Genomic DNA, 122,647 nt, shown 5'->3' on the forward strand with positions numbered 1-122,647 from the left:
GTTGATGGTTGCAGCAAACCACCATGGCACACGTTTACCTATGTAACAAACCTGTACATCCTGCACATGTATCCCAGAATTTAAAATAAAACAAAATTAAATTTTCTAAAAACTCATCCCTTCAACACATGATTTTTTTATTTTTTTTTCTATTTATTTATTTATATATTTTTTTGAGATGAAGTCTCAGTCTTGTCACCCAGGCTGGAGTGCAATGGCACGATCTCAGCTCACTGCAACCTCCGCCTCCCAGGTTCAAGTGATTCTTCTGCCTTAGCCTCCCGAGTAGCTGGCATTACAGGTGCCTGCCACCATGCCTGGCTAATTTTTGTATTTTTAGTAGAGACGGGATTTCGCCATGTTGGCCAGGCTGGTCTTGAACCCCTGACCTCAGGTGGTCCGCCCACCTCAGCCTCGCAAAGTGCTGAGATTATAGTCATGAGCCACCGTGCCTGGCTGAACACATGCTTTCTTAATATTCTGTGTGACAAAATGAGAAATATGTATAAAGCACTCCTTCTGCATCCACAGTTGTCTCAAAGAAAGGCACTTCGACAACTATTTGAATTTTGAGCTAAATTAGCCACTTTTTCATGGAACATCATTTTTATTTGCAAGGTGGGTTGGCAGATAAACTATGGCTATTTAGATACCGGTACTTGAACAAACATTTTCTTGAAAATGAATAAAGTGAGCTTGACAGTTCAAGGAAAACGACTGACAGTATTTGATGCCAATGACAACATTTAGGCATTCATGTGAAAATTAGAATTTTGGAAAATTTGCCCTGTGAACTTGACAGTTTCTCAATACTTAAAATATGCTTCCGATCATATCAGTGATGATATTAATAAATGTGAGTTTTGATATTGTATAATGAAATGTGTCAACATTTGGAAGATCTGCCTATCACAGTCAATATTTTCCCAATACTAATGTATGATAATCCCAAAACATGCATGATAAAATATCTCTACAATGTGCAAGATAGACCAATGGATTTTAATGTAATCAACTATGAACATTCATTGATATGGTTTCAGATTCCTCATTATAAAGAATCTTTAAGAAACTACTACTTGGAACAGCAGCGGTGGCTCACATCTGTAATCCCAGCACTTTGGTCTGTAATCCCAGCCAAGTAGTTTCTTAAAGAATCTTTAAGAAACTACTACTTGGAACAGCAGTGGTGGCTCACATCTGTAATCCCAGCACTTTGGTCTGTAATCCCAGCCAAGACAGGCAGATCACTTGAGGCCAGGAGTTTGAGACCAGCCTGGCCAACGTGGAGAAACTCCATTTCTACTAAAAATACAAAAATTAGCTGGGTGTGGTGGTGCACGCCTGTAATTCCAGCTACTCAGGAGGCTGAGGCATGAGAATCACTTGCACCTGGGAAGCAGAGGTTGCAGTGAGCTGAGATCATGCCACTGCACTCCAGCCTGGGCGACAGAGCAAGACCCCATCTCAAAAAAAAAAAAAGGAAACTACTACTTGTTGAGTTTTGGTGTTGTGTCAAAGAATAGCCACAATTATATAAAAAGACTATTAAAATACTCCCTTTTTAACTTCATATCTAAGTGAGGCTAGATTTTCTTGATATACATCAGCCAAAACAACATATTCCAACAGATTAAATACAGAAATGGATGTGATGAAGCCAGACATGAAAGACAATTGCAAAAATGTAAAGCAATGCTACCCTTCCTATCAAGTATGTTTTTTTTTTTTTTTTCCCTGAGACCAAGTCTTACTCTGTTGCCCAGACTGGAGTGCAGTGGCATGATCTCAGCTCACAGAACTTCCACCACCCAAGTTCAAGCGATTCTCATGCCTCGGCCTCCCAAGTAGCTAGAACTACAGGCATGAGCCACCAGGCTCGGGTAATTTTTGTATTTTTAGTAAAGATGGGGTTTCACCCTGTTGGCCAGGCTGTTCTCGAACTCCTGACCTCAAGTGATCTGCCTGCTTCGGCCTCCCAAAGTGCTGGGATTATAGGTATAGGCCACTGTGCCTGGCCCCAAGTGTATTTTGTTCGGGGAAAATATTACTATTTTCATTGTTGTTAGTTTTTGAGACAGGATCTCACTGTTTCCCAGGCTGGAGTGCAGTGGATCACATAACTCACTATAGCCTTGACTTCCTGGGCTCAAGCAATTCTCCCATCACTGTAATTTTTAAGTGAATAAATACTTTAACATTTTATCATGTTTAATTTGAATATGGTAAGTCTTGATCGATATAACCCACATAGAAGAAAAGCTCTTTGGGGGCCTCAGTAATTTTTAAGGGTGCAAAGCGTTCCTGAGACCAATTCATTTGAGAGCTTCCAATCTGAGACAGGGAATGCGGAAGTCTTTGTTACTGAGCAATGGGCTCACTTTCTGACATGCGTAGAAGCCAATCCTATGACACTGGCTTTTGAGGAAAGTAAAAACTTTATTATGAGTTGGCTGGCAAGGAAGGAGACAGGAGACAACACTCAAATCTGTCTCCCTGCTCTGGGGAGTGGGGTCAAGTTTTTATGACATTTCTAACTAGGTCCAAGTGATGCCACTGCAGCCAGTCTGCCAGGGTGGTGGTGCTAACAATCAGGAGGTTAAAGCGTTTTCCCATTGCACATGCCTGGGCTACATGACTCTGTAGGAGGTTGGCAGAGCCAGCAGATTTTGGCTCTGCACGATAGTGGCAGCTTAAGCAATGGTTAATTGGTTTGACCTGGTTCTATGGTTACAACTTTAGACATTCAGAAGGCACTTGGGACATGGAGACACTGGACAGACCACAAACCTTCGGGCAGGAAATGATTTGGCACATCACTAGAGCTGGAGTTTTGTGTACTACTAGGGATGGCGCCAAGCTTTGATAGTGCTTATCTAGTTTCAGTGACCCTCTGACATTGGTACTATTTAACTTGCCACTCTCAAATAAGGAAAGTGAGACACAGATGTCAGTTCACGCAGCTAGTAACTGGAGCGGGAACTCAAAGACTGCCAGCAGCCTTAGATCCTGTGTTCTCACCGTGCTCAGCCTGCCCTGGACACACACCCATTCCCCAATACACTGAGATGGCTCATGAAGATCCCGCCTCGCCGTTTATCACCCTACCAATGCTGAAGGACCTGCACTGAGCCTTTCCTCAGTCATCCTTGGTCATACTGAAGGAGTTCCAACACAAGTGAAGACAAGGACGGTCAAAGAGTTCACAATTCCCTCCAACAGGAAAATGGAAGTAACTGCTTAGTTCCTTATGAGTTTCCCACTTAAGAGTTCATAACTCACAAGTTACAGCTGACAGCTGCCTTCAGTTCTGGTATCGCCATTTAGTGCCCTGGATGGCACTCCAGGTTCTCTTCAGCAAGGTCTTTCCCCACTGCATGAATAAGACGGCTATTTACAGATATCTATGATCATAGGTTTGGTCTTTTTCACGGGAAAGATTTAGGAGTGCTAGAAACTAATTTTATGTCAGATGTATCCTGTGGAAGTAATCTAAAGGCTAGAATGAGAGTTTTATTGAAGAAGGTGAAAGGTAGAACCAGTTTTATGCCTAAAACTCCACAAAAGAAAGATTCATCCTTTTAAAAAGAAATCCTTTATTGACTGGGCACAGTGCCTCATGCCTGTAATCCCAGCACTTTGGGAGGCCAAGGCAGACGGATCACTTGAGGTCAGGAGTTTGAGGCCAGCCTGGCCAACCAGAACTCCTTTTCTACTAAAAATACAAAAATTAGCTGGGCGTGGTGGTGCCTATAATTCCAGCTACTCGGGAGGCTGAGGCAGGAGAATTGCTTGAACCCAGAAGGTGGTGGTTGCAGTAAGCCAAGATGGCGCCATCACACTCAAGGCTGGACAACAGAGTGAGACTCCATCTCAGAAAACAAACAGAACAAACCAAAAAAAAAAAAAACCCTTTCTCCCCATTATGAACATATTTAAGAAGAGGCAAGGGTTCCCAAGCAAGGCCCCCTTCCTTGTGCTATCAATCTCCTGCCCACAGAGAGGTTTTCTCAGTAACCCAGGTGAGGACACCAAAGCTGAGAAGGGTCAATGTATTAGTCCATTTTCATGTTACTGATAAAGACACACCTGACACTCAGCAATTTACAAAAGAAAGAGGTTTAATAGACACAGTTTCACGTGGCTGGGGAGGCCTCATAATCATTGCAGAAAGTGAAAGGCAGGTCTCACATGGCGGCAGGCAAGAGAAGAGGACTTGTGCAGAAAACTCCCTTTTATAAAACCATCAGATCTTGTGGATCTTGTGAGGCTTATTCACTATCATGAGAATGGCATGGGAAAGACCCACCCCCATGATTTCAATTGCCTCCCACCGGGTCCCTCCCACAACACGTGGGAATTGTATTGTGGGAGCTACAACAGAGAGTTGGGTGGGGACAAGCCAAACCGTATCAGTCAACAACTGTTAAAGCAAACTAAATACGGCCTGAGAAGGACTCCATATTTGAGTCCTTGTGGATGAACTGTAACCTAGATTAATAGGCAGACACAAGTGAAAACCTAACTTAGTAGTAGGCACCTGTAACAGTAGCTAAGTCTCGGCCAGTCCCAATGGCCATACTTCAACCATTCACACACTGCAGAGTGTTCAAACTGTGTTCAAATAAGGCATATCCCAAGCTGTAACCAATCCAGCCATTCTGTACCTCACTTCCAATTTCTTTCTTTTCTTTTTTTTTTTTTTTGTTTTGAGATGGAATTTCGCTCGTGTTGCCCAGGCTGGAGTGGAATGGCATGATCTCAGCTCACTGCAACCTTTGCCTCCTGGGCTTCATGGGATTCTCCTGCCTCAGCCTTCTGAGTAGCTGGGATTACAGGTGCGTGCCTCCATGCCCGGCTCATTTTTTTGTAGTTTTAGTAGAGACAGGGTTTCACTATGTTGGCCAGCTGGTTTCTAACTTCTGAACTCAGGTGATCCACCCGTCTTGGCCTCCCAAAATGCTGGGATTACAGGTGTGAGCCACTGCGTCTGGCCCTCACTTCCAGTTTCTGTATGTCACTTCCCCTTTTTTGGTCTACAAATCTTCTTCCACCTCATGGCTGCACTGGGATCTCTGTGAATCTGCTGTGATTCTGGGGGTTGCCCGATTCGTGAATTGTTCCTTGCTCAGTTAAACTCCTTTAAATATAATTCGGCTAAACTTTTTCTTTTATCACAACTTGCCCACATTTACAAAGCAGGCTCCTCCTCATGCAGTCTGAACCCTCCTGGAGGGCAGAGACAAAGTCTCTTTCCCTTTGCATCCACAGGGCCAGCACAGGCCCAGCACGCAAGAGACTTGGCAGGTGTCTGCTCAGCTGCACCTAACTCTCAGGCCAGGGATACTAACCAGCTGAGTCTGATTCTGAAGCCTGTGCTTACCTCCCTGGCTTCCTCATACTCTGACAGGGTTGGACAAGTCTTCTGAATGCCTTGAATGGGGAAGTTAAAGAAATCCCAGGCCAGACACGGTGGCTCATGCCTGTAATCCTGACACTTTGGGAGGCTGAGACGGGCAGATCACCTGAGTTTAGGAGTTCAAGACCAGCCTGGCCAACATGGTGAAACCCCGTCTCTACTAAAAATAAAAAATTAGCCAGGCATAGTGGCAGGTGCCTGTAATCCCTGCTAATTGGGAGGCTGAGGCAAGAGAATCTCTTGAACCTGGGGAATGGAAGTTGCAGTGAGCTGAGATTGCGCCACTGCCCTCCAGCCTGGGAAACAGAGTGAGACTCTGTCTCAAAAAAAAAAAAAAAAGAAAGAAAGAAAAAAGAAAGAAAGAAATCCCAGACAATTGATAATTGTGTGAGGAATATGGGAGGGCCTTGGGAGAAATAGAGAGCTTTGGGATGCTAACATCTGCACAGGAAGGTGTGCCATTCCTCCAGTGGGCAGAAAACCAAATGTTTCCACTGAAGCTGCCTCATTCTTCTTTGCCTCTCCCAGTTTTCCTGAAAGAACCACTTGGGAGGGATGAGAAACAGACCAACCTCAAGAACCATCAGACAGCACCACGGGGAGCGTGAGAATGTTGGGCCTTGTGTTTCGTGGTGTTCCACACATGGAAAGCGGATTGGAGCTGCTGTCAACTTGTGTTAATGAGCTAGAAGGGAGGGAGCTCGAATCTCAGAAGGGAGAATGCTGCGGCACATCTGGCATTTCTTTCAGTTTGGGAAATGGGGGAAATTTCGGAAAAGAACACATAGGCAGATGTCTGAGTTACAAAGAACAAATTCCAGTCATAAACTTACATGGATGCTTTACCTCTTTTAATAATTTTTCTCATTCTAAAAATAATATATGCGCATTTGGAAATCACATAAACATAAAAAGAAAAAAGTACCTAAAGACAACGATTATTAACAATTTTAAGTATGTATGTGTGCATACATATTTATACAATGCATATATAAAGTGTGTATATACATACGGTATACACACATATAATATTACATATTTTATTTACTTATTTATTTTTTGAGACAGGGTCTTTTTCTGTCACCCAAGTTGGAGTGTAGTGATGCCATCATGGCTCACTGCAACCTTGACCTTCTGGGTTCAAACGATCCTCTCACCTCGGGTTCCTGAGTAGTTGGGACTACAGGCACGCATCACCATGCCTAGCTTTTTTTTTTTCTTTTGGTAGACACATAGTCTCGCTATGTTGCCCAGGTTGGTCTTGAACTCCTGAGCTCAAGCGATCCTCCCACCTTGGCCTCCCAAAATGCTGGGATTACAGGTGTGAGTCACTGCACCTGGTCTATTTTACTTTTTGCATGTAGCATTATGCCATAGGAATGTTGCTATGTATGTTAAAAAAAAAGTTAATTTTTTAAACTTTTTATCTTGAAGTCATCACAGATTCACAGGAAGTTAATTTTAAAATGTATGGCAAGTCCCCATGTACTCTGCACCCAGCTCCCTCAATGGTAAGATCTTGTGGAACTACAGTTTAGTCTTAACTAGGAAGCAGGCAGGGTTACAATGTATGCATACCATTCTCAGTAGCACATGTGTACATCCCTGTAGCCACCATTACAATCAAGATACAGGACTGCTCCCTCACCCCAAGGCTCCCTCATGCCACCTACTTCCTCTCGGCCCCCTACCATCCCTAACCTCTGCCAACCATGAATCTGTTTTCTATTTCCAAACTTTTGTTATTTCAAGAATATTAAGTGATGGAATAATATACTATGTCATCTTTTGAGATTGGCTTTTTTACACTCAGCATAATCCCTTGAGACTCATTCAAGTTACATATATCAATGGTCCATTCCTTTTTTGTTGTTGAGTAGTATTCTATGGTATGGATTTACAATATTTATCTTAAATAGTTGGTAAACAACATTTTTAATGATTGCATAATGTTCCCATGGTTGGAGATGCCATTGGTTTCCTAACTATTCTATTATTGTTGGACATTTAGATTGTTGCTGGTAAAAATAAATGCTACTGAAAACCGTGTATACAAGGGTTTCCTGATTCTGATTTCTTTAAGATCTATTTTTAGAAGTGGAATAACTTAGACAAAGGATATTGACAATTTTCAGACTCTTAATGCCTGTTACCAAATTAATTTTGCAAAAGATTGTACAAATGTATATAGGTCCACCAGCAATATAGAGGCTGAGCTAAGAAGTTTTCCTAAATTATAATATAAGCTGAATAATAAACATGTAGCTTGCTTTCTGCAAAAGCCAACTCAATAGCCATAGGAGAAACTAATGAGCCTTATTATGCCCATGATGTACTTGGTCTAGGTATGTATGATCTAAAGTTACTTGATATCATGCTGCCCTCGTGGTGAGCAACATGATTGGAGGCAAACTGTGGCATACATGCACAGTACAGTGGTGGTCTCCTGGCTGCGTTTGTGTTGGCTGTCTGTGCTAGGGCTTCCATAACAAAATACCATAGACCAGGAGGCTAATACAACAGACATTTATGTTCTCATAGTTCTGGAGCTGGAAGTCCAAGATCAAGGTGCCAGTGGGGTTGATTCCTCTGAGACCTGTCTGGCAGATCCCCACCTTCTCCCTGTGTTTTCTTTATTTCTCTCCTTCCTTCCTTCCTCCCTCCCTTCCTCCCTTTCTCTCTTTCTTTTATTTTCCTTTCTCCTTCCTTCCTTCCTTCCTTCCTTCCTTCCTTCCTTCCTTCCTTCCTTCCTTCCTTCCTTCCTTCCTTCTTTCTCTTTCTTTCTCTCTTTCTTTCCTTCTCTCTCTCTTTCTCCCTTTCTTTCTCCCTTTCTCTCTCTCTTTCTTTGATGGAGTCTCGCTCTGTCACCCAGCCTGGAGTGCAGTGGTGCAATCTCGGCTCACTGCTAGCTCCACCTCCAGGGTTCACACCATTCTCCTGCCTCAGCCTCCTGAGTAGCCAGGACTACAGGTGACTGCCACCACACCCGGCTAATTTTTTTTTGTAGTTTTTAGTACAGATGGGATTTCACCGTGTTAGCCAGGATGGTCTTGATCTCTTGACCTCATGATCCACCCACTTTGGCCTCCCAAAGTGCTGGGATTACAGGCATGAGCCTCCGAGCCCAGATCTCCCTGTGTTTTCATACCACATTCCTCTATGCATGTATTAGTCTATTCCCATGCTGCTATGAAGAAATACACATGACTGGGTCATTTATAAAGAAAAACGGTTTAATTGACTCAGAGTTCTACATGGCTGGGGAAGCCTCAGGAAACTTATAATCATGGTGGAAGGGGAAGCAAACATGTCCTTCTTCACATGATGGCAGGAAGGAGATGAGTGCCAAGCAAAGTGGAAGCCCCTTATGAAACCATCAGATCTTGTGAGATCTCACTCACTATCATGAAAACAGGATGGGGGAAAACTGCCCCCATGATTCAATTATCTCTACCCGATCCCTCCCATGACACGTGGGGATTATGGGAACTACAATTCAAGATGAGATCTGAGGACACAGCCAAACCCTATCAGTGCATGAATTCCCCTTGTGTCTCTCTGTGTGTCCTAATCTCCTCTTCTTATGACACTAGTGAGATTGGATTATGACCCACCCTCAGGTCTCATTTTAACTTAAAGACCCTATCACCAAATGCAACACATTTGCAGGTACCAGGCGTTAGGACTTTAACATTTGCATTTTGGGTGGAACACAATTCAGCCCATAACAGAAGGTGTTCACTGCTAGAAAGGAAGGAAAAGTGAGAGTCAAAAGAGTTCAGATCTAGGAGGATCGGTGACTGGCCTGGTTGGTGCAGGCCACTGACATGTAGAACCCACCCAATGGCAACACCTACCTGGGAGCTCTATCTTCAGGGTTGACCAGCAGTTTAAGTGAAATCAGCTAATTAGGAACCTTTCTTTTATTGTTAGTGATATTAATCAGCTAAACTCATGCGTGAAAATTGAATCCTGAAGCCATCTCATCCACATAGTACAAAGATCTCTGAATATAGACACAGACATTCCTTCTAGTATCAGCAGTTAAAAACTTCTGGCCAAAAATGCTACTGTCTTAGCTGCATTTGTCCAGTGTCATAAGCAGTCCCCTGCTCAGCACAGGACATATTGGTAGCTTTAGTACCTGGAGCCAGCTGAGAAAATTGGCCAATCTCTAGGCAACCATAATGCAGAGCCAAGCCTGAGACAGCCTGGAAAACTCATCAGGGTCCTTGACCAATGGAGTGGACTGGACTCAGTACTATCTTTTCTTGAAGAAGGCAATGGTTTTCAACAGAGTTGGGTGTTATTCTTCTTAGCCCCAGAAGTCCACTAGGGCCCAGAAAGGGGACACTGAAAATAAGGAGCTAGGGTTTGTGGTTCAGTTGATAGAAGTTGCAGCAACATGCTTCACTGGAAATCAGCTCTGTTGGTGGATTCCAGTGAGCAAAGGTTACAAGGCTGTTAAGGACTTAGCTGTAATATCAGCAACCAGACATGCTTAGCATTGTTTGGACCCACACTCCGAACTGATGTGGCCCCAGTCCCTTTAAGTGGCTGGCTTTTATACCATGTTACATATATCTCACAAAGCCCTGTAGATATTGGTTCAACAAATGTGGCCACAAGAAATCAGGAATGGGCTGGGTGCGGTGGCTCAAGCCTGTAATCCCAGCACTTTGGGAGGCCGAGACGGGCGAATCACGAGGTCAGGAGATCGAGACCATCCTGGCTAACACGGTGAAACCCCGTCTCTACTAAAAAATACAAAAAACTAGCCGGGCGAGGTGGCGGGCGCCTGTAGTCCCAGCTACTCGGGAGGCTGAGACAGAAGAATGGCGTGAACCCGGGAGGCGGAGCTTGCAGTGAGCTGAGATCCGGCCACTGCACCCCAGCCTGGGCGACAGAGCAAGACTCCGTCTCAAAAAAAAAAAAAAGAAATCAGGAATGTAATTATAGGCAACTATTAATAAAGCACTCACAGAGTGGGAGAAAATATTCATAGTACTTATATCTGAAAGAGGAGTTATACCTAGAATATATAAAGAATTCCTACAAATCAGTAAGAAAGCAAATACAAAAATGGGGAAGAGACTTCAGTGGGACCTCTACAAAAGAGAATACCAAATGTCCAATAACATGAAAAAGTGTTCAACTTCATTAGTTATCAGAGAGGTGAAAATTAAAAGCACAATGCTACACCACTACACACCAACCAGAATGCTTAAGAAGAAAAAGTAGGCCAGGCGTGGTGGCTCAAGCCTGTAATCCCAGCACTTTGGGAGGCCGAGATGGGCGGATCACGAGATCAGGAGATGGAGACCATCCTGGCTAACAGGGTGAAACCCCATCTCTACTAAAAAATATAAAAAACTAGCTGGGTGAGGTGGTGGGCGCCTGTAGTCCCAGCTACTCGAGAGGCTGAGGCAGAATGGCGTGAACCCGGGAGGTGGAGCTTGCAGTGAGCTGAGATCCGGCCACTGCACTCCAACCTGGGCGACAGAGCGAGACTCCATCTCAAAAAAAAAAAAAAATAAATAAAGAAGAAAAAGTATTAATAGTTAGTGGCTATGTGAACGAATCTGTATTCTTACGCACTGCCAGGAGTGGGGAGGAGTATAAGTTGGTACAACCACTTGGGAAAGTCTTTGCCAGTACTTACTTAAGCTGAACATGCAAGTATCCTATGACCTAGCAATTCTACTCCCAGCAAGAAAAATGCTTATGTCTACAAAAAAGAGCTTTACTTGCATATTCATGGCTCCTCTGTTCATTAGAGCCCCAAACTGAAAATTATCTAAATACCCATCAATAATAACATAGGTAGAGAAATTCTTGTAGACTCACTCACACAATGGACTACTGAATCTGTTGTGCCATGAACTGGGTGGCTTTAAAGAAAAAAAGTACTCTCCCACACTTCTGCAGGCTAGAAGTCTGAAATTAAGGTGTAGTCAGTGTCATGCTCTAGGCCTTTAGGGGAAGATCCTTCCTTGCCTTTTACAGCTTCTTGTAACCCAGCTGTTCCCTGGCTTGTGGCAGTATCACTTCAGACTCAGGCTCCAACATCACGTGGAGTGTGTAACTTTTGGATATGAGCTGTCTGTTTAGTTGTTTCCTCCTCCTTCTCCTTCTTTCCTTCCTTCCTTCCTTTTTTCTTTCTTTTTTCGGCTTAAGCAAGAGAAATGTATTGTCTTACAGCTCTGGAGGCTGGGAGTCCAAGATCAAGGTGTTGGTAGGGTTGGTTTATCCTAAGGCCTCTCTCCTTGGCTTGCAGACAGCTGCCTTCTCACTGTGTCCTCACATGGTCTTCCTTCTGTGCATGCATGACCCTGATATCTCCCTGTGTGTTCTTTTTTTTTTTTGAGATGGAGTCTCGCTCTGTCGCCCAGGCTGGAGTGCAGTGGCTGGATCTCAGCTAACTGCAAGCTCCGCCTCCCGGGTTTACGCCATTCTCCTGCCTCAGCCTCTCGAGTAGCTGGGACTACAGGCGCCCGCCACCTCGCCCAGCTAGTTTTTTTTTGTATTTTTTTTAGCAGAGACGGGGTTTCACCGTGTTAGCCAGGATGGTCTCGATCTCCTGACCTCGTGATCCACCCGTCTCGGCCTCCCAAAGTGCTGGGATTACAGGCTTGAGCCACCACGCCCGGCCTCTTTCAATATATCTTGATCAAATGGCCACTTTAACTGGGTCAGGAAGTTAACGTATCACTAAAATTTCCGGCTTTGATTCAAACATTATTGTGGTCCCTTTGTCAAAAAATGAAGTTAAAAATGCCTTTTCTACATCCTTGTGCTGGCAGACTAATCTGGCTGACTTCATTGGCACTATTGGTAATCATTTGCGTAAGTCAAAATTCTTTCAATTTCTACAAAATACTTCCTAGAGTCTACCAAAACTTACTCATTCATCACCACTAGAGGCAGCTGTTACCATTTTTACTGACGGATCCAGTAATGGAAAGGCAGGGTATGTAGGACCAAAGGATAAAGTCATTTCTATTCCATACACTTCTGCTCAAAAAGCCAAGTTGTTTGCTATTATCTCCCCATTACAAGATTTTGATCAGCCTCTTAATATTGTCTCTGACTCAGCTTATGTAGTCCATGCCACTAAGGCAATAGAAACAGCTACCATCAAAAATATTGCTGACACTAATCTGTTTTCCTTGTTCTCTTTGTTACAAAAAACTGTCAGAAACCGAAAGCACCCTTTTTTTTCTTTTATCACTCACATTCATTCTCATACTAATTTGCCTGGACCTTTATCCAGTGGTAATCACAAAGTTGATACTCTTACTTTCTCTAGCCATTACAGATGCAGAACAATTTCATCAACTCACTCATACTAATGCCTCTGGTCTTAAACATAAATATTCTCTCAGCTGGAAACAAGCTAAACAAATTGTACAATGTTAGGTTCCTGTCTTACCCACACCATCTCCCAGAGTTAATCCCCGAGGTCTTTCTCCTAATTCTATCTGGCAAAGGGATGTTACTCATGTTCCTTCTTTTGGAAAATTAGCTTATGTGCATGTCACAGTTGACACCTTTTCCAATTTCATCTGGGCTACCTGTCAAAATGGAGAAGCCACTTCTCACATTAAAAAACATATGTTTTCATGTTTTGCAGTTATGGGAATTCCTAGTGAGCTCAAAACAGACAATGGTCCAGCCTGTTGTAGTAAAGCTTTTAAAAATTTTCTTGATCAGTGGCATATTAAATATATTACTGGTATTTCTTATAACCCACAAGGCCAAGCTATTGTAGAAAGAAGTAACAGAACTTTAAAATTACAATTACTTAAACAAAAAGAGGGGTTAAGGAGTTGTCTACCCCTCACATACAACTAAACTTGGAATTGCTCACGTTAAATTTTCATAATATTCCTAAATCTAGTTCTGTTACTGCTGCTGAAAAACATTTCTCTGGTAACCATCTCACAGTAAACCAAGAAGGGAAGTATGGTGGAAAGATGTTCAATCTAATACATGGTCAAAAGTTTCTATTTTAACGTGGGGAAGAGGCTATGTTTGTGTTTCCCCAGGTGAGCCTGTTTGGATTCCTGCTAGACACCTGAAATTGTGTCCTGAAGATGCATGCGACAACGAGAAGGAGAAATTTGCTGAAGAAAACCCCGCAGCAAAAAACAACACATCCAACGATCAAAAAAAAAAAAAAAAAAAGAGAAAATAACCACACTAACTCCTTTACAACAAACAATCCAGTCAGCCATCCTGAACAACTTATCTCCAGCGATCCAGATCCAGCTCAATCTCTGCCTCCTCCTGATGACACTGATCCTTCTACCCTCTGTCACTCCACAGACTGTTAAAAACTATACATATTGGGCCTATATTCCTTTTCCTCCTCTCATTCGAGCCATGACATGGATGCACATTGCTGTTGAGGTCTATGTTAATGATAGTATTTGGATGCCTGGTTCTGTAGATGATCATTGTCCTGCCCAACCTTCAGAAGGAGGAACCCCTTTCAATATCACTGTAGGTTTTAGGTATCCACCTTTGTGCCTGGGACCCACTAATGGATGTCTCTCATCAGATATTCAAACTTGGGTGGTCACACTACCGTCTGGTCACTCTGTCCCTCCTTTAGGACACTTGATATCAGAGCTCTCATTAAAACCTCTAAGGCAGATCAAAACAGGAATCACTGATTATATTCACACATCCCAGTATAAGCCTTTAGGACCTGCGTGTCCTCTCAACTTGTCTTCAAATGCTGACAAATTAATGTGGAAGGATTGTGTTAGTCCAGAAGGAACTGTGCTATTTAATTCTTCTCACTATGCCATTGCTGATTGGGCTCCCAAAGGTCATATTACTAATAATTGCCCTCAGGGTCACAGAGATGGTTAACATTTTCTCTATGATATTACTTATCAAAAAAGCAGTGACAACCCTCCCCTATTACATCATAGATTTAACTCCTTTTCTCCTTGTAAGTGGAAAGGGGCAGGGGTTGCCCCTCCAAAGCCAAGGCTCGTTGTTCTCCACGTAGGACCTGAACATTCAGAATTATGGAGATTAACCATAGCTATGACTGGTATGAGAGTTTGGGCTGGAGAAAGTGTTATAAATCCACCTTGTCACCTCGAAAACTAAGACAACAGATTGATTCACACGACTATTTCCACACAGCCAAAAATATCACTATGGCCATTGTCAAAAGGTCAATTCAAAGATGGGACAGTAAAGATTATGAGGACTTATATACCCTCCCGTTGCTGATGTCCCCCCAGCACCTCTCATACAACCTATTCCCCCCACCCCACATTTCACAAAAGAGTACCATCCCAAATATATATACTATCTATATGGAGTCCAATAAAACTATGCCACTTACAAGTTGTGTTAAACCACCATATATGTTATTAGTAGGAAAGATGCATATTACTTCAAAAACCAACATAATTACCTGTGTTGTTACTTGTATACTTGTATTGACTCATCCTTTAATCAATATCATAGTATTTTAATAGTCAGAGCCAGAGAAGGTATTTGGCTCCCCATAGCTTTACATAGGTCTTGAGAATCTTCTACTTCTATCCCTGTTATTAACCATATTTTACAAAAAAAATTCTTAAAAGGAGTAAATTATTTATTTTTACATTAATTGCATTAATAATGGGCTTGATTGCTGTTACTTTGACTGCTGCTACTGCTGGAGTTGCATGACATCAATCTATTCAAACTGTTCATTTTGTGGATAAATGGCAAAAAAAAAATTCTACTCGGATGTGGAATCCTCAGTCAGGTATTGATCAAAAATTTGCCAATCAAATTAATGATCTAAGACAAACTGTTATATGAATGGGAGATAGAATTATGAGTTTCAAACATAGATTATAAATGCAATGTGACTGGAATACTTCTGATTTTTGTATAACTCTGTTTCAATATAATCAGTCTGTTCACAATTGGGAATCAGCAAAACTCCATTTACAAGGAAGTGAAGATAATTTAAGTTTAGACATAAACAAGCTAAAAGAACAGATTTTTGAGGCCTCTCAAGCACACTTAACTCTTTACCCAGTGCTGAAGTTTTAGATGGTATATCTGAGGGGTTATCTAATCTCAACCCCATTCAATGGGTAAAATCTTTGGGAGGATCCACTATCGTTAATTTTGTTCTGTGTATAATTTGTGTTATTGGTTTACTGTTCATGTGTAAAACTGGAAAAAATACTCTTCAATCCAATCATGATCACTGCCAAGCTATGATTGCTATGGTTCATTCAAATCAGAGAAAAGGAGGAGATGTAGGAAGACCCCCTGAAATTATTGCTATGGAATAAAAAATGAAATACTCCTGATTATTGTAAATACAAAATTGCATGCAGGATTGTGTAAAGACAACGCCAGGTTGGACTGCAAGAATGAGCCAACAGCGCGTGATGTGCTTCTCCCTGCAGAGAGTCTATGAACGGACGTGCAGTCAGGGAGGTTTCACATCACCAAGATTCCTATCCCAGAAAAGCAGATGTTCATAGCTCTGGGAATGGAATGCAACCCTTGTGGAGAGCCTATAAACGGACGCATGAGGGGCTCCTGTTCATATGGGTAAGACAGGGCTATAAATGCCCTCATCTTGCCATAGCTCTTCTAGGCCTCTTCAGGGTTAAGGCATACTCCCTTCTGAGAATTTCTGGTCTAACCAGTTGTCTAGCTTCACGTCCTATTTCTATGCATTGTTTGTAACCAGCTTTTGCTGCAACTGTTCCTGTTGACTAATATCTTGCTAATCATAGGTCATGGAAAGACTGTGTTTCTGTTTTAAGGCTGTTAAAAATTACTGATGCATAAACTACACTGTAAATTCTTATCTCTGTATACTGTACTTCTGTATACAGATGTTATGTTAAAGAATTACTTCATCCCCATGTGGCCATCTCATGTCATTATCAAACGACCCTAAATTCCTCACTAACCTACCCCCACCCTCACTAAACTTAATAATAAATCCTGGCATATCCAGTGCATTGGCGGCATTGCAGGACCAGAAGGCGGTAACCCCCCTGGACCCAGCTTTCACTATCTTGTGTGTGTCTATTATTTCTCGACCTGCCGATCCACCTGAGAACAAAGAAAGAGCACCGCGGCCGGGCGCGGTGGCTCAAGCCTGTAATCCCAGCACTTTGGGAGGCCGAGACGGGCGGATCACGAGGTCAGGAGATCGAGACCATCCTGGCTAACATGGTGAAACCCCTTCTCTACTAAAAAATACAAAAAACAAGCTGAGTGAGGTGGCGGGCGACTGTAGTCCCAGCTACTCAGGAGGCTGAGGCAGGAGAATGGCGTAAACCCGGGAGGCGGAGCTTGCAGTGAGCTGAGATCCGGCCACTGCACTCCAGCCTGGGTGACAGAGCAAGACTCCGTCTCAAAAAAAAAAAAAAAAAAAAAAAGAAAGAGCACCGCTGCATTGCAGGCTGCTGGCCAGATTCCGCAATATCCATGATGGTGCACGCCTATAGTCTCAGCTACTCAGAAGGCTGAGGCAGGAGAATTGCTTAAACCTGGGCGGTGAAGGCTGCAGTGAGCTGAGATGACGCCACTGCACTCTAGCCTGGGTGACAGAGTGCGACTCTGTCTCAAAAAAAAAAAAGAAAAAATGCTGTTTCATAAAAAGCTGTTTTATCACATGGCACAAATAAACAGATGCTAATTAAAATGATTAAGGAGTTCTCCTGTGAATTTCAATATTTAATGCCAGCTGTTATTCACATTAATATTTTAACATTTTACCATTAAGATATTTAATACAAAGGATTGATACATACTTAACTGTTTAAGGCTGGGTGTACAGGATCACGTCTGTAATCCTGGCACTTTTGGAGGCCAAGGCAGGCAAATCACCTGAGGGAGAACAGCCTGGCCAATATGGTGAAACCCCATCTCTTATACTAAAAATACAAAAATTAGCTGGGTGTGGTGGTGCACATCTGTAATCCCAGCTACTTGGGAGGCTGCGGCAGGAGAATTGCTTGAACCTGGAAAGTGGAGGTTGCAATGAGCTGAGATGGCACCCCTGCACTCCAGCCTGGGTGACAGAGCAAGACTATCTCAAAAAAACAAAAACAAAAACAAAAACATACGTAATGGTTTAGAGTGCTAGTTAAACCTGTTCAAATCATTCCTGGACCAAACTGAGGGTCAGGCTGCTATTTCTTGTGGCTCAATAAGAAGATGCAGATGAACTGGGTAGGAAGACAGTTTTTATTTCTGCAACCAGCTACAGGGTGAACGCCTGGAAATTATCACCAGATCAACTCAAAATTACAAAGTTTTCTAGAGCTTATATACCTTGTAAGCTGTAAGTCTACATGTAAGTGTGCATTCATCTAATGACGTAAGTGATTAACTTCTTTTAATCTATAACTAAGGTCTGAGTCCTGACGACCTTCCTCTGGAGCCTCAGTAAATTTACTTAATCTAAATGGGTCCACGTATTGGAGTGATTACACTTACCTTGTCTCCTGCTAAATCATGGAGGTTTGGGGAGTTCCTTCAGACCCCCAATAAACTTGTTTGTGGAGGACTGGGGGAGTTTCTTCAGACTCCCCCCCCAAAATTTGTTTAATCCTAAATGGGTCCTGTTAAGAATTCCTTGGTTATTTTGTCATGCTTTAAGACCCAGGAAAGGCCTAGTCAAAACTCTTGGTAGGCTTTTGTTACATTCCAGCCTTTGTACAAGGGCACTGGCTTTTTTAGCTTTTAATATTTACATAGTGTATGGGGAAGGCTCGTCACCCCACTCTAATCTTATGCAAATGAACTTTCCAGTTGATCAGTGTCTTGTCTGCCCCTTTACAGTACATGTGGCTGGAAGAGAAGGGAAGATGGAGCTGCCATCTTGAAAATGTCTAGTCCTGGGCCAGCATAGTGGCTCACGCCTGTAATCCCAGCACTTTGGGGGGCCAAGGTGAGTGGTTCAGAAGGTCAAGAGATCGAGAGCATCCTGGCCAACATGGTGAAACCCCATCTCTACTAAAAATACAAAAATTAGCTGGGTGTGGTGGCGCGTGCCTATAGTCCCAGCTACTCAGGAGGCTGAGGCAGGAGAATCGCTTGAACCCGGGAGGTGGAGTTTGCAGTGAGCCAAGATTGTGCCACTGCACTCCAGCCAGGGCAACAGAGTGAGACTCTGTCTCCAAAAAAAAAAAAATTTAACTTAACCAGTCAGTCAGTCAGTCCTGAAACAGTTGTTTTGGAGGCCTGCATTAGCGAGACCTGGCCTGCCACAGAATGACTAAGAGGAAATGGAAAATAACATTCTCTGAGTGCCCACTATGTGTACAACTCTACTTATGTATCTTGCCTAATTTTTATGATGATTCCATGAGAGAGATTTTTTTTTGTTCGTTTTTTTTAGTGATTGACCAATCCTACAGAACATGAAGATTTTACTTTTCATTTTAGAAATGAGGAAACTAAGGCTCAGAGAGCTTATTCAAAGTTCCTGAAGATACATAGCTAATAAACAGTAGAATTAGAATCTGAACCTAGGTCTACCTGACTGCAAAGCCCATGTTTTGTGGAAAACTCTCCTCTTGCATTTCATAAAATTAACCTCAATTGACATTCGAATCAGCATCTCTGTGGGTTATTGGAGAGAAGTTATAAGTTGCCAAGCCTCTGCTTCACAGTGAGAAAACATGGGAAGGATTTGAATGAGATAAGAATGGGAAGCTTGCACAGTATTTTGTGGTTTTTACATTTTTTAATTTTTTTGTAGAGATGGGGGTCTTACTGTGTTACCCAGGCTGACAGTATCTTATTTATGCTGCTGAGGGAATATTTTTGTCTCCCTTTTTAACAGCAGGGTACTCTAGAACAATCTTTTGAATTTGAGCTCAGTCATGAGGTCTGAACTTTTACTATTGTTAGTCACCTCCAAACCAAGTGATTTGTTACCAGTTAAAGGTTATTTAGAAGCCTTTACTGGATTTTTATTTTTTTATTTTATTTTTGAGACGGAGTCTTGCTCTGTCACCCAGGCTGGAGTGCAGTGGTGTGATCTTGGCTCACTGCAACCTCCGCCTCCCAGGTTCAAGCGATTCTCCTGCCACAGCCCTCTGAGTAGCTGGGATTACAGGCATGTGCCACCACACCCAGCTAATTTTTGTATTTTTAGTAGAGATGGGGTTTTGCTATGTTGCCCAGGCTGGAGTGCAATGGCACCATCTTGGCTCACTGTAACCTCCAACTCCTGGGTTCGAGCGATTCTCCTGCCTCAGCCTCCCGAGTAGCTGAAATTACAGGCGCCTGCCACCACGCTCAACTAATTTTTTGTACTTTTTAGTAGCGATTGCGTTTCACCACGTTGGCCAGGCTGGTCTCGAACTCCTGACCTCAGGTGACCCACCCACCTCGCCCTCCCAAAGTGCTGGAATTACAGGCGTGAGCCACCGGGCCCAGCTTGGATCTTTAGAAAAGGACATGATGGGGAGGGTTAGTTGAGAAGTGGGGCAATGAGAATGTAGACCACAGTGTGCAAAGGCAGGACCAGTAGATGCTTTGAGGACAGTTGGTGGGGGGAAGGAGTGATCATTACAATTAATAGCAGTAGCAGTTTTTCTTCAGTTATAATTTAAGGAAAAAGGTTGAGGGGCCTATAGTTTTTGCTCCAGATCTAATGATTTAATTTTGAAAAGCAAGATCCAGTGATTGAACTCATGCAAGGGGATGACCTGGGGCCTGTGAAAAGTCAGGTTGCAGTTTCCATTGCATTAAGAAAAAACAGAAAAATAAATACAACTTTTGGAAGAAACTTCAAGTTTCCTCCCATTCACGTTTAACCCTAGGGGTCTCACACTTCTAGAATTGCTTAGTGTCACGCATGTCCATATAGAAGACTACCTAAACAGGCTTTGTGTGAGCAACAAGGCTGTTTATTCACTTGGGTGCAAGTGGGCTGAGTCCGAAAAGAGTGTCAGCGAAGGGAGACAAGAGAGGGGCAGCTTTATAAGGCTTGGGTAGGCAGTGGAAAGTTAAGTTAAAGGTGGATATCTATTGTCAGCAGAGGAGAGGTCACAAGGTGCATGGTGAAGAGATCATAAGACTCATTGTTCAGAAGAAGAATGTCACAAGGTTGATTGATCAGTTGGGGCAGGGCAGGAGATCAAGTCATAATGGTAGAAAGTCATAAGGTGGATTAATTAGTTAAGGAAGGAAATGGCTATTCACTTCTTTTGTGGTTTTTTGGCTGCTCCAGACTTCGTGGCTCCTGCAGCCCATGTGGACGTATATGTGCAGGTCACAGGGGTTACAATGGCTGAGCTTCAGCTCAGAGGCCTGACATTCCTGTCTTTTTACTTATAAAATGTAAGTAAATATAATAAGGTTGTAAGAAAAGATAAAGAAAATATAAGCTTTTCCTGGGGGTTATTGGGGTGGGGCGATATTTCTCAGGGCTGCTTCAGGCATGACTTAGTGGCAGCGTGGACACCTAAAGAAAATTTACTTTTATATCGAGTTGGTCTGGAAAGTTTTTGGGTACAATTCTGTGTGGCTAACAAGGCACCAGCTAGCATATTTTTGAGCTTGGAATTGTCCTAAGAGAATGAATTCTCTAAAAGTAGCAATTAAGCATAATAGCTTTAAGGTAGGTGGCAGTGAGTTTTTAGACCAAGGTAGGAATAATGTTTTATATACCAAAGCCTTTTGTCCCCATTTTCCAGCATATGAATAGGATTCCCTGTTGTTTAGCCAACGATCTATTATATTACCCTTTCTCATAGGTATGAGTGGCAGTCCAAATGGAGAAGTTCAATAGTTCTGAGTGCAGATCCTATGCAGAAGAGATAATAAGGAAAATAATCTTTGTCTCCTGGGTTAAACTGAGGCTGGCAAAGAGAGAAATGTCCCAAGCCTTCTAACCACCAACGGCATAGTTTATGTCATCCGGGATGCTGGTCCAGTTGCCAAATACGGGGAAGGAAATGAGGGGCTGTAGGAGGCTGTAGGAGGCAAGCCAGAGCCTTATATCCTATGTGGAAATGCTCATGAAGGGAAGAGAGAATGGCAGAACTTCCCTTCAAAAAGCAGCCCAAGAAATCACTTCTTTTCTAACAAAGAGCAGCCTGAAAGATCAAGCCGCAAACATAAATAAGGAAGCTGGAAGCTTGCACAGGGTGATGCCAGAAGCCGCACAGACAGAAAGGGCAACCTGGGGCCATGCATGTCCACCATGGGGGCTCCACCTTCCCTTTTATGTTAGCATGTACACAACAGGAAAGAGATCAGTCACAAGAATAGCTACCTGCCTGCATAATAAAAGACTGGGGCGGGGGCTGCCAGAGATACACACTCTATGCAGGTGGCACACCTAGTCCTAACCGGTTTTCTTTTTGAGACAGAGTCTCTGTCACTCAGGCTGGAGTGCAGCAGCGCGATCTCGGCTCACTGCAACCTCTGCCTCCAGGGTTTAAGCGATTCTCCTGTCTCAGCCTCCCAATTAGCTGAGATTACAGGCACCCACCACCACCCCCGGCTAATTTTGTAGTTTTAGTAGAGACGGGTTTCTCCATGTTGGTCAGGCTGGTCTTGAACTCCCGACCTCAGATGATCTACCCGCCTCGGCTTCCCACGTCTTTTTTTTTTTAAGATAAAATATATTGTTCAAATATTTTTGAAACATCTTGGAAAAAACTCACAGTATTAGTATTACTACATTAATACTTGGCAATTGGTATAATTAGTACTATTAAATAGTATTAGCACTGCAGGAAAATTACTATAATAGACCCACAGACCACCCAATGTAAAATGGCTTGCACAAAATAAAGTTTATTATAATAACTTTTTTTTTTTGAGACAGTCTTGCTCTGTCGCCCCGGCTGTAGTGCAGTGGTGAGATCTTGGCTCACTGCAACCTCTGCCTCCCAGGTTCAAACCATTCTTCTGCCTCATCCTCCCAAGTAGCTGGGATTACAGGCACGAGCCGCCATGCCCAGCTTATTTTTGTATTTTTAGTAGAGCCAGGGTTTCACCATGGCCAGGCTGGTCTCGAACTCCTGGCCTCAAGTGATCCACCCATCTCGGTCTCCCAAAATGCTGGGATTACAGGCGTGAGCCACCATGTCCAGCCCCTATAATAAAAAATTAATGAGAGTACTTTTGAGCTAATTTGAATCAGTTCCTCAAGTTACCACATTATATCTGCTGCTGTTAGGAACGTTAATAGAAAGGATCTTTCTGAAGGGCAATTTAGCAGTAAATTGAAGAAGCCTTTAAAATTCAGTAGATATCACACCTGTTCACCCAGCAATTTCTCTTCCTTAAATTTTTCTTAAGAATTGAGGTGGTGGCCGGGCGCGGTGGCTCAAGCCTGTAATCCCAGCACTTTGGGAGGCCGAGACGGGCGGATCACAAGGTCAGGAGATCGAGACCATCCTGGCTAACACGGTGAAACCCCATCTCTACTTAAAAATACAAAAAACTAGCCGGGCGACGTGGCGGGCGCCTGTAGTCCCAGCTACTCGGGAGGCTGAGGCAGGAGAATGGCGTAAACCCGGGAGGCGGAGCTTGCAGTGAGCTGAGATCCGGCCACTGCACTCCAGCCTGGGTGGCAGAGCAAGACTCCGTCTCAAAAAAAAAAAAAGAATTGAGGTGGCAAACCAAACACTACACTTCTCACTTATAAGTGGGAGCTAAGCTATGAGGATGCAAAGACATAAGAATGATATAATGGACTTTGAGGACGCAGGGGCGGGAGTGGGGATACGTGGGACGGGCGTGAGGGATAAAAAACTACATTTTGGGCATTGTCAAGCACGTCCGTGTGAAGAGACCACCAAACAAGCTGTGTGTGCAATAAAAGTAGTGGAAAATTACAGTCAAAGGGGGTTCTCTGGCAGGCAGGGGCTGGGGCCATAAGGTGCTCAGTGGGGGAGCTTCTGAGCCAGGAGAAGGGATTTCACAAGGTAATGTCATCAATTAAGGCAGGAACCAGCCATTTTCACTTCTTTTGTGATTCTTCAGTTACTTCAGGCCATCTGGATGTATATGTGAAGGGTTGGGCTCAGAGGCCTGACAGGTACAGTGTACACTGCTCTGGTGACGGGTGCACCAAAATCTCAGAAGTCACCACTCAAAACTTGTCCATGTAACCAAAAACCACCTGTACCCCCAAAACTACTGAAATACAAATTTTAAAAAGATGGAAAAAAAACTAAAATATCTTTCTCCCCAAAAACACATAAAATAAAATTTTTTTTTTTTTGAGATGGAGTCTCGCTATGTAGCCCAGGCTGGAGTGCAGTGGCGCGATCTCGGCTCACTACAAGCTCCGCCTCCCGGGTTCACGCCATTCTCCTGCCTCAGCCTCCCGAGTAGCTGGGACTACAGGCGCCCGCCACCACGCCCGGCTAATTTTTTGTATTTTTTTTTTTCAGTAGAGACGGGGGTGTCACTGTGTTAGCCAGGATGGTCTCGATCTCCTGACCTCCTGATCCGCCCGCCTCGGCCTCCCAAAGTGCTGGGATTACAGGCGTGAGCCACCGCGCCCCGCCAAAAATATGTTTTAAAAAAGAATTGAGGTGGCGCTTAACTAGATAATTAAGAATCGCTGGTGGTAATCACTGGTGAAATACATGCACGTTTCTCTAGGTTTAGGGACTGGGCAAGTCTGGGAAATGCCACCTGGTGGTTCTCAGCCCAGACTACACCTCAGACTCACCTGAAGAGGTGGGGTTTATTAATATCTGAATCAGCATTTCTGGGGGTGGGACCAGGTATTTGTAACGTCTCCCCGTGGGTTTCTAATACACCGCTAAGTGCCCAGGATAAGCACTCTAGGGCAGTCTAAGTAAAACGTGGCATAGCAAACAGTTTTGTAAATGAATATTAATTGGAGACATGTTCTTGAAATCGTGTTAAGAGAAAAAAAACCACGTACAAAAAAGCTCATAGTGCAGTATGACTCCATTTCTGCAATAAAAGAGTGTAAGACTAGAAATTAACCGTGGTTATGAGAAATGTGTGGCATCTTTTTCACTTACTATATTAAAAAAAAAAATGTTTGAGACACAGCGCCCAGACTGGAGTGCAGTGGTGATGACCGCTCACTGCAGCCTGGGACTCCCAGGCTCAAGCGACCCTCCCGCCTAGGACACTCAAAGCGCTGGGACTACATGCACGCGCCACCGCGCCCTGCCCGCATTTACAATATTTTTACGACGAATACTTACGGATGTTATATTAAGAAAACAGTTAACATCCGAGGTGCATTTTTCCAAGTAATAACGTAGACAGCATTTACTGGGACCGTCTGGCGCCAGGCACTGCCCTGGGGACCGCCAAGGTGCGGCTTTCGCTTGCAGCTGCGCAGACGCACGCAGGCCCCGGGCGCTCCTGCCGCAGGACCTCAGCTGACCTAGCCCCGAGCGCGGCCAGCCCGACCTCGCCCCGCCCCTCCCTGCCCGGGCCCCGCCCCTCCCTGCCCGGGCCCCGCCCCTCCCTGCCCGGGCCCCGCCCCTCCCTGCCCGGGCCCCGCCCCTCCCTGCCCGGGCCCCGCCCCTCCCTGCCCGGGCCCCGCCCCCGCTTTCTGCCAATTCGCCCCGCCTACCCCGCGTCTCCGCCTCCTCTTCCTGGCTTCGCGCCATCAGCCTCGCTTTCACTGGGCGCTGTCCCTTTCCGCGGCGGTCTGGTTTCCCCGACGTGTTTTGTTTGCGACGCTGTCGTGTAACAGCGCGCTTTACGGCCGCGGGGACGGAGCGAGCCGGCGCCAGGGCCCCTCGGGCCGGGAAGAGGGGAAGGGGAGCGAGGTTGATGCCCGGCGGAGGGGCGAGCGCGGCGTCTTGCCGGCTTCTCACCGCCGCGGAGCAAAGAGTGTCCCGGGAAGCGGCAGGGTCGGCGTCCAGGAGCGGCTTCGGGGGCTCCGGCGGCGACAGAGGCGGAGCAAGCGGCCCCGGGTCCGGGAGCGGAGGCCCGGGGGGCCCCGCGGGCAGGATGAGCTTGACCCCGAAGGAGCTCTCGAGCCTGCTCAGCATCATATCGGAGGAGGCGGGCGGCGGCAGCACCTTCGAGGGCCTGTCCACCGCCTTCCATCACTACTTCAGCAAGGCCGACCACTTCCGCCTGGGTTCGGTGCTCGTCATGCTGCTCCAGCAGCCGGACCTGCTGCCCAGCGCGGCGCAGCGTCTCACGGCGCTCTACCTGCTCTGGGAGATGTACCGCACCGAGCCGCTGGCCGCAAACCCCTTCGCCGCCAGCTTCGCGCACCTGCTCAACCCCGCGCCGCCCGCCCGGGGCGGTCAGGAGCCCGACCGCCCTCCGCTCTCAGGTACCTGCTGAAGCCAGCTGTGCCGTGTGGATAGCGTTAGATTCCGCAGCTTTCCACCTGCGCTGCTGGGAGCTCACCTGAAAGGGAAATTAACTGTCCCCGTGAACTGATAATCCTCTTTTTCTGCCTCCCTCTGCGTTCCCACGCCCCTCACTCCCTCCCCGCCTTAACTCTAAAGAATGGAGAGGTGGTAGCTTAATTGCAAGTTCGTGACACCGAAAATAATTTCTCTATACACCCTATCACATCATAGAGCTCAGTGTAGGTCTTGACATGTTTAGTGTCTCAAATACGGTTCGTTCTTCGAAAGCCCGTCTGTGGTGTGTGAAGTTAAAACCAATGGTAAGACTAGATCTGGCCCCGGTTTTTAGTCTCAAAGGAGTACGTAGAAGTCAGTATTAAGAAGCTGAAGAATTGATGGGCGGAAATACACGTGAAACACCATTGAAGACTTTGCAGCCGCCTGCCTTAGCTTGTTAGGGATGGGGGCAGAGGATAGAAAGTCTCAAATTGATGATCTCGCGATTGGAAACACATGACTTAATGGACATTATGTAAAGTGCATTCATGGTATAAATTATGTAAAATATATTTACCATTATGTGGCATTGGTGAGATCAAACTAGTAGGTTGGATGCGAGGCTACATTTATTTGTTTTTAAGCTCAAACAGGGGATGCTTTATGTGGATTTGCTTTGGGAGAAGACTTGCAGTCAGAAAACAAGAAAAATGGCATGGTGACAAGGGGACCTGAAGGATTTAGGGACCAGTGTAGTGGAGGAACCACTTAGCTAGAGATAGGTAACAGCTTGATCTTACATTCCGTAACCAGCATAGGTAGGGCCTGCTATACAGTGAGTCAAGGCTAAGACAGCAGATTTTGAGGTAACACCAGGAGTTTGTTTTTATGGTACAGGAGGGCCGCATTTCTAGTTAGCGTTCCTGCCTGGCACCCCATCAGGATCTCTGATTGGTGTCCTGTAGTGCCCTTATCTAAGAAGGGCAACCCTTTGTATTGGCTGAGATGCCCTTAGGGTACAGGTACTTAACGTGCTTTTAAGAAGCTTGTGACTGCCCAGAAAGTGAATGTAACCCAGGTTTGTGGTCAAAACCCACCACCCAGGCCTGGCGAGGTGGCTCACGCCTCTAATACTAGCGCTCCTGGAGGCCGAAGTGGTGGAGGTTGCGGGGTGGGAATTGCTTGAGGCCAGGAGTTTGAAACCATGCTGGGCAACATAGTAAGACCCTGTCTACAAAAAATAAAATAAAAATTGTTGGGCATGGGGTGGCTCACATCTGTAGTCCCAGCTGCTCAGGAGTTTGAGGCAGAAGGATCACTTGAGCCTAGGAGTTTGAGGCTGCAATGAGTTAGGGTGACAGCGAGACCCTGGTTCTAAACAAATACAGAGACAACCACCACCCTGGGGTGCTGGTATTAGAGGATTGGGACACTGTGGGATTTAGGTCAGAGGGCCCTTTGAATTCTGAAGAACAAGTGAGGCAAAGGAACTGTGACTTATATAATGTCATTCTCATATACAGTGAATCTAAACCCACACCTAGTCCGTAGACTGCATTGTACACACAGATTTGCCATGGGTGGGATGACAGTTGCCAGAGAAAGAATCCATGGATGGATTATATTTAACGGTTTTGTGCCTCAGATTCCTCATCTGTAAAATGCAAATAGTAACAATTGCCAGCTGGTAGAGTTGTTACAAAGAATAAAAGTACCTGTGAGTGTTACTCACTATTATCACCATTATTAAAGTAGGTAGGGATGGTGTGTAGATAACATAGAAGAGAAAATATCAGTGCCAACACCCCACTCCCAGAGCTGCTGCTATTTTCTGTTTAGGGTAAGACATACTTAGTGGGTATGTCTTCAGAATGCTTTTTAGAGGACTCTGAACAGAGGCAGGACTGTGACTGTGTAATGCTGGGTAGTACAGAGGAAGGAATGACCACCCGTGGAGCCAGAGAGATTCTCAGGAGTGATACTTATGCTGAATATTGATTAGGGATGCGGGTGGGAGGGCAGGAGTGACTCTGCCAGGTATTATTAAAGAACTGAGTGTAAAGCCGTGTGCGGTGGCTCATGCCTGCAATCCCAGCACGTCGGGAGGCTGAGGCAGGCAGATCACTTGAGGCCAGGAGTTCAAAACCAGCCTGGCTAACATGATGAAACCCCATCTCCACGTAAAATACAAAAATCAGCCCAGCATGATGGTGCACTCCTGTAATCCTAGCTACGCAGGAGTCTGAGGCAGGAGAACTTGCTTGAACCTGGGAGTGGGAGGCTGCAGTGAGTTGAGATCACACCACTGCACTCCAGCCTGGGCAACAGAGTGAGACTGCCTCAAAGCAAAAAAAGGAACTGGGTGTAGAAGTTGAGGGATTTTGTGCATCTGGGGTGTAGGGTACATGGATGGGACAGAAGGTCAAGAAGTGAGATTAGGAAGGTGTGTTGGGACCAGATTATGAAGGGTCTTGTAATGGTATAGAAATCTGGGTTTAATTCTGTGTAAACAGGTTAAGTAATGTGATCAGATCTGCACTCTAGAGATATAACTAAATGGTAAGAGGAAGTGTGGACTGTAGGTGGTGAGTGGGCAGGGGTCAAAACTGGGAGCTGGGGAAGTCAGTAGAGGGGGCAAGAGTACTCCAGGCAAGAGAGGAGTGGGGGCTAGAGCTGAGGGCATGCAGCCTGTTGACATTGCTGCAGTGGGAGAGATGAGGCTTGATGAGGAATCGAACATGGGACAAAAGGGAAGAAACATTCAGCCTTGCGGGAATTTGTAAACTGCATTGTGTGTTGAATCAGGTAGTGTATTTGGATTGCTACTGGTTGCTCTTCTATTTATTCCACTTTACACAGTGGAAATAGAGAAGAAAGAAAAGCATGTCTGAGCACTGTAGTGTTGTCTGTTTTTGCTTGCATATATAAGCTTTAGCCTTTGCAGAATTGAGGCACTTTAGAAAATGAAGTTATTGGGCCAGGCGTGGTGGCTCACACCCGTAATCCCAGCACTTTGGGAGGCCGAGGCGGGCGGATCATGAGGTCAGCAAATCGAGACCATCCTGGCTAACACGGTGAAACCCTGTCTCTACTTAAAAATACAAAAAATTAGCTGGGTGTGGTGGTGGGCACCTTCAGTCCCAGCTACTCGGGAGGCTGAGGCAGGAGAAGGGCGTGAACCTGGGAGGTGAAGCTTGCAGTGAGCCGAGATTGCACCACTGTACTCCAGCCTGGGTGACAGAGCGAGACTCTGTCTCAAAAAAAAAAAAAGAAAAGTTATTAATGTAAGAGGTAAAGAGGAAAGAAACACCAGGTGGGGTGTGGTGACTCACCCCTGTAATCCCAGCACTTCGGGAGGCCAAGGCAGGTGGATCACCTGAGGTCAGGAGTTCGAGACCAGCCTGGCCAACATGGTGAAACCATGTCTCTACTAAAAATACAAAAATTAGCTGGGCGTGGTGGCGGGTGCCTGTAATCCCAGCTACTTGGGAGGCTGAGGCAGGAGAATCACTTGAACCCGGAGGTTGCAATGAGCCGAGATCATGCTACTGCACTCCAGCCTGGGGGATAAGAGTGAGACTTCATGACAAAAAAGAAGAAAAAAAAAAAGAAAAAACCACGAAACGCAGCATGGCAGTCAAAGACAGATTTTCTTTAGTTAAAACCTGAGAGGCACTCCTGGCCGATGTTTTAACTAAAGAAAACCTGTCTTTCACTGCTCAGCCACATTTCGTGTTTCTTTCCGCTTTCTTTAACTCTTAAAATTAACAGGTACAGAAACCTTAAGTTTCATTGGTAGGGCCACAGATCATAGAATTTCAAATGACGTATTTAATTACATAGTTCATAAATGTATATATTTGTTGACTGAAACTTAATTATAATTTAGTTCTTAAAAATATATGGCTTGAAGTGGCAAGTAGCAAGTACTGATTTTACCAGATTCAAGTTGATTTTTAAAAGTAACCATTGGAGAAATTGTTATACATTTTTGTTTGCAGGATTTTTACCTCCTATAACTCCACCAGAAAAGTTTTTTCTTTCCCAGCTGATGCTGGCACCCCCACGGGAACTCTTCAAAAAGACGCCTCGCCAGATTGCGCTGATGGACGTTGGAAACATGGGCCAGTCTGTGGACATTAGTGGGCTTCAGTTAGCCTTGGCCGGTAAGGAGGAATAAGTGGTTTGGGCATTCCTGTGTGGTAATATTAGGACTCTCTTGTTGAGGACTCTACTAAAATGATGGTTTTTGTAACTGCTAAAAGGTTAGTATTCGTTTTAAAAAGTAGTTTTAGTACTGGATCTTAAATGGAAGTCTTGGCTGGGCACGGTGGCTCACACCTGTAATCCCAGCACTTTGGGAGACGGAGGCAGGCGGATCATTTGAGGTCAGGAGTTCGAGACTAGCCTGGCCAGCATGGTGAAACCCTGTCTCTACTAAATATACAACAAATTAGCCGGGTGTGGTGGCACACACCTGTAATCCCAGCTACTCAGGAGGCTGAGGCAGGAGAATAGCTTGAACCTGGGAGGCGGAGGTTGCAGTGAGCCGAGATTGCACCACTGCACTTCAGCCTGGGTGACACAGCGAGACTCTGTCTCAAAAAAAAAAAAAGGAAAAATCCATCTTTGAACTGAAGAAAGGCTGGCGTAGTAGCTCATGCCTGTAGTCTTTGGGAGAGGCTGAGGTGGGAGGATCATTTGAGGGCAGGAGTTCAAGACTAGCCTGGGCAACATAGGGAGACTTTGTCTCTACAAATAATTAAAAACTTAGCTGGGCGTGGTGGTGCATGCCTGTGGTCTCAACTACTTGGGAGGCCTAAGTGGGAGGATCACTTGAGCCTGGGAGATTGCAGTGAGCTGTGATTGCGCTACTGCACTCCAGCCTGCATGACAGTGTGAGACCTGTCTCAAGGAACCCTCAATAGCCAAACCCAACGTACTCTTGGCATCCTTGTTGAAAATCATTTGCCCATATATGCAAGGATTTATTTCTGGGCTTTCTATTCCATTCCATTTGTCTATATGTCTGTCTTTTTGCCAGTACCACACTGTTTTGATTATTGTAGCTTTGTACTAAGTTTTGAAATTGGGAGGTATAAAACTTTCAACTTTGTTCTCGTTCAGGATTGTTCTGGCACATTCTGTGTTAAACATGTAAGCAAATGAATGAGTGCTCTTGAAGTAAACAGTGTGTTCTGACAGAAAATTATAGGAGAAGGAGAACTGGTGGTGAGAGAGAGGGTCTCTGAGTTCTGAAGGAGTAGAGGAGGCACTTTGGGCTTACCTGCTGTAAGCATTCATTTTGTCACTTGAGAGCAACTCAGTAGGGAAATTGTAATATGTAGCTGGGTTTGTGAATGCTTGACTTTGTAATTAAATAAGCTGAAGTATTAATTTTGACAATGCCCCATCATCCTCTTAGACTTCATAGACCTGTGACATTTGGCTTCTGAAATAAGGTGACATGTTGCAATAAACAGCTTTTCCTTTGGAACATTGTTAACCTTTAAACTATTGGGTATTAACAATACAACAATGGGGCCAGGCACAGTGGTCCTTACCTGTAATCCCAGCAGTTTGGGAGGCTGAAGCATGAGAGTCACTTGAGCCCAGGAGTTTAAAACCAGCCTGGGCAACATAGGGGGACCCTGTCTCTACAAAAGTAATTAAAAAAAAATTAGTTGGGTGTGGTGGTGTGTGCATCTGTGGTCCCAGCTACCTAGGAGGCTGACATAAGAGGATCGCTTGATCCTGGGAGGTCAAGTCTGCACTGAGCTGTGATTGCACCACTGCACTCCAGCCTGGGCAACAGAGTGAGACCCTGTCAGAAAAGCAGAGACAAGAACAATGTAACAAAGGTCATTTTCTGAAACCAAAAGAAGTCTTTTTAAGACTTTTTAAGGTTGTACTAATAAGTACAAAAGTACTTATTAGCCACTAGTGCCAGATATAATTTAATAGAAATAAAATGATTATTTGTATTTATTCCTGACAAACACCGAAGATACTTTGAAAACTGGATACAGAAGTGATATATTCTGATGGTTCTAGCTTAGTATTTATAATAATATTTATAGTATTTAAATAGTATTTATCATAATAAAGTGAGAATTACATCTCACCTTCCTTTTAACTTGGGATGTCTTGAGCCAGACGTGACAAAGTTGTGAAGTATATCACGTGGAGGAAGGATCACACGCCTAGAGTAAGGGCTGAGAAGTCTGCCCGAGTGGCTAAGCTTGCTGCTTGCCATTCTCTCCCCAGCTGGCAGATGCCCGAATCCATTCCTCTTCACAAGTGTAAAGAAAAAGCAAGCATGCCTCTCCACTCGGGAGCTAGCCACCCAGACCGTCTCTCTGGAGGCCTAAAATTCAGGTGTCTTACAGTGGCATCCGTGGACCAAAGGTGTATTTTTGGATGATGCAGTTTGTATTTTCTTAACTTTAAAAAAGCAAGCAGACCAGTTAAACATAAGTGACTACAGGGGGTGAAGTTTTACCCCAACAATGACAGTATTCATTTCAGAGGTTTTGTTTTTCTTTATGATTTATTCCTGACAAACACTGATCACTAGTTTACCACGCAACTGGCCAGTTTTTACATTTTGGTTGATAGTATGTTATCTTTTTGTACTTCAACAATCTGATATTTTTAAAAATGGCATTACAGGATAATTTTAGTGAGTATTTCTCTTAATAAATGAATGAGAAAAGATGCTCTGTGTCTAAGGCATCTTTTCATATGTCTGGCCATTTTTCCATCGGGTCGATGGTCTTTTACTGATTTGTGTAGTTCTTTACTCAGGAATTTAGCCAGGTGTTTTTAAAATTATACAATCTGAAATAAAACATGCATTTGCTTTTTAAAGAAATTATAATTAAGTGAACCTGCAGCAACCTGCCATCCAAGTTAAGAAAGAGAATATTTTCAGGGCCAAGAGGCTCCCTGTGTGTTTCTCCAGGTGGCTGCCTCATCACTAACCTGATTTTTATGATAATCATCCTGAATTTGCTTCCCTCCTGTGCCTGCCTATAGTTTCACGTTGCATGCCCTTGAACTTGATATATGTGGAATTGTACTGCATTTCTTCTTTTGTGCTTTTCTTCTGTTGGGGGGTGAGAGATGAGTCCATGCTGAAGGCGTGTAACTGCAGTGGCTGCTCTTCATTGCTGCTGTGGTACCTTCACACTGTGGAATACCAAGTTCTGTATCCATTCTGCCACTGATGGACATAATACTGCTGTGAACATTCTTGCACCTTATTCTGGGGTGCGTGTGAAAGTGTGTCTCCTAGATGGAGAGATGCACATGTAAAACTTTATAAGGAAACGTCAAATTGTTTTCCAAAGTTGCTGTGCCATTTTTCATTCCTGTAACAGTGTGCCAGTTACCTTACATCCTCTTCCGCATTTGATAATGTCAAGTTTATATGTTTTTGCCAATCTGGTGGGTATGTTATAGTATCTTGTGTTTTAACTGGATTTTCCCTAGTTCCTAATGGGATTAAACATCTTTTCAGATTTTTTTGGCCATTCAAGCTTTTCAAATAAAATCCTTATTAAAGTTATTAGTTCATTTTTTCCTGTTGGGTTTTTTTTTCCCAGTTGATTTAAAAATTTATGTACAGTAAGTCCTCAACATCACTGATAGGTTGTTGGAAACTGCAGATTTAAGTGAAGTGATGTAGATCAGGTCTTTGAATAACACTGTTTCATCAACACTGTTTTATTATAACATTGATGAAAATAATTGTTATATGTCGTTTCACTTAGTTGCAGATGCCAAGAATCTTTCAGCGACATTGAGGACCTGCTGTACGTACAGACACACACACATACTCTTTCACTCTTTCTCTTTCTCTCTCTCTCTCTCTGTGAATCTGGCTCTTTGTTTTTCTGTGTTACAGATAGCTTACCTCAGTCGGTAGCTTGTCTTTTCACTCTCCTCATGATGTCCATAATTTTAAAACGTCTCCTATTTTAACCTTTTCTAGAACGCCAATCTGAACTGCCAACACAAAGCAAAGCGAGCTTCCCCAGTATTCTCAGTGACCCAGACCCGGATTCTTCTAATTCTGGATTTGACAGCTCAGTTGCCTCTCAGATCACAGAAGCTTTAGTCAGCGGACCAAAGCCACCTATTGAAAGTAGGTATATGTAAATTAATTTATACTCTTGGTTTTATTCCGTCTGCATCCTCTAGGACTTTTCAGTTTTTTGAGACATCATCTTATTTTTGTTATGACTTAAATTGTAATTTAGTGTGAACCTTTCTAGTGTAGTGAGTATCTAGAACATAGAAGAGATGTTCAGTGACAATTAGTTTCTTCTTTAAGAAAAGTGCATGCCAAGTTGTTTGTTGCATGACTATCCTATGCATACCTAAAGATACAGGCCGGGTGTAGTGGCTCACACCTGTAATCCCAGCATTTGGGAGGCCGATGCGGGTGGATCACTTGAGGTCAGGAGTTTCACACCAGCCTGGCCAACATGGTGAAACCCCATCTTTATTAAAAATACAAAAATTAGCCAAGTGTAGTGGTGCGTGCCTGTAGTCCCAGCTACTCAGGAGGCTGAGGCAGGAGAATTGCTCGAAGCTGGGAGGAAGAGGTTGCAGTGAGCCAAGATTGCACCACTGCACTCCAGCCTGGGGGACAGAGTGAGAGAGTGTTTCAAAAAGGAAAAAAAAAATTTTTTTTTAAATTAGATTCTGATTTTAGTGAAATGAGTCTTTTTGTAGCAGCTCATTATCTTTTTGTTTTATACCTCTTAAGTAATCTTACCACTATCATTTCCTTTTCCATTTTAAAGTTTTTCTTATAAGCTCCTAATTTAATTCAAAGAAAACACTTGTAGAATTTGAAATAATATTAGCTGCATTTTTTGGGGCTTTCTTTAAGAGATGGAGTCTTGCTGTGATGCCCAGGCTGGACTCCATCCCCTGAGGCTCAGGGGATCCTCCTACCTTAGACTCCCGCGTAGTTGGAATTACAGGCATGCACCACTCTACCTGGCATCTGTTTGATAGGCTTCTGTGTGCTTTGAATTATGAAGGCAAGCTTTCTGCTTTGGAATGAGAACATGTTTACCCGATGATAGTGTGGTATCACCATGAGTTTGAAATTCACACAGTGACTTTTGTACCATTTGGTTTACAGTAGATCTTCGGCATACATAGGTTTAATATTTGAAATTTCCGCTAGTCACAAGTGTGACTGAAATGTCCATGGCATGTAGTGGCTTCTTTTTAATATTTGCTTGGGCACAACTCTAAACTGCATAGGTCACCAGGAAGATATGTGAAAAGCAGATCACTCATCATAAGTGGGTCTAGCCAAATACCCGATGTCCCCACCTCGCAGGAACTCTCTATCACATAAGTAGTACTTCTTATAAATTGGTAAAAACTTTATTTTTGTAAGTGGTTGAAGGGAGATTCAGATGCTAGTCCTGGTGAGTTAAGTGAAGAGGCAGTGGAGATATTTAAGATAAAGTGACGATTTTTAACCAGAAAATAGATGTTTTCTGTAAACTCAACAGTAGACTCTCACATTTGGCAGGGCTAGGATCCATGATAGGAATAAACGACTTCTGCCCTATGTGGAAGCCATGTGAGATGTGAAATTGGTTCGGCAGAAGTCCTAGCCAGCATTTATTTCAGTGGGTTTGTAACTCAGGGATGAATCTTGTTTTATAAAACAGTTGAGTTGAACCACTTCATTTTCCTTTTGTAATTTTATTGTTTTCTGAAAATAAATACAGCATTTGTGAATTTAGGGATTCGTGACAGTCTCCACGTTCATTTCAAAATATCAAAAGGCAACCATACTTTTCCTCCTGCTGTTTCATCGCCACGTAATTTGTTACTTCAGTTATAGGATGCAAAGGTAAAACTAGTACAGATCACAGTGCCAGCTGAACAAACAGTGAAAAGCAGAACAAACAGTGGTAACTCAGAATAAGATGTGTGAGGACATAGTATTTCATTTTTTTCATCAAAAGTCGTCACCCGTTTAGCAGTCGCGCCCTTTTGCTGTTGAGTGGTCATGCTCGAGTGCAGCGTGGGCAGGCCACGGCCAGGCTTTCCTCATTTCTCCAGAAATGAAGAGCTTGTTCTCTGGCATCACGCTGGTATAGTGTTCTTTCATTGTCTTGTTTGCATTCTGACTGAAGCCCTGCCTTCCTGTGTCACTCCTGCTTCTGATTTTGAAGTGTAAGAGTTTTAGTCACGTCATCCTTATTAAGAGATATCTTCGCGTACTTTATTAAGTGAAGTGTGTGAGATGTGTAGAGATGTTAGCTTCCTGATAGGAGCAACTATCACTGCTCTCATTACAGGCCATTTTCGACCAGAGTTTATTCGTCCACCGCCTCCACTCCACATTTGTGAGGATGAACTGGCCTGGCTAAACCCCACAGAGCCTGACCACGCAATCCAGTGGGATAAATCAATGTGTGTGAAGAATAGCACTGGTGTGGAGATCAAGCGAATAATGGCCAAAGCCTTCAAAAGCCCCTTATCCTCTCCCCAACAAACACAGGTGTGTATTGATTGTAAGCATTTTCTTATCTTTTTCTAAAATTTATTTTTAATTAAAAAAAAATTTGTTTTTGAGACAGTCTCTCACTCGGTTGCCCAGGGTGGAGTGCAGTGGCACGATCTTGGCTCATTGCAACCTCTGCCTCCTGAGTTCAAGTGATTCTCGTGCCTCAGCCTCCCCAGCAGTTGGGACTATAGGCATGCACCACCACCATGCCCGGCTAATTTCTGTATTTTTGGTAGAGGTGGGGTTTTGCCATTGTTGGCCAGGCTGGTCTGGCCTCAAGTGATCTGCCAGCCTTGGCCTCCCAAAGTGCTGGGATTACAGTTTTGAGCCACTGCACTCAGCCATTGTGAGCCTTCTCTTATCTTTAATCCAACAAGAGTAGTTTTTTGGAAAGTGATAAGCAGTAAACTAATCCTGTCACCATGAGGCAGCAGTAGGAAGTTGCAAAGGTTTTTGGGTCTCTGAAGTTTTGTTCTGCTCTTTGGTAGTTTTGCTGTGTTGGGGCAAGAAGTCTGATGGCTGAAAATGTTCTGACGTTTCTTTGTGATCAGTCTGTCCCTGGGAGAGATGGGGTCGTGGGGGTGTCACTGCTGTATACAGTGGGACACTTTCCACAGTGGTTACGTTTGAGCAGACAGTAACACTTCTGATGGAAAGCGGAGTTACTGACAGGCTGTAGGGAGGAAACAAGGCTGGGAAGGGGAACCTGCCCCCATCACACAGCTGGATCGTGGTGGATTTGAGATTAAAGTAGCCCCCACTGCCCGAGTGGGAGACTGGATGACTCCCCTCAGGAGAGGCAAGGCCACTCTTCTACTGGTTGGTGAATTTTATCCAGTTTGCATTAGAACTTTTCAGGAGATATTGACCTCTCCAATCAAGTTTGCCACCAAAAACATCATTTTCAAAATGAAATAACGAATAGCAATGTTTGTAGTTCGCTTTGCTCATGAGACTAACCTGAAAACACAGTCCACTGTGGAACATACAAGTAGACAGGGAAAAAAAACAAAAAACAGCATAGGACATTTAAAGAGGAAGTGCTTATTTGGTGGAAAAAATCTTTTGGGGATACCTGTTTGAATTACAAAGTGTGGCTGTGACTTGAACAGTGAAGTTCTGCAGACTGATGACTTGCAGCAAGTCTGCTGTCCTGCTTCCCACTCCACCCCCTTCTCAGGTAGTTCTGGTCTCTGCCTGAGTGGGGTGGGGCAGGACTGTTTCTTGGGAGAACTATTTGGTCATTAAGATTATTTTTAGTTACAACAGATGACAGAAAAAAAAACCTGCAAAGGACTTGACATTGTTACAACCAGACAGTATTGTATCTGACCAGACAGTATGGAGTCTGACTTGATGTCCAGGAAGAGGAATCATTAGCATATTTATAAACTGTCTTAGATGTGTTTGCGTTTTAGTTTGTTCAAAATTAAAATGTAAATTTAGAAATGTCAAGACATTATGGATTTGAAGGAAGAAATTTATGAAGTTGGTTCAATGCAGATAGTTTTGTAGCTTTTTGTATAAAATGCTTATTTCATATACATGGGGGGAAAAATTGACTCAAGACCCTCTTTTTCTCTCCCTCTCTCTCTAAAAATCTGGTGTATTTAGCTCCTTGGTGAGTTGGAAAAAGACCCCAAACTTGTCTACCATATTGGCCTCACCCCAGCCAAACTTCCTGACCTTGTGGAAAACAACCCTTTAGTCGCTATAGAAATGTTGCTGAAATTAATGCAGTCAAGCCAGATCACTGAGTATTTCTCTGTCCTGGTCAATATGGACATGTCTTTACATTCAATGGAAGTTGTAAATCGGTAAGTTTCTAGATTTGATCAAATGTGTGGGGATAGATACAGATTAGATGGCCAGGAAGGAAAAATTGTAACAGATTTTTGTCTTGGTATTATTGGCATAAGATTAACTATTAAAGAAATAATTTAAGCTTTAGCATTCACTACATGTGAATTTAGCATGCGTTAATAAGAACTGAGGGTAGGATTTCAAACATATTTAGTGTTAGTAGAAGCATAAATGAAAATTGCTGAAATTTATTTTATTTTACTTATTTTTTTGAGAGGGAGTCTCACTCTGTCGTCCAGGCGAGTACAGTGGTGCAATCTCAGCTCACCGCAACCTCCACCCCCTGGGTTCAAGCAATTCTCCTGCCTTAGTCTCCCTAGTAGCTGGGATTACAGGTGTGTGTGCTACCACACCCGGCTAATTTTTGTACTTTTAGTAGAGATGGGGTTTTGCCATGTTGGTCAGGCTGGTTTCGAACTCCTGACCTCAAGTGATCTGCCCACCTCAGCCTCCCAAAGTGCAAGGATTACAGGCGTGAGCCACTGTGCCAGCCAATTACTGAAATTCATTTCCCTGTACATAGTCCTATCTTCTTTATCCCTATACAAATACAGATATTTTTTTCTTAGTGACTAACAGCTGTAAGTGTGGAAAAATATGGACCTTAAGAGCTGAGAATCCTAGGAATGCCGTCCTAGCTTCCTCGTGCTCTTCTCCCAGCCTTTCTGACCCCGCGTCTCCTGACCCTGCCATCCTTGACTGTCAGGAAAATAGAACGTCTTCCCTTCTTGATGTGTGCTGTACAGTGTTTGTTTGCATTTTATAGTATTTTCCTTACAAGTATCTTTTAGGTAAATTGTGAATTAGATGGGCTGGAGGGCTTCAGTTGTTTATATGCAGGATGGCCAGAGGTTCAGGTGTGCCTGAGTCCTGGTGGAGGCTTTGCATCCTGAGCTCCCTTTCACGTGGTATCCTGCTTTGGATGATAAATTATATGGTCCTCCTATATAGGGAAATCCGTTCTGAGCGCCTAGTGACTAAACTTCAGTGAGAGCATAGTTTTTAACACCTGTTTGGAAGTTGGGGCTTTTTAAAAAATCTATGTGAAATTGAACTACAGAATGTGCCCTTTTTTCATCAACTATTGGGGGAAAAAAGCCCAGCTGGAAGCCAAGGGAGTGGAAGTATGTGCATAGAAGGAGAGTGCATTCTTTTAGGGGCAGGAGAGGGAGGAAGCGTGAGGTTTCCAAAGTAATTTTTAACTTTAACCTTGGTCACCGGCAAAACCAGCTAGCTGCTTGTTGAAAACGTGTTGCTGCATTTCTCCCACTCCTTGTTCCAGTCTTTCCCCTACTGAGTGAAGACTCTCTTTTCAGTGGCCCAGTTCTGTGCAGGTTTGCCTGCACAGCGTGGATTGACCATGCTGAGTGTTCATTTCTCCTTCATATTCTTATAGCAGTTCTTGTCTGTACCAGACATTTGGCCCTGAGTCCGAGATGCAGAATCACTACATCTTTTTGTCAGTGCGATTCTATCTGCTCAGTATCTTGGAATTCAAGGACAGGGTCCTGTTTGTTTTCCCCCAACACCTATCATAGTGCATCATCCTTAAGCGTGAAAACAAGTTTGTTGGTGACACACACATCTCGTGACTGCAGCAGCTCGTGACAGTGTCCTTGGAACACTGCCTCCTCATGCCTTATTGAAAAAAGTTTTGAGGTCTGGTAAGTTTAGAAAAGGTAGCATATGTTAATCTTTTGGAAATTCATACTTTGAGTATGGAATTCCTGTTCCCACCCCACTCATTTTTCTCCTTAAAACATTCCATGTAATCCTTTGGAAAATACTGGCTTTGGCCTTTATTATGACTCTAAATTCCAATAACAGACCATGACTTATGATTTAATCAAGAATACTCAGGGGCAGGGCTCAAAAAAATAATTGCAATATGTAAATAGTAAGTAGAGCCATTTTTAAAAGTGTTATTTATGGGTAAGTAGGTGTGGGTCTTAGGTTTACTTGCCCAAGTGTATTTAAAACCAGGGAACTGGATATGTCAGAAAATTCCACCAGATGACTGAAGCAAATTTTGTATTTTATGGTTAACAATGTTTTTCAATGTTATCAAATGAAATTAATGGCCCAAATTTTCTTTTATGAAACAGACTAACTACAGCTGTTGATCTACCTCCTGAATTTATTCACCTTTATATATCAAATTGCATCTCTACTTGTGAACAAATTAAGGATAAATATATGCAGGTAATAGAAATTTCTGTAAATTTTACAATTGCCTGCCAGGAAAATGAGCACACTAACATTTGTTTTTTTTCCCCTTTTTCAGAATCGGTTGGTGCGTCTTGTGTGTGTGTTTCTCCAATCCTTGATCCGTAACAAAATTATTAATGTACAGGATTTGTTTATAGAAGTGCAGGCATTCTGTATTGAATTCAGTAGGATACGAGAAGCTGCTGGTCTTTTCCGGTTGTTGAAGACATTGGATACTGGGGAAACACCTTCTGAGACCAAAATGTCAAAATAATACCTCATCAGAACCATCCCATCCATTCACTGTTCAGCTGTACTGTGACTTAGTTTTTACACCGTTAAAACCCTGAGTGGATTGCTTGGTCTGATGCATATAAACAGTACTTTATCTACTTAAAGCAAAGTTTTGCTTTCTTGGATGACTTTTTCCGTGAGATGAATTTTTGATAAGAACTGGGGAAAACGTGTCTTTTAGGTGTCTTGCTGATGACTATCCATAGGAGGAATGGCTATCCCAAAAAAAAAGATGAGTTTTTTGTTTTTTTAAGTACTAAAGAACAAAATATGTTTTTCATTAATACAGGCTTCCGATGAAACAGGAATCCAGTTTTCGTAAAGTTCCAATGTTGATACTGAGAGTAAATTCTTAAACATTTGTGATACTGTCCTAGAGGTGAAAGCAGCTGAATGTTTCTGAACCATCAAGAGGCAAACAGGAGTTTGGTTGTTGAACTTGCTTATGCACAAAGCTCTTAACTCCTCATGAACCAAGGATTTACTTACAACTTTCTCCTTGTCGTGGAGGCTTAATAGACAACAGAATAAATGCATTTCTTGGGCCTCTTATAAACTTGGGAACTCTTAGAAAGCTGCTTCTATGACCAGGCTGTAATAGCTGGTATAGTTTTTTGGTTTTTTTCCTCTTAAGATGTTCTGTTATTAGTCTGAGACAGCCATTATTTTGTTTTAAGGAAAAACATCAGTCACTGCTCTGGGAGGTAATTTCCTGTGGGATCTGCACCCTCCTGTCTGGGTGGTGGATGTGGGTTTGAGAAGTAGGAGGAGCAGGGTGGTACCATATGGGCTCTTACCCTTTATGTGATTTTGGACAACAGTGCCTTCCATTAAAGTTCTTTTTATCAGCTGTTATCTGATATATTTTTTATTTTAAGAAATCATGAGAAATTCCTTTTACTGAGGTATTTTCAAAGTGTATTTACAAGGGAGATAATCTGTTCAACAGGAATTACTCTCTAACGCTTTGAAAAAGTTAAAGGAAACCAAACCAAGTGATTTTAAGGTAAGTAAAAGTTCCAATCTTAAAACTCTGGAGAAAGCAGTACTAAAGATTTATAACAAATTGTCTTAGTTTTTCACTATAAGAGAAATGTTTAAGAATGTTTGCTTAGAGGAAATAATGAACTAAGCCCATCTATCAGAGGACTGCCTTCAGACAAAACGATGGCAACAAGTGATTTCTTTCTATGCCTAAAAATAAGCATCCCCGTTAGCATTGGGAAAAGAACAGCTTATTACTGAAGTACTTTTGGAGTGGCGGTTTCAACAACCCAGCCTTAGGTTCCAGGACCTACAAGACCTACTGATTCTCTGGCATAATAAAACATTGAACTCACAGCCAACACCACCATCACTCATGCCTGAGTGAAGCTGATCTAACAGACACTGAGTCCATGAGGCACATCACAGCCTTGTTGCCTTTAAAGCAGTAGACAATATTTTGCTACACCTGGGGGCCATTTTAAATAGTGAAATCGCCAACAAAAAGTGCAGAAATGCAAAGAACATGGTACTGAAGAGACTATGAAAGGACACCTGTTTGCAGTAGGAGAGGAAACAAGGCATGGCATCCCCTCCAGCCTCTGTCAGAAACGTGCGTGTCAGGCAGCTTGGCTCACTCACTGCTCTGTGCATGTCTGAAAATGACTGCATGTGGTGATTTTGGGGTTACGAATAAATTTTAGTAGGGAGGTTCTCAAATAGGGACTTCGTAAGTGAGGATCAAAACCACAATATTGGTGTTTACGTGAAAGACTTTAAAATTTATTTTAAATGGCTTACAAAGAATAGTGGTTATATTTATAGAACATTTTATAAAACAGTCATGATTTACACTTGCAACACCAACAAAAGCTTCTTGAAAATAAAAGTTTACCTAAAGTAAAATTGGTGGCTGGGTTTGGTGACTCATGCCTGTAATTCCAGCACTTTGAGAGGCTAAGGTGGGAGGATCACTGGAGTTCAAGACCAGACTGGATGACATAGCAAGACCTCGTTTATATTGAAAAAATAAAAAATAAAATAAGGCGTGGCATGTACCTGTAGTCCCAGCTACTCTGGAAGCTGAGGTGGGAGGATTTCTTGAGCCTGGGAGATTGAGGCTGCAGTTAGCATCAATGGCACCACTGCACTCAAAAAAAAATTCAATAACTGCAATAAACTTTTAAGTGTAATCAAATGAGTTCAACTGTCATGTTAAGACACCTTGAATTCTTTTGATTTTCTAGTTCCAATTTCTAGCTTTAATATCTTCACCTGTTAAAAAGAAGACAGCAATAAGTAACATCTTAGGGTAGAAAGCAGTTATTTCAAAAGAAAAATAGTTTGAGATCCTAAAATGTAAGTATTAGAAATAATTAACTTTCTTTTAGAAAGCTTTAAAGAAATGGTATCGATTTTTATTCTTACAGTGTATACATTTACACCTAATTTTAAGTAGCACACTAAATGATCCGCATTCCCTTGGAGAATGATGGTCACATGTCTCTCAAACAGTATTTTGAATGATATTCCTTAAACATTTTAAGGGTATCTGGAAAATTAATGTATCGGAAGAACTTTTTACACATTCGTTAAAATTTCAGCACCCTCTGTCTACTAAGATGTTTTACTGATTTCACTTTACATCTTATCTTTTTTTTTTGCAATCACTATTGTTCTTACCAGGAAAATCCCCAAGACACTTCCAAGAGTACCTGTATAATCCTGGATCTGATACCTGCAGTCAGCCCACACAAAGTCCTGGTGTTCCCAGGCTTCTCACTAGCCAATAATACAACCCTACAACTCAGCAAAGAAAAGCATGGGTTGGTTTTTTCTCTAATGTTTAAATGAATGTAGTGCAAATACTTTTTTCACAACTTTGCTGTACAAAGAGGGCAAGTCTCCAGTTGCGTGGCTGATTATGACACAGTAGAAATTTCACTTTTATAACTAGTAATCCAAATGTTAGTATTTTTGAAAATATGGTGACAAGTGTTTTTTAAAAAACTTTTAAAACTTAATTAGCTGGGAATGTCATAGGTGGCTTTTCTAGTTGACTATTAAGTCACAGAAACACAACATATATTAACTACAAAACTAGTTTTGGTTTGAGTCAACATCCTGTGCTTTAGCAAATCACAAAGTAGGGTTTAATACCAAGCCCACAGAAACTGCTTTTGACTAAAACATATAATTACCTCAAGTTCTACTTAGTAATACATATATACTGACTTATAATTTCAGCCTTCATTGAGCAAATAAACTTCAACGTGCTCAAAAGAAGAGACTATTGCCAAACTAAGCGATCTTACTGGGGAATTTGGTTACACTGGGTATTTCATCCCCAGTATATGGGGACAATCACCTATTCCTAAAGGTCTTTTTTTTTTTTTTTTAAATAGTTCAGTTCTCTTTGGGATGCCTTTCTTGACCACTCCCATGGCATGAAGCTTCCAATCCTGCTACTGAGGTCAGACTAGTGGTTCGCTTCAGGAAATTTTGTCATCGTGTGCCCAGAGAGAGCAAACTGCTGATGGAGACACTGCAATTCGGCCTTTTCTTGTCATCATTCCTCAGTAGCTGGAGGGAGCAGTCTTTTGGGAAAGGCTGTGTATTCGGGATCCCTAAAAAGATAGCACATAGGGAGATTATTACCTGCCAAGTGGTGTGTATGTTTACACCTCTCTGGCCCTTTAGTTTTCCGCTGGGACACCCAGAACGCCAGTCCAGACACCGAGGAGCCGAGGAAACAGGACAGCAGACGGGGCTGCGGAGAGCGGCACAGTCACGGACACTGTCTCCTTTGCCACGCCACCCACGGTTCCCAGTTAAATACTGGTCCTCATTACACGTGAACACATGGCTCTTAGGACAACTGTTTGGAGGAAAGTGATTCATGTGGTAAATAATATAAATGAAATCGAATTTATTATACATTCCCCCAATTCTCTGCATCTTATCAACTTAAAAGCTTTAGCAAAAACTCTAATATTTGTCCCTTCCTTTTTTTTTTCTCCCCCCCTTTAACAGGATCTCACTCTTGCCCAGGCTGGAATACAGTGGTGTGATCACGGCTCACTGCAGCCTCAACCTCCTGGGCTCAAGTGATCCTCCCACCTCAGCTTCCCAAGTAGCTGGGGCTACAGACAGGTGCCACCCTGTCCAGCTGATTTTTAAAATTTTCAGTAGAGATGAGTTTTGCCTTGTTGCCCAGGCTAGTCTTGAATTCCTGGGCTCAAGAGATCCTCCCATCTTGGCCTCCCAAATTGTTGGTGTTAAAAGCGTGAACCACCACACCTGGCCTGTCACTTCTTTATCATGTTAATTTTCATCTAAAAAAACTTCTATCAATGAAAACTTTTTCCATTCAGAGTACCGAACAGTTTCTTCTCTTGCTAATTTCTTTTTTGCTACTAAAGACTTGTGTTTCTAGATATATGACCGTATTATTCCAACCTCTCCAATTTATAATTTAGTGTTCAAGCTTTTAAATTCAGGAACACTATGTTTGACAGCTGCTGATTAAGAAATCACACTTCTGTAATGATCAAAAACAATTTACCTTGGTCTGGCAGGGTATTTTTTTTTTTAAAAGAAACACCAGTCAAATTTATTACAGTTGTCCACAGTTAGCAATGGTGATCTTCATGCGAATTGCTGCTCTTGCCATTCCTGGACCCAAAGTGCTCCATGACCTTCACAGTATTCATGCCATCTTTCACCTTGCCAAAGACCACGTTTGCCATCTAACCACTCAGCCTTGGCGTCTTGGCAGTGCAGATAAAAAACTGGGAAACGTTCATGCTGGGTTCAGCATTTGCCATGGACGATGCCAGGACCTGTATGCTTCAGGATGAAGTTCTTGTCATCCAATTTCTCCCTGCAGATGGACTTGCCACCAATGCTGTATGGCGTGTGAAGTCACCACTCTGACACATAAACCCTGGAATAATTCTGTGAAAGCAGGAACCCTTATAACCAAATCCCTTCTTTCCAGTGCTCAGAGCACGGACGTTTTCTGCTGTCTTTGGAACTGCAAACAGCTCCACTCTGCTAACATAATTTTATGGATTAGATGAACAGTCACTTCTTGGTTTCTAGGCCCCTTACGTCGAAGGAGACACAGCCCAAGGGCTCGCCATCGACAGCAATGTTGAAAACCATGGTGGGGTTGACCATGGCTGGAAGCAAGGGGCTCCGGGCGGCAGCAGCATCTGCAAAGCTCACAGCCTTCTTTTCAAAAGTCAGCTTCGTTAGCTCCTCGGAAGAATGACTAGTTAAAACATTTTCCCCTAGTATTTCTTTTCTTTTTTTTTTTTTTGAGACGGAGCTTTGCTCTTGTTGCCCAGGCTGGAGTGCAGTGGTGTAATCTCAGCTCACTTCAACCTCTGCCTCCTGGGTTCAAGCGAGTCTCCTGCCTCAGCCTCCTGAGTAGCTGGGACTACAGATGTGTGCCACCAGGTTCAGCTAATTTTTTGTATTTTTAATGGAGACAGGGTTTCACCATGTTAGCCAGGATGGTCTCGATCTCCTGACCTCGTGATCCGCCTGCCTCAGCCTCCCAACGTGCTGGGATTATAGGCATGGGCCTCTGCACCCAGCCCTCCCCTAGTATTTCTTAAAAGACAAAGAGCAAACAGTCTACTCGCTACAGAATCAGGATATATTTTCCTATTCATATTAAACTACAGAAGGTAGATTCAAAGGCAATGGCTGTTACGGAAACCTACTTGAGGCTGTCTGCTAACACACACTCAGTGTGCAAAGCAAAACACATTTTCTGCTTCAATAACTCCTCATATTGCATCTATCTGTAGAGTTTATTTCAGTAAAACTGTTCACTTATCATTTCACGAATCAAAGTATTAAGTAGCTTGAGAAAATTATATAAATCCTTATATCCTATATATGGCTATAAAAATAAATTTATAATTTTAAAAATTGTTTTAAATAACCATTTTTTACCTACCAACTAAAGATATAGAGTAACTAGAAGCAACACAAGACTACAATTCCACACTCGAAAAAATAACTGCCTCATATTCCTGACTTCTACCTCCAAGAAGTGAGAACAGCAGAGTGTGCGTTTCATCACTTTCTAACACTTAGCGGTCTCCAAAAGCTCTGCATTAGCCTGCTCCTTTGACCCAAAAGAACAGCAAGCAAGTAAAAAAGAAGAAATGGTTACCAAAGTCATAGTATTAAATCTGCTTAAACTCTAATCAAGAAAACTGGTTATTTCGAGTCAACAATAAAAATTAAAATTCTACATCTTTCGCCCTTTTAATTGTAAAGATTAAATTGTAACTGAAATCAATATAATCGATTCTCAGTCTGCCTACTCATTTTCCTTAACAAGGCAATGAAGAATTTAATGCTCATGTGCAATATAGAATCTTAGGTTTTTATTTGTAGGAAAAAATAAACAGATTTCCCTCCCCATCAAGGCGTCACAAGAAATGAGGCAATAAAGGGAAAAATGCAAATCCTAAAGTCATCTAGTGACTTTCTCCTAATTCTAAACAAAGAAAAAGTGCTCTCAGGTTTTGAAATCTCCACATACAACACAGATGGGCAAAAAAGCTACAGACAGCTCAGTTACAAGCTTCAAGTTCTTAAAAAAAAAAACAAAAAAACCAAACCTTTCCTCCAGGGAAAGCCCATGTGATCAATTACCGAATTGAATTATACAGTTCCACTTCAACTAGTCTAAAATTGATGTGCTTAGCCAAAACCTTGAAAAATAGAATTAACCAGTTTTTTACAGTACCGTAGCAGCCAGTCTATTATACAGAAACACCACCTGTCCTTTACATTAGAGTACTTGCCCCAGTTGTCTTTGTAAGTCTGAAGCAACACACTGTTCATGGTAAATTTTAGTAGATAAATATATGAGGATTAATCGAAAAGTCTCTTTCAGAAGAAAATATCTTAGTCCTTTGTATATCAAATCAGAATCTAATAGGTAAAATAATATACATTATTTTCAAATATACAAATTATGCGCTGAAGTAAAAAAAATAAAATGTCCTTTAGTTCAAGCCAAACTTCTGCCGGTGCCACTTCAGTGGGCACGTGAGCTAGGAGATGGGTCCTCCATGCCGAGAGTCACTTCTGCCGGCTTCTGCAAGAGAACGACACAAGCTACTCCATCAGGAGAAGAGGGCAGCATATTCCGAGCTTCAATTACACAAACACAGTTACTCGCTTGGAGATAATTCAAGATGGTAAACAGAAAAATTGTTTTCTTTTTTTTGAGATGGAGTCTCACTCTGTTGCCCAGGCTGGAGTGCAATGGCGCCATCTCGGCTCACTGCATCCTCTGCCTCCCAGGTTCAAGCAATTCTCCTGCCTTAGCCTCCTGGGTGGCTGGGACTACAGGCACCCACCACCACACTCAGCAACCTTTTGCATTTTTAGTAGAGATGAGGTTTCACCATGTTGGCCAGGCTAGTCTCGAACTCCTGACCTCAGGTGATCCACCCACCTCAGCCTCCCAAAGTGGAGAAAACACCTTCTCCAGGGTCTACCATTACATGCAGGATTAGAGGCATGAGCCACCACGCCCAGCTAACAGAAAATTTTAAATAAAACATATATGGAAAACTGATAACCCATTGATAGTCAACAAGAAAAATTGGTAAACACCTTTGTCGTATGAGTTTTCTAGCATTAGCATAGCCAACATTAATCTCATCAGCAGATCAGTCTTTAAAGACAGTTAGAGATGGTGGTACCAGAAGATGTTCCCAAAAGTTGAACAAGTAGCTAAGGTGATGGTGACGCTGCCACCAATGAAAACAATAGCCAGTATTTATATCGACCCTAAGAGGTAGAGATTAACATGTCGCCAGCCCTGGTTTATAGATGGCAAGGAAGAGGAGGAGCTGGTACTGAAATCCAGACAGTTGCTATTACTAGGTATACAAAAATCACTCCACACAAAAGGCTCTTAGAATAGAATACTTCCTTAAAGACTGCAGCAGAACCCACTACTTTTTATTTTGCCAATTTAAAGTTTCTCTTTTGAGACAGGGTCTTACTCTCTCACCCAGGCTGGAGTGCAGTGACATGATCACGGCCATGGCTCACTGCATCCTTGATCTCCTGGGTTCCAGTGATCCTCCCACCTCAGCTTCCCAGACAGCTGGGACTACAGGCACATGCCACTATGCCCTGCTAATGTTTTGTAGAGACAGGGTTTCTGCACGTTCCCCAGGCTGGCCTCATGCGATGTAATCTGCTCCCCACCACCCCACCTCCAAAAGTGCTAGGATTACAAGTGTGTGCCACCATGTCCAGCCTAAAGTTTCTATTAAATGGTGAAATAACATAAGTAATCTCAAAATGCTTCCTCTTGCTTTATAAATATAAAATGTGTATTTACTGTTTAAACTGACAAAAACTGCATATATTTATGGTATACAACATGATGTTCTGAAACATGTATACATTGTGGAATGGCTAAATCACACTAATTCATGTGCATTACCTGACATATTTATTCAAAGTGAGAACATTTAAAATCTACTCTTTGGGCATCTTTCAAGAATACTATACATTGTTATATGAACTGTAGTCACCATGCTGTATAATGGAGTTCCTGAATTTACTCCTAACTGAAACTTTGCACCTTTTGACCAGTATCTCTCCAATCCCCCCCACACCCAATCAAATATTTTGCACTCGCTTCAAGGAGGTGTAGTAGGTGGAGAGTGACGTAACTGGACAGTGGAAGGTGCACTTCTGCAGGAAAACACCTTCTCCAGGGTCTACCACAGTAACTTCCACATTCATTTCCTAGTTGCTCCTAAGAGTCTAGTAAATGTTTTCTCAACTGTAAGTGAAACTACATTTTATTCTGGAGATATTAATGCCTGATTTTTCTAATTTAGTGTTTTTCAATTTATACTGTTACCGTTACAAGGCTGAAAGAACATTAACAGATAAGGTCAACTTGCTGATGCACAATACTTGGGAATTTAAAAAAAGGACAAAGAAAAACAGAATGTGAGCCCCACATGGGGTTGGGTGGGGACATGGGGGAAACTGGCTGCTTCAGAAGGTATCTGACATTCTGCTGCTTTGGAAACCTAGCTGCTTCTTCCACCTTCTTTATTTCTACCCATGATTTCAAATTTTATTATCTGTGTTCTAAGAGGGCATTTCAGGACAGCCAATGGTAAACTGTAATGCACTGCAAGTTAACAAGGTAGCAAGAATGCAGAAAACTCTGGAGGCTGCTCTTGAAGGACATTTAGTCAGAGTAAGAGTCTTAGTATCTCCAGGGTGGCTCATGTACTAGAGAAGGCAAAGTTAGTTTTCTTTCTGGAGTTGGAAGGCAATGGCAAAATCACACAGGTATGCATTCTGGCTCCATATAAAGACATTTTTAAAAATAAGAGCCATTTACCAACAGAACATGCTGCTTTGTAAGGTGGCCCAGTCTTAGCTGGAGAGCTGGTTAGGAGAATGCCTACACCAATCAATCGCTACAATTTTATAATTCTCCGAAATCTATTCTCCTTTTTTCTTCCATAATGCATTCTTTTTTCTTCCTCTGGTGCTGTTAATACTTACATTGTAATATTTCTACCTATTTTTGCCTCACGGATCCTAAATGTGCCACAAAGAAACTGACTTAGTTTCAATCTTACTGCTTTGGAAAAATAGGCTTCCTCTTCTAGGATGACAAAATTCAAAATCTGAAGCATCGATTCTTCCCATTTAAAATAACCTTTGCCGGGCGCAGTGGCTCAAGCCTGTAATCCCAGCACTTTGGGAGGCCGAGACGGGTGGATCACGAGGTCAGGAGATCGAGACCATCCTGGCTAACACGGTGAAACCCCGTCTCTACTGAAAAATACAAAAAACTAGCCGGGCGAGGTGGCGGCACCTGTAGTCCCAGCTACTCAGGAGGCTGAGGCAGGAGAATGGCGTAAACCCGGGAGGCGGAGCTTGCAGTGAGCTGAGATCCGGCCACTGCACTCCAGCCCGGGCGACAGAGCGAGACTCCATCTCAAAAATAAAATAAAATAAAATAAAATAAAATAAAATAAATAAAATAAAAATAAAATAAAATAAAAAATAAAATAAAATAAAATAAAATAAACAAATAAAATAAAATAACCTTTAAGTGAATCCAATTCCAATAAAAATTCTGATGAGATTTTCTTTTACTTGGCAAAATGGTTTTAGAATTAATCTTTAAAAAATGTAGAACAGGCCAGGTATGGTGGCTCATGCCTGTAATCCTAGCACTTTGGGAGGCAAAGGAGGGCAGATCACCTGAGGCCGGCAAATCACCTGAACCCAGGAGGCGAAGGCTGCAGTGAGCTGAGATCACACCACTGTACTCCAGACTGGCCAACAGAGCAAGACTCCATCTCAAACAATAACAACAACAATAATAATAATATAGAATAGCCCAGGAATTATTTTTAAAAGAAGAATAAAGATGAAGGAATTTGCCTTGCAAATATCAAAACATTATTTGTAATTATTATTCACTAAACAATATTAGGACAACTGATTAAACACTTAGGTTTAACAAGTGGAATAAAAGGAAAAAAATAGATTAGTTAAATCTCTCCTCACACCTTAAACTATATATACTAAGATTTCAATGTAAAATACAAAACCCACAAATACTAGCAAAGTACAGGTCAGTATCTTTATAATCCTAAGATAAGAAAGGCCTTCCTAAGTCAGCATGCAATCAAAGGCAGAATCATGAGAGAACAGGAAACTAAACTGCATAATTTCTATCTGGAAAGTACAATGAAAAGCCAAAGGATACAGAAATTGGGGGAGAAATACACAAAATATATGACAAAGCCCTAGTATTTTCAGTGTATAAAAAGCTTTAAGGATCAATATGAAAAAATTACTATCTCCATAAAAAAATAAGCAAGGGATAAAATAAGCAGTTCATCAATGAATAAAGATGACCAATAATCTGAAAAGAGGATTAACCTCATCAGTAATAAAAAAAAATGTGATTAGTCTAGACAACATGGTGAGACTTCATCACTTCAAAAAAATTTTAAAAGTTAGCTAGATGTGGTGGCACGTGCCTGTGGTCCCAGCTACTTGGGAGGCAGAGGTGGCAGGACTAGTTAAGCCTGGGAATTTGAGGCTGCAGTGAGCTGTGTTCTCATCACTATACTCCAGCCAGGGTGACAGAGCAACACCCTGCCTCAAAAAGTAAAACAAAACACACAAAAAAAAACAAACAAAAAATACATGCAGTTCACTACATTTTACCTATCAGAGTGACAGAAAACAATTAGACAAGTGCTAAGTATATATACATAATGATTTCAAAGTGCTAGTGATAATAAACACCCAGGAATAGTTCCAAGAAATTATAGAAAATTCAAAATGCAGTACTATGTAGCTGTAAAAAATCACCTACTTATCAACATAGAAAGAGCTTCATACGTTAAGTAAAACGTAGGTTATATTTAATTCCTGGTTATTTATTCTTTGATAGCTCAAACTCAAGCGATCCTCCCACCTTAATCTTCCAAAGCACTGAGATTACAGGTGTGAGCCACCACACCTGGCCACATTCCATTGTTTTATAATTTGCACACCGCTCACCTAGCAATGCCGTACTTTCCCCTGCATCTCCTTTAAAGCTGGCATCGCACTGTGGCTCAGATTCAGCGGGGGAGGCTGATGGTGGACTGCTCTCATCACTTCCGTCGTCCTCTGGTAAAGTTAGACTGAAATTTGCAGCCGGATCCCTTCCAGAAGGAGATTCTGGAGCAGGCATGTCCTGGACATCCCCAGGCTCTCCCTTGAGAATTAGAACAGAAGAAAAACATGATCAAAGCTTATCTATCATCTGGCTCGTAATTCACACACGATATTATGTACTTCTATACAATGAATCTGGCAAAAAGCACAAAATGTCTCCCTTATCTAGTATCACAAGAAAATGAATTATTTCTCAACAACCAACCTCCTAAGGCCTACATGTTTTTTATTCTAAAAAACATTTCCCCTCCTTGATACAAGCAATGCCAGCTTTTAAACTATTGACAGAAAGTGAAGCTTTCCTCCACTTCCTTGCCTTCCTGGACAGCGGATATGAGGCCATAGCCATGAACTTTGATTACTGCCCTGTGCTGGTTTACAGTGAGGCACTAGGGTTTCAGAGATAAACAAGGCTTTTGAACAACAGATGCCTTCAGACTGTATTATTTTCTTGAAAAAGTTACTCTGGCTCCTTCCATATGGACAGGGTGTTGATCAGCTGTAGTTTGCCTTCACCTTCCCTCCCGCTTCCATTTGCTGCTTTAAAGAAAGGAAAACAGTGAAAGTGGAGGGCTGGAGACACTATCAGCAACACTACATTAAGTCTCGACATTTGGGGAACAGCTAGAAACCTTATTTGATTAATACCAGAGTCAAAGCTGTGTTGTAAGTGGATGGAACTCCTGGTAAAGTGACTTATTAGATGAGGGGTTGCTGTAGGTTCACTATGACCATCTGGCTCAGCATCTCACCATTGCTTCAAGTAAAAACACCACTCACAGGCGCTCCACCTCCCTCCACTGGGCTGCACCCCCAACAGCCCTGCTCCACCTGTGTTCTAGAACCTGCCCCTCCTGCCTCACCAGTAATGTAACGCCCTCCCATCCCTGCTCCTGACACACCAAGCAACAAATTCTGTGGCTGTGACATCACCACAGTACCCAAACTTCTGCCAGCCTAGCCCACAACCTGTTTACCTAAGTATCTGCTAACTTAACTACCTGCCAACCTCCAACCCTGTCTGTTCACTCCCCAGACATAGCATTAGCCTCAAGACTTTGGTGTGTCTGACAGATAATGCAACACCCAGCTCAACTGCCCTCTCAAATGCACTTGCTCCACCTTCCAATTTCTACCTGGCAGCAGGGCATGTGACCCCTCCTCTGTGCTCCCACAGGCAGCACTTCAAACAGGACTCTGGCCATGTTGTGTCTGTGTGCGTGCCCTTCTGTGTGCGTGCCCTGACCCCCCACCAGTCCAGAAAGTGAAATCCTCAAGAGCCTTTGAGGGGAGGGGCTGTCTCTTACTCATCTTTGTCTCCCCAGAGCCAAGTGCAGATCTAGCACCTTAGATGTCATTTCTTTGACCCATCCTTGCCAAATGAATGAAAACAAGTGACAAGAATGACTGACATAGCTGTAAACCTTTAAAGTCTGTGTGGTAGACTGAGGCTGACTCTCACTACAGTTATGGGGAAATAGAGAACTAGTTACTACAAGAGGGCACAGCATGGCTAACTAAAGCATCCACTGCAGGAGGGGGTCAAGAGGTCCACAGAAAAGGGTGTACTGTCTAAAGATTCAAAAGTCAAAGACAAGACAGTAAGTTTCTGAGGTTTAATGTTACCACAGGTTCTGTTCATCAAAAAATAAATTAGGCATTCTGGGGATATATATTCTAGCTTTCTGAAATTAACATTCAACCTTATGTGAGATGAAGAGTCTTAATTTTTAATATATGAAATATACAGCTTATTTCCACAAACAAAACTCATGAGGATTAAAGTCCCTGTGCTACAGTCAGTGAAATTCCTTTCATACAAACATCCAGAAATGAAAAGCATGTTAAACTACTGACTGATGAAGAAAACAACTTAGAATATGCTTTAGAGTATATCTAATGAAGGAAAAGAGTTCTAAAACCTTGCCAAGAAAGAAATCCATCAAGCTCCCTGTATGCTATATGCTGTCCCCACAAACGCTCATCCTCTCTTCTAAGCTACAGTTTCTGCAGTAAAGAGGGATGAACCAGGTTCATTAAGAAAGCATGTTATGCCATGCTAAACACAGCTACAATTATTGAAAACCATGAATATGTGAAGAAATTCTAAAAGAGAGACAAATTTTCTGGACGTCAAAATAGTCTCAGTTTCTAGTAAGACCGTTCTTGAACACTGACCTCCACCTGAACACTGACCTCCACCTTCCTGTAAGCACACAGTGAAGGCATTCTGGAACTCACATTTAAAAAACAATTCAGTGGCCAGGTGCGATGGCTCATGCCTGTAATCTCAGCACTTTGGGAGGCTGAGGCGGATGGATCACTTGAGGCCAAGAGTTTGAGTCCAGCCTGGCCAATGTGGTAAAACTCCATCTCTACAAAAAATATAAAAAATTAGCTGGATGTAGTGGAGTGCACCTGTAAGCTCAGCTACTTGGGAGGCTGAGGCAGGAGAATCACTTGAACCCATGAGGCAGAGGCTGAAGTGAGCCGAGATCATACCACTGCACTCCAGCCTGGGCGACAGAGTGAGGCTGTCTCAAAAATAACAAACGAATTGTAATTCATAGAGAATGACAGCAGTTGTTAAGGAAGCGGTCTCTTAAGCTAGAAGATGAGGGGGCATTTTAAACAGACTGCAGTCTGGGAAATAAGTCTTGCTTAACGGGTCAGTTCTTTAATGATGCCACTATAGACGCTTACATGACCATAATGGCTTAAAGCTGCATAAAATGATCATCATTAAAAAAACCCAAACTGCAGTTTCTAATTCCACAATAAACTCTATGAAAAACTCTAAAAGTATGTTTAGCAACAAGACGATATTTGATAAATTATTTTCCCCAAAGATCTTTATTTGAAAACTTTTTTTTTTTGATTGATTGATTGAGACAGGGTTTCACTCTCGTTGCCCTGGCTAGAGTGCAGTGGCACACTCTCAGTTCACTACAACCTCTGCCTCCTAGACCCAAGCGATCCTCCTGTCTCAGTCTCCCAAGTAAATGGGACTATAGGAGTGTGCCATCACATCTGGCTAATTTTTTTTTGTATTTTTAGTAGAGACACGGTTTCACCATGTTGGCCAGGCTGGTCTTGAACTCCTGACCTCAAGTGATCCGCCCACCTCAGCCTCCCTAAATGCCAGGATCAGGCATGAGCCACCAAGTCCGGCCTAAAACTGTTTATCTTCTAAATGAGAATATGTTGAGACATTAATAGATTGCATGAAGACTCTAAAACCAATAAAAAAACATAACCTAAACAAAAGTATTCTTTCCCTCTATGTTCCCCTCTTTGGGTAGGGTAATAGTTAAGTGCTCAGACCCTGGAATTAAGCAAACTTTATTTGAAAGATGATTTCCCATTAAATAACTGTATGACTTCAGGTGAGTTATTTAGCTTCTCTAAGCTCAAGTTTCTAATTAGTAAGATGGGAATAGTGACAGCACTTATATAGCAACTGTGAAGATTAGACATAACAAGGTATGGAAGGCATTTGTTCAGCACATGGCTAGCTACTCCTATGATTTCCTTTTCATTTTGCCCCTGTGTCTTCTGTGTAAGGCCCTGTGACCATCAGTGATGCACCAACTTCAATGCAGGACAAACTGCCCCAGGTCTATTTGATTCTGAAACCTAGGAATAGGGAATAATATTTGATGTTAAGAAGTATTGGCTTTGGTTTCTTCACATGTAGAATGCACATATTAAGCCAGACAACCTATGCGGCTCCTTCCTTTTCAAATATTTTATGATTCTTGTTTATACAAAACCAGCATATATACATTCTGTGGTGCAGCATACCAAAACACATTACTCTAAGTAATTACAAACTCTCTGGGAAACATCTGAGCACACTGTTCTATCATCACAAATCTATTTCACTGATTTTTTTGGACTGCCTTAAGAAGTCATTTTTAATAGTGAGGAAATTTTCTTCAGAGAACCACAAGGATATTAGGAGCCTTTCGCCCGTTCCTCTTGTTTCTAGTCAATAATGAAACTGAATCACTCAGGAAGAACTGGGGCAGAGATTGAATATAAACAAAAACGTAACAAACCCAATATCCTAGGGCTTTGATGACATCAAGTTTACACATTGGACATGTTCGGTGATCCAAAAGCCATGGGTCAATGCATATTCTATGAAAAATATGCCTAAAAAAATTAAGTATGTGTTAATGTTTTTAAAATCAATGTTTACATAACTTATAAAGGAAATAAGACATTCTACCAACTCATCCTCTCATTACAAGTTAGCTGACATCAAATCAACATTCTTGTCTACTTACTTATCATGTCATTATTCTCTCTTCCATGTGAAACAGAATCTGGCACTTCTAGGGAAAATTTCCCTTCACCCTACAAAAACATGGCTTATTTATGCCCTCACACTAGGTTGTACATTTTTACGTGCCTTTGTAACTTATTTGAAAAATTTTTGGGAAAAAACGTGGCATAAATCAACTAGTAGTAAGAAGTAAGCTAATACTAAACTGGCAGTACCTTATATAAGTCCATAAAATGACTCAAATGGAAATACAACAAAAATATTAACAGATCATCTTGCGGTGGTAGGCTTACGCGATACTTTTTTTCTCTCTTACACAGTTTTGTATATACTCCATTTTTCTACAATGAACACCTATCACTTTCAGAATAAAAAAAAAAAGGCATATATATTTTCTTCTTTTGCTGATTTGTCTCAGTTGGCTAACTTTTCCTCCTGTGTGATAAATCTATGTTCTACAAGTGATGAAGAAAAGGAGTTAAGATTATAGTATGGGTTTCAGAGCCAGACAGGCTGGGCTCAGACACGAGCATGCCATTCAATGGCTGGGACTCTGAACTAGGTCCCTACACTCTCTGCCCCACACCAGGGGCTGAGGGGCACATGCAATGTGTGTACAACTGCGCCAGGCACAGAGCATACTTGGTCATTGTTTGGTATTATTACTGTTGTTTGAAGACTTTTTTTTTTTTTACAAACAGAAATCTGCCAGTGGAATTAAAAGTAACAGTACTTGCGGCCAGGCATGGTGGCTCATGCCTGTAATCCCAACATTTTGGGAGGCTGAGGTGGGTGGATCACCTGAGGTCAGGAGTTCGAGACCAGCCTGGCCAACATAGTGAAACCCGCTCTACACTAAAAGTACAAAAATTAGCTGGGTGTGTTGGCAGACGCCTGTAATCCCAGCTACTCAGGAGGCTGAGGCAGGAGAATCGCTTGAACTCGGAAGACAGAGGTTGTAGTGAGCCAAGATCACACCCCTTGCATTCCAGTCTGGGCAACAAGAGTGAAACTCTGTCTCAAAAAAAAAAAAATTAAAAAATTAAAAAAAAAAACCAGTACTTAAGAAATAATTTTTACAAAAACATAAAAGGAACATGTTGGCTTTATTGGGAAATTTGTTACGTAAATAAAGCACAGGAGTAAATAAGGGAAAAGTCAAAACCCCGGTAAGGAGACCAGGAAATGAGCACATGTGCCTGCATTTGAGGGTCAGGTCCAAACTCCAGCTCAGCCACCAGCACAACCTAGCACTGCTTGTCTGTGCAGCTTCCTGGACATTGTTTTTAAGTTAGAAAGACTTACCCTAAACCAGCCTGGAGTAAAAACTCTTCTACTTTAATAACTTTCTACATGACATGATCCACTTACACTGACCCAACCCAGTTTATTCAGAACCCATCGTACCAATCACATGTAAATGTTTGTAGGTTTAAACCAGCTACCTTTAGTCAGGAAACTTTCATTTGGTTATCCTGATATGCATGGCTGCATTTCCTTCACACAGTTATCAATCTACTATAAAGTACTTGGATATATACTAAAGTACTCTGCAAACAAAGCAAAATATAATTATATACTGACTTGTGACCTGCTTCTAATAGCTGTGAAGTATAATTGAAATTCATCAGACTTAAAATATACCATTTCTGCACACAAAATGAACCCTTTTAACAAAGCAATTCTTTTAAAAAAGTTATCAATTAAAGTATCCCATTACTTTTTTTGGAGACAGAGTCTTGCCATGTTGCCCAGGATGGAGTGCAATGGCATGATCTCAGCTCACTGCAACGTCTACCTCCCAGGTTCAAGCAATTCTCATACCTCAGCCTCCTGAGTAGCTGGGATTACAGGCATGCGCCACCATGTCTGGCTAATTTTTGTATTTTTATTGTAATAGAGACGGGGTTTTGCCATGTTGGCCAGGCTGGTCTCAAACTCCTGGCCTTAAGTAATCCACCTGCCTTGGCCTTCCAAAATGCTGGGATTACAGTCATGAGCCACCACGCCCACCCTTTCATTCTTTCCATTTTTTTTTTAAAGCAACTTCCTGCTACTAAAACAAAACCCTTAGTGTAACCAGAATAAAGGAAAAAAAATTTTTTTTTTTTTTTTGAGATGGAGTCTCACTCTGTCACCCAGGTTGGAGTGCAGTGGTGCAATCTCGGCTCACTGTAACCTTTGCCTCCCGGGTTCAAGCAATTCTCCTGCCTCAGCCACTTGAGTAGCTGGGATTACAGGCATATACCACCACACCCGGCTAATTTTTGTATTTTCAGTACAGATGGGGTTTCACCATGTTGACCAGGCTGGTCTTGAACACCTGAGTCAGCCTCCCAAAGTGCTGGGATTACAGGTGTGAGCCAGCTAGGAATACTGATTTTAAACAACCTTAGAAGGAACGCAAGTCCAGGGTGCAAATAACAGCAAACTACTGCCCTCCCCAACCCACTTCCTTTAGGCTGTTTCAGGCCCTCCTCCCTGGTCCCTCATTTTTCTTGCCCCCAACACAGCTTACTTTTTGCACTGCTAAATGTATAATGTAATTCCTACGATTCTGATAAAGCCTTGCTTAGAAGACTAAAAGCCAATCTATGACAAAGACACTTAACAAGTCTTAATGTAACCTAAGAATCTCCTAGGTAAAGCAATCTTAAAGAGCAGTGAAGACATTACATTTAAAATCCAAGCTGCTTTTCTAAAAAGAGGAGATGATCACAAATAACAAGATCTTCATATCATAAAAAACAACTATTTTGTCAGACACCTAAAACTTGTCAAGTAATTTTTAACATCTCGGTAGGTAAAAAGAACATACTTGCATGGCAGAATTCTAATAATATCCTTTACTTTGAAATTTTCAATACACACTGCACAATTTTCAGCATCAACATCAATTCCCTGTAAAAAGAAAAACAAAGTGTTACTACATTCTTGGTACATAGTATATACCTCGGTAAAGTCACTACATCTGGACTACAACAATGAATTCCCTTCTACAGTGGTACAACCAGCATAACTAAAACACAAATAACTGTACTTGGTGTTTACCACTATTCAGGGATTATCTAAATAATATGGTTGAAAAGGAAAAAATTTCATTGTCTGCCTAATCAGATATGAACAGTGTTTAAATACTAATACACTGTTCATATGTAATTACTGTATTTAAAAATATATTTAGCCATGTGCACCACCTGTCAATATGGAAGCAGTAAACATTTTATTTATTATTATTGTTTTATTTATTTATTTATTTATTTTAAAGAGACAGGGTTTTGGCCAGGTGCAATGCCTCACACCTGTAATCCCGGCACTTTGGGAGGCCAAGGAAGGCCGATAATGAGGTCAGGAGATCGAGACCATCCTGGCCAACATGGTGAAACCTCGTCTCTACTAAAAATACAAAAATTAGCTGGGCATGGTGGCGCAAGCCCGTAGTCCCAGCTACTCGGGAGGCTGAGGCAGAAGAATCGCTTGAACCAGGGAGTCGGAGGCTGCAGTGAGCCAAGATGGCGCCACGCACTCCAGCCTGGGTGACAGCGAGACGCCATCTGAAAAAAAAAAAAAAAAAAAGAAAAAAAAGACAGGGTCTCACCGTGTTGACCAGGCTGCTCTTAAACTCCTGGACTCAAGCGATCCTCCTGCCTCAGCCTCCCAAAGTGCTGGGATTACAGGCATGAGCCACCATGCCAGATGTTTGATTTTTTTATGTAGATATTGTTATCGAAGACTGTATTAAAATGAACTTTCACAGCCAGACACGGTGGCTCACGCCTGTAATCCCAGCACTTTGGGAGGCCAAGGCAGGCAGATCATGAGGTCAAGAGATTGAAACCATCCTGGCCAACATGGTGAAACCCCGTCTCTACTAAAAATACAAAAATTAGCTGGGCATGGTAGTACATGCCTGTAGTCCCAGCTACTCGGGAGGCTGAGGCAGGAGAATCGCTTGAACCCGGGAGGTGGAGGTTGCAGCGAGCCAAGATCGCACCACTGCACTCCAGCCTGGTGACAGAGCGAGATTCCATCTCAAAAAGCAAAACAAAAAAAAAGAACTTTCAACATTTAAAATTGTATGTTTCAATGAAAGTAAATACTATCATTTATCATATGCAGGGCAAAAACGATGAAATAATTTTTAAAGTTTTTAATAATGGTTTGCAAGTATATACATTACTGTGAATGAGTCTACAAGGAAATAAAAATTAGACACCACTAGTCTCTCTAGAATGGAATACGATGTAGATCAAAGAAAACATTTCTGTACAGTTTAAAATGTTTAAATACTAAGCAAGTGTTCACGGGTTGTTAAAAAGTCTTCATGTTTTAAATGCTGTAGAAATGCAAATGTCTGCTGTATTATAAAATAAATTACTTTTCAAACATAAAACTTAGAATGACAAATTAGAGTAAGTTACCATTTATCATCTAACTACTTAATAAAGGTACAAAGAAACAAAAATTGCTGGGGAGAAAGTAGTCTTGTGACAAAATTTCCACTTCTAAGAATCTATGGGTCATGAACCTCTTTGGTGGTAATCAGCCCTCCCTACTTCTCTGGAATAACTCCTGGATCTTCACACCTGGTCTCATCCATTAACCAAGGCAGCCAGGGCCACAGTGGCCATCTGACGCAAGACAGGCCAGCAGGATTCTCCTTCCCAGGATGCTGGGGTAGGGACTCAGGGACTCCCAATCAGTATCAGCATATGGCTGCAAATTTAGGCAGTTCATTTTATGGAACACAGTTACACTGTTCTTATGTAATTGCTGTATTTAAACATATATTTAGCCATGTGCATCACCTGTCAATATGGAAGCAGTAAACATTTTATCTTATTAATTTTTTGAGATAGTCTCGCTCTGTCACCAGGCTGGAGTGCAGTGGCATCATCTTGGCTCACTGCAACCTCTGCCTCCTGGGTTCAAGTGAATCTCCTGCCTCAGCCTCCCGAGTAGCTGGGACTACAGGCACGTACCACCATGCCCAGCTAATTTTTCTATTTTTAGTAGAGATGGGGTTTCACCATGTTGGTCAAGCTGGTCTCGAACTCCTGACCTTGTGATCCATCCGCCTCGGCCTCCCAAAGTACTAGGATCACAGGCGTGAGCCACCACGCCTAGCCTATTTATTTTTTTTTAAGAGACAGGGTTTCACCATGTTGCCCAGGCTGGTTTCAAACTCCTGGACTCAAACGATCCTCCTGCCTCTGTCTCCCAAAGTGCTGGGATTACAGGAGCGAGCCACTGTGCGAGACCACATTTGATTTTATATGTAGATATTGTTATCAAAGACTGTATTAAAATGAACTTGTAACAACATTTAAAATTGTATGTTTCAATGGAAGTAATCATATGCGGGGCAAGAATGATTAAATAATTTTTAAAATCTCTAATAATGGTTTGCAATTTTATACATTACTGTGAATGAGTCTACAAGAAAATAAAAATTAGACAACACTAATTTTTATTTTCTCTAGAATGGAATACAATGTAGTCTGAAGAAAACACTTTTTTTTGTACAGTTTAAAATGTAAAATTCCAAGAAAATCTGTGTACAGCTGCTCTTCAACTTACCATGGGGTCACATCTCACTGAATCCATTGTAAGTTGAAAATATCATTAAAATGTACCTAACCTACTGAACATCATGGCTTAGCCTGGCCTACCATAAACATGCTCAGAACACTTACATTAGCCTACACTTGGGCAGAATCATCTAACACAAAGCCTATTTTATAATAAAGTACCGACTCTCTCATATAATCTACTGCATACCATACTGAAAGTTAAAAACAACACTTGAAGGCCGGGCGCGGTGGCTCAAGCCTGTAATCCCAGCACTTTGGGAAGCCGAGACGGGCGGATCACGAGGTCAGGAGATCGAGACCATCCTGGCTAATACGGTGAAACCCTGTCTCTACTAAAAAAATACAAAAAAGTAGCCGGGCAAAGTGGTGGGCGCCTGTAGTCTCAGCTACTCGGGAGGCTGAGGCAGGAAAATGGCGTAAACCCGGGGGGCGGAGCTTGCAGTGGGCCGAGATCTGGCAACTGCACTCCAGCCTGGGCGACAGAGCGAGACTCCCTCTCAAAAAAAACAAAACAAAACAAAACAAAACAAAACAAAAAAAACAAAAAACAAAACAACACTTGAAGTATGGTTTCTACTGAATGCGTATTGCTTTCACACTGTCATAAAGTTTAAAAATTGTTAAGCCAAACCATTGGAAGTTGGGGGCCATCTGTATAAACCTCATGGATCATTTAGGAATCTTCTTAAAAATATATACACCAGGCCGGGCGCGGTGGCTCAAGCCTGTAATCTCAGCACTTTGGGAGGCCGAGACGGGCGGATCACGAGGTCAGGAGATCGAGACCATCCTGGCTAACACGGTGAAACCCCGTCTCTACTAAAAAATACAAAAAACTAGCCAGGTGAGGTGGCGGGTGCCTGTAGTCCCAGCTACTCGGGAGCCTGAGGCAGGAGAATGGCGTAAACCCGGGAGGTGGAGCTTGCAGTGAGCTGAGATCCGGCCACTGCACTCCAGCCTGGGTGACAGAGCGAGACTCCGTCTCAAAAAAAAAAAAAAAAAAAAAAAATATATATATATATATATACACCATAAGGCTTTTTTGCAAGGCTCCTCTTTTTTTCAACCATTATTTTGACAACTTTCAAGAAACAGTCCCTGGAAGCATATTTTCAAAATTGTTCTGTATGGAAAGAGGATAATATCAATTCACTTGTGTTCTCAAAGATTCGATTCAGTAAATTAAACAAATACATCTACGTCTTCTTACACTTAAGAACTTCGATTTCCGGCCAGGCACGGTGGCTCAAGCCTGTAATCCCAGCACTTTGGGAGGCCGAGGCGGGCGGATCACGAGGTCAGAAGATCGAGACCATCCTGGCTAAGATGGTGAAATCCCATCTCTACTAAAAATACAAAAAATTAGATGGGTGTGGTGGCGGGCGCCCGCAGTCCCAGCTACTTGGGAGGCTCAGGCAGGAGAATGGCGTGAACCTAGGAGGTGGAGCTTGCAGTGAGCTGAGACTGCGCCACTGCACACCAGCCTGGGTGATGGAGTGAGACTGTCTTATTAAAGAAGAAAAAAAAAAAGAACTGCGATTTCCTGCTAAGGAGGCTAAGAAGGCATGTTCCAAGAGGAATGTAAACCACATGCTTGTCAAGTAACTGACTATGCTGAATATGTGCAGAGTTTGTCACAGGCATTAACTGGAAACTCTATCCCTAAGGACCTTCTGAGTGATCTGCAAATCAGACACTAATCTTAAGCCATGAGATGTGATCTGTTTTTTTTTTTTTTTTTTTTTAACTTTTTCTGTTCAACACATTTATATGGAAAGAAAACAATACCCTGCACAAACTGTTAACATTGAACTGCAGTACGAAAGCCATCAGCAAAGGAATGGTAGCCACCAATACAATTCTCGAAGCCTCATTAGTATCAATTCCAAATTAAAAAAAAAAAAAAAAAATGAAAGGTCTGTAAGCTAGTGTGTTATTTTTGCTTTAATCCTTTAAGGTAAAAGAAAGAGATATACACCATAAGTGCAGGTACTCTTTCTTTCTGAAGGGCAGTAGAGACTGGAGGGCGGAACAGATTTTTGATAACTTAGTGAGATAACATGAAAATCAAAACAGCTACACCAAATCATAGCTGCAAGTCAACACAATTATCAACATTTTAAAGCACACCAGAAGAACTATGAAAAGAATAAATACTACGCATTAGCAACAGTTTTCCTTTTAAGGCATCTATTCTCCAAGAATCTGAGCTTCTAGATTAGATTCAGGATTTGTCCTATTTCAAAAATGCTTTAAAATTCTGGTATGATTTTGAACTTTTAAGTGTCAGATTGGCCATGTCAAAATGTTTCCTTTTCCAAAAGTAGTTTTAAAAATCTCTTTTCTCTCCATCCCCACAAATGCCAACATGTCTCCCTGTAACTAAAGGAGTGGACACATAGTCTCAGATTTAACAGAAATGAACTGAAGGTATCAAGCGTTGGTGAAGACTGTATGCTCCTCCACGTCTTTATAGTGATCTGGTTCTAACCAGCACCACTTTCTTCACTGCTGGGAATGTCAGAGCTGTCCAGGAGGGCAGCAACCAGCCACTATGGCTCCCAAAGTGCTTCAACTGTCACCAGTGAGGGGCTCAATTTTAAATTAAATTCATTTAAATGCAAATTGCTATATGTGACTAGTGGCTACCATATTAATGCAGGTCTGGAAGGCTCTTCTCAATGGCAAAATATTTCTGCTAATCCTTCTTTAAAATGAACACGTACAGCATATTCTCTACTCTAAACCACAAAAAAAAAAAAAAAACCATGAAAATATTACCTTTTCTCCATGCTTTACAGTATGAAGTAGAAGCTGGCCAATAACTTTCTTAGTTTCTTTTCTATGGCTCTTGGGTGGGAAAATATTAATATAGTTATTGAAAAATTTAAATTAAATCACTATTTTTCTTAAAAGTCACAAATACAATACACATAAGCATACAGAAAACATTTCACTTGAAAGGCAAAGTCAAATGACTATACTGAAAATAACTTTTAATGGCAAAAACCACAATTACTTTTGCACCAACTTAAAAAAAAGCCCCCAAACAACAAAAGCCATTCAAGTCTTAATATGCAGAACAGCCATATGTAACATTAAGAGGTATGTGACCAAGAGTACTGATTTTAAATTTCTTTTCTGAAGAAGAAACCACATCTTATGTTTAAATATTGTCAAGAAAGTAAGAAGCTAAGGATGGGGTACCCTATGCTCATCTACTCAAGTACCTAAAAGGAAAAGGCCTCTTCCTAGTACTCAAGACAGAAAAGTCAACTTTCCACAATGACAGAAATAAGTGGGACGTTCAAAAGGCCTGCCTTGGAAGCCACTGGCTCTCTGACGGCCCTTCTCTTCGCTGTCACTGAAACAGATAAATGGCTTTACTACAGCTCCATGATGGAGACAGAGAGGCCCCCATTTCCTCTCTGCTCCTCACCTTTAGGTCTCATCAGAGAATGAGGGCTACCTAAGGACAGGTCCACCCTTAACTCAGGCCTTTTCATCACTCCTTTGTGTCTGGCAAGGGACTAAGAGGGTTCCTGCAGGAAATAAATGTGCAAAAGGTAACCCAGACTTAAAGGTATCTAATTTCCCACAAAACAAAACATTTAACATAGTCCAATTAAAAAGTGATTTCCAAAAAGTCATGTGAATACTTAAATAATACAAGCAAAAATAAAAGAATATGGTCAAATGTAACTTCCAGGAATACATATAGAGCATATTTATGAACTATCTTTTAAAAATCAAAATTCAGAGTTATCCATCATTACCTGACTTCCAATCTGAGAGCCAGTATATAGGAAACGCTGTATATAGTAAAATATTAGCCAGGCTAATGAGATAATCATCATGGTGATGAAGGCGATGGCCACAAACACCACAGACTGACCACTGATGAACTCCTGTACGTGCCGAGTGCCAACCCCTATGGTCATCGTTACTGGAATTCCTTTCTGCACCAGCTCCAAAATTTCTCTTCCTTTTGGATAGCTAATCATAACGACCACTATATTTCCTGTTCCTGTAGGAAAGAACAAAGAAATCAACGTGAAGAACACAAAATATGATACAGAGAACATTAAATTAAATATAAGGGTACTATGTTCATCTGCATATATAAATACATTAGAAAAAATTCCATGGAAAACATAAGTTACCAAACCTGGTTCCAAAAGAAACTGATGACATTAGAAGTAATAAAATCAATCACTAAGAACTACTCCCCCGGCCAGGCATGGTGGCTCACGCCTGTAATACCAACACTTTGGGAGGCCTAGGTGGGTGGATCACTAGGTCAGGAGATCACTAGGTCAGGAGTTCAAGACCGGTCTGGCCAACATAGTGAAACACCATCTCTACCAAACTTACAAAAATTAGCCGGGTGTGGTGGTGGGCACCTGTAATCCCAGCTCAGGAGGCTGAGGCAGGAGAATCGGGGTGAACCGGGGAAGCGGAGGTTGCAGTGAGCTGAGATCCCGCCACTGCACTCCAGCCCCGGTGACTGTGCGAGACCCCATCTCAAAAATAAATAAATAAATAAAAACGATTCCCCCAAAAGCTAGAGTACTGTTCAGTTTCACAGGTGAAGCCTACCACCAAACCTTTAAGGAACAAGTAATACCAACGATATTTAAGTTGTTCCACAGCAGATTAAAAAATTAGAAAGTTTAAAAATTATTTGTAAGACGGCCAGGCGCGGTGGCTCAAGCCTGTAATCCCAGCACTTCAGGAGGCTGAGGCGGGCCGATCACGAGGTCAGGAGATCGAGACCATCCTGGCTAACATGGTGAAACCAAGTTTCTACTAAAAATACAAAAAATTAGCCAGGCGTGGTGGCAGGCGCCTGTGGTCCCAGCTACTCAGGAGGCTGAGGCAGGAGAATGGTGTAAACCCGGGAGACGGAGCTTGCAGTGAGCCGAGAAAGCATCACTGCACTCCAGCCTGGGCAACAGAGCAAGGCTCTGTCTCAAAAAAAAAAAAAAAAAAAAAAAAAAAAAAAAAAAAAAATTACTTCTAAGATAATAAAACCAAACATGGTAATAAACAACCAACAAAAGAACCATACAAGCCAGGCATGGTAGTTCACACCTGTAATCCCAGCACTTTGAGACGTGAGATCGGAGGATCACTTGAGGCCAGGAGTTGGAGACCAGCCTGTGTAAGTGAGACCATCTTTCTACAAATAATTTAAAGAAAAAAAGAGTTGGGAGCAGGTGGTCGAGGCTGCAGTGAGCTGAGATCATTCTACCGTACTCCAGCTTGGGCGACAGAGTGAGACTGTATCTCAATGAAAAACAAACAAAAAACTATACAGATCAATTCCACTTATGAGTACTAATACATAATACCTAAAGCATATTCATTAAAATCAGGGAGACAATATGAAAATTTCTACTATGATTACTATTATTTCGCATTGCTCTGAAGGCATAAACAGACATGAGACAAAAATCAAGAGACATAGAAAAGAAGGGCTAAAATAAAAAATTTTACGTGAATTTAGCTACAAATGAATGCAAGAATCATAAAATATCAGTAACATTAAAAAAGAACTAAAAATACTGCTTCTAAGTTCACTTAGAAGAAAAACAAGACGATTGGAACGTTTTAAACAGTGAAACCTGGACCGGTCTTTAAGTAATTAAAACATTGTGGCTGTAGCATATGGAGACGCCCACAGAATGAGACAGAATAAAAGTCCAGAAATAGACCCAAATACATTAAAGAATTTAGTGCACAGAAGCAGAATTCCAAATGCATGAGGCAAAATGAATTATTTAAAAAATTATTTGAGGCAACTGGGTATCACCGGTGGGGCGAGTGGGGAGAAGCTGCATCCATTTCTCACAACTTACGCCAAAATAAATCCCAACTAAATCAAAGACTTAAATGTATATATAAATAAAGAGGAAACGTACAATGGCCAGAAGAAAGATGGGAATTAAAAAATATATATTGAAGAAAAGCTTCTCCAAGTATAAAAACTACCTTAGAGGTTCTTAAAAAAAACTTTTTTTTAACTACAGAAAAATGAAAATTTTCTCCATGAGTAAGAGCAAAACCAAGGTCAAAAGAGCAAAAGAGCAATGTCTGTGTCTCTTTGGCCCAGCAATTCTGTGTCCAGGAACGTAACTGCATAGATGTAACCAACGAAGTATCTATAAAGATTTATTGTTGGCTGGGCACGGTGACTCATGCCTGTAATCCCAGCACTTTGCCAGGCACGGTGCCTCACGCCTGTAATCCCAGCACTTTGGGAGGCTGAGGTGGGTGGATCATCTGAGGTCAGGAGTTCGAGACCAGCCAGGCCAAAATGGCAAAACCCCGTCTCTACTGAAGTTACAAAAATTAGCCAGGCGTGGTGGTGGGCGCCTGTAATCCCAGCTACTCAGGAGGCTGAGACAGAAGAATCACTTGAACCCTGGAGGCAGCGGTTGCGGTGAGCCGAGATTGCGCCACTGCACTCCAGCCTGGGCGACAAGAGCAAGACTCTGTCTCAAACAAACAAAAAACAAAAAGAGCAAACGATCAACTTGGAAAATATAGATGTAACGTGTTACAACAAAGACAAAAAACTAATTTCCTGTAAGAGTAATAGAAAAACAAAGAAAACGAAGTTGATTTGCAGAAAAGAAAATAAAAAGGGTTTTTTGTTTTGTTTTTATTTTTAAAGAGATGGAGTCTCACTCTGTCACCCAGGATGGAGAGTACAGTGGTGGGATCCTAGCTCAATGAAATCTCAAACTCCTGGGCTCAAGTGATACTCCTGCCTCAGCCTCCTGAGTAGCTGGGACCACAGGCACACACCACTACACCTGGCTAATTGTTTTCATTTTTTGTAGAAATGGGGTCTCATTATGTTGCTCAGGCTAGCCTTGAACTCCTGGCCTCAAACAATTCTCCCACCTCGACCTCTCATAGTGTTGGGCTCCTGGCATGAGCCACTCTATGCTTGGCCAAATGGATATTTTAAATAGCAGCTTTATTGAGATATAATCCACATACCACAAAATTCACCTTTTTTTAAGTGTACAAGTCAGCTGGTTTTTAGTAGATTTGTAAAGCTGTACAACCATCATCACTATCTAATTCCGTAACATTTTCATTACCCTAAAAAGAAACCCTGTGTCCACTGGCAGTCACTCTCTCCCTGCAAAAGCGATTTTAAACACATTAAAAGTCTTCCTTGGTAACAAATGAAAACATTTCCTGTAAGATTGGCAAAGACCAAAAAGTCTGATATACTATATTGGCAAAAATAGGCATGAATCAGCACTCTCGCACACTGCTGGTGGGGTGGTGAATAAATTACTATACTCTTTCTACGAAAGGCAATGGCATTTGAAAAATTCTAAATGTCCATGTCTCTTTGGCCCAGCAATTCTGTGTCGAGAAACGTAACTGCATAGATGTAACCAATGAGGTATCTATAAAGATTTATTGTTGGCTGGGCTCGGTGACTCATGCCTGTAATCCCAGCACTTTGTGGGGCCAAGGCGGACGGATCAGGAGTTTGAGACCAGCCTGGCCATCATGGCAAAACCTTGTCTCTACTTAAAAGAAATACAAAAATTGCCGGGAGCGGTGGCTCAAGCCTGTAATCCCAGCACTTTGGGAGGCCGAGGCGGGCGGATCACGAGGTCAGGAGGTCGAGACCATCTTGGCTAACACGGTGAAACCCCGTCTCTACTAAAAATACAAAAAATTAGCCAGGCGTGGTGGCGGGCGCCTGTAGTCCCAGCTACTTGGAGGCTGAGGCGGGAGAATGGCATGAACCCGGGAGGCGGGGCTTGCAGTGAGCTGAGATCCAGCCACTGCACTCCAGCCTGGGCGACAGAGCAAGACTGCGTCTCAAAAAATAAATAAATAAATAAATAAATACAAAAATTAGCTGGGTGTGGTGGTGCATGTCTGTAGTCCTAGCTACTTGGGAGGCTGAGACAGGAGGAATCACCTGAGCCTAGGAGGCAGAGACTGCAGTGAGCCGAAATTGCACCACTGCACTCCAGACTGGGCAACAGAGCAAGACACTGTCTCAAAAATAATAATAAAATTAAATAAATAAAAAAGATTTATTGTCAATGTTTTTTCCTAAGTTTTCACTATCACAATATACATGTCCATCGAAAAGAAAAAAGCTATATATATTACAGTATGTGTATGAAGACTGAAGTAGCAGCTCTGTAAGTAATGACAGTACTCAAGACAGAGTACACAACATGTACACAGAGTACACAGCATGCTCTCCACAACACACAACATGTAAACTGTGTGGAGAGCATGCTGTCCTTAAAAATACAAAACAACAACAAAAACCCAAAGACCTACATGCCCCTATAAACACATACTACCCTCTGGAAGGCTACCCCAGAGACTGGAGACCATGACTGTTTCTGGGGAGAGGCTCTACGGGATGCAGGACGGGGTGGGGGGTCTTATTTACATAGTAAGAATTCTGTATCACGTGCACATATTAGCTATTCAAAAAATAACTTTTAGGCGTGTTGGTTCATGTCCATAATCCCAGCACTTTGGGAGGCCGAGGCAGGTGGATCACTTGAGGTTAGGCGTTTGAGACCAGCCTGGCGAACATGGTGAAACCCTGTCTCTACTAATATTACACATGCAAAAAATTAGCTGGGCGTGGTGGCTCATGCCTGTAATCCCAGCTACTCAGGAGGCTGAGGCAGAAGAATTGCTTGAACCTAGGAGTCGGAAGATGCAGTGAGCCAAAATTGCGCCACTGCACTCCAGCCTGGGCGACAGGGCGAGACTCTGTTTCGAAACAAAACAAAAAATAACTTGAAAGGGTATATAAAGAACGTTTCCTGACATCACAGTAAAACCACATTTTAACACTATTTTATTGTGGAGAGAAATTTCATCTGTAGCAAATCCACTGTGGATCTCAAGCTTTGGGATTTAGTTACTGAAACACCAGAAGGACACCCTTCTAAGGTAGCCCCTATGTGGAAGCTGATCCTATGATCTGATGACCTGCCTGTCTAAAAGGGTCCCTTGGCAAGAACTGTAGTTTCCAAAGCACCCACACAACCAACCATGTCATCACAAGGCGACACAACAAGGAGGAAGGCATTTTCTGCCATCATGAAAATAAACATCTAGCAGTTAAGAAGGACGTGTATAGAAAGAATTATGATGGTTATATCTGATATAATTATATGGCACTTTGCAAGCTAGAAGTCTTTTTTGTAAACCCACTTTTGTGGAAAATTCCAAGCACGTACAAAGTAGAAAGAACAGTACAACGAACTCTCATGTTTCCATATCAGTTAAAAGCTTTTATGCAGAAAACTAAACTATGCTATGATGATAGCTGAATCAATTTCTGGTACTGATACCACATTCTTTGTGTGGTAACAGGGAAGAACACGTTTACATTTATAACTCACTTGAAGCAGGAAAAGGCCACACTATCGTTCTACAGCTGAGTGTTTAGAAATCCTAGGGAGTTGCTCAATGTCACACACCACCTGAAAAAGCCAGTTCTAAAATCTGAAGACCCAGTTCTGAGGTAGTGTCCCTTCCCTGCACCCCTTCATAGGATCACAGGCTCCATAGCCAGACAGACCTGGGTGCAAATATCACTGTTATCCATTGCCTGGGGGGCTGGATAAATCCATGCTCACTGAGAATGCTTCTGCAGCTACAAAATGGGGATGAGAATGACTCTATTTCAGACTACCACTTTTGCAATAAGAAAGCAGAGTAACAAAGAGGTACAGAAGTAAGGGGACTTCTGTTTGGGGTGGAGGGAAATCTCCCCAGGCACACTGAATCACATCTCAAAGGAGAGAAAAGTTTACAAAGCAAAGGAAGAAGGTTTCTAGACGGTAGACCACAACAATATATTTGGGATGGTGACCAGCCCAGTTTGGCTGGTGACTAAGATACATGTAAAGGTATCTTGTTGAATAAATGAACGGATGAGTGGGAGACAGAAGATTAACTGAGATTAAAAAGGTTCTTCAACACCTACAATCTCAAGGCTGGGGGTGGGGGAAGGGATACTGCTGCAACAAGTATCAGGACACCCTGCACAGAAAACACTTGCAATATCAATCTGAAATTTCTCACCTAGGAAATCCGTCTTAGTTTGCTGAGTTAAAAGAAATTATTATTATTTTTATTTATTTATTTATTTTTGAGACAGAGTCTCGCTCTTGCTCTGTCGCCCAGGCTGGAGTGCAGTGGCACGATCTCGGCCTTGGCCTCCCAAAGTGCCGGGAACAGAGGCGTGAGCAACCACGTCCGGCCATGGATCTCTTGACCCTAGAGAGTTTGAGACCAGCCAGGGCAACATGGCAAAAATCCTGTCTCTATTAAAGCAAACCAAAAAAACCTGCCTAGCATGAGGACTAAACAGTTTGCTATATTATAATCATAGCAGCAAGACTGCTTCTGGAAATTATTTTAAATTAACAAAACCCAGAACGAAGACTCTTTATACCCTGAGATTTGCTTTTCCAGAACATTTCTGGGGACGAACTGGAGACAGGGCAGTTGGGGAAAAAACACGCTAGTTCAAGGGTCAGCATGTGCATAACCCCAAGGGGTGCCAGGCATGGGCACCTTGTAGGCCCTACTCTTGCCTCTGATACATCGCCGCCTCTCTGGTCAATACTAAAGAGCTAAGCTGCTCAAGTTATTGTGTACGACCCCTCCTTAATTGGCACATGAGACCAAGTCACAGCTTATTTCCAAACTAAATGGCTGGATTTTTTCACAGAAACTCAAAGACTTGGGATGACAGAGAAAAAGCCCTTTGAGGTTATATTTTCCTTCTCCAGGCCTCAACATTGTTACCAATATTGCTTGACTAAAAAATGTCACCTTGCACAATCCCTCTTCCCCAAAAGAACCTATACACCTTGGCATTAGACAGGAAAATTTCTTGAAGGCAATTTATGTTTTTTGTTTTACACTTAGCAAAATATCTTTGCACATAGTACATAATCATACATCTACTTGCTGAACAACAATAAATACCGAATATAGTGTTTTTTGTTTTTTTGTTTTTTGAGACAGGGTCTCACTCTGTTGCCCAGGCTGGAGTACAGCTGCACGATTATAGCTCGCTGCAGCCTTGACCTCCCAGGCTCAGGCGATCCTCCCATCTCAGCCTCTCTAGTAGCTGGGACTGTGCCACCACACCCAGTTAATATTTGTTTGTTTATTTATTTATTGAGACGGAATCTTGCTCTGTGGTGCGATCTCAGCTCACTGCATGCTCTGCCTCCTGGGTTCACACCATTCTCCTGCCTCAGTCTCCCTAGCAGCTGGGACTACAGGCGCCTGCCACCATGCCCAGCTAATTTTTTTGTATTTTTAGTAGAGACGGGGTTTCACCGTGTTAGCCAGGATGGTCTTATCTCCTGACCTCATCATCTGCCCGCCTCGGGCTCCCAAAGTGCTGGGATTACAGGTGTGAGCCACCGTGCCTGGCCTGCTAATTTTTATTTTTGTATTTTTTGTAAAGATAGGGTTTCACCATGTTGCCCAGGCTGGTCTCAAGCAATCTGCCTGCCTAAGCCTCCCAAAGTGCTGGGATTACTGGTATGCATCACGATGTCCCACTTCAAAGACAGTATTTTTAACAAACCAAATCACCCGTAACACAATTTAACATTCTTCTGTACCAAAAAATAAACTTGTGCTGACTTCTGTTTCTTTTCAAATTTCTGTGTTTCTCTTATCACCTTGTCAAAATAATAAAAAGGAAAAAAGTTCTGACTTGGTCAACAGCTTTAAAATTCTTCTGGATGACATGAGTCTAGTGTACTATTTCTCCTCCCAAGACAGCTATTTAAAGTAGATTTCAACATTCTCTTGAAGGAGAAGAGAGCTATTGAAATATTTAAAGTAGTGGATTAGATTTCTGTTCTAGAAAACTAATTTAGGCGGCTAGAAATCATTTCAAAGTTCCACAAAGAGAATACTACAAACTTTCAGGTTTTCTTTTCCCCAATAACTTAACTGCAACACTCTCTCTACTTTTTTTCCCCTCCTCTCTGGATAATTTCTGGTCAAATCTTTAAGGTTCAGCATAAGCTCAACTTAAGACTTTTCAGCACCATCCGCCTCTTAGATACCTCTTTTTGCACACCTACTGTAATTTATTTATAGGTCTCCCTCACTAGACAAGTACTACCTGTTCTTATTTATTAGTTTTTGTAGCCCTAGCATCAAGCAGTGATGGCCTATAAAAAGGCTTCTACATGAATGAATAAAACTGAAAAACTGGCCCATCTTTTATTGCTAAAGTTAAAATGACCCAATAAGGCGAATTCCCAATAAAGAGATTCCCTAGCAGGTGAATTTGGTGAAATCATCAATATGAAGGTAAATATCACGGAAATCTGAAACATTATGCAAAACAAACGTTTTTATGGTTGGTTAGGTGAGTTAGGAGTACCCCAACATAAGTGCAATTCTCTTTTTGGCACAGAATTTTAAATTATGTTTTGGACAATGTGTCTTGCTCAAAAACATTTTGTATTTTTGAATACAATACTCAACAATGTTAAGAACTCTTTTGCAATTTTCCCAAATGCACTGCTTTTTCTCAGATCTTCATTCAGCCTTTTGCAATATTGCAAAAGGCTGTTTCTGCCACCCAGAATGTCCTATAGCCCACTCACCTCTACCGCACACAACACACCTTCCCCATCGACTTTAACTTGTCCTTCAAAACTCAACCTTGGCCAGGTGTGGTGGCTCACACCTATAATCCCAGCACTCTGGGAGGCCGAGGCAGGACAGCTTGAGTCCAGGAATCTGGAAGCAGCCGGGCAACACAGGGACACCCCATCTCTACAAAACATTTAAAAAATTAGCCAGGTGTGGCAGCATGCACCTGTAGTCCCAGCTACGCAGAAGGCTAAGGTGGGAGGACTGCTTGATCCCTAAAGGGCAAAGCTACAGTGAGCTATGACTGTGCCACTGCACTCCAGCCTGGGCAACAGACCGAGACACTGTCTCTAAAAAAAAAAAAAAAAACACCAAAACCAACCAACCAAAAAACCCTCAACCTTTCTGGGAAGTGTCCTAGCTAATCTCATCCTCTGTGAGGCTATGAGGTGCCATTTCTGTCTTCCTACAGCACCAAAATACATTTTATTTTATTTTTGAGAGAGAGTCTTGCTCTGTCGCCCAGGCTGTAATGCAGTGGCACAATCTTGGCTCACTGCAACCTCTGCCTCCCAGTTCAAACTATTCTCATGCCTCAGCCTCCCAGGTAGCTGGAACTATAGGCGCTTGCCTCAATGCCTGGCTAATCTTTTTTCGTATTTTTAGTAGAGACGGAGTTTTTCCCATGTTGGCCAGGCTGGTCTCGAACTCCTGACCTCAGGTGATCCACCTGCCTCAGCCTACCAAACTGCTGGGATTACAGGTGTGAGCTACTGTGCCCAGCCTCAAACTACATTTTAAATTCAAATCTAAATTTTTAGATAATTTGTGAGAGTGTAGCATTACAGATCATCAAGAACTTATTATCCATTCATAAAAGACTATTTAACTTGCTCTGCAAATACAAAATGCACACCCCTATCAACACGTGAGCTCTCTGAAGGTCAGGGATTTTTTAAAAAATTTTCTTTCTATACCTCTAATCAATAGGAGGGATTTCTTACACATCTTTGTAACCTCCCCTGCCACCCACTCCAACTCTGGCAGATTCCCAAATATAGCTCCAAGCCTTGCCAGTACTTGGCACTCAGTAAATAACTGTCAAAAAATGAAAGCGCCATTCTTAAAAGACCATGCCAAGATTTCAGCTCAAGGATCAGCCTATTCGTTAACAAACACATGTACGTTAACTTGAGGCCAATATCCTGTAAAAGCTTTTGTTGTAGTGCTTTGATGTTTACTAATTTCCACCTACCTTGGTCAAGTTTACTTTGATACCTTTGCAACACCTGCATTAAATCCCTTTCCTTAGCCAGGTGTGGTGGCTTACACTCCCAGCACTGTGGGAGGCCGAGACAGGCAGATCGCTTGAGCTGAGGGAGAACAGCCTGACCAACATGGCAAAACCCCATCTTTACAAAAAGTACAAAAATTAGCCAGACACGGTGGCGTGTGCTTGTAGTCCCAGCTACTTGGGGGGCTGAGGTAAGAGGATCACTTGAGCCTAGGATGCAGAGGTTGCAATGAGCCAAGATCATGCCACTGCACTCTAGCCTGGGTGACAGAGCAAGACTTTGCCTCAAAAAAACAAACAAACAAACAAACAAACAAAAAAAAAACACCCTTTCCTTTACACCTGCTAAGCACCTGTGCATACTGCAATTATGAGGTTCAAACCACATAGTCTGGAAAGTTCTGTGTATCACTCCCCCTGGACCATACACCTCTTAAGGGCAGGCCTGTGTCCTATGCATTTCTATCCCTGAGCAGGCATAATACTTAACCCAAAGTGGCTGCTGAATATATGTCTGCTAAAGTAAACAGAATTGACTTTGGAAATTAGTAACAGTCCTTATAGTTGTTCTGACAAAAAATTAAAATCACTTTTTTTTAGAGCCACAATAAAATACTGATTTAAATCCCAAAATAATCTTGTACTGGATTCTAGTAGAGACAAGCAAGATTTCAGAAAAACTGGAGAAATTCTCCTGAGGCTTGGGAAGAGACTACCAGTATTATTATTATTATTATTATTTTTTTTTTTTTTTTTTTTGAGACAGGGTCTCACTCTGTCACCCAGGCTGGAGTGCAGTGGCGCAATCTTGGCTTACTGCATCCCCTGACTCCCGGGTTCAAGTGATTCTCCTGCCTCAGCCTCCCGAGTAGCTGGGACTACAGGCCCGCACCACCATGCCCAGCTCATTTTTGTATTTTTAGTGGAGGCGGGGTTTCACCATGTTGGCCAGGCTGGTCTCGATCTCTTGACCTCATGATCCACCTGCCTCAGCCTCCCAGAGTGTTGGGATTACAGGCATTAGCCAACGCGCCCAGCCTAGTATTCAATTTTATAGGCAGGCCACCTCCACCTATTTCATAGAAAATCAATGTTACACAGAACAGTGAGAACCACTGAATCAGTGGTTTTTCCTGGCTCTAGTCACACTCTGGCTAAACACAGAAACCTAAGTCTGAGCCATCTTCAAGGCTGGCTGTACACAGTCACCTTGTGACTTAATTCCATTCTCAAAAAGTCACACTGGGTACCATCATGCCCAATGTGGCCACATTCTGTAAGGGTCGTTTCATTTCTGCAGTCACCACTACAGTACTGGCCCTTATATTTCTACTTAGACTAGCCCCACAGTCTAAGTGGATTCTGTTTCCAGTTGTTGCTCTGTTTAATTCATCCGTCACACTGCTACCAAACTAATTTCCCTTTAATCAGTGCTTCAAAACGTTGGATAATTTTGTTGGCCCCTCCCCGACTCTCTAAACGTTTGGCAATATCTGGAGACATCTTTGATTGTCAGGACTGGAATTTAGTGGGTGGAGGCCAGGGATGCAGCTAATATATCCTACAATGCACAGGACAACCCCCGCCCCAACACACACAGAGACACACATGTGGTGAGGGGGTAGGGACAGGGAGGAAGAGGAAGAGGAGGGGGAGAGGGAGAGAGAACAAAGAACTATCTGGCCCTAGATTACTATGTTGTCCCGGGCTAGTCATTTAAACTCCTTGAGCGTCAGTTTCCTCATCTGTATGTACTCCGTGGTCAAATATCTACCTTAAAGGCTGTTGGGAAGAGTAAGTCACTCTATGCAGAACACTGAGCTGTGTCTGCAGACTGGACACTTCACACATCTTTAAATTGTTTCGTTGGTCTTTTCTCTCAAACAGAATTATTCTCTCACTAAAAAAGGCTAGAATGAACACCAATAATGGGAAGAGAAGCTCCCAAGAAGTGGATTTCACAGGAACATCAGACGTGTTTTTCTGGGCCTGGATAAATTACATGTCAATAACATAAGCAGGCAAGGTTGCTGAGCCATGGTTACAACAAGTGCTATTAGCCGGAAAAGGGGGTTCTTAAAGCTATTATCAAAAAATGCAGTAAGTAGATTTGGAAAACTGTAGGCTGATGAACCTGCCATTTGAAAAAAAGTCTACGTTAAGATGGGTGTATGAGGACCCAGCAACAGAGAATCACGGCACACTAACCTCTTTTCTTTGACAGAACTACTAAAGTTGATAGGATGTACGTGGAGTGCTATGTCAAATCTGACAGGACCTTTCATGACACTCTTGTGGAAACGCAGCCTGGGTAGCATGACAATTAAATAGATTTGTAACCACTGGAATAACCGCACCGAACGTGGTGCCTAGCCCAGTGCCACCACATGGACATCTGCTCTCATTCCCATGCCCTCCTTTCTGCTGCAACTGAGGAACTGTCCTTGGACTGCCTGTGGCCAAGCCTCCAGGGTTCTGGACCCAGCCTTCCTGCCCTCTGGAAGACTCCAGCAGATCACTCCCACCCAATTTCAAACACACCCTACCAACTTCGTCCCACCATCCCGTACTCCCACAATTTCTGCCCATTCCTCTGCATCTCCCTCAGTCTTCAATCTTCTTGAAAGAGTTGTCCTAACAGTCCTTACTTCCTCTCAACAGTCTCTCAGCTGGCTACTTTTCCCATCACTTCACAAAATAGGCAAATCCAAGGTTATTTTTCTGTCCTCACTTTACTGTTAGGTCCTGAACTTGCACTCAGGACGCCAAAACAGAGAAAAAACAGAAGTATAGGAAAAATAATGTCTGATTTAGTAGCAGTGGAAACTTAAAAAAAAAATTAACCACATTAAGCTGAGACTGAGTCAACTAGTTGTGTGATGCATAAAGTGGTTATCTTACATAACAGAATATGTTCACTCTCTGTGTACTGGTCGTTATTTTACCCGGAACTTAGTTTTAAGGATATTTTGCAAAATAAGACTTAAACTATGACTACTGCCTGAAGATACAACCTGCTGCCCTAGGGAATAGTATGTGTAGGAAGGGTTGCCTGGCAAATAGCAAGGTCTTATTATTTTTTTTTTTTCTTGAGGTCTTGCTCTCTCGCCCAGGCTGGAGTGCAGTGGCACAATCACAGCTCTCACTACAGTCTCGACCTCCTGGGCTCAAGTGATTCTTCCATCTCAGCCTCTTGAGTGCCTGGGACTAGAGGCGGGTGCCACCCTGCCCACGCGATTTTTAAAAATTTTTGTAGGATGGTGTCTCACTATGTTGGTCAGGCTGGTCTCGCACTCCTGGGCCTCAAGCGATCCTCCCACCTCGGCCTCCCAAAGTGCTGGGATTACAGGTCCCAAGGTCTGGTCTGGAATGAATACAGTAATTTCAAAATTTCGATCGTAACTCAAGACTCACTGAATCTGTCCGGCAGTAGAGCCAGTGTTATAACTCTAAATTTAGCAAGTCAGAAAGCACAGGTCAAGGTTTACTGACTCAGTCAGATGCAGGTTTTCTGACTCAGAGTTTAGAATATTCAGACATGATTCAAGAAAGTGAAGAAACCAGAGTGCCAACGAGCCATCACCTTATGTTGATGAACAACCGATCCTGGGGCGCACTGGGTTAAGAGCCTGGATTCCTACTCACCCCTCCGACTTTCGGAAGCGGTGAATGGAAAGGGGACTATGATTAGGAATATGAGATTTCCCCACCTGTTAGAACCACAAGCCTCCTTCTGTGGATTTTAACGTCTTTAGTACTCCCTTCGCCCCATGGATCAAAGGCGAAGATTATATCTCGTCTGCAGACTTACCTCCCTCCCAACAGCGCTCGGGGAGCCGCACCGAGCAAATGAGGGCTTCCCTGAGAGTTCCAACAGCCAGAGGCCCGAGAATCGTGCCAGGCCCGCTTCGCGGCCTGCGGTTCAGGGCCAACCCTGAAGACCCCAGCCTCGGCTGCCGCGCAGAAGTCCCCCTCCCGTACCCTCGCGCCCCGGCCTGCTCACCCGCGTGGGACATGGGCATGGTGAGGTTCCCGTAGCGCTCCTCGTTGTAGAGGACCACGGCCGAGGCGTTCCTCCGCGCCGCCACCAGCACCTTGTCCTTGAAGGTGCAGCCCCCGCGAGCCACCAGCGCGACCCAGGGCGCGGCCCCTCGGCCGCCGGGCTCGGGCACGAAGAAGCGCGTGTCGGGCGCGCAGCCCTCGGGGTCTCCGCCGGGCGCCCACGGGACGCCCACCAGGCCCTGAGCGCCCTCCTTGGGCGAGCTGTCGCCGAAGCGGCCGCTCTCCGAGACGCTCCACACCGTCAGGTTGGTCTGCGGGTCCACGTACTCGATGCTCACCACCGCCGAGAACCACTCGAGAGCACGGCCCCGGGCCCCCGGTGCGCACACGGCCAGGGCGAGCAACGCCAGAGCCAGCGCGCCGCGGGCCCCAACACCGGCCTCGGGCCGCCGCCACGCCATAGCAGCACAGCTGAGCTGACTAAAGGCAGGCAGGGCTCACGCGCGAGCGCTGCGCGTCCGCCGAGCGCAGAAAAGCTGACGCCCACCGCCGCCCGGGAAGACTGAGGCGCGGTCAGGGCCGGGGCCGCTGCGCACGCGCACTTGGCAGAGCGGACGAGGGGCGTGACCGGCCTTGGCCCCGCCCCCCGCCCGATCAGCCGCGCAGTGCGTAGGCGTAAGCTCCGCTGAGCCGCGGACCGCGAGCCGTTCAGGGCTCTCGGGCGCCTGTGGGCGGAGGCGGGGCGCGCAGCCTATACCAAAGTTTGCGCCACGGCTGACCCTTTGGCTAGGGGCCGAGTTTGCGCAACAGGACGTCTAGCTCCCCTGAAGTGAGGGGAAGTAACTCCAGAGAAACGGGAAGCTTCCCTGAAAGCAGGCGTGGACCGCGGTTCAGTAAAATCGCTTAACAGATGTTTGTGGAGAGTTTATTGTGCAAGGCACATGGCAGAGGCCTTGTCTAAATCGTTTCAAAGTTAATTAGCCAAGCCTGTTGGCGTCCGCCTGTAGTTCCCACTCGGGAGGCCGAGGTGGGAAGATCACCTGAGCCCCGCAGGTGGAGGCTGCATTGAGCCGAGATCACCACTCCTCTCCAGCCTGGGCGACTAGGGAGGCAATTTAAAAAACAAAAAAAAAAAAAAAAAAAACAAGTTACACACACACTATCCAACTGCCTTTTGCTACCAATATTATGATGCTAGTTGATTCCTTACAGCTTAAGTAGATTTACAACAGCCATTTTGTTATAGTATTTTATGTATAATCTGTAATTTTGAAATCATCAGGCATAGCCATACAACGTGTCATTTAGGTAGTCTGATGCCTGCTACTGATGACATACAACGTAAGTGCTCATTTGGGCATCAGACTACCTAAATGAACACCTATGTTGTATGTCAATAAAAAAGGGAAAAGGATTTGTTGTTTGGACATCAATACCCAGTGATACAGAATCCATATAAAACTACTGTGAGTACAAAGCCTACTGCTGTCAGAAAGGAAGTTCAGAACATTGATTTCAGATAGACTCATCTTCCCATGTTAAGGGTCTATAACTGTAGGAAGTAGGTTGTTGCCGCCCGCATCACGTGTTTTTTTGTTTTGTTTTGTTTTGTTTTGACAGAGTCTCCCTCTGTTGCCCAGGCTGGAGTGCAGTGGCGCGATCTTGGCTCACTGCAACCTCTGCCTCGCAGGTTCAAATGATTCTCCTGCCTCAGGCTCCGGAGTAGCTGAGATTACAGGATCGCACCACCCACCTAATTTTTGTATTTTTAGTAGAAATGGGGTTTTGCAATGTTGGCCAGGCTGATCTTGAAGTCCTGACCACAGCCTCCCGAGGTGCTGGGATTACAGGAGTGAGCCAGTGCCCCCGGCCTGCACCACGTGTTTTTTGTTGGGCCTTAAACCCTCTCCATTTCCGCTTTGTTGCTGTCTTTCTTGGACTGTCTCTGTGCTCCAAAATGCAGTCTGACCCACAGACTGTAAGTTTTCCATGAAGTTGGATCTCCTCTCCTTTCCCATTAGGAAACTGAATTTTAAAAGGCCCAAAGGGGGCTTAAATTATCGTGGTCTATGCAGGCTGAGAACCGGTTTTAGGAACGCCTCCACCACCACCCTTTATGCTGCAGCAAAACAAATACTGTAGTTCCCAATAAACGTGTCCTTGCAGTTTCATGTTAGGTCTTGCAAATTCATTTACTTCTTTCTCCAATGACCTGCTCCTGGCTCTTGTCCCAGCAAACACTAAGTTAGTCTTCAAGTGTTAACTCAAAAGCTATTTTTTTTGGTGAAACCCACCTTGGGTAACTATGGGCAAACTTGGGTTCTCCTCCAGTTTTCCATGTTGCTTGTGTATGTTTGTACATTCATGCTGTAGCAGCAATACTGCTTTCCAAGTTTTGGGCCGCCTTTTAATGTTGTGAACTTCGCAAGGGCTAGGATTGTGTTCTTGGTCTTTTCATGAGCCTACCTCAACTAGCACAGTGTTGGATGTGTAATTGATAAGTAATTGATAATTTCTGAAATAGGCAGAATATCTTTTTTTTTTTTTTTTTTTTACTGTTCAGAGTTCAGTACTCAGGACTGGTTACAGGCTTGTTGAGCAAAGTCCAGCAAGCTAATAGGAACAGACCTTGCAGCTGTTGAGCTCAGCACTGTTCCTTGGTCTTTATTTTTTTATTACTAGCTCCAGGCCTCAGTTGGTTTTCCTTGATCCAAAGTTGCCACCACTACCTCAAATCTTCAGGACCTTCTTTCCCTACCCTGGCTGCCAGGGGCCTTCAGTCTGGTTAATTCCCCTTCCGTACTGCCCCAGAAGAAAAACTAACAAGCCTTCCACCTCACTCTTTGGTGTGGGGAGGGAGAGAAAGGGTGCGAGAGGTGTCATTATCTTTTCTTTTAATCATTTTATTGTAGAAACTTTCAGATACTTTCAAAAGTAGAGAGACCGGTGTAAGAAACGTTACACACTTATAACTTAGATTCAACAATGATCTGTAACCATGATAGGTCTATTGCCTGAAGCACATGGTGAGTCAATACACTGATACACCAGATTGTAGCAGAGAGGTTTAATTGTAGAGCTGCTGAACCAGGAGATGAGAGAAACCTCAAATCCATCTCCCAGAGGAGTTTGGGACTAGGGTTCTTAAGAGTTTTAGAGTGGGCTAAAGCGTGGAAATCATTGGTTGGATGATTGAAGAGTGCAGAGTGTAAAATCATGGGATAGGGAGCTGAAGAAATCGTATTCTTATGATGATTCTGTTCCTCTGTGGAGGTCTTCAGATTGGTTGGCATCATCTGTTTTACTGGAATTAGGGATCTCAAAACATCATAAGCAATTCTTAAACAAAAGCCTTCTGATGCCAACGTTAGCAGTCCTATCAATAGGAAGAATGGGGCTACAAACAGTCAGTGTCTACTGACACATGACTTGTGGTTACAAGGAAGTGGGTCAAAGTGCAGCCTGATTACTGCTTACCTATAACTATATTTCTATCCAGAATTCTTGTTAACGCTGTGAAGATGGCTTCAGATCAACTCACGGCTAATTTGATTTCAAGTATATACCTGACCACTTCCTATATCCTCTGATGGATTACTTTGAAGGTGTGAAATTAAATAATTCAAACTTAAAACTGTTGGAACTTGAAAGTATTCTGAGTCTTGAAAGGGATGTGGCTGTGTGACCTGAGTCACATGGCATGCAGCTGCAACTTCTGCTTTTTTTCCTGCAAGTAATTGGAAAAGCCAAGCAGCACCAGAGATAAGACCCCCACAGATTTTTACCCCTCTTCACAGAGTAGTAATTTAATAAATAAATCCTCCTTGGAATGTAGCAATCAAATATTTGTAGTTATCAAATAACTATAACATATGCACTGGTCTGATATGGAAAATATTGTAATCCTGCTAAAACTTCTCTGTCTCTACCTACACAAGTAAAACCTTAACTTTTCTACTTTGGAACACTGACCCTGCTTATTTGGACTCTGTGTTTCTCTATGGCCATCTTCAAGCTTTGCCCTTGAATTATAGAATTTTTCTATAATTGGCCGGGTGCGGTGGCTCAAGCCTGTAATCCCAGCACTTTGGGAGGCCGAGACGGGCGGATCATGAGGTCAGGAGATCGAGACCATCCTGGCTAATACAGTGAAACCCCGTCTCTACTAAAAAATACAAAAAACTAGCCGGGCGACGAGGCGGGCGCCTGTAGTCCCAGCTACTCGGGAGGCTGAGACAGGAGAATGGCGTGAACCCGGGAGGCGGAGCTTGCAGTGAGCTGAGAGCCGGCCACTGCACTCCAGCCTGGGCAGCAGAGCAAGACTCCGTCTCAAAAAAATAAAAAATAAAAAAATAAAAAAGAATTTTTCTATAATTAACTATATGTTCTGAATCTCATGAGTTAAGGTTGACAAAGGAAATCCAAGATATTATATCATTTTATTTGTAAACATTTTAATATGTACCTTTAAAGCACAGGGACTCTGTAAAAACATGAAAGCACAATATTATTATCACATTAAAAAATGTGACCACAGTTCTTTAGTATCATTGAATATCCAGTCAGCACACAAATTTCCCCTGTCTCCTGAATGTTATTTTACATTTTGTTTGGATCAAGATTCACACATTGCATTTGGTTGAAATGTCTCTCAAGTTTCCTTTATTTATAGGTTTTTTTTCTTTTCAGTTTTTAGGCCAGGCGCAGTGGCTCAAGCCTGTAATCCCAGCACTTTGGGAGGCCGAGATGGGCGGATCACGAGGTCAGGAGATCGAGACCATCCTGGCTAACATGGTGAAACCCCGTCTCTACTAAAAAAAATACAAAAAACTAGCCGGGCGAGGTGGCGGGCGCCTGTATTCCCAGCTACTCGGGAGGCTGAGGCAAGAGAATGGCATAAACCCGGGAGGCAGAGCTTGCAGTGAGCTGAGATCCGGCCACTGCACTGCAGCCTGGGCGACAGAGCGAGGCTCCGTCTCAAAAAAAAAAAAAAAAAAAAATGTGACCACAGTTCTTTAGTATCATTGAATATCCAGTCAGCACACGAATTTCCCATCTCCTGAATGTTATTTTACATTTTGTTTGGATCAAGATTCACACGTTGCATTTGGTTGAAATGTCTTTCAAGTTTCCTTTATTTATAGGTTTTTTTCCTTTTCAGTTTTTAAAGGAAGAAATTGGATTATTTGTCCTGTATAATTTCCCACATTCTGTATTTGGCTCATCACGTCCTCCTGCTGAACACAGTATTACCTATGAGTGTGAACGAGGGTTTCCTTCATAACACGCAAAAACAGCCTCCAGTAAAAAAGCGCTTTAGAGGGTGAGGCTGATATAGAATGGCATGTGTCATTCACAACTTGCAATTGAAGAGTTTTGTATTCATCAAAATGGTTTGTTGTCTTATTTACTGACCTCATAATATGCGTAGTGGGGAAGATTCTCAGTCTACAGTCTCAGGTGTACGAGCACTCTCCAGTTCCTTGTTCTTTTGGGTGGTGGTATATTTTGTTGTCGTTTCCACTGTGTTGCCCAGGCTGGACTGCAGTGGCTATTCACAGGTGCAATCATGGTACACTATAGCCTCAAATTCCTGGGCTCAAGCAATCCTCTGTCTCAGCCTCCCAACAAGCTGGGACCACAAGCCATCATGCCCACCTTGTTTTTAATAGAAACAAATTGATCTGTGAGATCCATCCTATGAGCTGTGTCTCAGTCAGTATAGGGGTCACTCAAAAGGTGATAGGCCCCAATGGGGTCCAGAGGCCAGGGCTGGGGGTTTCGGCAGGGGCTTCTGGTTGGCAGCCTCAGTGAACACATTGCCGCTCCCACTGACTATGCACTGCTTCCCAGCCTGCTGTGGGTGGCATGGGGCAGGAAAAGGCTTTGCTGGGCTGGGATCCTGAGTGCCACCTCACCTGAAATTTTAACATCCCCTCAGGTGCAACCCTGGAGTCTCACGTGTTCGGGGGCTTACTCCCTCTCTTCTTTCTTCCCCCCAAAGGTGAGCACACTCCACCACCTCTGGAATTCTTCCTCTAACCTGATGTTTTTCACACTTTAATGTGCATACTCATGGCCTGAAGAACTCGTTTAAAACAATTCCTCAACCTTACCCCCGGAGATTCTGATTCCAGAGGTCCGGTGGGCCCATTTGTTCCCACTGCTGATGCGCTCACAGGCCTCTTAGAGGAGTCTCCTTTCTGTAATACTGCCTGTGTCCTCTTCAGAGGGTGGAAGAGCCTTAGAACCGCTTTTGCTGTCCACTCTGCACACCTTCCTGGGTCAGAGGAACATCAAACTTGGCACCTGCTCCAACTGGCTGTGGGATGATATGGGCATAGAGGGGAGAACAAACAAATTAGTATTTCAAAATAAATATCATTAATTGGAAATTAGGTTCTACTAATACAACATCACTTATCTGATTTATATGTAGACTTTATACATACTGGCATTTTGTTGAAATTGGGAAGAAAGAAGTTTCTAAAGAGGCTGAAAACCCCATTTTCCTTGACAGGGGGCCTTCGTGATGACAGGGACTGTGGCTTTTAGATTTGTGTACCCAGATAAGCATAGGTTTGAATTAATGATAACTTATTGAAATATTAAAACACACATATTCACCTTCATAGAACTCAACTGTGTATGAAAAAAGACTTGGTATTACGTAATCACTAATAGTGGTCATTTTGGATGTTGATACTGCTCTGAGTGAAAATGTTTCTGAATTTAGTTTTATTTGATTATAAATTTAAAAAATTGGCCAGATCTGGTGGCTTACGCCTGGAATTCCAACACTTTAGGAGGCTGAAGTAGGAGAATCACGTGAGGTCAGGAATTTGAGACCAGCCTGGGCAACACAAGGAGATCCCATCTCTACAAAAAAAAATTTTTTTTTTTTTCTGAGACAGAGTGTCACTCTGTCGCCAAGCTGGAGTGCAGTGGCTGATCTCGGCTCACTGCAACCTCCGCCTCCAGGGTTCAAGCAATTCTCCTGCCTTAGCCTCACAAGTGGCTGGGATTACAGGCATGCGGCACCAAACCCACCTAATTTTTGTATTTTTAATAGAGAGACTGGGTTTCCCCATGTTGGCTGGGATGGTCTCGATCTCTTAACCTTGTGATCCGCCCGCCTCGGTCTCCCAAAGTGCTGGGATTACAGGCGTGAGCCACCGCACCTGGCTGCTAATTTTTAAAAAAAATTTTGGGCCGGGCGCGGTGGCTCACGCCTGTAATCCCAGCACTTTGGGAGGCCGAGACAGGCGGATCATGAGGTCAGGAGATCGAGACCATCCTGGCTAACACGGTGAAACCCCGTCTCTACAAAAAAAAAAAATACAAAAAACTAGCCAGGCAAGGTGGCGGGCGCCTGTAGTCCCAGCTACTTAGGAGGCTGAGGCAGAATGGTGTAAACCCGGGAGGCGGAGCTTGCAGTGAGCTGAGATGCAGCCACTGCACTCCAGCCTGGGGGACAGAGCAAGACTCCATCTCAAAAAAAAAAAAAAAAAAAAAAAATTTAGCTAGGTGTTGTGGTGTGTGCCTGTAGCCCCAGTTACTTAGGAGGTGAGGCAGAACAATCACTTGAGCCCAGTATGTGGAGGTTGCAGCGAGCTATGGTCACACTGCTGTATTCCAGTCTGGGTGACACAGCAAGACCCTGTCTCTAAAAAAATTAAAACACAAATTATTTTCTGTACTTCAGACATTTTCTTTAATGAACTTACATTATTTTATTGCTAATAAAATAAATATTACAATCCTGGCCAGGCACGATCGCTCACGCCTGTAATCCCAACACTTTGGGAGGCCAAGGCAGGCAGACCATTTGAGGTCAGGTGTTCGAGACCAGCCTGGCCAACATGGTGAAACCCCATCTCTATTAAATATGCAAAAATTACCTGGGCGTGGTGGCACACACCTGTAATCCCAACTACTCGGGAGGCCGAGGCAGGAGAATTGCCTGACCTGGGAGGTAGAGGTTGCGGTGAGCCTAGATCATGCCACTGCACACTCTAGCCTGAGGGAGAGAGTGAGATTCCGTTAAAAAAAAAAAAAAAAATGTACAATCCTAAGGAAAACCTGGAAAGGTCTACAAAATCTTTGTTCTGTTTGGGGTAGTAGGTATATACTGGAGGAGGAGTATAAGGTAAGGGACACTTGGAGGTACAAAGAATGGATCTTTTCTAAGCTGTTTTGGTGAGTGTGTGAAAGGCACCAGGCATGTGACCTCCCAGATGGATCGGCAGAGGTCCCAAAGTGGATTTCTACTGGTTTATATTCAAACCAGAAAATCTAGGGGTGGGTCCTGAGAAGCAGGAGTCTCCCCAGGCTCATCTAGGCCTCCAGTGGCCTAGATGAGTACAGCCAGGCTCTAATATGGGTCAGGAGTGCCTGCAGGCCTCCCAACTTTTTAATCTCTGTTTGAAATGAATACTAATGGAAGAGCCTGTAAATACGGCACCAAAGCACCTAAGGGGTAATTTGATAATGTTGGTCATTAGGCCATAAACTGGAACATGATCAAACATCCTTTCCAGGGGTTAAATCAAACTATAATCAGACCCAGACCTGGGCACCCCTTTACACAGTAGCCTGTTTTTTGTTTATTTGTTTACGTCTTTAGTTTTCTGAACACGACCAGCATTAAAAAAGTGAGGAAAACCAGATTCCACTGTCCACCAGTTCTCTATGATGAATTTTCATTTTTTTTTTTTATTTTTTATTTTTTTGAGACGGAGTCTGGCTCTGTCGCCCAGGCTGGAGTGCGGTGGCCGGATCTCAGCTCACTGAAAGCTCCGCCTCCCGGGTTCACGCCTTTCTCCTGCCTCCGCCTCCCAAGTAGCTGGGACTACAGGCGCCTGCCTCGTGGCCCGGCTAGTTTTTTGTATTCTTTAGTAGAGACGGGGTTTCACCGTATTAGCCAGGATGGTCTCGATCTCCTGACCTTGTGATCCGCCCGTCTCGGCCTTCCAAAGTGCTGGGATTACAGGCTTGAGCCACCGCGCCCGGCCTATGATGAATTTTCAGAAAGAAAATGTCTGCAGCCATTCCTGGGTATTCCTTCCAGTCTGTGATGCCAATTCCAGCATCTTTCAGTGGATGTGTCAAGTAGTCTGTGATAGACTAGGTCTTTGCAGTCCAAGAGACCTACAAGATAAGCCACATATATACTTTAGAATGTTTGAGTAGCCACATTAAAAAAAGAACAGAGGAAATTAATGTTAGTAATGTATTTTATTCATCCAGATTTATGCAAAAATAGTTCAACATGTAAGGAATATAAAAAATTTGAGATCACTTACAAGATTTCTTTTTTCGGCGGGGCGCGGTGGCTCAAGCCTGTAATCCCAGCACTTTGGGAGGCCGAGATGGGCGGATCACGAGGTCAGGAAATCGAGACCATCCTGGCTAACACGGTGAAACCCCATCTCTACCAAAAAAATACAAAAATCTAGCCAGGCGAGGTGGCGGGCGCCTGTAGTCCCAGCTACTCCGGAGGCTGAGGCAGGAGAATGGTGGGAACCTGGGAGGCGGAGCTTGCAGTGAGCTGAGATCCGTCCACTGCACTCCAGCCCCGGCGATAGAGTGAGACTCCTCTCAAAAAAAAAAAAAAAAAAAAAAAAGATTTCTTTTTTCTTTTTCTTTTTTTGAGACGGAGTCTCCCTGTTGTCCAGGCTGGGGTACAATGGTGCCATCTCGGCTCACTGCAACCGCCACCTCTGGGTTCAATCTATTCTTGTGCCTCAGCCTCCTGAATAGCTGGGACTACAGGCACGTACCACCATACCGCACTAATTTGTGTATTTTTAGTAGAGATAGGGTTTTACCATGTTGCCCAGGCTAGTCTTGAACTCCTGGCCTCAAGTGATCCACCCACTTCGGCCTCCCAAAATGGTGGGATTATAGGCGTGAGCCACCATGCCTGGCCCTACAGGTTTTTTGTACTAAGTCTTTGGAACTCCGTGTGTCTCACACTTACAGCGCACCTCCATTTGGACTAGCAACATTCCAGGTGCTTAACAGCCACATGTGGCTTATTGAACAATGCAGGGCCAGGTAAATGCAAGTGGATTTCCTGAGACATTGCTATTGTGTTTAGCAAGAACATATTATTTGTTAATGAACTCAAAATACGACTGTGCCTTCACGTTACACTCAAAGTATTCAAAGATCTTTCCTGACATTTGGTGAAGAATCAATCTTCTTAAGAACCAAAGATCTTAATTCCCGGGAATTTTATGTACCTAGTATTTTCTGTGTTTAAAATGTGACTCTCACAAATATTGCAGAATGGATCAAAGAAAAATTTGCCTTACTACTGTTCGAAAATTTAGCTCCAGTGTATGAAAAAAAATTTACCAGAGGATGAAAAATTATGAGGTTACATATTTACCAAAACATTTATATTAACCCTTTCTTATCCTTGTGGAAAAAGCAGGCTATGACACCCTACAAACTCCATAAATACACAGATTTGTAAATGGTTTTGGAAAACCCGTAAACAGGGGCTACGGTATTACCCGCAGGTGCAGGCTGCAATTTATAAGTTCTTTAGTACACTCCTAGCACCAGGTCATGCAGTGAATATAGCTTGTCTTGGCAGAGCCTGTTACGTAATGATAGCCCACCACAGCGAGAAATTCTTCCATTTCCTCCAGTTTGTGGATTGCACTTCTCTCCTGGAAACATGTAACATATTCTTTTATACTCATATAATGTGCCACTCTCCTGAGGTTATTTCAAATAAAAGCCAGTATTATTCAACTGTACTTCATTCATCTTATATAATCAGTTGTAGCTGTAGAGCTCTACAAACAAAATAAAAAAATAAAAGAAGACATGTGACAGACTCATCTGCCAATATTCAAAATGCAGCTCATTTCCATAGTTTTCAGTTAATCTTTGGAAATACCTATTTATGAACAGGTAACTAAATACAGCTTCGTTGTGTAGACAACTGTGTTATATTTGTCTTTTTTTTTTTTTTTTTTTTGAGACGGACTCTCGCTCTGTTGCCCAGGCTGGAGTGCAGTGGCCGGACCTCAGCTCACTGCAAGCTCCGCCTCCTGGGTTTACGCCATTCTCCTGCCTCAGCCTCCCGAGTGGCTGGGACTACGGGCGTCTGCCACCTCGCCCAGCTAATTTTTTTTATTTTTTTTTTTAGTAAAGACGGGGTTTCACCATGTTAGCCAGGATGGTCTCGATCTCCTGACCTCGTGATCCACCTGTCTCGGCCTCCCAAAGTGCTGGGATTACAGGCTTGAGCCACCGCGCCCGGCGACAACTGTGTTATATTTGTCTTTCTAAGAATTTGTTTCACCTAGGTTATCTAATTTGTTGGCACATAATTACTCATAATATTCACTTATAATCCTTTTTATTTCTGTAAGGTTAGTAGTGATGTCCCCCTGCCCTTTTTTTTTTTTTTTTTTTTTTTTTGAGACAGAGTTTCGCTCTTGTTGCCCAGGCTGGAGTGCAATGGCATGATCTTGGCTCACTGCAACCTTCGCCTCCCGAGTTCAAGCGATTTTGCAGCCTCAGCCTCCCAAGTAACTGGGATTACAGGCATGCCCCACCACGCCCTGTCAATTTTGTATTTTAGTAGAGATGGGGTTTCACCATGTTGATCAGGCAGGTCTTGAATTCCTGACCTTAGGTAATCCACCCACCTCATCCTCCCAAAGTGCTGGGATCACAGGCGTGAGCAACTGTGCCTGGCCGATGTCCCCTCTTTCATTCCTGATTTAATAAAGTGAGTTCTCTCTCTTTCTTCTTTTTTTTTTTTTTTTTTTTTTTTGAGACGGAGTCTCGCTCTGTCGCCCAGGCTGGAGTGCAGTGGCCGGATCTCAGCTCACTGCAAGCTCCGCCTCCCGGGTATATGCCATTCTCCTGCCTCAGCCTCCCGAGTAGCTGGGACTACAGGCGCCCGCCACCTTGCCCGGCTAGTTTTTTGTATTTTTTAGTAGAGATGGGGTTTCACCATGTTAGCCAGGATGGTCTCGATCTCCTGACCTCGTGATCCACCCATCTCGGCCTCCCAAAGTGCTGGGATTACAGGCTTGAGCCACCGCGCCCCGCCTCTCTCTTTCTTCCTGAACCATCTACTAAATTCTTGGACAGTCTACTAAAGGTCTGTCAATTTTGTTCGTCTTTTCAAAGAGCCAACTTTTGTTTTAATTGATTTCCTCTATTTTTTTTTTCTATTCTCTATTTAGTTTATTTCTGCTCTAGGTTTTGTTGTGGTCTTCTGCTTGTTCTGGGTTTGGTTTGCTTTTCTTTTGCTAGATATTTAAGGTGAAAGGTTAAGGTACTGATTTCAGATATTCTTTTTTTTTTTTTTTTTTTTTTTTTTGAGACAGAGTCTGGCTCTGTTGCCCAGGCTGGAGTGCAGTGGCCGGATCTCAGCTCACTGCAAGCTCCGCCTCCCAGGTTTACGCCATTCTCCTGCCTCAGCCTCCCGAGTCGCTGGGACTACAGGCGCCCACCACCGCGCCCGGCTAGTTTTTTTTTTTTGTATTTTTTAAGTAGAGACGGGGTTTCCCTGTGTTAGCCAGGATGGTCTCGATCTCCTGACCTCGTGATCCGCCTGTCTCGGCCTCCCAAAGTGCTGGGATTACAGGCTTGAGCCACTGCGCCCAGCCTCAGATATTCTTTTTAAAAAAGGTGTTTACTGCTATAAATTTCTCTTTAGGGACTGCTTTAGCTATATCTCAGAAGTTTTGGTATTTTTTTCATTTTAATTCATCTCAAAGTACTGTCTAATTTTCCTTGTTTTTTATTCTTCGATGCATTGGTTATTTAGGAATGAGTTTTTAAAATTTTAACATATTTGTGAATTTCCTAAACTACTTTTTGTTGTAGATTTCGAATTTTTGTTTTGTTTGGTTTGGTTTTTTGAGATGGAGTCTCACTCTGTCACCCAGGCTGGAGTGCAGTGGCATGATCTCAGCTCACTGCAGTCTCTGCCACCAGGATTCAAGTGATTCTTGTGCCTCAGCCTCCTGTGTAGCTGGGATTACAGGCACACCCCACCACACCTGGCTGATTTCCACCCACCTCAGCCTTCCAAAGTGCTGGGATTACAGGCGAGAGCCACCATGCCTGGTAAAGTCTTCAATTATTATTGTTGACTAATTAGCAACAACAGAGTCTCAACATACTGTGGGGAACAGAAAGAGAGATCAGACTGTTACTGTGTCTAGAAAGAAGTAGACAAAAGAGACTCCATTTTGCTCTGTATTTGAGATACTGTTATTCTGTGACCCTACCCCCAACCTTGTCCTTGCAAGAGACATGGGCTGTAGTGACTCAAGGTTTAACGGATTTTGGGCTGTGCAGGATGTGCTTTGTTAAACAACAGTATGCTTGTGAAAAGTCATCACCGTTCTCTTAATCTCAAGTACCCAGGGACACGTACACTGCCAAAGGTCGCAGGGAACTCTGCCTAGGAAAGCTAGGTATTGTCCAATGTTTCTCCCCATGTGATAGTCTGAAACATGGCCTTGTGGGAAGGGAAAGACCTGATCGTCCCCCACCCTGACACCTGTGAAGGTTCTGTGCTGAGGAGGACTAGTGTAAGAGGAAAGAAGGCCTCTTGGTGAGGAGTGGAAAAATACTGAATATCAGAGGTCAGAAAAGTCAGGAAACTCCCCTTAATGCTAAAACAACAAGGTTATCTGGAAAGTCCCTAGCAGGGCAAGCGGCCGTTTGTGGTTTGGTCAAAGGGTGGGAACCAATGAACAACCGACTAATGTTTAACTAAATGTCAGCCAATTGTAAACCTACAACTGTAAAAATCCCCAGTGACTCTGTAACTTGCTGTAACTCGTTTGTGTCTGACTATAAAAGACGGCTGAACACCAAGCTCAGGGTCTCTCCCTAGGATCTGATACCTAGCTGGAGGGAACCGAGTTCGAACTCGAAATAAAGCGATCCCTGCCGCTTGGCTTTGTCTCTGGACTCTGGTGGTTGCTTTTGGGTCATCGCGGGTCTGGGCATTACATATTGGGGGCTCGTCCGGGATTGCCCCTAAGCCCACCAGACCCCAGGCCAACGGGTCATCGCAAAAGTGAGTAAGCCGGCTCTGTTTATATGTTGTCTGTCTGCCTCTGAATAATCCCGTGGGGTCTGTATATGAGACTGATCTAGTCCTGGCGGACGCCCTAAAGGACAGTCAGTGGAGGCCGGTGGGAGACGTCCTCCGGTATTCGTCTGGGGCTCTGTATTCTGTGGCCCATCTGCTTCTGGTCGGGTCCTAAGCCTGAGACGCGCTAGCGAGCAATATATCTTGGTTGTTGGAAGTTATCTGTTGCTACTAATTTACCTTGATTTACAGGAGCTTCGGAGCCAGTCCTGTACCAGGCACTAATATCCCTTACCACCCATCGTCTATCAACAGGACTTCCTCGGAATGGGCAACTCCCAGACCACACCACTTTCTCTCCTTGTCAATAATTTTAAAGATGTGAGAGCAAGGGGACATGATCTCAGTATAGAACTTAAAAAGGGAAAATTAATAACCCTCTGCCGCTCTGAGTGGCCCACCTTCGGCGTAGGCTGGCCAGCCGAGGGAACTCTTTGCCTCCCCGTTATCCTCCAGGTAAAATCAAGGGTTTTCCTGCCAGGTCGTTCAGGACACCCAGATCAGATCCCCTACATTTTAGTCTGGCAAGATCTGGTGGAAAATCCACCCCCGTGGCTAGCTCCCTTTCTGCTGACCTCTGAACCCTGTAAAACCCTAGTCGCGCAAACAACTGGGACCACCAAAAGACCAAAAACTCCAACTGCCCCCTTGCCCCGTGTTGCCTGACAGCCAGGACCTCGCATCCTTGGAACACCCGCCTTATCCTCCCCGTCCCGGACCCCATGCCCAAGCCCAACTGGCTGCACTCCCAGGAAGCCATGAGGGCCGAGAAGCGGCCGCGGTGCCAGGAGAAACTGAAAGTGAACATGGCTTGGGAGGGCCGGCAGGGCGAACGCGCAGGCGTGTCCAGCGTGAGGCAACTCCGCGAGTTCCCGATTCCACTGTAGCGCTCCCCTTAAGGGAAAGAGGACCCCCCGATGACACAGGTAACCCTAGACTCCAGTATTGGCCATTCTCTACCAGTGACCTGTACAACTGGAAGACTCAGAATGCCCGGTTCTCTGATAATCCCAAGGACCTAACAGCCCTTGTATATAGTATCATGTTCACTCATCAGCCCACCTGGGATGACTGCCAACAGCTGCTCCGCATTCTGTTCACAATGGAGGAACGGGAGAGAATTCAGGTAGAGGCTAGAAAGTTGGTTCCTGGAGATGACAGTCAACCGACTGCAAACTCCGACCTCATTAATGCAGCATTTCCCTTGACCAGGCCAACGTGGGACTACAATACAGCAGAAGGTAGGCGAAAGCTACTCGTTTATCACCAGACTCTAATGGTGGGTCTCTGGGCTGCAGCTCGCAACCCCACTAATTTGGCTAAGGTATATTCTGTTTTACAGGGAAAGACAGAAAGCCCCGCTGTTTATCTAGAAAGACTAATGGAAGCCTTTAGACAGTATACACCTATAGATCCAGAGGCACCTGAAAATCAGGCAGCAGTCGTTATGTCCTTTGTCAACCAGGCGGCCCCAGATATTAAGAAAAAGCTACAAAAATTAGAAGATTTGGAGGGAAAACAGGTCCAGGACCTCCTTCGCATAGCACAGAGAGTTTATAACAACAGAGATGCTCCAGAGGAAAGACAAATTAGGGCCACTGAGAAAATGACCAAAGTCCTGGCTGCAGTCGTCCAAAAAGAACAACCACCGCCAGGAAGCACCCAATCCACGTGTGCCCCTAGGCGCAATCTGAGTAAAGACCAATGTGCATACTGTAAAGAAATTGGTCACTGGATAAAAGACTGCCCCAAAAAGAAACAGTGCCAGCCAGGCCAAGGACAATGGCAGCCCAAATCTATGCCGATACTAGTTACCCAAGATACAGACTAGGGGAGACGGGGTTTGGATCCCCTCCCCGAACCTAGGGTAACTTTACAAGTGGAGGGGTCCCCGGTCCAGTTCCTGGTCGATACCGGGGCACAACATTCGGTCTTAGTCAAGCCCTATGGAAAGTTATCTTCCAACTCCTCCTGGGTTCAAGGGGCCACAGGAACCAAGAAATATCCATGGACAACCCAGAGAGCAGTAAACTTGGGAACCGGGAAAGTGTCCCATAGCTTCCTGGTCATCCCTGACAGCCCTTGTCCCCTGTTGGGGAGAGATCTGTTGACAAAAATGGGGGCACAAATCCATTTTCAACCAGAAGGGCCCAAAGTGACTGACTCCCAAAACAGGCCACTATCTGTTCTTACCGTAACTCTAGAGGATGAGTACCAGCTTCACCAGGAGTTAACGCCTCCTAACCAAAATATAGACTCCTGGCTCCAGAACTTCCCGGAGGCTTGGGCAGAAACAGGAGGGCTAGGGCTAGCAAAGCACCGTCCCGCCATTTTTGTTGAGCTTAAGCCCGGGATGGACCCTGTTCGCGTGCGCCAATACCCAATGGCCCTGGAAGCCAAAGAGGGAATTATACCACACATCCGCCGACTCCTAGATCATGGGGTCCTACGCCCCTGCCACTCACCATGAAACACTCCGCTGCTACCAATGCAAAAAACCAACAGTAAAGAATACAGGCCGGTACAAGACTTAAGAGAAGTCAATAAAAGGGTAATGGACATACACCCGACGGTGCCAAATCCATACACCCTCCTGAGTACCTTGAGTCCTGAAAATCAATGGTATACTGTTCTAGACCTAAAAGATGCTTTTTCAAGCCTGCCTTTAGCCCCTAAAAGCCAGGAAATTTTTGCCTTTGAGTGGACAGACTCTGAGAGAGGCATAAGTGGCCAACTGATGTGGACCAGACTGCCACAAGGATTCAAAAACTCCCCAACTCTGTTTGATGAAGCCCTCCACGAAGACTTGGGTGAGTACCGATGCCAACACCCCAGTATAACTCTCTTGCAGTATGTTGATGATCTCTTAATAGCGGCAGCGTCCCCAGAGGCCTGCATCCAAGGAACCAAAGACCTCCTGAAAACCTTGGGAAACCTGGGTTATCGAGCCTCAGCTAAAAAGGCCCAGATCTGCAGGCCAGAGGTAACCTACTTGGGGTATCTACTTAGAGGGGGACAGCGCTGGCTAACAAATGCTCGAAAAGAGATTGTCCTACAGATCCCCAGACTGCAGTCAACACGACAGGTAAGAGAGTTCCTGGGATCTGCAGGGTTCTGCAGACTCTGGATACCTGGCTTCACTGAACTGGCAAAACCCCTCTATCAGGCTACCAAAGAGCAGCAGCCCTTCAATTGGACTGAAGAGGCTGAGCAAGCTTTCCAGCAAATCAAAACTGCTCTGCTCTCGGCCCCCGCGCTTGGTCTTCCGGATGTCTCTAAGCCTTTCCACTTATACGTGGACGAAAGCCGGGGCATAGCGAAAGCAGTATTAACTCAAAATTTAGGTCCCTGGCGCAGACCGGTTGCATACCTCTCAAAGAGACTGGACCCGGTGGCTGCAGGATGGCCTCCTTGCCTCCGGATGATTGCTGCAACGGCCCTGATGGTCAAAGACGCTAACAAACTGGCCATGGGCCAAGAATTACAAGTCACCACCCCTCATGCTGTCGAAGGCATCCTCCGACAACCCCCTGACCGATGGCTCAGCAATGCTTGGCTTACCCATTATCAAGGGCTGTTGCTAAACCCCCTCAGAATAACATTTAAGCCCCCGACAACCCTAAACCCAGCATCGTTGCTGCCAGACCCAGACTTAAGTAAGCCGCTCCACAACTGTGCTGAAGTCAGAGAAGACCTCCAGGACCGACCGCTGCCAGATGCAGATCTCACCTGGTTCACGGATGGAAGCAGCTTTGTTCACCAAGGACAGAGGTATGCGGGGGCGGTGGTAACCTCAGAGACTGAGATAATTTGGGCTGAGCCTTTACCTCCAGGAACATCGGCTCAAAAAGCTGAGTTAATAGCCTTGGCACAAGCCCTAAAACTAGGCAAAGACCGTAAACTGACAGTATATACTGACAGCCGGTATGCATTTGCCACTGCCCACATACATGGGGCTATATACAGAGAGAGGGGGCTTCTCACAGCTGAAGGAAAAGTCATTAAAAATAAAGAAGAAATCTTAAATCTTCTGGCTGCGCTTTGGGAACCCAAAAAGCTGGCTATCGTCCACTGTCCGGGACATCAAAAGGCCACTAACCCAGTCACTCGAGGAAACAACCTGGCTGACCAGACTGCAAAAGACGTGGCTAAAACCACTCCTCAGCTGCTGGCCCTCCAGCTGCCTGATCCCGGGCCCAGAGAGTTGCCCTTTCACCCAGAATACTCAGAAGAAGACCTCCAGTGGATAAGTGAACTCCCTGGAACACAGGTCAGTAATCAGTGATGGAAAGATTCTAACAACAATACCATTCTCCCAGACAGGTTGGGGCAGCGAATAGTAGCACAAATCCACCGAAGCACTCATCTGGGCCCGCGGCGGATGTTAGATTTGATTCAACACACTGGACTAAAAATTAAAAACGCCCCTGAAAAAGTAGACGCCACGGTTAAAAACTGTGTAGTATGTCAACTCAATAACGCCAGTCACGGGGCCCAGAGCATGGGAAAAAGACACAGGGGAGATAGACCTGGTATATATTGGGAAATTGACTTTACTGAAATAAAGCCAGGAAAATATGGATACAAATATTTACTAGTTTTTATAGATACATTCTCAGGATGGGCAGAAGCTTTTCCGACAAAGAAAGAAACTGCACAGATTGTGGCCAAAAAGCTCCTAGAAGAAATCCTGCCCAGGTACTGCTTTCCAGTCATGATAGGGTCGGATAATGGGCCGGCCTTCACCGCAAAGGTAAGTCAGGGACTGGCTTCCATCCTTGGGGCTAATTGGAAACTACATTGTGCTTATCGACCCCAAAGCTCAGGTCAGGTAGAAAGAATGAATAGAACATTAAAAGAGACCCTAACTAAATTGACCATGGAGACTGGCGCTAACTGGGTAGTCCTCCTCCCCTACGCTCTGTTCCGGGCACGTAACTCTCCTTATAAACTAGGACTTACCCCTTATGAAATAATGTATGGCAAACCACCCCCTATCCTCCCTAACCTTAAAGACAATCTCCTCAAAGCTGACACAGATAATGGTCTTGAACTTTTGTTCTCCTTACAGCCCTACAGAGAGTTCATGAGGAAGTCTGGCCCAAGCTAAAAGAACTATATGAAGCTGGGCCTCCACCCATTCCACATCAATACAAACCGGGAGACTGGGTCCTCGTCAAGCGCCACCGACAAGAAACCCTAGGACCCCGGTGGAAAGGACCATTCCAGGTGATCCTGACTACGCCTACGGCCCTCAAAGTGGAAGGCATCGCCGCCTGGATTCATCACACCCACGCCAAGCCTATAGACCCGCTCTCGGACCTTGTTACATCCTCGACGGGAGAGGCAGCAATCTGGACAGTTGACCGGACCAAAGAAAACCCTCTAAAACTTGTTCTACGCCGTCAGCAACCTAAACTGTAACTATGACACCTACCTCCTTTATAACTCTTCTACTCTTATGGATCCCTTGTGGGGAGACCCAGGCGAACCCGGCAACATCCCCTTTCGCTTGGCGTTTCTTCCTGACTGAGAACTGGACCAATTATGCTCAGACAGAACAAAAGGGCTATGTATTAGGCACTGCTGACTGTCCCCCTGGGGGTTGTAGCACTCCCATCCACCTAAATTTCACTGATTTTAAACACCAGCCAGGAAAAGCATCACCCGCAATTTGTTTCCTCTTTGACCAAACACTCTCTTATTGTAATGACTCATGGGTAGAACAAAGTGTCGGCTGTCCATATAGGTCCTGCAAAATCCACACCATTAAAATCCTAAAAACTTCTGAGTCCCTATCCAGTCAAACGTGGCAGTCACACAATTTCTTTAAAACTACATCAGGCTACACCTGGGTTATCTGGGACCCCTGGGACCCCCACTGGACTTCCCAGCAAAAAGGGGCTATGTACTTGACTTCAGGAACTACCTGGCCTAGTAGCCGTCTCTTTCTCTGGCGTTCCCTTGTTCAGATCTAGACCACCCTACACGCGGCTATACAGAACCAGGAAAGGGAATTAAATGTCCAGCTTTCAACTTTAACTCCTACCCGCCCCTTTTCCTGGTTATCCCTATTAAGAGAAGGGTTAGAAATCGCAAACGCCACTGGCCTAGGCAATCTCTCTGCATGCTTCTTCTGCACGGCTCTAGGGCGACTGCCGTTAACTGCAGTTCCACTTCCAGGCCCGTCTAACACTTCTCTCAGCCTAAACCCTAACAATAGCCACATACCACCCCCGATCCCTGACGTCCCCTTGTTCCTAAACCCTGGACAGACACAAGTTTCCTTTTGTTATTCAAATGCGGGCACTACCCTCTGTAATACAACTTCCACTCCCAACTCAACCCTCTTTGCCCCTCCCGGTTCTTTCTTCTGGTGCAATGGGACCCTATATAAGAACCTTTCCACTCAGGCCACTATAACCCTACTGTGTCTCCCTGTCACGCTAGTCCCCCAACTAACCTTGCGCACCCCTGCAGAATTTTCCAGGTGGGACTCCGCCCCTTTCCCTAGACCAAAACGAGCTATATTCCTCCCCCTAGTAGCCGGAGTCTCACTCACCACGTCCTTAGTTGCTGCAGGACTAGCCGGGGGAGCTTTAGGTCACTCCCTTATCAGCACTGCAAAACTCTCTCACCAATTCTCCATAGCTATGGAAGCTTCCGCCGAATCCGTTGCCTCATTGCAGAGACAATTGACTTCCTTTGCCCAAGTTACTTTACAAAACCGCCGTGCACTAGACCGGTTAACGGCCGAAAAAGGAGGGACCTGTCTTTTCCTCAGAGAAGATTGTTGTTTCTACATAAATGAATCTGGACTCGTAGAAACGTGAGTTCAACAGCTACATAAACTCAGCCTAGAATTGCAGAAACAACAATTCACCTCTGCAGCCAACAGCTCGTGGAATTCCTCCATGTATTCCCTTCTAGTGCCCCTCATAGGACCATTCATAAGTATACTTCTCTTACTCACTACAGGACCATGTATAATAAACAGATTAACAAACTTTGTAAAAGAAAGACTCAACACTGTCCAGCTTATGGTCCTGAGAACCCAGTACCAACCTGTACTCACCGAGACTTCCGAGTCAGACATATAAGACCCAAGATTGGCTCTCAAGATACTAGAGAGAGGGGGGAATGAGGAGTGGAAAAATACTGAATATCAGAGGTCAGAAAAGTCAGGAAACTCCCCTTAATGCTAAAACAACAAGGTTATCTGGAAAGTCCCTAGCAGGGCAAGCGGCCATTTGTGGTTTGGTCAAAGGGTGGGAACCAATGAGCAACTGACTAATGTTTAACTTTAAATGTCAGCCAATTGTAAACCTACAACTGTAAAAATCCCCAGTGACTCTGTAACTTGCTGTAACTCGTTTGTGTCTGACTATAAAAGACGGCTGAACACCGAGCTCGGGGTCTCTCCCTAGGATCTGATACCTAGCTGGAGGGAACCGAGTTCGAACTCGAAATAAAGCGATCCCTGCCGCTTGGCTTTGTCTCTGGACTCTGGTGGTTGCTTTTGGGTCATCGCGGGTCTGGGCATTACATTGGCAGTTGAGATAGAGAAAAGCATCTGTCTCCTGCCCGTCCCTGGGCAATGGAACATCTCGGTGTAAAACCCGATTGTATGTTCTGTTTACTGAGAAAGGAGAAAACCGCCTTAGGGCTGAAGGTGGGACTTGCTAGCGCAATGCTGCTCTTTAAGCACTAAAAAGGTTTATGGAGATGTTTGCATATGCATATCAAGGCACAGCACTTTTCCTTAAACTTATTCATGTCACAGAGATCTTTATTCATATGTCTTACTGCTGACTTTCTCCCTACAATGATCCTATTATCCTGCCACTTCCCTTTTTCTAAGATGGTAAAGATAATGATCAATAAATACTGAGGGAACTCAGAGACGGTGCCGGCGTGGGTCCTCTGTATGCTGAGTGCCAGTCCCCTGGGCCCACTTTTTCTTTCTCTGTACTTTGTCTCTGTCTCATTTCTTTTCTCAAGTCTCTCATTCCATGTAACAAGAAACACCCACAGGTATGGAGGGGCAGGCCACCCCTTCAACGTACGTGGAGCAAAACCCAACAGAACTAAAGGAAGAAAGATCCACCTTTTAAATTTACATTTAATGTAATTACTGAAAAAGTGGGATTCACATCTGCCAATTTGCTGTTTATTTGCTATTTCTATATGTCCTGTTTTTCTTGTTTCTTCTGGTTCTGCTTTCTTTTGTGTTAGGTAGATATTTCTAGTTTATAACATGAATTCACTTGTCATTTTTCTTGTTATCTATCTGTATGAGTTATATTCTTACTAATTGCCCTAAGGATTGCAAGTAACAACTTATATCCATCTAGTTGTCAATAATGCCAGCTAAATTTCAAAAGAATACAAACTTTGCTTTTATATAGTTTTGTTTCCTTCACTGTCCTTCTTGCTCTTATTGTCATACAAGTTATATCTGTATACATTATAAGCCCATCAATGTAATTTAATATATACTGGTTTATATGGTTATTTAAAAATCTATCAGGAGAAGGCCGGGCGCGGTGGCTCACGCCTGTAATCCCAGCACTTTGGGAGGCTGAGGTAGGTAGATTACGAGGTCAGGAGATTGAGACCATCCTGGCGAACACTGTGAAACCCCGTCTCTACTAAACATACAAAAAAATTAGCCAGGTGTGGTGGCAGGTGCCTGTAGTCCCAGCTACTTGGGAGGCTGAGGCAGGAGACTGGCATGAACCCTGGGGGCGGAGCCTGCAGTGAGCGGAGATGGCACCACTTCACTCCAGCCTGGGCGACTCAGTCAGACTCCATCTCAAATATATATACATACACACACACACACACACACACACACACATATCAGGAGAATAAAAGAGTTACAAACAAAAAATACAGTTAAACTGTTATATATACCTCTGTAGTTAACTTCACCAGTGTTCTTTATTTTTTTGTATGGATTAGAGTTACTATCTGGTGTTATTTCATTTCAGTCTGAAGCATCCTTTTTAGTATTTCTAAATACAAGCGCAGATTTGCTAGCAACAAATTCTCCTCTTTTTTTGTTCTTCTGGGAGTGTCTTAATTTCTCCTACATTTTTGAAGTATAGTTTTGCTGGCATAGAATTCTTGGTTATCAGTCTTTTTTGTTGTTGTTGTTCCTGTATTTTGAACATGTCATTTCCACTGTCTTTTGGCCTCCATGGTTTTTGATGAGAAATTAGCTGTTAATCTTATTGAGGATCCCTTGTATGTGATAAGTCACTTCTCTTTACTGCTTTCAAGATTCAGTTGCTGTTTTCAAGATCCTCTCTTTGTTTTCCAACAGTTTGATTATAATATGTCTAGATGTAAATCTCTATGAGTTTATCCTACTTGGAATTTTGTTTAGCTCCTTGGAACTGTAGAATAATGTTTTTCATCCAATTGGGAAGTTTTTGGCCCTTATTTCTATAAGTTCTTTTTCTTCCTCTTTCTTGTCTCAACATTCTCTTACCATATGATCTGGCAATTGTGCTCTTTGGTATTTACCCAAAGATGTTGAAAACGTATGTCCACACAAAAACCTGCATATGGATGTTTATAGCAAACAGCTTTATTAATAATTGTCAAAACTTGGAAGCAACCAAATTGTCCTTCAGCAGGTGAATGGATAAGTAAATTGTGATACATCCAGACAATGGAATATTATGAGACTGAGCTCTTAAGTCATGAAGGGACATAGAGGCTATGTTAAGTGCATGTTGCTAAATAAAAGAAACCAATCTGAAAAGACTACCTACTGTATTATTCTAACTATAGGACATTCTTGAAAAGGCAAAATCAGGGAGACAATAAAAAGACCAGTGGTTGCCGGGGTTAGGGAGAAGGAAGAATAGGTGGAACACAGACGACTTTTAGGACAGTGAAAATATTCTGTATGATACTACAGTGGTAGAGACATGTCATTATACATTTGTTCAAACTCTTAGAAAATATAACACCAAGAGTGAATCCTAACGTAAACTATGGACTTCGGGTGATAACGATGTGTCAATGTGGGCTCATCAACTGTAACAAATGTTCTACTCTGGTGGGGGATGTTTAGTTGGGGAGGCCTGTGTCGAGGCAGAGGGGATATGGGAACTCTCTGTACCTTTTGCTCAATTTTGTTGTGAACCTAAAATATGTCTTCCTAAAAAAATCTATTGAAAGGTACTGTTTTTAAGGCAATACTACTTAACATGTGAACCGTGGTCTGGTGCCAGTCAATGAACTGTTTGGTAATAATCTGCCATGAGATAAGGAGCTTGTTCCAGAACGTACATCAATCTACTGTTGACTTTATCTAAACAGCCTTGCTATAAAATGAAAAAAAAAACTTCAGCTGAATTGAACAGTGTGCTTAATGATGTAGACCATATTTTGAGTATGAGGAGATGCATACCATACTGTATGAGGAGATGCAAAGAGAAATCTGACATAAGCTTATTTACGAATGACTAGCAGAGATAAGACCTTCATTTCAGTGTGTCTTGTTATTAGGTAAATTGTAGTAAGTACCACAAGATGGTCCAAACAGTGAGAGAGCTTCCACACGGAAAAATTGGGCACTGTTTCATGGAAGTAGTGAACTTGAAGTCAACTTTGAATGATAGTTAAGATTTCAATGGGGTAGGCAGGGTGAAAAGGAAAGGCATTTGAGATAGGACACAAAATAAGCCAAGGTTTGGAAGTGGGAAATGGGGGTTGTGTTTGAGACTAGTTAAATTTTGAATGAAAAATAGGGTATACAGGTTAAATCAAGTAAGGCAAGGTCAGAAAGCATTTGAGGCCATACTACAATGGACTAGGATTCTATACCATGGAGTTTTTCTTCTATTTGGTAGATAATAGGGACATATTGACTTTTTTTTTTTTTTTTTTTTTTTTTTTTTTTTTTTAATACCAGGAAATGACATGGTTCTACTGTGATGTAAAAGATGTACCTTGGCCGGATGCAGTGGCTCACACCTGTAATCCCAGCACTTTGGGAGGCCGAGGTGGGTGGATCACCTGAGGTCAGAAGTTCAAGACCAGCCTGGCCAACATGATGAAACCCCATTTCTACTAAAAGTACAAATTAACTGGGTGTGGTGGTGGACAACTGTAATCCCAGCTACTTGGGAGGCTGAGGCAGGAGAATCTCTTGAACCCGGAAGGTGGAGGTTGCAGTGAGTCGAGATTGTGCCACTGCACTCCAGCCAGGGCAACAGAGTGAGACTCTGTCTCAAAAATAAATAAACAAATAAAATAAAATAAAAATGAAAGATATACCTCATATCATTGAGGAGAAGGCACCTAAAGAGGAAAAGACTAGTGGAAGGAGACTATCTAGGATGCTATGTAAATAATAAAACCCAACAATGAGGCATTGAATCAGAGTGGTGGCCTGAAAGGGATCTGAAAGGAATGACAGCATGTAAGGAGAGATGATGGAGGCAACACTTACAGGTCCTGAAAACTGCTCAAATATGCACAAAGGAAAAGAAGGATGCCTGAAAATAGTGATGATGCAAAAACTAAGCCAGGTAAGGCAGCAGGAAGAACCGGTTTGGTGGGAAGATGATGAATTTGGCTTGAGGTGCTTGGCAAGACATCCAAGTCTGCTGCACAGGCAATGTAGGTCAGCAATTTGAGAGAAAGGTAAACTTTCACAATCCTAATTTGAGAAGCAACAGCACAGAAATGATTATGGAGCCATGAGGGCTGAGACACTCAGTGGGGGAGACAAAAAACAAAAGAGATTCTTAGCCAGGAGAGAACTGTGGTGGTGGTGGGGGAGAGAAGGAGTGGTGGTTGGGAAGGGCAAGGAAATAAAGAGGAGCCACTGACAATGGCAGATAGATGTTCAGAGAAGAAGACCCTAAAGACTACAGCTTTATGGTACCCAGGGCAGGACAGGCTCAGAAAGCAATGGGAACAATGTCATGTGCCGCAGAGTCTTGGTATTGGCCTAAGTGTTGGGGGCTATAAGCGTAGACCACTTTAAGTTGTTTGGGAAAAAGCAAGATCAGTAATTCCAAGAAGTAGAAGGGTTGAGGGAAGTGTTTTCTTTTTTGCGGAGTGGCAGACAGAGATGTTTGTCAGCTGAAAAGAAGGAACCAGGGGTAAGGGAAGATTGAGGCTACAGAGTAGAGGAAGTGGTTGTGGGAACAAGTTTGCAAAATGAGCTGAAAGGGTGGGGTTGATTACAGAGGTAACCCTGGGGGGAAGGAAGTGTATTTCCTTTTTTCATACAGGGAGAAGGATGAGAAAGTCAGTGTGGACACAGACATTTTTGACATGCAGAGACAGGAAGCTGAAATCGTTCTGGGCAAGTGACTCTTCTCTTCTCAAAAGAATAGGAAGTGAGGTCACCAGACACTAAGATGGGGCAAGTGTTGGGATTAGAGCATCAGGGAAGGAGCAAAACAGCTGCTAGGAATGAGACAAGGAGTCCACCGGAAATGGGTAGATGGATTTCTGAAGACCTGTGAGAACTCCACTGAGTGCAAATTCCAGAATGTGCAGTAAAAACCACTGGTGCCATTACCCCCATGAATTAGAGGAAGCAGATGGTGGGGTCTCCCTGCGATACAATCTAGTCAGCCATCTGGGTATTTCATATTATTGCTGCAAATGAAAAGTAGGCTCATACCTTATTCATCACTGTGTTCCCAATACTCACGACAATTAACCATACTCATACTTAACAAATACGTATTGAATACATGAGTGAATTGTGCAGCGAGATCAAAGTTGTCGTTAACTGCAGAAGGAGACATTAGAAGGAGAGAAGCAGTGTTATTACTAAGGCTGAGTCGCTACCCTGTCAGCACCTGCCAGAGAGAAGGCCCCAGAACCTTGCATCCCTCTCCCCTTTCCTACAGAAGCTCAGCCTGCCTGGCCTATGCCACAGAGGAGATGCATAAAAGTCCTCCACCCTCTTTCGTATGTCGTCATGCTTATCTTGTGATCTTGAGCTATAATCTGGCTGCCTGAAAATCTAACACGTGTAACATCAAGGCCACAATTGTGGTGCACTACAAAGATTTTATCTGCTTTGAACATTAATCAATTATGATGATGTTGTATAAACCAGCCGTGTGAATTCAGTTCATGGGAGGCCTAGTAACTCATGGGCGAGTTAATAAAACAAGTTCTAAGCTGCACAGCTGGACATCAGCATCAGGATCAGAGGTAATTTTCTGTAATTATACTTCTTCCAGAAACTACCTCTCTACATTGCTAAGGCTGAAGTCAAGAAATATAGAACCTAGAGCTCCTATTCATAAATATCTTGTATTTTAGCAAAAGATAGGTGCTTCTCTCAAAACAGAAACAAACGAAAAACAAAAAACAGCAGAGACCCCATAAGGAAGGTATAAAATGAAATCAATAATCGTTTATAGGTTATATGAATATTTGTAGTCTACAGACCTGAATTCTCAGAATTTCATATTTCTGGGCAGAATACACCCTTGAGGTTAAGTGACTTTGAACTTGCTGTGTTCATAGAATGCATCTTATAGACCTCAAACTACAGGGGCATAAATGACCAGGGCTGCTGACTGCTCTAAGTCAAGGACCGGACACTTTATCCAGGCATTTTAAGGCAGTTCCTGGAAGATGGGGACTTCTTCTGCTGGCCAGCTTTGTCTTGAGGGCTCTCCTTTGGCCTTGTGGAACCTTCTTTAGTTCACATAAGGGTCTAGGACACCTCCAGCTAATCTTTCTTCCCTTTCTCCTTCACGCAAGCCAGGCTTGCATGGGGTCTAATGTTGCTCTCAACCTTTCCCAGCTTCCTCTCTGTTCTCTCTCACGGGCATAATAAAATCCTTACCCTATTCATTCCTTCTTGGTGTCTGCTTCTTGGAGGACTTGAACGGACATAGAACCTTTGCACGAGTCCAGAGGCCGAGAGAGGCTGATGGTAGGTGAGAGTTTCCATACCATTGCTGTAGCCACTGCATAGGCTTACGCATTTGGAAATCAGCAAAACATCATTAGCAAACAAGTAAATATGTCTGCAGACCCAATTTGCCTTCATCTGACTGAGAAATAGATATTCCTAGAGTAGTTGGCCTGGAAGCAGAGACTGACCAAGCTGAGGAGGGCTGGGCTGCCCCGCTAGACTTGGAGGCCTGCTCTCTGAACCTACTCTGAGATCAGTGGGAGAATGCAGCCCTTGTTCAGCACATTTGCAAGTCTCCCCACCCCCACTGGGCAAGACCAGGCCAGTGAGCTGAGTGTAGTGGGTGTCCGCTAGGCATTCCCGGCCAGGCCTATTTCCTTTTCTTCTGGTATGAGCATGACTATTTTGCTTTGTGGAAATAGTCTTCCACACAGGACCAGTCTTGATGAATAGCACTCAAGCGCTTCCTTTTCTTTCGGTCAAAGGTTGGGTAAGTAACTCAGCGTAGTGCAAAGCAGGGCCCTCTCTCAGAACCTGAACTGGAGCAGCACAAAACTGGAAATTGTTGAAGAGTCATGCAGGGGCCCAGAATCCTGAAGCGCCACTCCCTGGGCTCCTGTGTCAACCTAGTTGCTCTGTTTCTGCCCTTCAGACGCCAGCAACTTCAGCTCTCAAGATCTTCCTTCTTCTCCTCCCCAAGCGTAAATAAAGCTTGCCCAGAATTACATAGGTAGGGAGTGACAGGGTTAGCACATACAGTCAATCTGCCAGACTCAGCAGTGCCATGCTAGGATCTCCCAAACCACTCCTCAGAAAGCCCACCCTGGCCTCAGATGATTTGCATACCACCATTTATACTCTGTGGTACCTGGGCGTCCTTGTCCATGTCTCTAACATGAAGATGTTGGCTTCCCTGCCTCCTAATAGCTACTGATTCCCTCCTCAAATTTCCTCTCTTTCTGTGAGAAATTGTGGATAGAAAATAGAATGTAAGACAAACTCACATTTCCTCTGTGCTTATGATGCGGCAGGCCCTGTTCTAAGCACTTTATATGCATGAACTCATTTAGTCCTCATAACAACCTGAGGCACCACACTGACCCATTTTACAGGTGAGAAAACTGAGGCGCAGAAAGTTCTGAGTAACCACATGGCTAGTGAGTGGCAGGTCTGCTAAATGCGGCACATTCTGCTGCGACAGAGGCTCCTTGAGGGCATGGGCTTTATTTGGCTCACAACTGCATCTACTGTGCATTTGGCATAAAGTAGATGCTTGATAAATGTCAGAACACATGAATAAATATGTTTAAAAAATAAGATAAAAAAAGAAGCAATGAATGAATGGACAGGGATGGGAAAGAAGGTCTAATTTTCTCCAAGTCTAATTCTGTGCTGTTTTGGTTTTCCTGATGCTTTTTTTTTTTCTTTTTTTTTCTTTTTTTCAATCCTGCTCCTTCTGTAGGTGCTGATTTGGGTTCTCATTACTTCTCAGGTAGGCTCTGGGTGTTTTAAGGAAACTCCTGAATTAGTCCCCTTTTTTCCAGCTGATGTAAAGGTATGATTTCTGAACCTGCTTCGTTACAATAACTATGTAAGAGCCCAATGGTGCAAGCACTTAGATGAAAAATAGATGTCATTTATTTCACCATGATTTAGATCAGGAAGCCTCTAAGGGTTGTGAGATGATGTGTTAGGGTCCACATAACCTAGTTCTCATGGGGAATTTTCCATTCTTATGGGGGGGTTTCTATGATCTGTTCATTGAGGAGAAACCCAAACAAAACTTAGGCTTAGTTTATAAAATGCTGGCATCAGCTGGAGGGCACAGCTGCAGAATATCCCTGAAAGACAACAAGAAAATCTTTTTTTTTTTTTTTGAGACGGAGTCTCGCTCTGTCCCAGGCTGGAGTGCAGCGGCGCAATCTCGGCTCACCGCAAGCTCCGCCTCCCGGGTTCACGCCATTCTCCTGCCTCAGCCTCCCCAGTAGCTGGGACTACAGGAGCCCGCCACCTCGCCTGGCCAATTTTTTTTTGTATTCTTAGTAGAGACGGGGTTTCACCGTGTTAGCCAGGATGGTCTCCATCTCCTGACCTCGTGATCCGCCCGCCTCGGCCTCCCAAAGTGCTGGGATTACAGGCTTGAGCCACCGCGGCCGGCCTAACTTTTGCATTTTTAGTAGAGGTGGGGTTTTCTCATGTTGGCCAGGCTGGTCTCAAACTCCTGACCTCAGGTGATCCTCCCACCTCGGCCACCCCAAAGTGTTGGGATTACAGGCATGAGCCATCGCGCCTGGCCAGCTTTTCCAGATATTTGAGTGTTATATTTGAAGTTGCTAATTAACCAAAGAATTGCAAGACTGAACTATACAGTACTAACAAATACAAATGCCAGCATGTAATCATTACTGCTAAAGTCATTTAAAACCTATCAAATTTACTCTGGAAATTCTGATGGTTCCCTCTCAGAAAGCCTGTGGAACATTACCCATCCTGTAGATCACTGAGCTTTCCTGACTTTTTCAAATGCGTAATGAGAGCATGAATTTTTTTCTCAGCAACATTAACAGCATCTTTGATTTCTGTTGACTTTTTCTACTGAAAAGAGTTGAAAATCTTTGTCAGCCTCAGAAAAGACAAAGAATTGTCACTGTTAGATAGCTGTTTGATATTTGGCCTCTTTTAGCTGAAACAATTGAAGTCCTTAGAGAAATCATGTATTTGGTGAATAACTCTGTGCTCAATGATCTGTGAAAATAAAGGTGCTTTAAAAAGAATATTTTTGGCTGCACAATATCATGAGTGTACCAAATGCTACTGAACTGTACACTTCAAAATGGTTAATTTTCTCTTATGTGAATTTTACTTGAATAAAAATTATTTAAGTGTCTTTTGCACATTGAAAAACTTATTTAGCTGTAATGTCACCAGATTGAAGAACGCTTAAAAGATTTCTCACTGCCTGCGTCCACTTATCTTTATACCCAGAACCATTTGACAGCTTTTAGATCATGGCAGTTTTTATTTTCAGTAAAGTTTATGATTTTTAATCACATAATAGATGAAACAAGATGTGAAGGATGCACTTGCACTGGTTACTTTTTTTTGAGACAGAGTCTCGCTCTGTAGCCAAAACTGGAGTGCAGTGGTACGATCTCGGCCTGCAACCTGTGCCTCCCAGGTTCAAGCGATTCTTATGCCTCGGCCTCCCGAGGAGCTGGGATTAGAGGTGCGTGCTGTGCCTAATTTTTTGTATTTTAGTAGAGACTGAGTTTCGCCATGTTGGCCAGGCTGGTCTTGAACTCCCGACCTCAGGTGATCCGCCCTCCTCAGCCTCCCAAAGTGCTGGGATTACAGATGTGTACTGGTTACTTACTGTACTGGTTACTTAACCTAACTACTTCAAAAGGATCAACTATGAAAAATGCACAAAAGTCTCAGGACACTTTTTTATGAGCACTCAGAAAAATTGCCTATTTTAAACTTGCATGAAATCATTATAAAGGGACTTTGGAAAAGAATTGAACTCTGCAAAGATTTCTTAAAATAGTTAAAATGGGCCGGGTTTGGTGGCTCACGCCTGTAATCCCAGCACTTTGGGAGGCTGAGGCAGGTGGATCACCTGAGGTCAAGAGTTCAAGACCAGCCTGGGCAACATGGTGAAACCCCATCACTATTAAAAATACAAAAATTAGCCAGGCGTGTTGGTGCACGCCTGTAATCCCAGCTACTTGGGAGGCCAAGGCACGAGAATCACTTGAACCCGGGAGGCAGAAGTTGTGGCGAACCGAGATCATGCCCTAGCACTCTCGCCTGGGCGACAGAGTGAGACTCTGTCTCAAAAAAAAAAAAAAAAAAGAAAGAAAAAAAGATAGTTGTAATGTAATAATAAATTATATTTTTATTTCTCACAATTCTCACCTTTATTTTTTATTTTTTTATTTTTTTGAGACGGAGTCTTGCTCTGTCGCCCAGGCTGGAGTGCAGTGGCTGGATCTCAGCTCACTGCAAGCTCCGCCTCCCAGGTTCACGCCATTCTCCTGCCTCAGCCTCCCAAGTAGCTGGGACTACAGGTGCCAGCCACCTCGCCCGGCTAGTTTTTTTGTATTTTTTAGTAGAGATGGGGTTTTACCGTGTTAGCCAGGATGGTCTCGATCTCCTGACCTCGTGATCACCCGTCTCGGCCTCCCAAAGTGCTGGGATTACAGGCTTGAGCCACCGCGCCCGGCAATTCTTAACTTTATATATAGCTGATTGTTCTTTTTACAAAATAAAGCTATTTGGAAGAAAATAATGTCTACCAGAATTAGTATTGCTCTTCCTATATGTTGTTAATGATTTCCTAATGTCAAATTATGAGAACCATCATTATATGTTTGTTTGGAAATTAAAATTCTCATGTATTGGAAGAATATATCCTTTTTACATTGTATTTTATCTTTAGGTTGTGAATTTCAAAACAGATAGCCCTGTTTTGTTTGTTTTATCAAAAAATCACATTTTTATAATAGTGATGCCAATGTATAGCAAGAAGAGCTCTTTTTTATTGTATGTGGGGATCCTGGTTACATCAGACTTTCTCTCATTTCTCCCCATTTTTACTATTTAGACCTCTGGCATAAAGAATAAAAGTCGGCTTGTAATCCTAGCAGTTTGGGAGGTCAAGGTGGATTGATTGCTTGAGTCCAGGAGTTTGAGACCAGCCTCAGCAACATGGTGAAAACCTATCTCGGCCAGGCACGGTGGCTCCTGCCTGTAATTCTAGTACTTTGGGAGGCCGAGGCGGACAGATTGTGAGGTCAAGAGATCGAGACCATCCCGGCCAACATGGTGAATACAAAAATTAGCTGGGCGTGGTGGTGCTCGCCGGTAGTCTCAGCTACTCAGGAGGCTGGGGCAGGAGAATTGCTTGAACCTGGCAGATGGAGGTTGCAGTGAGCCGAGATTGCACCACTGCACTCCAGCCTGGCAACAGCAGGTGACTCTGTCAAAAAACAAACAAACAAACAAACAAACAAACTATTTCTATTTTAAAAAATGCAGTAATTAGCTGAGCGTGGTGGCACACACCTGTACTCCCAGCTACTGGGGACGCTTAAGTGGAAGGATCACTTAAGCTAGGGGAAGTCAAGGCTGCAGTGAGCTGTGATTAGGCTGCTGCACTCCAGCCTGGGTGACAAAGCGAGACCCTGTCTCCAAGGAAAAAAAAAGAATAAAAGTAAATTAGCATTATTACTAGAAAAAAAAATCTTACAGGGCACTTTATTCAATTAAATTGAGCAAGATCTAATTTATTCATGTGAACTGAGTTTTGTTGTTAACTGGATCCTATCCTCCAGCTTCTAGTCATTTTTCATGAGAACGAATTTATCATCAGTATCTACTGCAGTTGACCGGGCACGGTGGCTCATGCCCGCAATCCCAGCACTTTGGGAGGCCAAGGCAGGTGGATCATCTTGAGACCAGCCTGACCAACATGGTGAAACCTTATCTCTACTAAGAATACAAAAATCAGCCAGGCATGGTGGCACACACCTGTAATTCCAGCTACTTGGGAGGCTGAGGTGGAAGGATCTCCTGAACCTGGGAGACAGAGGTTGCAGTGAGCCGAGATCGTGCCACTGCCCTCCAGTCTGGGCCACAGGGTGAGACTCCATCTAAAAAATAAAAAATAAAGGAAAAAAAAAGTACTGCACTCATTTCCTACTGCTTCTGTAACAAATGACCACAAAGTCAATGGCTGAAAATGACAGAAATTTATTGTCCTACAGTTTTGGAGGTCAGAATTCTGAAATTCTTCTCAATGAGCTAAAGCTGAGGTCTCAGCACAGCCTCCCAAGTAGCTGGGGCCACAGGCACACACCACCATGCCTGGCTAACTTTTTGATTTTTTTTGTAGAGATGAGGTCTCACTATGTTGCCCAGGTTGGTCTCGAACTTCTGGGCTCAAGTGATCTTCCTGCCTCAGCCTCCCAAAGTTCTGGGATTACAGGCATAAGCCACCACACCTGGCTCCCTTGTACATTTTAAAATTCACTTGCTTCCCTGTTTTCTTCCTTAATTTTTACTATCTGGTTTATTTTTAAAAATCAGTTTTTTTTTTTTTTTTTTTTGAGACAGAGTCTTGCTCTGTTACCCAGGTTGGAGTGCAGTGGTGCGATCTCAGCTCACTGCAACCTCCGCCTCCCGGGTTCAAGTGATTCTTCTGCCTCAGCCTCCTGAGTAGCTGGGATTACAGGCGCACACCACCATGCCCAGCTAATTTTTTTGTATTTTTAGCAGAGACAAGGTTTCACCATGCTGGCCAGGCTGGTCTCGAACTCCTGACCTCAAGTGATCCACTCACCTTGGCCTCCCAAAGTGCTGGGATTACAGGCATGAGCCACTGTGCCCAGACTCAATGAGCTAATTCTATTTTCCTCACTCTCACTCCTTTCTCCCATATGTTACTTGTCTTATTTCAACTTTATCATAACATAATAACTTTTGTACACTAGTCTTTCCCATTTGTCTCACTTTTGTTTAAATCTTAGATGTATACTTCTATGTTCTTTTTTTTTTTTTTTTTTTTTTTTTTGAGATGGAGTCTCACTCTGTCGCCCAGGCTGGAGTGCAGTGGCCGGATCTCAGCTCACTGTAAGCTCCGCCTCCCAGGTTTACGCCATTCTCCTGCCTCAGCCTCCCGAGTAGCTGGGACTACAGGCGCCCGCCACCTCGCCCAGCTCATTTTTTGTATTTTTAGTAGAGACGGGGTTTCACCATGTTAGCCAAGATGGTCTCGATCTCCTGACCTCGTGATCCTCCCGTCTCGGCCTCCCAAAGTGCTGGGATTACAGGCTTGAGCCACCGCGCCAGGCCTACTTCTATGTTCTTAAATGCTCACAATCAGTTTGATTACTAAAGTTTTGCCAGTCATCATTTGCTTAGATAACAGTGATTCTTGGCCAGGTGCGGTGACTCATGCCTGTAATCCCAGCACTTTGGGAGGCCAAGGCAGATGGATCACCTGAAGTCAGGAGTTTGAGACCAACTTGGCCAACATGGTGAAATCCTGTCTCTACTAAAAATACAAAAAAATCTGCTGGGAGTGGTAGCGCATGCCTGTAATCCTAGCTATTCTGGAGGCTGAGGCAGGAGAATCACTTGAACCCGGGGAGGTGGAAGGTTGCAGTGAGCTGAGATTGTGCCATTGTACTCCAGCCTGGGTGACAAGAGCAAGACTGTGTCTCAAAACACAAAACAACAAACAAATAAACAAACAAGCAAAAAACAGTGATTCTTTAGTAGATTCTTCAAGAAAGGTAGATAGGTACAGATTTCTCTCAGTTATTATCTGGTGAAAACTATGTTTCTTTAGCCTTGATATTTAAAGGACAATTTGGGTATAAAATCCTTGGATCACGCTTTCTTTCATTTATTTATTTATAATAATGCCCATTGTTGCTTTGTTTGTATGTTGGCTTTGAAAAGTTTGATTCAAGACTAATTTTCTTGCTTTTTTAAGTTATCTAATATTTTTGCCTGGGGGCTTTGGGATTTAATCTCTGTCTTTGAAATCTAATTATTTTCTTGGGCTAGCTCTCAGAGTTGATATTTCTGGGTTAGTTTCCCCCTTCCCCTGGCAAGCCCGTTCACTAGGCATTTTTTTTCATTTCTTCCTGCCATTCCTGTGAGTCATCAAATTATGCTCAGATCCTATAACTACCCAGATAGTTAGCTTTTGGAATCAGAAAAGAGCAATTCTTTGATTTAAGATATCAGTGTGCATGCTAAACATTAGACTACATTAGTTCTAACTAGCAACCTAAATATTGTACAGAGAAGCTGACTATAATAAATGTTATGAAAATAAGAGACTGGAGTGGTGGTGCACACCTGTAATCCCAGCTGTGTGGGAGGCTGAGGCAGGAAGATTGCTTGAGCCCAGGAGTTTGAGACCAGCCTGGGCAAAATAACAAGACCCCTGATATGATTTGGCTCTGTGTCCCCACCCAAATCTCACATTGAATTCTGATCTTCAGTGCTGGAGGAGGGGCCTAGTGGGAGGTGACTGGATCATGGAAGTGGATATCCCCCTTGCGATAAGGCAGAGGGTCCGTTGAGCTGATGAACACACAAGCCATCGGCAGACGGCAAATCTAAAAGAGTTTGGTAACACATGCCCACTTGGGCTTTGGGAGTCGAAGATACTCACCCTTAGATGCTGTTGTGGGCCAGAGCCCAAAAGGGCTTGGGTGGGCCTCTGCGCCTGCCCATCTGCCTGCTGCCCTTAGGGTTCTGAGCTGCAGGGCAACCAAGCAGGCGACACCCCTGTCACATGTCCTATGAGGGGAATCAGGGAATTCTGTTTCACTGGAGCCTAACACAAATTCTATTTGTATTACTAACCTGAGGAACATGAATGTGCTGTTACACTAAAACACACAACAACAAAATCTTCCACAAGTTTGCATTCATATGAACTTACTGAAGTAGACAATATCTTCTTTAAATAAGGAATAGTATCAAATTTATTTTGACCTGGATTTAAACTCCCTAAATATTCTAGCAGTGTGCATACTGTGCATTGCTGGCCTTAGAAACTGTATGACATAATACATGTTTGTTGTTTTAAGCTGTTACCTTTTGGGGGAAATCTGTTACACGGCAATAGATAATGAAAACAGTGAGATATAATCTAGATTACTTAAGCAGAGTATTTGGAAATGGTTGGTTGCCATGGCAGGGCATCCCAGGACTTACTGAGTAGTTCCAATTAAATCAATATATAATACACTGTTGGAGATAGAGTATCTCATGGCTTATAGTACAGTGTCTTGAAATACAGCTTCATCAGTGATAATAAGCATTTCCCCATCCTTGTCTCCTAGCGGGAGAGAGCCACTATGTCTGGATTATGAAAGCAATTATCTGCATTCTCTGTTGGAAAATAAAGATGAACTTACTTGCCTGGTTTTGAATTTAGGTGAATAATACCTTCTGTTTGTACGCTCATCGAACAACTCTGAATAATCACGTGGCTTTCCTGGTGCCTAAGAAGGAGTGTGGGGTGCCCTGGTTATGAAGTGTGAGCATTTAGGTCTGTGGATATTGTCCTAGCCAAAGGCCATCAGGACAGATCTGATGGACAGGACAGAAGTCCAATGAAATCAGGCTTATTGGCTCTTGGAAATGAGGGAGACTGCATGTCAGTGGAACTACTGGGCATTTCACCAAAGAAAGAAGGGATAATGTTATGTGATTTGGGGGAAGGGATGCCCTTAGGTAAAATGTAAATGAAGCAATGTTTTGATGGAGTCCAGGCAAACAGGCTGTGGGTTAGGGTTCAGCATTGGGCCTAAACTGCAAAGTTCTCTATTTCTTGGAAATTAGGAAGTTAAGAAAGCTTTGCTGTGTTGTGTCTAGAAGCCCTTGTCTGCAGCCTACATCTGGGTGGGAGATTGAGGCTGCTTCTCCATGTTAAAAGACTTGGATTCTCCGGGCAAAAGTGGAACATTTCATTTACACTGATTTGATTTCAAGTAGCTAAGTTTCTGACTGCGTAAGACTTCAGAACAAGGTTTTTCACTGAGGCAGAAAGCAGAAATCACTCAAAACTGGGTTTGTGACATTTTACAGATGTAGCATGACCCTGGGAGAAACATTGTTTCCAGTTAACTTTGCAGCTGCCTTTGTCTGTGTTAGGCTAGCCTGATTCATAGCAGGGAAGATTTTTCCTTTCTCAATCTGACTTGATTTTTACTTTCTCAATAAAATGGAAGGAGAATTGTTTGGGTCTTTATAAAACTATCACCAGCTACTTTTGCAGAATATAGTACACCACTGATGAATACAATAAAACAATTTTCTCTTAAAAACCAAACAAAAAGGGCCAGGTGCAGTGGCTCACACCTGTAATCCAGCACTGTGGGAGGCCTAGGAGGGTGGATCACGAGATCAGGAGATCAAGACCAGCCTGGCTAATACAGTGAAATTCCATCTCTACCAAAATACAAAAAAATTAGCAGGGCGTGGTGGCGGGCACCTGTAGTCCCAGCTACTCAGGAGGCTGAGGCAGGAGAATGGCCTGAACCCGAGAGGCGGAGCTTGCAGTGAGTGGAGATCACGCCACTGCACTCCAGCCTGGGCGACAGAGCGAGACTCTGTCTCAAAAACAAACAAACAAACAAAAAAACCCAAAACTTTCGTACTTTTTTTTTTTAAATCCAAACACTTTTAGGTCAACTGCATGATTCTTTCAAAAGTATCTTGGCCAGCTGCAGTGGCTCACGCCTGTAATCCCAGCACGAGGCGAGCAGATCACTGGAGGCCAGGAGCTTGAGACCAGCCTGGCCAATATAGTGAAACCCCGTCTCTACTAAAAATACAAAAATTAGCCGGCCGTGGTGGTGGGTACCTGTAATCCCAGCTACTCCAGAGACTGAGGCCCAGGAATCGCTTGAACCTGGGAGGTGGAAATTGCAGTGAGCCGAGATCGCACCACTGTACTCCAGCCTGGTGACAGAGCCAGACTCTGTCTCAAAAAAGGATCTATTAAAAGTGGCTTTCATATTAAGACAGATCCAGAGCCTGGTTTCAGAAGTAATTAAAATATAATAAGATGACACAGGAAATGTGAAATGTGGTCATGATAGAACAAATGCCTTAATTCCAAAACTAAGAGATCAATGCCCTGAAAATGTCTGTTAGGAGGCATGTCAGTCAGCGTCCAATTGGGAAAACAGACACTATTTCAAACAGAGGGGTTTAATCCAGGGGATTCGCTATGGAGAGGTTGGTAGGGACGACAAAGCAAAAGACCCAAGACAGGAAGGGGCGGAGCTGGGGCGGGGCCAAAGCTCCCCAGCCTGGCTAGAGGCCATGATGAGTCCACACTGAAGTTACGATTCTTGTAAGTATCATTGAATTAAAATCAAAATTTCAATCACAATCGAATACCAAAAAATACATACATACGCCAGGGTAAGACTACTGGGTGGTAGTTCAGAGCATGAACCTGGGCTCACAATGGACCAATTATTACCTGTGTGATTCTGGGCAGCTTCTGAGTTGGCAATTAGTGAGAATAGGAGGACCTGCCACACAATGTCCTCCTGAGGACCAGGGAAGACATGGATTGTGAAGGATGCAGATGGAGCCTGGTCTCCGTACGCTGGAGCTGCTCCTCCTTGAGCCTCCCTTGCTCCAGCCACTGTCGGGAGCAGGGAGAGGGTGGGGTGTTGAGAACGGAAGGAAGAGAAGGAAAACTCAAGGAGGGGAAAATAGGTCTGACTGTGTTCTGGAAAACCCCAAAGCATTGAGAGGAGAGAAAGGAGGTTGGAGTCAGTCATGGATTTAATACCTGCTCAGCCTCCTCCCTGGCCCTGGAAGCCCAGGAGCGTAGGTCTGTGAGCTTGCTGAGCCTCAGGTTTCTCATGTGAAAAACTGAAACATTTCTTTCTTGCAGGGTAGATGTGAACACTAGATGAGGTTAATGTCTGCATCTAGCTCCTGGCAGGATGCTGGCCTCCGGGAACGGCGAGGTTTCCAAGATGGAGCCACCAGGGGGCGCAGTGATTCTTTGCCTTGGCTGCAGTGAAAAATTGCCAGGCTTGCAAACCTGGGAGTTGATCAGAAACTCCGGGAGGCTCAGAGGCTAATCTGGAAGTAGTTAGGAGGGTGGGAGACCTCAGTGAGGTGGGGTAAGGCGAGGGAGGGAGTCGCGGGGGAGCAGGAAAAAAGCAAGCGTGTCCGTGAGGCTACCCACTGAGACCTGGGCAGGGGCTCTGGCCCAAAGCCCTCAGAAAACGAAATCATCCCTTCTTTCTACTCATTTGCTGAGCACCTACCAGGAGCCAGAAACGGCCGTGTGCAAAATCAGCCCCTCCACTGGCTCCCAGTCTTGCTAAGGAGACTGACACGTGGACAAATGTCACCTATACGATATGCAAATGAGAAGTCCTATAATGCCACCATGTCTAGTAACCTTTATGGCATACCAGGCTTTGCATAATAATCCCATTTTACACGGGACGAAACTGAGATTCGAAGGATTCACTCATTCCCGAAATTCGCAAAGCTAAGAAACAGTGGATTCAAGCTACGTTAGTCTATTATAAAGCTATGACCATGCTTTACAGCTCATTCCTCCTCCGATAAAGCAACACGAAACAACCCTACTCCTTGAAAGTTCACGTCAGTAGCCCTCAGCAGTAGCGACAAGCAGGATGGCAGCACCCTCCCCTACCCCCATGTCTCCCAGTCAGCCTCTTCCCTCCTCTCTGCTGTCCTCGCGCTCCTGCTCACCTTCACTTTGACTGCGGCATCTGGCTCACCCCAGCCACCACGTTCCTCGTCACCTCCACCGTGCAGTGCCACAGCTTCAGCCTGGCCTTGTCATCGCTATCATCTCTCTGGAACTGGGCGTTCATGTGTCTCACTGTGGACAATGCTGGGCCTTCCAGGTCGTGGTCTCAGGTCCCCTGCTGCAGCTGTCACAGCCTCCTGCTGCCTGCACTACCTTCCTTCCCACCCCAGCTGCTCTTAGAAAACACCCTAAATGGCTGGGCACAGTGGCTCATGCTTGTAATCCCCGCACTTTGAGAGGCCAAGGCGGGTGGATCACCTGAGGTAAGGAGTTCGAGACCAGCCTGGCCAACATGGTGAAACCCCGTCTCTACTAAAATTACAAAATTAGCCGGGTGTGGTTGCACACACCTGTTATCCCACCTGCTCGGGAGGCTGAGGCAGAGTTACTTAGAACCCGGGAGGCAGAGGTTGCAGTGAGCCAAGATCACGCCATTGCACTCCAGCCTGGGTGACAGAGCAAGACTCTGTCTCAAAAAAAAAAAAAAAAAAAAAAAAGAGAGAAAACACCTTAAATGCTCCCTCGTTTCCCCTTCTTCCATCACACCTGTCTCTTCCTGGGATGAGTCTGGACCCGCACCTGCCCATATCCAGGCGGGGAAACCCTGCCCTGGAAAACCAGGCAGGAGGAGGAAGGGGCTGCGGCCACTGGAGGAGTTCTCCAGGGAGTTGAGGGAGTGCTCACTGGAGACAGCCCAGTTCTCCAGGAGCATATAGGAGAGGGTGGGAGACAGCTGCAGGGAAAGCCCTGCTACAGGGAGGGCCTAGTCAGGGATGGCAGCCCTCGGATTTAAGGTCAAAGCAATCCTTGTGAATGTTATTCAGCTGCGGAGATGAGGACTGAATTTATCCAGGCTGAAGTTTGCCACGTGGTTCTGATGAAAACAGTGGGGATGCTGAGAATACTGGCTGAAGGGATGGGGCACTGAATCTACAGAATGATGACCTGGGGTCCAAACGTACTTGTTTATTTACTGTTTAGAAACCATTTGTATCTTGAGTGCAGGGCCTGGCCGTGTTCTCCACCGCAATCCCATCCCGTCATCAGTCACCTTCCTGAGCAAGTGCTCTGGCGGCAGGGGAGAAAGGCTGGAAGGACAGAAGTGTGGGTGGAGATGTCTGAGTGCGTGGTCAGAAGTGGGTCACCCTAGAGAGGGCCTGCTCCAGGGGGTGGCCCAGGATGTGGGAGACTGAGAGGTGGCGTCGAGGGAGGGGTGCCAACCTCTCCCAGTATGCTAGGATTTTCCTGACTTTACCACTGAAAGTCCCACGTTCCAGGAACCTCCCCATTCCTAGGTGAACCAGGCCATTTGACGCCCTAAGTGGAGGACAAGAATATCCTGGAGAAGCCAGGGCGTTGGCAGGTGGTCTGTGGAAGCTAGAGTCACCCAGGATTGACCTCGTGGGCACATATCATTTTTTGTCACACTTTCTATGTGTGACCCTTGTGCATGTTTTTTCATCAGTGGGATGGGGCTTTTTCCTAACTCTCAACTCCAGGAATAACAATTATGTTGAAAATGGCAAATATTTTCAAGGGTGGGAATACCAAAGCATGGCTACATTGGCATTTTCGAGTCTGCAAATTGAGTGCATTTTACCCTTAAGAAATCAACAAAAGTAACCCAGCTAATTATTTTCTTTTTCTTTTTTGTATTTTTTTGAGACTGAGTTTCGCTCTTGTCGTCCAGGCTGGAGTGCAATGGCTCGGTCTCAGCACACTGCAACCTCTGCCTCCCAAGTTCAACCGATTCTCCTGCCTCAGCCTCCCGAGTAGCTGGGATTACAGGTACCCACCACTACCCCCGGCTCATTTTTGCATTTTTAGTAGAGATGGGGTTTCACCATGTTGGCCAGGCTGGTCTCCAACTCCAGATCTCAGGTGATTCACCCGCCTCAGCCTCCCAAAGTGCTGGGATTACAGGCGTGAGTGCCTGACCTAATTATTTCTTTTCTATTGGAAAATTAACTGCTGATTCTCTGTAGTCATGTCTTTTT

At 43.7% G+C, this 122,647-nt stretch overlaps 2 protein-coding genes, 1 long non-coding RNA gene and 1 other non-coding gene across 4 annotated transcripts; 1 reads left to right on the forward strand and 3 right to left on the reverse strand.

The window, feature by feature from the left end:
- The first annotated feature begins 25,030 nt into the window (after positions 1–25,030).
- On the forward strand, positions 25,031–41,512 carry CNOT11 (CCR4-NOT transcription complex subunit 11). Its single transcript, XM_010386750.2, has 7 exons — positions 25,031–25,724; positions 29,745–29,909; positions 33,740–33,892; positions 36,084–36,286; positions 37,907–38,109; positions 40,261–40,357; positions 40,440–41,512. The coding sequence occupies exons 1-7, from the start codon at positions 25,211–25,213 to the stop codon at positions 40,635–40,637; spliced, it is 1,533 nt and encodes a 510-aa protein (XP_010385052.1). The 5' UTR covers positions 25,031–25,210; the 3' UTR covers positions 40,638–41,512.
- Positions 41,328–45,200, reverse strand: LOC115894325. The gene is made up of 2 exons (XR_004054426.1): positions 44,300–45,200; positions 41,328–42,916 (listed from the first exon to the last, which is right to left on the reverse strand). It is a non-coding gene; the product is annotated as an uncharacterized LOC115894325 (long non-coding RNA).
- LOC115894447 lies at positions 44,109–44,222 on the reverse strand. Its single transcript, XR_004054565.1, has one exon. It is a non-coding gene; the product is annotated as a small nucleolar RNA SNORD89 (small nucleolar RNA).
- Positions 45,201–47,027: 1,827 nt separating the features above from the next.
- On the reverse strand, positions 47,028–80,857 carry RNF149 (ring finger protein 149). The gene is made up of 7 exons (XM_010386749.2): positions 80,248–80,857; positions 66,070–66,320; positions 65,075–65,143; positions 59,518–59,600; positions 56,470–56,566; positions 52,250–52,448; positions 47,028–47,768 (listed from the first exon to the last, which is right to left on the reverse strand). Exons 1-7 carry the CDS (start codon positions 80,705–80,707, stop codon positions 47,725–47,727), a joined length of 1,203 nt encoding a protein of 400 aa, XP_010385051.2. The 5' UTR covers positions 80,708–80,857; the 3' UTR covers positions 47,028–47,724.
- Between the last annotated feature and the right edge of the window lie 41,790 nt (positions 80,858–122,647).

Source organism: Rhinopithecus roxellana, chromosome 17, assembly GCF_007565055.1.
Source record: "Rhinopithecus roxellana isolate Shanxi Qingling chromosome 17, ASM756505v1, whole genome shotgun sequence".
NCBI classification, from domain to species: domain Eukaryota; kingdom Metazoa; phylum Chordata; class Mammalia; order Primates; family Cercopithecidae; genus Rhinopithecus; species Rhinopithecus roxellana.

Excerpts from the sequence above, each read along its gene's own strand:
- RNF149 (XM_010386749.2), bottom strand. The coding sequence starts at position 80,707 with ATGGCGTGGCGGCGGCCCGAGGCCGGTGTTGGGGCCCGCGGCGCGCTG. Across the intron at positions 66,321-80,247 it reads CATGCCCATGTCCCACGCGG|GAACAGGAAATATAGTGGTC; the intron begins GTGAGCAGGCCG and ends TCTTTCCTACAG. Across the intron at positions 52,449-56,469 it reads TCAAAGCCCTAGGATATTGG|GGAGAGCCTGGGGATGTCCA; the intron begins GTTTGTTACGTT and ends CTAATTCTCAAG.
- CNOT11 (XM_010386750.2), top strand. The coding sequence starts at position 25,211 with ATGCCCGGCGGAGGGGCGAGCGCGGCGTCTTGCCGGCTTCTCACCGCC. Across the intron at positions 25,725-29,744 it reads CGACCGCCCTCCGCTCTCAG|GATTTTTACCTCCTATAACT; the intron begins GTACCTGCTGAA and ends TTTTGTTTGCAG. Across the intron at positions 40,358-40,439 it reads TTAAGGATAAATATATGCAG|AATCGGTTGGTGCGTCTTGT; the intron begins GTAATAGAAATT and ends CCCCTTTTTCAG.